This window comes from Capra hircus (genome assembly GCF_001704415.2).
Source record: "Capra hircus breed San Clemente chromosome X unlocalized genomic scaffold, ASM170441v1, whole genome shotgun sequence".
Taxonomy (NCBI): domain Eukaryota; kingdom Metazoa; phylum Chordata; class Mammalia; order Artiodactyla; family Bovidae; genus Capra; species Capra hircus.
The window spans coordinates 431,488-575,666 of NW_017189516.1; the positions used below are offsets into that span (position 1 = coordinate 431,488).

At 37.2% G+C, this 144,179-nt stretch overlaps 1 protein-coding gene across 2 annotated transcripts; it reads left to right on the top strand.

The window, feature by feature from the left end:
• The first annotated feature begins 31,534 nt into the window (after positions 1-31,534).
• Positions 31,535-103,374, top strand: SH3BGRL (SH3 domain binding glutamate rich protein like). 2 transcript variants are annotated; one of them, XM_018043954.1, is made up of 5 exons: positions 31,535-31,826; positions 91,761-91,946; positions 95,019-95,099; positions 97,759-97,799; positions 102,046-102,156. In XM_018043954.1, the coding sequence occupies exons 1-4, from the start codon at positions 31,782-31,784 to the stop codon at positions 97,783-97,785; spliced, it is 339 nt and encodes a 112-aa protein (XP_017899443.1). In that variant the 5' UTR covers positions 31,535-31,781; the 3' UTR covers positions 97,786-97,799; positions 102,046-102,156. The 2 variants fall into 2 exon arrangements, with proteins under 2 accessions (XP_017899443.1, XP_005700643.1); XM_005700586.3 differs by lacking the exon at positions 97,759-97,799 and having other exon boundaries at positions 102,046-103,374.
• Positions 103,375-144,179: the final 40,805 nt, after the last annotated feature.

Genomic DNA, 144,179 nt, shown 5'->3' on the forward strand with positions numbered 1-144,179 from the left:
TGTTTCTCCATCTATTTGTGTAATTTTTGATTTCTTTCATCAGTGTTTTGTCGTTTTCTATATATAGGTCTTTTGTTTCTTTAGGTAGATTTATTCCTAAGTATTTTATTCTTTTCATTGCAATGGTGAATCGACTTTTCCCCTTAATTTCTCTTTCTGTTTTCACATTGTTAGTGCATAGGAATGTAAGGGATTACTGTGTGTTAATTTTATATCCTGCAACTCTATTCATTGCTTAGCTATAGTTATTTTCTGGTGGAGTCTTTAGGGTTTTCTATGTAGAGGATCATGTCATCTGCAAACAGTGAGAGTTTTACTTCTTCTTTTCCAATCTGGATTCTATTATTCCTTTTTCTTCCCTGATTGCTGTGGCTAAACCTTCCAAAAGAATGTTGAATAGTAGTGGTGAGAGTGGACACCCTTTGTCTTATTCCTGACTTTAGGGGAAATGCTTTCAATTTTTCACCATTGAGGATAATGTTTGCTGTGGGTTTATCACATATGGCTTTTATTATGTTGAGGTATGTTCCTTCTATGCCTGCTTTCTGGAGGGTTTTTTATCATAGACGAATGTTGAATTTTGTCAAAGGATTTCTCAGCATCTATTGAAATAATCATATTTTTTAAATGTTTCAATTTGTTAATGTGGTGTATCACATTGATTGATTTACTAATACTGAAGAATCCATGCATCCTTGGGATAAACTCTGCTTGGTCATGGTGTATGATCATTTTAATATGTTAAGTTTATACCTAAAGCAACTAGAAAAAGAAGAAATGAAGAATCCCAGGGTTAGTAGAAGGAAAGAAATCATAAAAATTAGGGCAGAAAAAAATGAAAAAAAGCAGTGGAGACTATAGCAAAAATCAACAAAACTAAAAGCTGGTTCTTTGGGAAGATAATCAAAATAGACAAACCATTATCCAGACTCATCAAGAAAAAAAAAAAAAAACAGAAGAATCAAATCAACAGAATTAGAAATGAAATTGGAGAAATTCCAACAGACAACACAAATGCATAGGATCATGAGAGACTACTATCAGCAACTATATGACAATAAAATGGACAACTTGGAATAAATTATGAATTCTTAGAAAAGTATAATCTTCCAAAACTCAACCAGGAAGAAATAGAAAATATTAAATGTGAATGTGGTGTATCACATTGATTGTGTATTGATGGTGTATCACAAACCCATTACAAGCACAGAAATTGAAACTTTAATTTAAAATCTTCCAACAAACAAAAGCCCATGACCAGATGGCTTCACAGGTGAATTCTAAAAAAAATTTAGAGAAGAGCTAACACCTATCCTCAAACTCTTCCAAAAAATTGCAGAGGAAGCTAAACTATCAAACCCATTCTATGAGGCTACTTTTCACCCTAATACCAAAACCAGACAAAGGTGCCACAAAAAAAGAAAATTGCAGGCCAATATCGCTGATGAACTTAGATGCAAAAATCCTCAACAAAATTCTAGCAAACAGAACCCACAGTATTTATATGTATTTTTTATAACACTTCACAGTACCATAATTTTTGTTTCTTTTTAGTTAATCCTACAAAAGTATGAACTTAAGTGTAGAAATCTTTTATTAATGCATCTCTATCTCTTTCATGATGTTCACTGTGCCTGGCTAGTGATAGCTGCCCAATAAATTATCTTTTGGATGAATATAACCTTTTCAACTACATCTGTCTTAATGATTTTTTTTATATAGCATCTTGCTTTTGATTTTTACTGTATTTGCCACTATCTTGTAGTAGAATTATTAATTTAGATGTGTTTGTCTTTATGAGATTGTGAATCCCTGGAGTTATAGTAGATTTTCAATTGGAGTGATGAACTGAGAGACTTTGAAAAATTAGATTTTTTTTCTCATTTGACTAGTTTTCTTTTTTTTTTAATTTTTATTTTTACTTTATTTTACTTTACAATACTGTATTGGTTTTGCCATACATTGACATGAATCCACCACGGGTGTACCTGCGTTCCCAAACATGAACCCCCCCCTCCCACCTCCCTCCCCATAACATCTCTCTGGGTCATCACCGTGCACCAGCCCCAAGCATGCTGTATCTTGCGTCGGACATAGACTGGCGATTCAATTCTTACATGATAGTATACATGTTACAATGCCATTCTCCCAAATCATCCCACCCTCTCCCTCTCCCTCTGAGTCCAAAAGTTCGTTATACACATCTGTGTCTTTTTTGCTCTCTTGCATACAGGGTTATCATTGCCATCTTTCTAAATTCCATATATATGTGTTAGTATACTGTATTGGTGTTTTTCTTTCTGGCTTACTTCACTCCGTATAATTGGCTTCAGTTTCATCCATCTCATCAGAACTGATTCAAATGTATTTTTTAATGGCTGAGTAATACTCCATTGTGTATATGGATGGCTAACAAACACATGAAAAGATGCTCAACATCACTCATTATTAGAGAAATGCAAATCAAAACCACAATGAGGTACCACTTCACACCAGTCAGAATGTCTGTGATCCAAAAATCTGCAAGCAATAAATGCTGGAGAGGGTGTGGAGAAAAGGGAACCCTCCTACACTGTTGGTGGGAATGCAAACTAGTACAGGCACTTTGGAGAACAGTGTGGAGATTCCTTAAAATTTTGCAAATAGAACTGCCTTATGACCCAGCAATACTGCTGGGCATACACACCGAGGAAACCAGACTTGAAAGAGACACATGTACCCCAATGTTCATCGCAGCACTATTTATAATAGCCAGGACATGGAAACAACCTAGATGTCCATCAGCAGATGAACGGATAAGAAAGCTGTGGTACATATACACAATAGATTTTTTAAAAAAATTCTTAGGTTAACAAATGATAGCAATAGTGTCATAATACTTAGTGATATCTAAGATGACCATTCTCCAATAATAGAGTCCTGGTAGTGAAAATAAAAATCTAAACTTCAAAAAATCTTTGTTCATGGAAGAGAAAAAAGAGAGAGGAGGAGGATAGTCCAATAAAAATTACTTAAAAAATATTTGTTCATTACACTGATGTCTTTATCCCTGGAGACCTCAGACGTCCTAAAGTCCTTTATTCAAGGGTATGTAAAAATCTTTTAAGCTGTTTTTAGAATCTCCTTTTGGTTTGCTTCCCAGAATTTCAATGATTAATTTTAAAATTCATTCATGGTATTTATTCATTCAGACTTTAAGGAAGAATAACACTATGTAGAACAACACTAATAAAATTGGGATAGAAATTCCAAGAATGACAGAGATTTTACCCTAGAGCACATAAATTACTTGAATGCATGAAAATCCCTTGGCCTAGCTGAAATGTACTTATTTAAAAATGCATTCATTCAGCAAATTTTCTTTAAATATCTATTATGCTAGACACTATGAAGTATTACAATAGAGATAAAATATGAAAAAAATAAAAAAAAATAAAATATAATATTTGTCCTCAGGGAGGCAGTATGGCAAAGCGGTTAAAAACACTTTAGTGTTAAACACATAGTGGTTAAACCTATAATTTTCATAATAATTGAAGTATTGCTTCTCTCTTTCCTAGTTACATGGCCTTGAGCAAGTTACTTAAACACTATGCAAAGTTTCCTGTAAAATAGGGACAATAGTAGCTATTTCACAGGATTTTTATAAAGGTTTAAGTGAAATAATGGACATAATGGCATATAGTGCTTTACACAGAAGTTAGCATATAATAACAACTCCAAAAGTGTTTTTCAGTCTTATCACCTAAAAATAGAAGCATTCTTTTTTGTAGTCAACTTTTTCATAATAGGCTGTGCGGGCACAGGAGGGCCTAGAGGAGCCATCCCAAGTTGAAGATCAGGAGAGGCAGTGGTGAGGATATCCCTCATCCAAGGTAAGGAGCAGCGGTTGCGCTTTGCTGGAACAGCCATGAAAAGATACCCCACGCCCAAGGTAAAGGAAACCCAAGTAAGATGGTAGGTGTTGCAAGAGGACATCAAAGGGCAGACACACTGAAACCATACTCACAGAAAACTAGTCAATCTAATCACACTAGGACCACAGCCTTGTCTAACTCAATGAAACTAAGCCATGCCCCCGGGGCAACCCAAGACGGGCAGGTCATGGTGGAGAGGTCTGACAGAATGTGGTCCACTGGGGAAGGGAATGGCAAACCACTTCAGGACTCTTGCCTTGAGAACCCCAAGAACAGTATGAAAATGCAAAATGATAGGATACTGAAAGAGGAACTCTCCAGGTCAGTAGGTGCCCAAAATATTACTGGAGATCAGTGGAGAAATAACTCTAGAAAGAAGGAAGGGATGGAGCCAAAGCAAAAACAATACCCAGCTGTGGATGTGACTGGTGATAGAAGCAAGGTCCGATGCAGTAAAGAGCAATATTGCATAGAAACCTAAAATGTCAGGTCCATGAATCAAGGCAAAATGGAAGAGGTCAAACGAGAGATGGCAAGAGTGAACATCGACATTCTAGGAATCAGTGAACTAAAATGGACTGGAATGGGTGAATTTAACTCAGATGACCATTATATCTATTACTGCAGGCAGGAATCCCTCAGAAATGGAGTAGCCATCATGGTCAACAAAAGAGTCTGAAATGCAGTACTTGGATGCAATCTCAAAAACGACAGAATGATCTCTGTTCATTTCCAATGCAAACCATTCAATATCACAGTAATCGAAGTCTATGCCCCAACCAATAATGCTGAAGAAGCTGAAGTTGAAAGGTTCTATGAAGACCTACAAGACCTTTTAGAACTAACACCTAAAAAAGATGTCCTTTTCATTATACAGGACTGGAATGCAAAAGTAAGAGGTCAAGAAACACCTGCAGTAACAGGCAAATTTGGCCTCAGAATATGGAATGAAGCAGGGCAAAGACTAATAGAGTTTTGCCAAGAAAATGCACTGGTCATAGCAAACACCCTCTTCCAACAACACAAGAGAAGACTCTACACATGGACATCACCAGATGGTCAACACTGAAATTAGATAGATTATATTATTTGCAGCCTAAGATGGAGAAGCTCTATACAGTCAACAAGCACAAGACCAGGAGCTGACTGTGGCTCAGATCATGAACTCCTTATTACCAAAATCAGACTAAAACTGAAGAAAGTAGGAAAAACCGCTAGACCATTCAGATATGACATAAATCAAATTCCTTATGATTACACAGTGGAAGTGAGAAATAGATTTAAGGGCCTAGATCTGATAGATAGAGTGCCTGATGAACTATGGAATGAGGTTCATGACATTGTACAGGAGACAGGGATCAAGACCATTCCAATGAAAAAGAAATGCAAAAAAGCAAAATGGCTCTCTGGGGAGGCCTTACAAATAGCTGTGAAAAGAAGAGAAGTGAAAAGCAAAGGAGAAAAGGAAAGATATAAGCATCTGAATGCAGAACTCCAAAAAATAGCAAGAAGAGATAAAAAAGCCTTCTTCAGTGATCAATGCAAAGAAATAGAGGAAAAGAACAGAATGGGAAAGACTAGAGATCTCTTCAAGAAAATTAGAGATACCAAGGGAACATTTCATGCAAAGATGGGCTCAATAAAGGACAGAAATGGTATGGACCTAACAGAAGCAGAGATATTAAGAAGAGGTAGCAAGAATACACAGAAGAACTGTGCAAAAAAGATCTTCACGACCCGGATAATCATGACGGTGTGATCACTCATCTAGAGCCAGACATCCTGGAATGTGAAGTCAAGTGGGGCTTAGAAAGCATCACTAGGAACAAAGCTAGTGGAGGTGATGGAATTCCAGTTGAGCTGTTTCAAATCCTGAAAGATGATGCTGTGAAAGTGCTGCACTCAATATGCCAGCAAATTTGGAAAACGCAGCAGTGGCCACAGAACTGAAAAAGGTCCGTTTTCGTTCCAATCCCAAAGAAAGGCAATGCCAAAGAATGTTCAAACTACTGCACGATTGCATCCATCTCACATGGTCATAGTAATGCTCAAAATTCTCCAAGCCAGGCTTCAGCAATACGTGAACCGTGAACTTTCTGAAGTTCAAGCTGGTTTTAGAAAAGGCAAAGGAACCAGAGATCAAATTGCCAACATCCCCTGGATCATGGAAAAAGCAAGAGAGTTCCAGAAAAACATATATTTCTGCTTTATTGAGTATGCCAAAGCCTTTGACTGTGTGGAACACAATAAACTCTGGAAGATTCTGAGAGAGATGGGAATACCAGACCACCTGACCTGCCTCTTGAGAAATCTGTATGCAGGTCAGGAAGCAACAGTTAGAACTGGACATGGAACAACAGACTGGTTCCAAATAGGAAAAGGAGTACGTCAAGGCTGTATATTGTCATTCTGTTTATTTAACTTCTATGCAGAGTACATCATGAGAAATGCTGGCCTGGAAGAAACACAAGCTGGAATGAAGATTGCCAGGAGAAATATCAATAACCTCAGATATACAGATTACACCACCCTTATGGCAGAAAGTGAAGAGGAACTAAAAAGCCTCTTGATAAATGTGAAAGAGGAGAGTGAAGAAGTTGGTTTAAAGCTCAACATTCAGAAAACGAACATCATGGCATCTTGTTCCATCACTTCATGGGAAATAGATGAGGAAATAGTGGAAACAGTGTCAGACTTTATTTTGGGGGGCTCCAAAATCACTGCAGATGGTGATTGCAGCCATGAAATTAAAAGACACTTACTCCTTGGAAGAAAAGTTATGACCAACCTAGATAGCATATTCAAAAGCAGAGACATTACTTTGCCGACTAAGGTCTGTCTAGTCAAGGCCATGGTTTTTCCTGTGGTCATGTATGGATGTGAGAGTTGGACTGCGAAGAACGCTGAGCGCCAAAGAATTGATGCTTTTGAACTGTAATGTTGGAGAAGACTCTTGAGAGTCCCTTGGACTGCAAGGAGATCCAACCATTCCATTCTGAAGGAGATCAGCCCTTGGATTTCTTTGGAAGGAATGATGCTAAAGCTGAAGCTCCAGTACTTTGGCCACCTCATGCGAAAAGTTGACTCATTTTAAAAGACTTTGATCCTGGGAGGGATTGGAGCAGGAGGAGAAGCGGACGACTGAGGATGAGATGGCTGGATGGCATCAGTGACTCAATGGATGTGAATCTGAGTGAACTTCCGGAGTTAGTGATGGCGAGGGAGGCCTGGCGTGCTGCGATTCATGGAGTCGCAAAGAGTCGGACATGACTGAGCGACTGAACTGAACTGAACTGAACTGATGAATCCATTCCAAATACAGATAGACTTGATATCCATACATGGTACTCTTATCCTAATTCTTGCATTCTAAGAGGCATGAGGGAACAATTTCTTAGAATAGCGACAACAAGGGCTTGGCTTTGTACTTTTTATTTTTTAAGCAATTTTGCTCCTATTTTTCAACAGTGAGATTGGCATGTGATTTTTTTTGTAATGTACTGATTAAATTTGGAATGAAAAAATTGCCTTGAAGTGATTGGAAAGTATCCTCTCTCCTGTCATCTGGAGAAATATTAATAAAATTGGTATTTGAAAAATTCCTTCAGGTAGTGTGGAATTTGCCAATGAAATCATTTGGGCCTGAATTTTACTTTGTGGGAAGTTTGTAATTGCATATGTTATTTTCTTAATTGTTTTTAGTCCATTCTGTGTACATATAGTAAGTGGTGTTTTCCTCAGAATTTGACCATCTCATGTCATTTACTGACATTGAATTATTCATAATGTTCTCAAAATTTATTGTATATGTTGTGATGTCTTTTTTTTTTTTCATTTCTGAGATAGGGATGACATTGCGGGTTATCTCATTCATTCTCTTTCTCTCTCTTTCTTATTTCAATCTAACAGTTTAAGAAATGTTTAGCTTTTATGAAAGAACCAACTTTTGGCCTTGCTGACACTTGTCTGTTTTATGTTTCAGCAGTTTCTGCTCTTACCTTTATTATATCCTTCCTTTTTCTTCTCCTTTTTTCTGGGTTTAATTTCATATGCTTTCTTGAGATGGGTGCTTAAATCACAGACATTCAACTTCCTTCTTCTTAGCTATACATTCCCTTCTAAACATGGCTTTAGCTGCACATTGTAAATTTTAATATGTTGTATTTTCATTATCACACAGTTCAAAATTTTCTAATTTCAATGGTGGATTTTGTTCAGAAGCATATTGCTTAGTTTCTTCAAATATATGAGGATTAGTTTATGTTTCTTTTTGTTATTGATTTCTAGTTTAACATATTCTGTATAACTTGAATCCTTGGAAATTGATTGAGACTTAGTTCAGTTCAGTTCAGTTCAGTTCATTCACTCAGTCGTGTCTGACTCTTTGCTACCCCATGAATTACAGCATGTCAGGCCTCCCTGTTCATCACCAACTCCTGGAGTTCACCCAAACTCATGTACATTGAGTCAGTGATGCCATCCAGCCATCTCATCCTCTGTTGTCTCCTTCTCCTCCTGCCCCCAATCCCTCCCAGCATCAGGGTCTTTTCCAATGAGTCAACTCTTCACATGAGGTGGCCAAAGTATTGGAGTTTCAGCCTCAGCATCAGTCCTTCCAATGGACACCCAGAACTGGTCTCCTTGAAGTCCTGGATCTCCTTGCAGTCCAAGGGACTTGCAAGAGTCTTCTCCAACATCACAGTACAAAAGCATCAATTCTTCGGCACTCAGCTTTCTTCACAGTCCAACTCTCACATCCATATATGACCACTGGAAAAACCCTAGCCTTCACTAGACAGACATTTGTTGGCAAAGTAGTATCTCTACTTTTTAATGTGCTATCTGCATTGGTCATAACTTTCCTTCCAAGGAGTAAGCATCTTTTAATTTCATGGCTTCAATCACCATCTTCAGTGATTTTAGAGCCCCTCAAATAGTCTGACACTGTTTATACTGTTTTCTCGTCTATTTCCCATGAAGTGATGGGACCAAGTGCCATGATCTTAGTTTTCTGAATATTGAGCTTTAAGCCAACTTGTTCACTCTCCTCTTTCACTTTCATCATGAAGCTTTTTAGTTCCTCTTCACTTTCTGCCATAAGGGTGGTGTCATCTGCATATCTGAGGTTATTGATGGTACAATATATATAAATTTTTGTAACACCACATGTGCATTTGAAAAGAACATATATTTTGCAGCAGTTGGGTACAATGTCTTATTTATGGCTATTAGGTCAAGTTTCTAGATTATATTTTTCAAATCATTTATATCTTTATACTGATTTGTTCTACTTTATCAGTTATCACAATGTCTATGAAAATATTTCACTATGATTGAGGATTTGTCAATTTCTTCTTTTTTTATAGTTTTTTTATTTTTAAAATTTTAAAATCTTTAATTCTTACATGTGTTCCCAAACATGAACCCCCCTCCCACCTCCCTCCCCATAACATCTCTCTGGGTCATCCCCATGCACCAGCCCCAAGCATGCTGTATCCTGCGTCAGACATAGACTGGCGATTCAATTCTTACATGATAGTATACATGTTAGAATGCCATTCTCCCAAATCATCCCACCCTCTCCCTCTCCCTCTGAGTCCAAAAGTCCGTTATACACAGCTGTGTCTTTTTTCCTGTCTTGCATACAGGGTCGTCATTGCCATCTTCCTAAATTCCATATATATGTGTTAGTATACTGTATATAATTTTTGCTTTGCATATTTTTAGTGCTATGTGACTAGGTACATACAAATTTAGAATAGTTTTATCTTCATTGGTGAATTAAGGCTTATCATGAAATATTGTTTTAACTCTAGCAAATTTTTCCTTAAATCCTACTTTGCCTGATGTTAATATAGCTATGCCAACTTTCTTGTGGCAGCTTTTGCATCGTTTATTTTTCCATCTTTATTTTCAATCTTCCAGTATTTTTTGACTTAATTTCTGTATCTTTTAACTTTATTCCTATAGGAAGAATACAGTTGAGTTTTATGCTTATCTAGTCAGATAGTTTTTATCATTTAATAAGATCAGTTACTCTACCTGTAATGTATTTAATATTTGTTATATATATATATGTGTGTGTGTGTGTGTGTGTGTTTGCGTGTGTGTGTGTGTTTGCGTGCGCGTGCATGCTTAATCGTTCAGTCATGTCCAATGCTTTTCAACTCCATGGACTATAGCCCTCCAGTTTTCTCTGTCCATGGGGATTCTCCAGGCAAGAATACTGAAATGGGTTGCCATGCCCTCCTCCAGGGGATCTTCCTAACTCAGGGATCAAACCCAGATCTCCCACATTTCAGACATATTCTTTACCATTGGAGCCACCAGGGAAGCCCATGAATACTGGAGTGAATAGCCTATCTCTTCTCCGGGGGATCTTCCTGACCCAGGAATTGAACCAGAGTGTCCTGCATTGCAGGCAGATTCTTTATCAGCTGAGTTACCAGGGAAGCCCACATATGTATGTGTATATACACATAATTTTTACATACAGAGCTTAAATCGCTGCTAGCTGTGCCACCTGTTTTTGCTGTTTTTCTCTCCAGTCTTTCCTACTTTTAAATTGATTTTAGTTATTCTATTTTAATCCTCTATTAGCTTGTTAAGCTTGTGTGCTGTGCTAATTTGCTTCATGTGTGTCCAACTCTGAAGGTCAGATGTGTGACCTTATGGACTGTAGACTGTCAGGATCCTCTGACCATGGGATTCTCCAGGCAAGAATACTGGAGGGGGTTGCCATGTCCTTCTCCAGGGGATCTTTATGACCCAGGGATAGAACCCACATCTCTTATGTTTCTTGAAGTGGAAGGCAAGTTCTTTACCACTAGTGCCACCGATGAAGCCCTTGTTAAACTTATTATAATGTATTCTGTTACTTTTATTGCCTACCCTAGAGATTACTACAGTGTCCTTGGCTTATCTATGTGTGTATATATCTATATAAAACACATTTCTGGATAATATAACTACCTTTGAATCTTTGAACTACATTTATCCAGTTTATATTCAAATTTTCTCACATTTTTAAGTTCTTCAATTATTTTAAACTCTACAATTATTTTAAACTCCATAGTCATTATTCATTTCAGACCTACTCAGATATTTACCAGTCTCCATAGCTAGTCATTCCATGCTGCATCTCTCAGCTTCCAAGCACAATGTTTTTATTTTTCCTGAAATACATCCATTAGTATTTCATTTAGTATGGGACTCTTGGTGAAAAATTCTGTTTTGTTTATCTGAATATATATTTCAAAATATTTATGTTGACTGTGGCTTCTATGTTTATAGTGCATTCTTTCAGCACATTGGAGATATATTTCCACTGCCTTTGGTCTCTCTCCTCCCCCCCCCCACCCCCACGATGAGCAGTTAGCAATAGATACTATAGTGTTTCTTCAATGATAATATGTCTCTTTATTCTTTGGTTACTTTAATGATTTTCTCTTTGTCTTTGGTTTTCAGTTGAATCTTTTCCCTTTTAAACAGGATTGTTTTTGAATGCTAGACATTATAGATGAAAAAAGTGTAGTAATAATGAGGCTCTCAATGATATTGTCTTATCCCAAAGAGGAGTTACTTCTGCTTTTGGAGAAATTTTAGATTACCGTAACATAATAGAGGGCCCTTTAGGGTCCAGTCAAGCTTTGTTTCCCCTATTTCTATTGTATAACTCTTTGAAGAAGTAATAACTTCTGAATTAAGGTCATGAAAGGTAGTATAGATTCTGCCTTATTTTCTGGAGCTCTGAGTTGCACTGTAAGAAGATTCACTACCTGAAGCTGTCATGTCATGAAGAAACATTATCAAATGTTGAAACCATATGGAAATACTGTAGTAAACATTTGCAGCTGAGCTTAAGGTTTGAATCATCTCAACATAGGAAGTGGATACATTAATAGAGAAATCTCTAGATGATTTCAGCCTCCAACCAATAAATGACTCTCACCCTTCAAGATTTCCCAACTGAGGCCTAAGGTACAGTAGAAAAGAGGCAAATAGTAATTTTTATGCCTTGGCTGAATTCCTGAGCCGTGGAAACTTTGAGCATAATAAAACTGTTGTTTCATATTTTGGAGTTGTTTATTACACAACAATAGTAAAAGAATGAGTGTTTTGCAGGTTTCAGTGCAATGAGAAAATGAAAATAAGTTTTTTAAAGTAGAAGATTGGAATCTTTAATCCAGTTTTCTGCTGATGAAGGACTGATGCTGAATCTGATGCTCCAATACTTTGGCCACTGATGCAAAGAGCCAGCTCATTGGAAAAGACCCTGATGCTGGAAAAGATTGAAGGCAGGAGGAGAAGGGGATAACAGAAGATGAGATGGACATGAGTTTGAGCAAGCTCTGGGAGATGATGAAAGATAGGGAAGCCTGGTGTGCTGCAGTCTATGGCGTTACTGAGTCGGACATGACTGAGTGACTAAGTAACAACAACATATAAGATTGGAAAGAAAAAAGAGATGTCATTTTTCCTGGGTGATATAACTGTGTATATAGAAAATACAGATAATTATTAATGTTAACATTTGAGTTTAACAAAGTTTCTATATACAAAGCCAGTATACAAAAATGTGTTGTGTTTTTATATTGAAGTTACAAGCATTCTAACTTTTTAAAAGGAAATAGAAAGGACCACAAATAGGACACAATGAAGAAGAACAAAGTAGCAGAACTTGCAGTACAAGTTTTTAAGATATTAAAATTGATAGTAATTTAGATGGTGTGGTATTGGCACAAGACAGACAAATAGGAAAGTGGAACAGAGTAGAGATACCAGAAAGAGACCCATGCGTGTAGGATCACTTCATCTTTGACAAAAGTGGCATTGCGAAGCAGTGGAAAAAATGTTTTTCTTAATTTCTAGTGCCAGAATAATTTGATATCTATTTGGAAAAAAATTAAATTAGATCTATATCTCAAACCTTACCTGCAAATTAATTCCAGGTGTATTGTAGATCTAAAAGTAAAAAAAAAAAAAAAAAAGCCCAATAAAGCCTTTACAAAGAGAACATCTTCATGCCCTCAGGGTTTGGAAAGACTTAAAATTAATGGCATAAAGCCAGCTAACTAGAAAGGAAAATATTAATATATTTAAATAACTCAAATTTAAGAGACATTGTAAAATGACACTGTTAAATCAGGCTGGAAGATATTATTCCTAACATAGATAAGGGACACAAGGCTGTTTGTTGGGATAGAGACAAAGGAAACACAAATTTTAAAAAAAGGGCAAAAGTTTTGAACAGATACTACACAAAATGAAGCATCACAATGGTGCCAAATATATGAAAAGGGATGTAACTTCTTAGTAATTAGGAAAATGCACAATTAAATAAACATTCCCCACTAATAGTACTAAAAGAGAAATAGAACGTTCAGAATGAGAACCCCATACTACTCTACATGATGCTAGTTAATTCATACTTGGAGCATGCTATTCAATTCTGGGGACCATGCTATGCAGAAAAAAGTTGACAAACCAAAGCATATTTAGAGGAGAGACCTGTAGAAATCTATCACAGCATATGAAGAATGGTTAGAAAAAGTGGAAATATTAACTCGGAGGGGAGAAGTCCTCCTGTTACAAAGGAGTTCACAAGAATATAGATGTTTATAACTGGAAGTTATTTGTATCAAAGAGACATAAAAGGAAACGATTCTCATCTCAACCTCATAATTTTTTTTCTAGCGTTTGAGCTGACCCAAAAATGTAACCTGGAATGCCTCAGGAATTGCGAGTTCACTACAACAAGAGGTATTCACAAGCAATGCCTGGGCAACCATTTGATGGGGTTATTAATATTAGGGTGTGGAGGGAGCTAGGGGTTAAGACTGAATTTGGAGGACCTTTTCAGATTTATAATTCCAAAACTCTTGGTTTGTTTGTGTGTGTGCGAGAGAGAGAGAGAGAAAGAGAGAGAGAGGGAGAGAGACAGAGAATAGGGCCTAATCGCAGATCTCGCTTTGGAAGAAATAATATCTGGGAAATCACCTTGCACCATAACCTCATTCTTGTTCTTTGATCAGTTGTGTCTAACTCTTTGTGACCCCATGGAATGCAGCAAGCCAGGCTTCCCTGTCCTTTACAATGTCCTGGAGTTTGCTCAAACTCATGTCCATTGAGTCAATGATGCCATCCAACCATCTCATCCTCTGTCATCCCCTTTTCCTTCCGCCCTCAATCTTTCCCAACATCACGGTCTTTTCCAATCTTCTAATGATAAATGAGTTATCTTCAAGGTTGACTCACTACTCTTCTGGAATCAGAGATAATAGTGAAGAATAAGGGGCCAGTGGCACTTACTGCAGGTATCAAAAAATTTTTAGAAAGTTCTTTTTCATGAAGTCCCATTGCAACCTGAGACATTTTCTTGTAAATGCTCAGGGACAATTATTCTAGCCGTCTGCTGGAATTCTGTACAGTGCTGATAAAATTTTGTTTTGCTTTTCCAAGCACAGAACATTTTTTTTTTCCCATGGATATGTGGCACCCTCTAGAGGCTACAATAGACATAATGTCTGGTGAAATAAGAACTCTAGACCCAACCAAGACAACTTCTGGCTCCAATTCTAAAGCTGTGTCCTCTAGTTTCATTCTTTTACAAGTGGTTGATCAGTTTTCCTGTTTTTTTTTTTTTTTCTCCATTGTATATTCTTGCCTCTTTTGTCAAAGATATGGTGTCCATAGGTGCACGGATTTATCTCCGGGCTTTCTATTTTGTTCCATTGATCTATATTTCTGTCTTTGTGCCAGTACCATACTGTCTTGATGACTGTGGCTTTGTAGTAGAGCCCAAAGTCAGGCAGGTTGATTCCTCCAGTTCCATTCTTCTTTCTCAAGATTGCTTTGGCTATTAGAGGTTTTTTGTATTTCCATACAAATTGTGAAATTATTTCTTCTAGCTCTGTGAAAAATACTGTTGGTAGCTTGATAAGGATTGTATTGAATCTATAGATTGCTTTGGGTAGTATACCCATTTCTACTCTATTGATTCTTCTGATTCATGAACATGGTATATTTAGCCATCTATTAGTGTCCTCTTTGATTTATTTCACCAGTGTTTTACAATTTTCTATATATAGGTCTTATGATTCTTTAGGTAGATATATTCCTAAGTATTTTATTCTTTTTGTTGCAATGGTGAATGGAATTGTTTCCTCAATTTCTTTTTCTATTTTCTCATTATTACTGTATAGGAATGCAAGGGATTTCTGTGTGTTGATTTTATATCCTACAACTTTACTATATTCATTGATTACCTCTAGTAATTTTCTGGTGGAGTCTTTAGGGCTTACTATGTAGAGGATCATGTCATCTGCAAACAATGAGAGTTTTACTTCCTGTTTTAGAATTTGGATTCTTTTATTTCTTTTTCTGCTCTGGTTGCTGTGGCCAAAACTTCCAAAACTATGTTGAATAGTAGTGGTGAAAGTGGGCACCCTCGTCTTGTTCCTGATGTTAGGAGAAATGCTTTCAATTTTTCACCATTGATGATAATGTTTGCTGTGGGATTGTCATATATAGCTTTTATTATGTTGAGGTACGTTCCTTTTATGGCTGCTTTCTGGAGGATTTATCATAAATGGATTTTGTCAAAGGCTTTCTCTGCACCTATTGAGATAATCATATGGCTTTTATTTTTCAATTTGTTAATGTGCTGTATTATATTGATTGATTTGCAGATATTGAAGAATCCTTACATCCCTGGAACACTTTCTAACACCATACACAAAAATAAACTCAAAATGGATTAAAGATCTAAATGTAAGAGCAGAAAATATAAAACTCCTAGAGGAGAACATAGACAAAATACTATCCGACATAAATCACAGCAGGATCCTCTATGAGCCACCTCACAGAATATTGGAAATAAAAGCAAAAATAAACAAATGGGACCTAAAAATTAAAATCTTCTACACAACAAAAGAAACTATAAGCAAGGTGAAAAGACAGCCTTCAGAATGGGAGAAAATAATAGCAAGTGAAGCAACTGACAAAGAATTAATCTCAAAAATATATAAGCTACTCCTGCAACTCAATTCCAGAAAAATAAACAACACAATCAAAAAACGAGCCAAAGACCTAAACAGACATTTCTCCAAAGAAGACATACAGATGGCTAACAAACACATGAAAAGATGCTCAACATCACTCATTATCAGAGAAATGCAAATCAAAACCACAATGAGGTACTGTTTCATGCCAGCCAGAATGGCTGCTATCCAAAAGTCTACAAGCAATAAATGCTAGAGAAGATGTGGAGAAAAGGGAACCCTCTTACACTGTTTGTGGGAATGAAAACTAGTATAGCCACTATGGAGAACAGTGTGGCTGCTGCTAAGTCACTTCAGTCGTGTCTGACTCTGTGCAACCCCATAGACGGCAGCCCACCAGGCTCCTCCATCCCTGGGATTCTCCAGGCAAGAACACTGGAGTGGGTTGCCATTTCCTTCTCCAATGCATGAAAGTGAAAAGCGAAAGTGAAGTCGCTCAGTCTTGTTCGACTCTGAGTGGCCCCATGGACTGCAGCCTACCAGGCTCTTCCATCCACAGGATTTTCCAGGCAAGAGTACTGGAGTGGGGTGCCATTGCCTTCTCCAAGAACAGTGTGGAGTTTCCTTAAAAGGCTGGAAATAGAATTACCATACGACTCAGCAATCCCACTGCTGGGCATACACACGGAGGAAACAAGAATTGAAAGAGACACGTGTACCCCAATGTTCATCGCAGCACTGTTTATAATATCCAGGACATGGAAGCAACCTACATGTCCATCAGCAGACAAATGGATAAGAAAGCTGTGGTACATATATTACTCAGCCATTAAAAAAAATACATTTGAATCTGTTCTAATGAGGTGGATGAAACTGGAGCCTATTATACAAAGTGAAGTAAGCCAGAAAGAAAAACAGCAATACAGTATACTAACGCATATATATGGATTTAGAAAGATGGTACCAATAGCCCTGTATTCGAGGCAGCAAAAGAGACACAGATGTATAGAATAGTCTTTTGGACTCTGTGGGAGAGGGCGAGGGTGGGATGATTTGGGAGAATGGCATTGAAACAAGTATAATATCATATGTGAAATGAATTGCCCGTCCAGGTTCAATGCATGATACTGGATGCTCGGGGCTGGTGTACTGGGATGATGCAGCAGGATGGTGTGGGGAGGGAGGTGGGATGGGGTTCAGGATGGAGAACACGTGTACACCCATGGCAGATTCATGTTGATGTGTGGCAAAACCAATACAATACTGTAAAGTAATTAGCTTCCAATAAATTTATATTAAAAAAAATGTCTCCTCATGTAACCCAGTATTCATTGCAGCACTATTTACAACAGCTAGAATATGGAAGCAACCTAAACATCCATCAGCAAATGAATGGACAAGGAAGCTGTGGTACATATACACAATGGACCATTACTTAGCTATAAAAAGGAATGTATTTGAGTCAGTTCTAATGAGGTACATGAAACTGGAGCCCATTATACAGAGTGAAGTAAGTCAGAAAGAGAAAGAGAACTACTATACATTCAGTTCAGTTCAGTCGCTCAGTTGTGTCCTTCTCTTTGTGACCCCATGAATCACAGCACGCCAGGCCTCCCTGTCCATCACCGACTCCCCGAGTTTACTCAGACTCACATCCATCAGGTCGGTGATACCATTCAGCCATCTCATCCTCTGTCTTCCCTTTCACCTCCTGCCCCCAATCCCTCCCAGCATCAGAGTCTTTTCCAATGAGTCAACTCTTCGCATCAGGTGGCCAAAGTACTGGAGTTTCAGCTTCAGCATCATTCCTTCCAAGGAAATCCCAGGGCTGATATCCTTTAGAATGGACTGGTTGGACCTTCTTGCAGTCCAAGGGACTCCCAAGAGTCTTCTCCAACACCACACTTCAAAAGCATCAATTCTTTGGTGCTCAGCTTTCTTCACAGTCCAACTCTCACATCCAAACATGACCACAGGAAAAACCATAGCCTTGACTAGACAGACCTTTGTTGGCAAAATAATGTCTCTGCCTTTCAATATGCTATCTAGGTTGGTCATAACTCTTCTTCCAAGGAGTAAGCGTCTTTTAATTTCATGGCTGCAGTCACCATCTGCAGTGATTTTTGGAGCCCCCCAAAATAAAGTTTGACACTGTTTCCACTGTTTTCTCATCTATTTCCCATGAAGTGATGGGACCAGATGCCATGATCTTGGTTTTCTGAATGTTGAACTTTAAGCCAACTTTTTCACTCTCCTCTTTCACTTTCATCAAGAGGCTCTTTAGATCCTCTTCAATTTCTGCCATAATGGTGGTGTCATCTGCATATCTGAGGTTATTGATATTTCTCCCGGCAATCTTGATTCCAGCTTATGCTTCTTCCATCTCAGTGTTTCTCATGATGTACTCTGCATATAAGTTAAATAAGCAGGTTGACAATATACAGCCTTGACGTACTCCTTTTCCTATTTGGAACCAGAGTGTTGTTCCATGTCTAGTTCTAACTGTTTTTTCCTGACCTGGAAACCAGATTTCTCAGGAGGCAGGTCAGGTGGTCTGGTATTCCCATCTCTTTCAGAATTTTCCACAGTTTATTATGATCCACACAGTCAAAGGCTTTGGCATAGTCAATAAAGCAGAAATAGATGTTTTTCTGGAAATCTCTGGCTTTTTCGATGATCTTGCGGATGTTGTCAACTTGATCTCTGGGTCCTCTGCCTTTTCTAAAACCAGATTGAACATCTGGAAGTTCACGGTTCATGTACTGCTGAAGCCTGGGTTGGAGAATTTTGAGCATTACTTTGCTAGCATGTGAGATGAGTGCAACTGTGCAGTAGTTTGAGCATTCTTTGACATTGCCTTTCTTTGGGATTGGAATGAAAACGGACCTTTTCCAGTCCTGTGGCCACTGCTGAGGTTTCCAAATTTGCTGGCATATTGAGTGCAACACTTTCACAGAATCATCTTTCAGGATTTGAAATAGCTCAACTGAATTCCATTACCTCCACTAGTTTTGTTCGTAGTGATGCTTTCTAAGGCCCACTTCACATTCCAGGCTGTCTGGCTCTAGGTGAGTGATCATACCATCATGATTATCTGGGTCGTGAAGGTCTTTTTTTGTACAGTTCTTCTGTGTTTTCTTGCCACCCCTTCTTAATATTTTCTGATTCTGTTAGGTCCATACCATCTTTGTCCTTTATCGAACCCATCTTTCCATGAAATGTTCCCATGGTATCTCTAATTTTCTTGAGGAGATCTCTAGTCTTTCCCATTATGTTGTTTTCCTCTATTTCTTTGCATTGATCGGTGAAGAAGGCTTTTTTATCTCTTCTTGCTATTCTTTGGAACTTGCATTCAGATGCTTATATCTTTCCTTTAGTCCTTTGCTTTTCACTTTTCTTCTTTTCACAGCTATTTGTAAGGCCTCCCCAGACAGCCATACTCTATATTAACGCATATAATATAGTGCAGGGTATTCTCTAGTTGCAATGATCAAGGGCTACTCTCCAGTTGTGGTGTGCAGGCTTCTTATCATGGTGACTTCTCTTGTTGAGGAGCATGGTCTCTAGAGCACAGATTCAGTAGTTGTGGTGCACAGACTTAGTTGCCCCGTAGAATGTGAGATCTTCCTAGATCAGCATCAAACCTGTGTCTCCTGCACTGGCAGGAGGTTTCCTTACCACTGAGCCACCAAGGAAACCCCCAGAGAGGCCCTTTTTCTGCCAAACTCTGCCAAAATTGCAAAATACACATCATCATTTTTTTGAGCACTACCTCTTACGGCCATTTGTTGAGCAGTAAAAGGTAACTGCAATACAAATCAATGTTGTGTTTCTGAAATCTGCATGGGGTGGCAAAAAGAGGAAATCTGTCAGGTCAGTACTTTGAAACTGGAAGATTGTTTTGTCATTGAAGCAGACTTCATCCCAAATTGTTCTTGATCCATGGGAAAAGAAGGAATTTTACTCAGATACTCTCATCTGGGAAGATTTTCTACTTGAGTGCATTCTGTTACCTAGTCTCTCCTCTCAGCATTCCATCCTACAAGTGACCCTGTTTCCTTTACCTTAGGGATTAAAAAAACATGGTACTGATAATCTTACATGCGGGGCAGCAAAGGAGGAACAGATATAAAGAACAGAATTTTGGACTCAGTGGGAAAGGCGAGGATAGGATGATTTGAGGGAATAGCATTGAAACATGTACGTTACCATACATAAAATAGATGACCAGGGAAAGTTAAATACACGAAGCAGGGTACCCATAGCCAGTGCTCTTAGACAGCCCAGAGGGATAGGGTGGGGAGGGAGGTGAGGGGGGGTTTCAGGATGGGGAGACACATGTATACCTGTGGCTGATTCATGTCAATTTATGGCAGAAAACTATCACAATACTGTAAAGTAATTATCCTCCAATTTAAATAAATAAATTAAAAAAAAAGCAAAGTTGTGTCCTGCTGATGCACATCACCATGTAGTGACTGAGACAGACTTAGAAATCCTAAACACAACAATTTGCTATTAACTTATCTTATTTCCACTGAAGATATTGCCCTTGCTGCTAACACTTGGAAAGAACAACAGTCCTTCAAAGTGCAGGTGTTTTTTTTTTTTCTTTTGTTTGCTTGTTTGTTTTTGGATTTAGATATTTTTGTATTAATGTGTTGTCTCTTAATAGAAGAAAATGTTATAGTCCTAGTATCTCATCTGCCAGAGCAGGAAGAAAGATGGTGACCAGGGCATCACTAAATAACATTGTTGGTGAGTCTACCTAACAATCAGTGCTCTTTGAATACCATCAAGAGCCCAGGCACTCTTATTTTGGAAACGTTGCTCCACAGTGTATCAAGTTATAAAAGTTCATATGTATGTACCTCCTACCTAAATATAAATACTAAGCAAATAAGATTTTTGACTTTGTTTTAAATTTAAAATTATTCACACCAAGCAATTGGTTAAATTACATTCAAAAGTTATTTCTCTGAAACCATTATACATACTTGGGAATTCTGCTGATGTAAGAACAAAATCTAAACTCCAAATTACTTTCAAATGAAATGAAATTTTTATGAATACTAAATTTAATATTTAAATAAGTCAACATGGTAATATTTTGCAGCTATTTCATGAAACATTTCCTAACTCTGATTTTCTAGTCTTCTTTCTGTGTTATAGGTTAAATAATAATTTTACCTCCTCAAATGTTTAAAAATAGGGAAAATTTCTGCTCTGGCAGTGGTGAAATGGGTGATCTGAACAACTATTACTGAAGGCAATTTAAAATGTTATAAGATACTTCAGTGAACTATTACTCAGACATAAAAAAGAACATAGTGCCATTTGCAGCAACATGGATGAACCTATAGATTGTCACATTGAGTGAAATCATATATTTGTCTACAGAAAGACAAATATATGATGTCACTCATATGTGGACTCTAAAAAAAGCGGGTACAAATGAACTTTTTACAAAACAGAAGTAGAGTCACAAATGTAGAAACAAAAATATTACCAGGGGATAAGGTGGGGGAGGAATAAATTGGGAGATTGGGACTGACATATACACTCTACTAAATATATAAAATAGATAACTAAGTAGAACCTGCCATATAGCACAGGGAACTCTACCCAATACTCTGTAACAGCCTATATAGGAAAAGAATATGATAAAAAGTGGATATATGTATATGTATAACCAATTCGCTTTGCTGTAAACTTAAAACTAAGATAATATTGTAAACAAATAAATGAATAAATAAAGCACAACATAACATTGTAAATCAACTATACCCCAAAACAAGTTTGTTAAAAATAAATTAATGAAATTAAATGTTAGAAGACACAACAAAAACTTAAAATCATCAAAGACCTAGACAAGAAAATGATGAACTATCAGAGTAAGAAAAGGGGAGAATTAAATTCAAAGAGCTCAGTAATGCATTAGCACTGCTTTTGCCCAGGGAGGCCATTTCCTGAATAAGATAATGAAACTTCGAGATAGATAGACTTTCTCATTTGGCATGGGGAATGAAGGTAAGTCATCTGGAGACTCCTGACCCTGAGTAGGGTGTGAGAGCATAAGTAGTCTCCACTTGAGAAAAGGAAAAGAAAGCTGTCCTGAAGAAGTAAGTGTCAGTTAAAGCATAGAAGAGGGCGACAGAGGATAAAATGGTTGGACAGCACCACTGGCTCAATGGATATGAGTCTGAGCAAACTTGGGGAGATAGTGAAAGACAAGGAAGTCTGGTGTGCTGCAGTCCATGGGTCGCAAAGTGTCAGAAACAACTTAGTGACTGAACAACAAAAAGCAAAGAAAGAACATTCAGAGAAAAGGTTGAAGATGTGGGAGTTTTCTCATCATAAAGCAGAACCTCCAGTGAATACACCAGAAAGGTTTGGGAAGAGGAAAGCATGGGGACTGAAACCTGAAGTAGAATTTCCGAATGAGAGACATATTTTAGTTCTTATCCTACGTCATATGCATGACCCATATCTACCAGAATTTATTCAATCCCTGTTTGGAACCCTTGCGTGTGACAGATATCCTTAATTCCATAGCTTTCATATTCTGTCTGTTCACAAATGCCCATGTCATACACCCAATTCTACCACTCACTATGTACACTATGTACAGCTCACTGAAACTGCCCTATGCCCTCTAACTCAGCAGTTGGCCCAAAAATTCAGGACAGGGAATTAAAATGTTTATTTTTGAGTAGTGTTACACTCATTCTGATGCCACTACCAGTGTATCAAAGGAGCTATGGGACAGGGAAGTATTTATAGGAATTTACCTGCCCTCTCCAGGGCTTCCCTTGTGGCTAAGCTGGTAAAGAATCCGCCTGCAATACGGAGACCTGGGTTCGATCCCTGGGTTGGGAAGATCCTCTGGAGAAGGGAAAAGGCTACCTACTCCAGTATTCTGGCCTGGATAATTCTATGGACTATATGGGGTTGCAAAGAGTTAGATACAACTGAGCAACTTTCACTTTCACCTGCCCCCTCAGAAAATTTCCAAACATTAAGGACTTACATCAAGAAAATCAGAGAGAAAAGAAGAAAGCAAAACCTGCTAAGAACTGTTCTTAGACTTCATTCTTTACAATGATGGTATAAGGCCTCTGCTTACAACCTCTTCCAAATTCTTGTGATTAGGAAAATATAAGCTTGTTCTTCAATAAAATCAATATTCTGTACCACTTTAGATCAGAGCAACATTGAGCCCAAATTATAACAATAGACTGGAGTAACTATTCAGTTTGCCAGCAATTCCATCTCTAGGAACTCATTTGAAAAAGGAGTACTAGAGATGTGGTGACAGATCTGTTGATAAATGTATACTGCAGCCTTAATTACTTAGAATAATTGAAAACAAGCAATATGTTCAGTAACACAAAAATGTTTAAAGATATTTTGCTATATCTATTAAATGGAATCATGTAAACCATTAAAAATCATGTAGAATAATATTTTCTAACATGTGCTAAGTTTAAAATATATGTTCTCAGTGATATAAAGCTATTTATGAAATAGCATGTATCTTGTAATAAATTTGAAAAATATATTCTCTCTATCTTCCTCCTCACCATTTTCCTCAACCCCTTACACCCACCCTCATCTGTCTATCTCTGACTAGGTCTAGAAGGGCTTACACCACCATTTTGAAGATAGTTATCTCCAGAAACTGGGGTTGTGGGTCTTTTTTTTTTTTTCAAAATTTGTTAAATTTTCTGCACATAGCGTACATTCATTTTATAACTTTTAAAATTATTATTTCATTAAAACTTTCCTATGGTAATTGATCACAAACACTGTGTGAAAGCTCGAGTTCATTATTGCTTTAATCAGATCTTAAGTTTTCCAGTTCAAGCTACTGCACAATTGCACTCATTTCACATGCTAGCAAGGTAATGCTCAAAATCCTTCAAGCTACATTTCAACAGTATGTGAACTGAGAACTTCCAGATGTACAAGCTGGATTTAGAAGGCCGAGGAATTCTTAAAGAGATGGGAATACCAGACCACCTTTCCTGCCTCCTTCAAAGCCTGCATGCAGGTCAAGAAGTAACAGTGAGAACCGAACATTTAAAGTCAAACTCGTTCCAAGTTGGTAAAGACTACATCAAGGCTGTATATAATCACTTTGCTTATTTAACTTATATGCAGAGTACATCATGTGAAATGCCAGACTGGAAAAACACAAGCTAGAATCAAGATTGCCGGGAGAAATATCAATAACCTCAGATATGCAGATGAAATCACCCTTATGGCAGAAAGGGTAGAGGAATTAAAAAGCCTCATGATTAAGGTGAAAGAGAAGAGTGAAAAAGCTGGCTTAAAACTCAACATTCAAAAATAGAAGATCATGGCATCTGGTCCCATCACTTCATAGCAATGGAGAAACAATGAAAACAGTGACAGACTTTATTTTCTTATTTTATTTTCTTGAGCTCCAAAATCACTGTGAATGGTGACTGCAGCCATGAAATTAAAAGATGTTTAGTCCTTGGAAGAAAAACCTGGACAGCATATTAAAAAGCAGAGACATTAGTTTGACGGCAAAGGTCTGTATAGTCAAAGCTGTGGTTTTCCCAGTAGTCATGTATGGATGTGAGTGTTGAACCATAAAGAAAGCTGAAAACCAAAGAACTGATGCTTTTGAATTGTGTTGTTGGAAAAGACTCTTTGGTGTCCCTTGGACTGCAAGGAGATCAAACTAGTCAATCCTAAAGAAAATTTGAATATTTATTGAAAAAATTGCTGAAGTTGAAGCTCCAATACTTTGACCACCTGATGTGAAGAGCTGACTCATTAGAAAGACCCTCATGCTGGGAAAGATTGTAGGCAGGAGGAGAAGGAGATAACAGAGGGTGAGATGGTTGCATGGCATCAATGGGCATGAGTTTGAGCAAACTTTGGGAGATGGTGAATGACAGGGAGGCCTGATGTGATGCAGTACATGGGATCACAGGGGTCAGAAAGGACTGAGTGACTGAACAGACAAATGAACCTTTCCAGTCAAATTACACGAACAGATGGTTTGGGACTGCTCTATGAAGGATTTAAGAAATTTGTGTGCAGGTCATGAAGCAACAGTTAGAACTGGACATGGAACAACAGACTGGTTCCAAATCAGGAAAAGAATACATCAAGGCTGTATATTGTCACCCTGCTTATTTAAATTATTTGCAGAGTACATCATGAGAAACGTTGGGCTGGATGAAGCACAAGGCAGAATCAGGATTGCTGGGGGAAGTATCAATAACCTCAGATATGTAGATGACATCACCCTTATTGCAGAAAGCAAAGAAGAGATAAAGAGCCTCTTGATGAAAGTGAAAGAGGAGAGTGAAAAAGCTGGCTTAAAACACAGCAGTCAGGAAACTAAGATCATGGTCTCTGGTCCCATCACTACATGGCAAATAGATGGGGAAACACTGGAAACAGTGACACACTTTATTATTTTTTTTGGTGGGGAGGGTGCTCCAAAATCACTGCAGATGGTGACTGCAGCCATGAAATTAAAAGACACTTGCTCCTTGGAAGAAAAGTTGTGATCAGCCTAGACAGTTTATTAAAAAACAGAGACATTGCTTTGCCAACAAAGGTCTGTCTAGTCAAAGCTATGGTTTTTCCAGTAGTCATGTATGGATGGGAGAGTTGGACTATAGAAAGCTGAGTGCCGAAGAATTCATGTTTTTGAACTGTGGTGTTGGAGAAGACTCTTGAGAGTCCCTCAGACAGCAGGAAGATCCAACCAGTCAATCTTAAAGGAAATCAGTCCTGAATATTCATTGGATGGGCTGATGCTGAAGCTGAAACTCCAATACTTTGGCCACCTGATGCGAAGAATTGGCTCATTTGAAAAGAACCTGATGCTGGGAAAGATTGAAGGAGGGAGGAGAAAGGGAGATAGATGATGAGATTGTTGTATGGCATCACCAACTCAAAGGACATGAGTTTGAGTAAACTCTGGGAGTTGGTGATGGACAGGGAGTCCTTGTATGCTGCAGTCTATGGGGATGCAAAGAGTGAGACATGACTGAGTGACTGAACTGACTGACCTGAAAATGAAGCAAAAATGATCATTCTAGAATATGCAGTCAAGATAGGAATGATCACTTCAGTTTAGTCACTCAGTCTTGTCTGACACTTTGTAACCCCATGAACCACAGCATGCCAGGCCTCCCTGCCCATCACCGACTCCTAGAGTTTACGAAACTCATGTCCATTGAGTTGGTGATGCCATCAGACCATCTCATCCTTTGTCGTCCCTTTCTCCTCCGGCCCTCAATCTTTCCAAGCATCAGGGTCTTTTCAAATGAGTAGGCCCTTTGCATCAGGTGGCCAAAGTATTGGTGTTTCAGCTTCAACATCAGTCTTTAGGATGGACTGGTTGGATCTCCTTGTAGTCCAACAGACTCTCAAGAGTCTTCTCCAACACCACAGTTCAAAAGCATCAATTCTTCAGTGCTCAGCATTCTTTATAGTCCAACTCTCACATCCATACATGACTACTGGAAAAATCATAGCCTTGATTAGATGGACCTTTATTAGCAAAGTAATGTCTATGATTTTTAATATGCTATCTAGGTTGGTCATATCTTTCCTTCCCAGGAGTAAGCGTCTTTTAATATCATAGCTGCAGTCACCATCTGCAGTGATTTTGGAGCCCCAAAAAACAAACTTAGCCACTGTTTCCACTGTTTCCCCATCTATTTCCCATGAAGTGACGGGACGGGTTGCCATGATCTTCGTTTTCTGAATGTTGAGCTTTAAGCCAGCTTTTTCACTCTCCTCTTTCACTTTCATCAAGAGGCTCTTTAGTTCTTCTTCACTTTCTGCCGTAAGGGTGGTGTCATCTGCATATTTAAGGTTATTGATATTTCACCCAGCAATCTTGATTCCAGCTTATGCTTCTTCCATCTCAGTGTTTCTCATGATGTACTCTGCATATAAGTTAAATAAGCAGGTTGACAATATACAGCCTTGACGTACTCCTTTTCCTATTTGGAACCAGAGTGTTGTTCCATGTCTAGTTCTAACTGTTTTTTCCTGACCTGGAAACCAGATTTCTCAGCAGGCAGGTCAGGTGGTCTGGTATTCCCATCTCTTTCAGAATTTTCCACAGTTTATTATGATCCACACAGTCAAAGGCTTTGGCATAGTCAATAAAGCAGAAATAGATGTTTTTCTGGAACTCTCTTGCTTTTTTGATGATCCAGCAGATGTTGGCAATTTGATCTCTGGGTCCTCTGCCTTTTCTAAAACCAGCTTGAACGTTTGGAAGTTCACAGCTCACATATTGCTGAAGCCTGGCTTGGAGAATTTTGAGCATTCCTTTACTAGGATGTGAGATGAGTGCAATTGTGCGGTAGTTTGAGCATTCTTTGGCATTGCCTTTCTTTGGGATTGCAATGAAAACTGACCTTTTCCAGTTCTGTGGCCACAGCTGAGTTTTCCAAATTTGCTTGCATACTGAGTGCAGTACTTTCACAGCATCATCTTTTAGATTTGAAATAGCTCAACTGGAATTCCATGACCACCTCAAGCTTTGTTCATAATGATGGTTCTTAAGGCCCACTTGACTTCACATTCCAGGATGTCTTGCTCTAGGTGAGTGATCACACCGTCGTGATTATCTGGGTCATGAAGATCTTTTTTGTACAGTTCTTCTTTGTATTCTTGCCACCTCTTCTTAATATCTTCTGTTAGATCCATAACACTTCTGTTCTTTATTGAGCCCATCTTTGCATGAAATGTTCCCTTGGTATCTCTAATTTTCTTGAAGAGATCTCTAGTCTTTCCCATTCTATTGTTTTCCTCTATTTCTTTGCATTGATTGCTGTGACAAGCTTTCTTATCTCTCCTTGGTATTCTTGGAACTCTGCATTAAAACGGGTATATCTTTCCTTTTCTCCTTTGCTTCTTGCTTCTCTTCTTGTCACCGCTATTTGTAAGGCCTCCTCAGACAGCCATTTTTCTTTGCTGCATTCCTTTTTCTTGGAGATGGTCTTGATCCCTGTCTCCTGTACAATATCATGAACCTACATCCCTAGTTCTTCAGGCACTGTCTATCAGATCTAGTCCCTTAAACCTATTTCTCACTTCCACTATATAATCATAAGGCATTTGATTTAGGTCATACCTGAATTGTCTTGTGGTTTTCCCCACTTTCTTCAGTTTAAGTCTCAATTTGACAATACAGAGTTCATCATCTGAGCCACAGTTCGCTCCCTTGTTTTTACTGACTGCATAGAGCTTCTCCATCTTTTGCTGCAAAGAATATACTCAATCTAATTTCGGTGTTGACCATCTGGTTAGGTCCATGTATAGAGTCTTCTCTTATGTTGCTGGAAGAGGGTGTTTGCTATGACCAGTGCATTCTCTTTTCAAAATTCTATTAGCTTTTGCCCTGCTTCAGTCTGTACTCCAAGGCCAAATTTGCCTGTTACTGCAGGTGTTTCTTGACCTCCTAGTTTTGCTTTCCAGTCCCCTATACTGAAAAGGACATCTCTTTTGAGTGTTAGTTATTAAAAGGTCTTGTGGGTATTCATAGAACTGTTCAACTTCAGCTTCTTCAGCATTACTGTTTGGGGCATAGACTTGGATTACCGTGATATTGAATGGTTTGCCTTGGAAATGAACAAAGATCATCATTCTGTCATTTTTGAGATTGCATCCAAGTACTGCATTTTGGACTGTTTTGTTGACTATGATGGCTATTCCATTTCTTCTAAGGGATTCCTGCCTGCAGTAGTAGATATAATGGTCATCTGAGTTAAATTCACCCATTCCAGTCCATTTTAGTTCACTGATTCCTAGATTGTTGACGTTCACTCTTGCCATCTCCTGTTTGACCACTTCCAATTTGCCTTGATTCATGGACCTAAAGTTCCAGGTTCTTATGCAGTATTGCTCTTTACTGGTGATACTGCTTCTATCACCAGTCCCATCCACAACTGGGTGTTGCTTTTGCTTTGGCTCCAACCCTTCATTCTTTCTGGAGTTATTTCTCCACTGATCTCCAGTAGCATATTGGGCACCTACCGACCTGTGGAGTTCCCCTTTGTTGTCCTATCTTTTTGCCTTTTCATACTGTTCATGGCGTTCTCAAGGCAAGAATAGTGAAATGGTTTGCCATTCCCTTCTCAAGTGGACCACATTCTATAAGACCTCTCCACCATAACCTGTACATCTTGGGTGGCCCCACATGGCATGGCTTAGTTTCATTGTATCTTAGTAAGGATCAAGTATAATATAATCTATAATATTATTCTAGGATAAAATCACTGGTTACCTGGCTCCCCCACATATCCCAAGTATTGTTCACAATACCTGCAGATTTTGTTTATATACCAATTTATTTGGAAAGTTTTCACTTAGGTTAGTATATCTGTATTTAAAAGAAATTAAATACTAGCAATTGTCTTCCCATTTCTCAAAGTTCCTGATAAGACTAACTGGTCTTTGCTAATACTGTCTACCATTCAGTTCTCTGGAGTTACCAATTTTGTTATATGGGTATGTAGAATCATTAGAAGAGTTTTTTTTTTTTTCTTTCTACTTTTTCATCGGTTCAAAATAGATTATAGGTTCAAATAGAGTATATGTTGACCACTAAGAGTTGAGGGGTTGATTATGTTATTATATTGCAAATTATGTCCATCATGCCGAATCAAAACTTGAAGGAAGATGTTCCTGTCCTGTGGATGGGAAGCATAGTCACAGTCACCCTGATGTTAACCATGATGAGGGTGGCTAGGTCACCATTACTTACTTCAGCCTGTTCATGTGTATAGAGATTTTTATTTGTATTTATTAAAGATCAGAGTGGGCCAGATGGAGAGCACAGAAAAGACAGACTATGTGGGGGAAAGGTGAAGAAAGGGACAAGAGCAAAGGCACGGAAATAGGAATATTGCTATTGCTACTGCTAAGTCACTTCAGTTGTGTCTGACTCTGTATGACCCCATAGACGGCAGCCCACCAGGCTTCCCCATCCCCTGGGATTCTCCAAGCAAGAACACTGGAGTGGGTTGCCATTTCCTTCTTCAATGCATGAAAGTGAAAAGTGAAAGTGAAGTCGCTCAGTCATGTCCGACTCTTAGCGACCCCATGGATTGCAGCCTACCAGATTCCTCCATCCATGGGATTTTCCAGGCAAGAGTACTGGAGTGGGGTGCCATTGCCTTCTCCAGGAAATAGGAATAAGTATGTTTCTTGTAGTGGGGATTAAATAATGCTTATTCAAGGAAGTTAGTTTGGGGAGCAATGGATAAGACTATGGATTTTGTAGGGCCAGATAATGGTGGGAGCTCCTTAGAAACAAACACACTTCATGTTTGTTTTCATAGTCAGTGAAAACCTGTCTTAAGTATTTCAGGCCACACTGTTCTTAGTGACACATGAAAATTATGTTTTAGGAAGAAAAATAGCTAACAGTTATTGATTACTTTCCCTGTTCCACACAATGTATTAAAAATGATATTTAAGAAGGTAAGCATTGGAGTTGGTTGAACTTGAAGTCTGATCTTAACTCTGGAATTTATTAAGTAAATGACTTTAGGAAAATTACTCATTTTCTTGATTTTCCTTGAGTCTTTATCTGAAAAACTGACGTGATTATATCTACCTCTCAAGGTTGTTGTACGGATCACATAGATTAGAGAAGGGAGACTATTAGGATGCTATTACAGTTATTCAACCTAGGCAAATATGATAAAGCATTAGAATGGACAGGGAGGACAAAGTAAAAGTAAAGAAGTAGGACAGGTGACTGACTCTCTCCACTCTCATTCATGTTGCAAGTTCCTTATTTCTGTTCATTTGACATAGTTTGGGAAGTATAATTATTGTGGTGGGAGATCCTTAAAAACACACTTTACGTTTGTTTTGATAGTCAATGGAAACCACTCTGGGCATTATCAATTGTTTGCTCATTTCCCTAGAGTGACAAATAACCGTTTGCTCTCTCTGGTCACCATTTCCACATCTTCTGAAAGGTATGATCCAAATTCCCTTTCCATAACCAGTTACAAAGCAAACAAAACAAAAATCATTCACTTTCTTACACTGCATTTTCAATTTTTTATTTGCAATTTCTTCCTCCATTCTTGAGTTTGCCAGTCAATCAGGCTTCCTGAGAATTCTCACGGAAGCAGGATTCCCTAATTTAACAAAAAGCAAAACTCAAAAAGAAAACCAATTCTGCTGTTTCTGAACTTGTGGAAACCTGATACTTTTCCTAAGCCACAGCACTCAGTCCTTCAGGGTCCAATTCCTGCCGTCAGCTAACACCAAAACACTACAAAATAGCAGTCTTAAACTGCACAAGGCTTTGAGAACTTGGGCTTTCTTACTAATGTCTGGTTTCAACGTAGAACTTCCTCTTCCAAAGGAGAACTTCCTCTTTCAAAGAAAATATCTTATTTGTATACATTTCTGAGCCGGAAGGCGCAGAACTTTGACTCTCCGTGAGGAAAGGTCCTTCACTGCAATCAAATTTAACTCAACGTTCCTTTCTTTTTCTTTCTCCTTTCCTGATTTTCCGGGAGTGAACAGTCAAAAATAAATGTTTCAACAGATCTCGCGGTGCTATTCGAGATTCCACCCCCCCCCCCAAAAAAAAAAAAGAAAAGAAATGATGCAAACGAGCCTGTGCCTTCTGGACTTTGGGGCTGGGATTGCAGCGGTCGGAGCACAGTGAAAGCAGCCAAGGGCGGGGCTCTGGCAAGTTCCCCTTCCACCTTCCCCCACCATTCTTTTCCAACCTCTGTACGGCTCTTAGCTTGATTCCAGCCTTTGCTGCAGCTGCTCTCCAGCCGTTTGCAGGGTTCAAAGAACTACAGAAGCTGTTCCCAAGATGGTGATCCGTGTGTATATTGCATCTTCCTCTGGCTCCATGGCGGTAAGGAAGGTGGGAAGCCCACCTTTGTTATTTTTCTACACACCAGTCTCCTGAGGCCCCAGAACACTTGAATTGCATAAGTTAGTCTGGCAGCTTCTCCTTCGGTAGACACAGGCACTTCCACCCAATCCCCCCGCCGGCCCGCCTCCCCACCCCGCCCCACTCCCCGTCTTCCCCTTTCTTCTCTTTGTTGCATCGATTTCATTTTTCCATGGAGTTTAGCTTTCTTTGCCTTACGATGTTAGGGACACATTTCTTCTTTGAAGGAAAAAGAAAGCTTCAGAGTTTTGAGAGATGGTGGTATAGGGTTTTTAGGGTTAGGTGAAGAAAGTAAGTCACACACTGGTAAGAATGGAACATTTCACATATGTGTTCTAAGTATGGAGGCAAGGGAGAGGGGTGCACATCTGTAAGGGATGTAAAACATGGTCTTACTGATGATGATGGAGTGGAGGCCTACTAAGGCACTGTGATTATATTTCACAGAGACCCCTATAATCAAAGAGTTATATTTTGCCAATGTGTAAAAGAGAGTTATTTAACTTTGGCCTAAAGAGTCTGATAGAACTAGGAAGAATGGGAGACATCAGGAACAATGATAAATATTTTTTTAAAAAAACAATGTGATAAGGGATCTGTTTTTTTTTTTTCTTCCATATCTTACCTTATTTTGACTTTTTCTTTTCTTTAAAAAAATATTACTTCAAGCAGTTTCTAACTGCTTCAAATATATTGAGAACTGGAAAGGGAACTAAAAAGTGGCTTCTTGTGTAGTTGCAGACCCCAGTGACTGCTTCTTCAATTGATAGGACATCCCCCTCTCATTCATGTGCTCTTAATTTAGAATAACAATTTTCAAAAGTTGTGGGGAGCAATAGGCTAAACTAGGGGAAAGCTGAGTGTATATGCATGGTAAGTAAAAGTATCTCTTTCACAATTCGCAAAAAGCAGATTTTATTTTTTTTTGCTTTTTGGGCTCAGGACGTGGGTTCGGGATGTAGAATGTATGAACCCCCTCTCTCTTCTGAGCTTTAGAGCAGCAGCAACAACAACAAAAAAAATCCATGTTTTTTGTTGTTATGTATTTTTGTTTTGTTTACCCCCAAGAGGATTTGGAATAGCACTGAAAGTTGTGCAAAATCACAAGAACTTTGAACCTTCAACTTGTCTGGCAATTATATGTGGCTGTATTTAGACAGTTTTGAAATAGAATACTTAAGCTTATATTTTGGAGTAAGTTTAGGTTGAAAACAGAAAACTTCTTATATTGTCTTTGAACTTATTTTATGAGCTTCTTGCCTTATTATTTTCCATATATATTAATTATGATATTTGAAATAATGTTTGAGCTGCTCAGAGTCTCAAGTCCAATACCATAATTGCAAAATTTAGAAGATCAGCTTAATACCTTTTGTTAAATCCCAAATTAGGTTGAGCAGATCAGGAAGTTAGTTTTGATGATTTCACTGGATAACATGCAGTTTCAATACTGCTTATTTATTCTTTGCTTTCTTGCCCTTCTACCCCTTCTTAAAAAGCAGATTCAACAAGAAACTCTTTTCAGAATTTCTGTTCAAGCAGAAACAACTATACCTCTTTCTTTGTTAAGACTTTAGTTTCTTAGGGCCTTAAAAATTACTACTATCTCCTACTATGTCCTTTACCAGATTCCATTGTTGAAGACTATACAAATAAGAAATATTTATGCTTTGTGTGTTTTGTTTCAGTTATTTTTCTTATAGGTGATTATAGATTTGTCTGTTGTTGCAGTAATTATAGTTCTTGTAAACCTGTTATCAAAATTCTACTGCATATTGCCAAAACAAATTTTTGTTCTTTTATAATCTTACAGTACTTTTAAATAATATTAAAACAGTGTAAAATTAGTAAGCTTGGGGACTCTTCAGTTTGCAATACTAAGGTCTTTCCTTAAAAAAAAAAAAAAGAATGCTGTCATGTTTTATTTTAACATATGATTTAGAAATTTTGAGGCAAACATGCTAACAGGAACACAGCAATAATTGCACAAAGTGAGATGCTCCTGTAAGTGACTAAGTATAGTTCTCTGAAGAGCGATTAAAGGAAAGCTTTTGGTTTTGGATTGTGAAATCTTTGTTTTCTTACTCCTGTTAGTGATTTCAATAAAATTACCAACACTAGATGTTTTATCAGGCAAGGGAGGATCTATGATAATTACAACTTAGTATGACCTTAACTCAAGAGTACCTATCCTTCACAGTACAATTAAAAAAAGTTTTCAAACTTGTATTCAACTCTGCCCCAATTACAAAGGTGTAGCACTTGCTTCTCTAAAGTTTAGAAATGAAAGTGAGTATGTTGGTTTTTATACCATTATAAAATGGTATAAAATTTCTTGATAATAGCCATAATAGTGATAGTAAGTATGAACACTTAAGTGTGCCAGATACTATCTCATTTTTTCTTTGCAATTTCTAGTCTTATTACATCCTATGATTTTCTCTATTTTTTAGGGTAAGGAAATATAGGTTCAGAGAGGTTAAATAACTTTCTCAAGGTCATAGAATTAGTAAGCCACAGAGCTTGAATCCAGTACAAGCTGTTTGAATCCAAATGATATATGTTTAAAGAAATACATCCTCCCAGTGATGCATGACAGCTAGGAGACATGCAGATATAAATGTGAACAGAAGGGAGTAAGTCCTGTAAGTGAAATTGCTTGGGCATATGCAATCAGGGAGATAGAAAAATGAGGATCTAGTATAAAGGAGGGATAGTATGTCTAAAGGTGAATGTCAATAAGTGTGCTAAATTCACTTAAGGCCAGGGACATAGAGAAGATGCACATTTGGAATTGGTTTCATATAGGAAAAGGATGAAATTCAAGTCTTAATACTGTTTTTTTATTTTTTTTAGGTAAAAATAATTTAGTAAGAATGCAGCTCCCAAGTTGCCTGTCTATAGGAAATGATTTCTGCTTGTTCAGAACTGCTCATGCATGTTTTGACTTACTGTAACACAATAGTATATGCCATGCCATTTTTTTCCTTGAAATTGTAATGTCCTATAAATTTGCATTTAATGGAAGAGGAATAGTAAGCATAGAGCCTGTAATAAACTTAATGAATTTCAATGACAACAAAAATCAACCTTGGCCTTTGATCAGGATCTCTAGAGTGATAATAGCATGGAGAATTATAACTGACTTAGAGTTTTCTTCCCATACTTTTCCTCAAGTCCATAATTATCTCCATTTCAGGGTCTCTATGCATTTTAGATGTACTTAGTATAGAAATTTTAAGATTGAGTAGATAGATTGTGATAAATTTCTGAGGGTATTGTTTATGGACTAACTTCTGTAAAATGATCTCTTTTGTTTTACTGTTAAAACAAACTAGTTGTAGCTTAGGTTGTCCATATAGTAAATGAAATCTACATAATTTTCCTCTGTGGCATTATTCTGTGTATGAGTTATAAAAGCTAGTGATTGCCAAAGCATTAGTCACTAGTCACTATTTTCTTCATTTGGATAATATGGACATAAAACAACAAGCCACAGTTCTTCATCTGTATGATTCTCAAGTATTCTCAATAATAATCACATTATGTGAAAGAGTATCTGCTGCTCTTTTTTTTCATGGAAAGGCATTTTAAATATAGCACAATGTGTATTTCAATCCTAAACTTCCAGTTTACCCCCCACCACACAAACTTCCTCACTGTAACCATAAGTTCATTCTCTAAGTCTGTTTCTGTTTTGTGAATAAGTTCATTTGTATCAATTGTTTTAAGATTCCATGTATAAGTGATGATATCTATCTTTCTCTGTCTGACTTACTTCACTTAGTATAATCTCCAAGTCCATCCATATTGCTGCAAATGGCATTATTTCATTCTTTTTAATGGCTGAGTGATATTTAATCATATATATGTACCACATCTTCTTTATCCATTCATCTTTTGATGAATATTTAGGTTGCCTCCATTTCTTGGCTATTGTAAACAGTGTTGCAAAGAACACTGGGGTGCATGTTTCCTTTTGAGCTATGGTTTTCTCTGGATATATGCCCAAGAGTAGGATTGCTGTATCGTATAGTAGGTCTATTTTTAGTTTTTTAAGGAACTGCTGTGCTGTTCTCCATACTGACTGTATCAATTTACATTCCCACCACCAGTGTAGGAGGGTTCCCTTCTCTCCACAGCCTCTCCAGCATTTATTATTTGTAGACTTTTAAATGATGGCCATTCTGATGGGTGTGAGGTGATACCTCATTGTAGTTTTGATTTGCATTTCACTGCAGATGGTGATTGCAGCCATGAAATTCCTTGGAAGGAAAGTTATGACCAACCTAGATAGCATATTCAAAAGCAGAGCCATTACTTTGCCAACAAAGGTCCATCTAGTCAAGGCTATGGTTTTTCCAGTAGTCATGTATGGATGTGAGAGTTGTACTGTGAAGAAACCTGAGTGCTGAAGAATTGATGCTTTTGAACTGTGGTATTGGAGAAGACTCTTGCAAGTCCCTTGGACTGAAAGGAGATCCAACCAGTCCATCCTAAAGGAGACCAGTCATGGATGTTCATTGGAAGGACTGATGCTAAGGCTGGAACTCCAATACTTTGGCCAGCTCATGCAAAGAGTTGACTCATTGGAAAAGACCCTGATGCTGGGAGGGATTGGGGGCAGGAGGAGAAGGGGATAACAGAGGATGAGATGGCTGGATGGCATCACTGACTCGATGGACTTGAGTTTGAGTGAACTCCGGGAGATGGTGATGGACAGGGAGGCCTGGTGTGCTGCAGTTCGTGGGGTCGCAAAGAGTCAGACACGACTGAGTGACTGAACTAAACTGAATAGTTAGTGATGTTGAGTATCTTTTCATGTGACTCTTGGCCATCTGTATGTCTTCTTTGGAGAAATGTCTCTTTAGGTCTTCTGCCCATTTTTGATTGTTTTTTTTTTTTTTTTTTTTGATACTGAGAGCTGCATGAACTGTTTGTAAATTTTGGAGACTAATCCCTTGTCAGTTGCATTGTTTGCAGATATTTTCTACCATTCTGAAGGTTGTCTTTTCATTTTGTTTATGGTTTACTTTGCTGTGAAAATCTTAATTAGATTAAGATTTTTAATCTTAATCTGTTTATTTTTGTTTTTATTTCCATTACTCTGGAAGATAGATCAAAAAATGATCTTGCTGTGATTTGTCAAAGAGTGTTCTGCCTATGTTTTCCTCTAAGAATTTTATAGTATCTGGTCTTATATTCGGGTCTTTAATTCATTTTGAGTTTATTTTTGTTTACGGTATTAAAGAATGTTCTAATTTCATTTTTTGTCATGTAGCTTTCAGTTTTCATAGCACTATTTATTGAAGAAACCATCTTCTCTCCATTTTATAGTCTTGTCTTCTTTGTCATAGAAACATTGGGCATAGGTTCATGAGTTTATTTCTGGGCTTTCTGTTTTGTTCCATTGATGTACATTTCTGTTTTATGCCAGTACCATAATGTTCTGATGACTGTAGCTTTCTAGTATATCCTAAAGTTAGGAAACCTGATTCTCCAGCTCTGTTGTCTTTTTCAAGATTTTTTTTTTTTTTTGGATCTTCTGTCTCTTCATACAAGTTTTAAGATTTTCTTTTCTAGTTCTGTGAAAGATGTCATTCATATTTTGATAGGGATTGCGTTGAATCTGTAGATCACCTTGGGTAGTATAGTCATTTTGAAAATATGATCCTTCCAGTAAAAAACATGATATATCTTTCCATCTTTCTGTATTGTCTTTAATTTCTTTCATCTTACAGTTTTCAGTGAACAGGTCTTTCATCTCCTTAGGTAGGTATCAATTCAGTTCAGTCACTCTGTTGTATTAGTATATTCCTGGTATATTATTCTTTTGATGCAATGTTAAATAGGATTGTTTGTTTAATTTCTCTTTCTGATCTTTCGTTGTTAGTGTGTAGAAATGCAACAGATTTCTGTGTATTAATTTTGTATCCTGCAACTTTACTGAACTCATTTATGAGCTCTAGTAGTTTTCTGGTAGCATCTTTAGAATTTTCTACATATAGTATCATGTCATATTCAAGCAGTGACAGCTTTATTTATGCTTTTCCAATTTGGATTACCTTTATTTCTTTTTCTCCTCTGATAACCATGGGTGGGACTTCCAAAACTCTGTTGAATAAAAATGACAAGAGTGGGCATCCTTGTCTTGTTTTTGATCTTAGAGGAAATGCTTTCAGCTTTTCACTATTGAGTTTTATGGTAGTTGTGGATTTGTCATTTATTGCCACTGCTCTTTGTATTTATAAATAGAACATTAATTTGAAATATGCTGTGGTCTTTGTCATAGCTGCCAAAGTTTGTTTGAATGCTGTGTAAAGATATTCATAAGCTATTTAGAAGAGCAAATTAGAAATTTCATGAGATGGCCATTTGGACATGCTTTTTGGATGCCCTGAACCATGGGAAATGGCAGCTCTCATGAAACAAATGCAGGAACAATCTAAAGACCGGTGCCTTTAGATTGATGTCCTGTATTTAGTGGCTGCTTTCCTTAATGTCACAGCAGCAATGGCAAAACTTTTGGAATAATTTTGCCCAATTTAAAGAGGCTCAGGAGACACACTTAACCAATGATCATGACTCTTGGGTTCCTGAAATTTGAATGGTTGTAGGAAAGAATGCATTGCAGAAGTTTAGTAAAAGTTTCATAATATGGTAGGAGAAAAGCATAAAATAAATTTATTTTTAGCTCAAAGACCATTCTGTCAGGGAAAGGGCTTTGATAAGGTCAACCCTCCCCCCAGTGGCTCAGTGGTAAAGAATCCACCTGCAATGCAAGAGATGCAGGAGACATGGGTTTGATTGCTGAGTCAAGAGAGATCCCCTGGAGGAGGGCATAGTAGCCCACTCCATTATTCTTGCCTGAAAAATTCCATGGACAGAGGAGCTTGGCAGGCTACAGTCCATGAGGTCTTTAAGAGTCAGACAGGACCAAAGTGAACACAGCATGGCACCCCCTGGGTTGTGCTGGAAGAGAAAAATAAATTGAAGCCCTAGACATAGTCAAGTCAAATGTTCTAATTTTCTGTAGTTAATCTTTAAATTATTTCCCAAAATATATATTGTGCTGTGAAGCATATATTTTACAGGAATATTTTCTACTTTAGGTGAATTATCAAGGGTAAATGTGTTTCATTTCCTACTGATAAAATTAAACAGATTGGGAATCTGTTGATGGCTATATGACCATTTGTTTGTTTTCAATTCTATTGTACTTTGCAGCCTACCAGGAAGCCTTCTAAACCCAGCATTTAATTACTTCCTCCAATGCAGACCAAGATTAAACAAACATACATTTAGAAAGAAGACGCAGCTAATTTATGATGACTATTTTTATTAATATGAGAGCAAAGCTGACTTTTCACACTTGGCCAATAGAGAACAATTCTAAGCAAAGGGATTGTTTTCTGGCTCAGTCCCTCACATTTTAGCTTTATTGGTTTGTTGGAAGTGTTTCCGATTGCCAGAACATCAGGCAAAAGTTAAATATAAATTTAAAAATATCACCACAAATTTATAAACTGTATGTTTAAAAGTATTCAGTAGTGCTGCTAGATTTTTGTTTCATTACTTTTCATTAACCTGGCTAATCAGGATTTGACTCTAGTAATGGTAAAGCCTAACATTTATTTATGCATTGTGTATATCAAGCACAGTGCCCAGTGTTTCACATAGTTCATTTCAAATAAGTTTAATCCTTGTGATAACTTTGTGAGGTAAGTACTAGTATTAGATTTATTTCATATGACTGAAGGGGATATTGCTAAGACCCAGAAACTAGGTACATTGCTCAAAATCAAAGAGTTACAAATGGTAGAACTAGGATTAGAACTCAGGTTGTTCTGACTAAACACTTCTAAGCATTGTGTTATTTGTACTCTGTCTTACTGGGTAGATACTGAACAGAAATTATGTCAATAGTACATTAAAATCTTGTCATGTGATTGGGAACATATAACTGCCATTTAATAAATATAAAATGCCTGAAAAGAAGGAAAAAGACTGGATGATGTCTAACTAGGCAAATATATCATCTATAATCTGCATGTGAGAGTTAGGTGCGAGTGGGAAAGATACGTTAGTAGCAACATTTTCATATATAATTTAGTTTTTTTTTTTCTTGAATAAAATTGCTTAACCAAGGACATATTTTTTAAATAGCATTTGTGACATCTATTGAATTTTTATGACTTTGATTCTTTTTAACATAATTATAATGTGGCCTGTAATGATTCTATAAATGTAAATTAAGAAAGCAGTACTTCTGTGATTTGTAAACTCTGGTTCTGAACTCTAGTCTTTGAGTTCTGTCCCTTTGGCTTAGTCCTTTCTGGAAATGAGACCCTGCCACAGAGTTGGAGTACAGCGAAACATTTTTGCTGAGGGGATTTCCAGCAGTGACTCAAGACAAAAAGAACTTCACCTTTTTAAAACTGGAGAATAGTCTTCTTAGTTGAGCTACAACATGAGAAAATTTTGTTTGTTTTACTAGCATTCAGCCAATTGTTTCACCATAAGTGCAGCATATTTCTCAACACTGAAATTATAACAGTATATATATATATATATTGAATAGTGACTTTATTATTTAAGAAATCATTCTATCCAGTGTGATTTAGAAGGAAAATGAGCATAGACAAGTACTGAATATGTTACAAATATGATAAAGCATCTCATTTTTAATTTTATCATGTAAATAATTTATCAGCTTTAGTTGATAATAGTAAGAACTATCACTCATTGGACACTTAAAATATGCCAGGCATAGTGGCAAGAACTTTCGATGCATTGTGTCATTTAATTCTTATGGCAATTCAGTGGAGTCAGTACTCCCATTGTGCTCATTTTTTTTTTCTTCCCTTTTCCCCTTTTTTAATTGAGATATAGTAGATTTTCAATATTAAATATATATATATCAGATATACAACTAGTGATTCACATTTTTTAAAGGTTGTGCTCCATTTATATTTAATGCAAAATATGGTATATATTCCTTGTGCTGTACAATGTATACTTGTAGCTTATATATTTTATATGTAGTAGTAGTTGGTACCTGTTATTCCTCTATTATTATGACTCTTTTAAGAAGAGGAAACAGACTGAGAGAGCTAGCAATGTTAAGGAGCTAACAAACACCCTTCAGATCTGTCTGATTCCAGAGCTCATAATCTTAATGCTTATGTTATTCTGCCTAATGATTGTTATTTATTAATTATCCAGTATGAATGTAGCTCTGAAATTAGTTTAAAAGTCATTGTAAAATTGCTTTTCTTCTGAACTTGGAAAATCAAGAAAAGTACTTCTTAATTAATTGGTCTATAGCAGTACCAAGAATAATTCTAGCTGCCTGTTCATGTAAACATCTTAAAATTCTTTAGAGTAGAAATTTAAAGTCATAAAAGCTTATGTGTGTATGATTAGTTAGAATGCAGAACAAACTTGGAAAATCACAAAAAGTACTTCTTAATTAATTGGTCTATAACAGTACCAAGAATAATTCAGTTTCCTGTTCATGTAAAGAACTTAGAATTCTTTAAAGTAGAAATTTAAAGTCACAAAAGCTTATGTGTGTATGATTAGTTAGAATGAAGAACATGTGCTTTTATCCCAATATAGGAAAATTACCTTGTGTAAGACAGTTTAACTAAAAGTAGATTAAAACATGTTGGTTTTGGGAAAGAATTTTAAGCTTTTAGCTAGGAAATGTAGTTTTAGGGTGAAGTATGCCTGATGCCTGGGTAATCTGATTAGGTCACTAAACCTTCCTTTGCTTCTCATCACCCTCACAAGTGGAATATAAATAACATAAAATTATTAGTATTATGGAAGAAAACTTCTGCAAGTAATTGTCATCGGAAATCTGTTACTAAATAATGTGTAATCTGATCTCACACTTTCAGAATCTTAAGCATAATTGGTCTTGCTCATCAACTAAATATTTTGAACTCGAAAAGCTGTGGTTGTGGTGAAACTTTTTCAATGAGTTTCTACTTAAAACTTTTAGAAATAAAGGTCTTGAATTTAAATATTCTGAGCAATATTGAGAGGACACTCAAGTTGGTGGTGGTGATATAGCAAATTGGCAACGAGACAAATATCTGGTGAGTTTTAAAGGGAATATGTAGAAAGTGTGGCAAGATCCATAATAAGGCTGATTCTGTACCAGATCCTGGAATTTGTGTGCTTTAAAAAAAAAAAAAAAGTTGTTGAAAGGAAAATCTAAAAATATTATAGGAAAATGTGACTAAACATTTTTTGTCCAGTTGCATTAAGACTTATTATTATATTCTAAAGTTGAAATTGAAGAATAATTTTTGTTTGGTATATGTTTGTATCCCTTTTATTTTATTATTATGATCAGTCTCTGTGTGGAGTCTTAAGAGAGGAGTATGTATATATCTCCCTTGATATTTAGCCTGACTCTACCAAAAAGATGACCTTAGAACTAAAGCTATACATTCCAGAGAATCCTTACACTATCAAAATATCAGGGTCTGTATAGCGGAAGTCCCATCAGTCACATAGCACGTATATACTTTTAAAATTCAGTGACTCTAAATTTCATGAAAGGGTGATGCTTTGAAATACAAAACATCTAGCACAGTATTATTTAAATCATTTATGTCTGAAGACCTAAGTAGATTAACTATAAATCAATATATAATTACTTTTTGAAAATCATTTGCTACAGAGATATATTTTATTTTTTCACTGTATAATGTAGTGGGATAGAGGAATATTGGAGTTGTCCTTTCAGTTGTACTTCAATATATAAGTCTAGGCATACAGTGCATAAACATCTCATTTCTTGGAATATATAGAGAACATCTAAAATGGGCTACTGCTACAACGATTAGATACCACATTGTGCAACAGCTCATGTTAAGAGATTCTGGGGGAAGAAAAGTGGAAAACCTAAACTTTTGGGTTGTCCACATATTTTTCCAATAAAGTTATAAGGAAAAGTACACAATCTCATAATGAGTGAGATAGTGTGTTAGTCGCCAACTCATTTCTGACTTTTTGTGACCCCATGGACTGTAGCCCAACAGGCTCCTCTGTCCATGGAATTCTGCAGGTAAGAATAATGGAGTGGGTAGACATTCCATTTTCCAGGAGATCTTCCCAATCCAGGGATTGAATCCGGGTTTCCTGCATTGCAGGTAGATTCTTTACTGTCTGTGACACCAGGAAAGCCCAATGAGTGAGATAATTATGATGTAATTCCATACCCACATTTGCAAAAAGGACCACCTTTTAATGTCCTTATAAGACTTCATGAAAATATTTTAAGTTGGAATGGTAGACATTAATTTATATGTCTGTTTTGTTTTTAATAAAAATATATAGCAAGGAGAAGGCAATGGCACCACACTCCAGTACTCTTGCCTGGAAAATCCATGGATGGAGGAGCCTGGTAGGCTACAGTCCATGGGGTCACTAAGAGTCGGACACGACTGAGCGACTTCACTTTCACTTTTTACTTTCATGCATTGGAGAAGGAAATGGCAGCCCACTCCAGTGTTCTTGCCTGGAGAATCCCCGGGAAAGGGAAACATGGTGGGCTGCTGTCTATGTGGTCGTACAGAGTTGGATACGACTGAAGTGACTTAGCAGCAGCAGTATAGCAATTTTCATTTCATATGATTAGCCATGAGCTCTTATTATATGTAAAAGCATATAATAAAAAAGACAAATGCTTGTTGTTGTATATAACATCATTAAACTTTTTAAAAACATCTCAAAATACATAGAGATTGTATCTACCATAGTAATTGTTTTAAAGTCACATGAACCAAAAAAAGTGAGGCAGTCTGGAGATGTGAGTTTTTGAGACTATGAATTATGGTGGCTACACGGGTGCAGGAGGGTTGGGAGGAGCCATCCCACATTGGTCAGGAAGGGTGGCGGTGAGGAGATACCCTTCATCCAAGGTAAAGAGCAGCAGCTGCGCCTTGCTGGAACAGCCGTGAAGAGATACACCACGCCCAAGGTAAGAGAAACCCAAGTAAGATGGTAGGTGTTGAAGAGGGCATCAGAAGGCAGACACACTGAAACCATACTCACAGAAAACGAGTTAATCTAATCACACTAGGACCACAGCCTTGGCTAACTCAATGAAACTAAGCCATGCCCGTGGGGCAATCCAAGACAGGCGGGTCATGGTGGAGAGGTCTGACAGAATGTGGTCCACTGGGGAAGGGAATGGCAAACCACTTCAGTATTCTTGCCTTGGGAACCTCATGAACAGTATGAAAAGGCAAAATGATAGGATACTGAAAGAGGAACTCCCCAGGTCAGTAGGTGCCAAACATGCTACTGGAGATCAGTGGAGAAATAACTTCACAAAGAAGGAAGGGATGGAGCCAAAGCAAAAACAATACCCAGCTGTGGATGTGACTGGTGATAGAAGGAAGGTCCGATGCAGTAAAGAGCAATATTGCATAGGAACCTGGAATGTCAGGTTCATGAATCAAGGCAAATTGGAAGTGGTCAAACGAGATGGCAAGAGTGAACGTTGACATTCTAGGAGTCAGTGAACTAAAATGGACTGGAATGGGTGAATTTAACTCACATGACCATTATATCTACTACTGTGGGCAGGGATCCCTCAGAAGAAATGGAGTAGCCATAATGGTCAAAAAAAGAGTCCAAAATGCAGTACTTGGGTGCAATCTCAAAAATGACAGAATGATCTCTTTTCGTCTCCAAGGCAAACCATTCAATATCACGGTAATCCAAGTCTATGCCCTAACCAGTAATGCTGAAGAAGCTGAAGTTGAACGGTTCTATGAAGAACTACAAGATCTTTTAGAATTAACACCGAAAAAAGATGTCCTTTTCATTATAGGGGCCTGGAATGTAAAAGTAGGAAGTCAAGAAACACCGGGAGTAACAGGCAAATTTGGCCTTGGAATGTGGAGTGAAGCAGGGCAAAGGCTACTAGAGTTTTGCCAAAAGAATGCACTTGTCATAGCAAACACCCTCTTCCAACAACACAAGATAAGGCTCTACACATGGCCATCACCAGATGATCAACACTGAAATCAGATTGACTATATTCTTTGCAGCCAAAGATGGAGAAGCTCTATACAGTCAACAAAAACAAAACCGGGAGCTGACTGTGGTTCAGATCATGAACTCCTTATAACCAAATTCAGGTTCAAATTGAAGAAAGTAGGGAAAACTGCTAGACCATTCAGGGATGACCTAAATCAAATCCCTTATGATTATACAGTGGAAGTGAGAAATAGATTTAAGGGCCTAGATCTGATAGATAGAGTGCCTGATGAACTATGGAATGAAGTTCATGACATTGTACAGGAGACAGGAATCAAGACCATCCCCATGGAAAAGAAATGCAAAAGAGCAAAATGGCTGTCTGTGGAGGCCTTACAAATAGCTGTGAAAAGAAGAGAAGCAAAAAGCAAAGGAGAAAAGGAAAGATATAAGCATCTGAATGCAGCGTTCCAAAGAATAGCAAGAAGAGATAAAGAAAGCCTTCTTCAGCGATCAGTGCAAAGAAATAGAGGAAAAGAACAGAATGGGAAAGACTAGAGATCTCTTGAGAAAATTTGAGATACCAATGGAGTATTTCATGCAAAGATGGGCTCGATGAAAGACAGAAATTGTATGGACCTAATAGAGGCAGAAGATATTAAGAAAAGGTGGCAAGAATACACAGAAGTGTACAAAAAGATCTTCATGACCCGGATAATCACGATCGTGTGATCACTCATCTAGAGCCAGACAGCCTGGAATGTGAAGTCAAGTGAGCCTTAGAACGCATCACTATGAACAAAGCTAGTGGAGGTGGTGGAATTCCAGTTGAGCTATTTCAAATCCTGAAATATGATGCTGTGAAAGTGCTGCACTCAATATGCCAGCAAATTGGAAATCTCAGCAGTGGCCACAGGACTGGAAAAGGTCAATTTTCATTCCAATCCCAAAGAAAGGCAATGCCAATGAATGCTCAAACTACGGCACCATTGCACTCATCTCACATGCTAGTAAAGTAATGCTCAAAATTCTCCAAGCCAGGGTTCAGCAATACGTGAACTGTGAACTTCTAGATGCTCAAGCTGGTTTTAGAAAAGGCAGAGGAACCAGAGATCAAATTGCCAACATTGCCAGAGAGTTCCAGAAAAACATCTATTTCTGCTTTATAGACTATGCCAAAGCCTTTGACTGTGTGGATCACAATATACTGTGGAAAATTCTGAAAGAGATGGAAATACCAGACCACCTGACCTGCCTCTTGAGAAATCTGTATGCAGGTCAGGAAGCAACAGTTAGAACTGGACATGGAACAACAGACTGGTTCCAAATAGGAAAAGGAGTACGTCAAGGCTGTATATTGTCACCCTGCTTATTTAACTTATATGCAGAGTACATCATGAAAAATGCTGGACTGGAAGAAACACAAGCTGGAATCAAGATTGCTGGGAGAAATATCAATAACCTCAGATATGCAGATGACACCACCCTTATGGCAGAAAGTGAAGAGGAACTAAAAAGCCTCTTGATGAAAGTGAAAGAGGAGAGTGAAAAAGTTGGCTTAAAGCTCAACATTCAGAAAACGAAGATCATGGCATCTGGTCGCATCACTTCATGGGAAATAGATGGGGAAACAGTGGAAACAGTGTCAGACTTTATTTTTTTAGGCTCCAAAATCACTGCAGATGGTGACTGCAGCCATGAAATTAAAGGACGCTTACTCCTTGGAAGAAAAGCTGTGACCAACCTAGATAGCATATTGAAAAGCAGAGACATTACTTTGGCAACTAAGGTCCATCTAGTCAAGGCTATGGTTTTTCCATTAGTCATGTATGGATGTGAGAGTTGGACTGTGAAGAAGGCTGAGTGCCGAAGAATTGATGCTTTTGAAGTGTAGTGTTGGAGAAGATTCTTGAGAGTCCCTTGGACTGCAAGGAGATCCAACTAGTCCATTCTGAAGGAGATCAGCCCTGGGATTTCATTGGAAGGAATGATGCTAAAGCTGAAGCTTCAGTACTTTGGCCACCTCATGCGAAGAGTTGGCTCACTGGAAAAGACTCTGATGCTGGGAGGGATTGGGGGCAGGAGGAGAAGGGGACGACAGAGGATGAGATGGCTGGATGGCATCACTGACTCGATGGACATGAATTTTAGTGAACTCCGGGAGTTGGTGATAGACATGGAGGCCTGGTGTGCTGCAATTCATGGGGTCGCAAAGAGTCGGACACGAGTGAGCGACTGAACTGAACTGAACTGAATATAGTTTGCAAATAAGGAGTTGTATGTGATGTGAGGGCTCAAAGGCAGAAGTCCGTGCCTGAAAGTTGGCATGCTATCTCACAGGAATCAACATTCTACTTCCCAATGAATGTACCAAAGTACTGTCTACCCTTTTTAGTCACCCTGTCAATGATCTCCTTGAATAACTATTCTGAAAACAACAATAGTTTATTAGTTCAGTTCAAGCTTTACTCAGTTTTCCTGTCATCACATTAGAGAAGGGTGTGAAGTAGATCTTAGGTATAGTTTGCACTTTCCTCTGATATTTGAACATTTTTCCACAGGCATGGTTTTCATGATTATTATACAGTTCTGTTTAAAGCCAGATGTAGCAGTGTTGAAAAATTAAAGATTTGTGGTAGAACTGCTTATCTGTTACCTTGGAATACTGGAACAAATCATGCTAAGCCTTTTCACTATCTGAAAAATACCTTTTAGTCTTCTTAATAATCCCTTCACTTTGGGATCCTGGCCTTGATCTTTTGTGTAAACAATTACTTCTTACAAAAATCTGTGGTGTATTTATATTTATTTATAAATCCCCAATCATCTTATATTTATTTGCTCTCCCTTCCTGTTCCCTATTGTATATTATTGCCTCTTTTGTCATATAGGTGCCCATAGGTGTGTGGATAGAAATCTCTGGGCTTTCTATCTTGTTCCGTTGGTCTATATTTCTGTTTTTGTCCCAGTATCATACTGTCTTGATAATTGTAGCTTTGTAGTATAGTCTGAAATCAGGAAGGTGGATTCTTCTAGCTCCATTTTTCCTTCTCAAGATTGTTTGGGTATTTGGGGTCTTTTGTGTTTACATTCGAATTGATAAATTTTTTGTTCTAGTTCTGTGAAAAATGCCATTGGTTATTTGAAAGACATTGCCTTGAATCTGTAGTTTGTATTTGGTAGTAGTCATTTTCACAATATTAATTCTTCCAACCCAGAAACATGGATTATCTCTCCATCTGTTTATGTTGTCTTTGACTGCTTTCATGAGTGTCTTATAGTTTTCTGTATACAACTCTTTTGTCTCCTTAGGTAGGTTTATTCCTAGGTATTTTATTCTTTTTGTTGCAATAGTATTGATTCCTTAATTTCTCTTTATGATTTCTTTTGTTAGTATGTAAGAATGGAAGTGATTTCTGTGTATTTATTTTGTGTCCTGTGACTTTACTAAATTCACTGATTAGCTCTAAATTCTCTGATAGTATCATTAATGTTTTTTATGTATTGTTTCATGTCATCTGCAAACAACTGAGAGTTTTATTTCTTCTTTTCCAATCTAAAATCCTTTCATTACTTTTTCTTCTCTGATTGCCATAGCTAGCCCCTCCAAAACTATGGTGAATAATAGTAGGAAGAGTAGGTGCCTTTATCTTCTTCCTGGTTTTAGAGGGAATGCTTTCACTTTTTCACCATTGGGAAAAATGTTTGCTCTGGGTTTGTTATATAGGGCCTTTATTATGTTGAGGTAGGTTCTTTCTGTGGCAATTTTTTGAGGAGTTTTCATCACAAATGAGTGCTTAATTTTGTCAAAAGCTTTTTCTGCATCTGTTGAGATGATCACATGGTTTTTATCTTTTAATTTGTTAATATGGTGTATCACATTGATTCAGTTTAGTCACTCAGTCATGTCCGACTCTTTGAGTCTCCATGGACTGCAGCACACCAGGCTTCCCTGTCCATTACCAACTCACGGAGTCTACTCAAACGTGAGTAGACTGTCACATCGGTAATGCCATCTAACCATCACATCCTCTGTCATACCCTTCTCCTTTTGCCTTCAATCTTTCCCAGTATCAGGTCTTTTCCAATGAGTCGGTTCTTCACACCAGGTGGCCAAAGTGTTGGAGTTTCAGCTTCACCATCAGTCCTTCCAATGAATGTTCAGGACTGATGTCCTTTAGGATTGACTGGTTGAATTTTCTTGCAGTCCAAGGGACTCTGAAGAGTCTCCTCCAACACCACAGTTCAAAAGCATCAATTCTTTGGCACTCAGCTTTCTTTATAGTCCAACTCTCACATCCATATATGACTACTGGAAAAACCATAGCTTTGACTAGATGGACCTTTGTTGGTAAAGTAATGTCTGCTTTTAAATATGCTGTCTAGGTTGGTCATAGCTCTTCTTCCAAGGAAACATTGATTGATTTGTGTATATTGCAGAGTCCTTTTATCCCAGGGATAAACTTGACTTGATCATGATATGTGGTCTTTTTAATGTGCTGTTGGATTTTGTTGACTAGAATTTTGTTGAGGATTATTGTATATGTGTTCATCAGAGATATTGGCTTGTAATTTTCCTTTTTGTGTGATGTCTTTGGTTTTGGTATCAGGGTGACAGCGGCCTTGTAGAATGAGTTGGAAAATATTTCTTCATCTGCAATTTTTTGAAAGAGTTTCAGAAGAATAGGCTTTAGCTCTTCTATAAAATTCAGCTGTGAAGCCATCTGGCCATGGGCTTTTGTATTTTGGGAGATTTTTTATCACAATTTTTATTCCATTGCTTATATTTGGCTTGTTCACAATTTCTATTTCTTCCTGGTTCAGTCATGGAAGGTTGAATTTTTCTAGGAATCTGTCCATTTTTTCCAGGTTGTCTATTTTGCATTTAGTTGCTCATGATAGTCTTTTATGATTCTTTGTATTTCTGCATTGTCTGTTGTACCTCTCAATTTTCATTTCTTTTTTAAATTTATTTTTGTTCATTTGATTCTTCTCCCATTTTTTCTTGATGAATCTGGCTAATGGTTTGTCAATTTTATATTCTCAAAGAATCAGCTTTTAGTTTTATTAATCTTTACTATTGTTTCCTTCATTTCTTTTTCATTTATTACTGATCTGATCTTCATAATTTCTTTCTTCCTACAAACTTTGGATTTTTTTGTTTTTGTTTTTGTTTTTTCTAGTTGTTTTAAATGTAAAGGTAGGTTGTCTATTCGATGTTATTCTTGTTTCTTGAGGTAGGATTGTCTTGCTATAAATGTCTGTCTTAGAACTGCTTTTGTTGCATCCTAAAGGTTTTGGGTCATCATGTTTTTGTCGTCATTTGTTTCTAGGAATGTTTTCCAATTCCTTTTTTATTTCTTCAGTGTCCTGTTTATTATTTAGAAACGTATTGTTTAATCTCCATGTGACTGTTTTTAAGAGTTTTTTTTTTTTTTTTTTCCTGTAATTGATACCTAGTCTCAGCATCATGGTCAGAAAAGATGCTTGATACAATTTCAATTTTCTTAAATTTACTGAGGCTTAATTTGTGGCCCCAAATGTGGTCTGTCTTGGAGAATGTTCTATGTACACTTGTAAAGAACCATATTCATCTGCATTTGGATGGAATGTCATGAAGATATCAATTAGATCCATCTGCTCTAATGTGTCATTTAAGGCTTATGCTTCCTTATTAATTTAGTTTTCATGATCTGTCCATTGGTGTAAGTGAGGTGTTAAAATCCCCTAATATTATTGTGTTGCTCTCAATTTTCCCTTTTATGTCTGTTAATTTTTGCTTTATGTATTGAGGTGCTTGTATGTAGGATACATAAATAATTAAATAAAAAATAAACAATTGTTATGTCTTCTTCTTGGATCTCTTGATCATTGTGTACCATCTGTCTTTGTTTCTTTCAATATTCTTTATTTTAAGATCTACTTTATCTGATATGAGAATTTTCACTCTGGCTTCTTTTTGATTTCCATTTGGATGGAATTTATTTTTTCATCCTTTTACTTTCACATATGTGTCTCTAGGTCTGAAGTGGGTTTCTTGTAGACAGCATATATATGAGTCTTGTTTTTGTTTCCATTCAACCAGTCTGTGTTTTTTGGTAAGACTGTTTAATCCATTTACATTTAAAGTAGTCATATATATATATATATATATATATTCATATTGGCATCTTCTTAATTATTTTGTTTTTGTAGGTCCTTTCCTTCTCTTGTCCCTTTCACATTTGTTGCAAAGCTCATTTGTTGTTGCTAAATACTCTTAATTTTTCTTGTCTATAAGCTTTTGATTTCTCCATCGATTTTGAATAAGATCCCTGGAGAGTAACCTTGGTTGTAGATTTTCCCCTTTCAGTACATTAAATATATCCTGCTATTCCCTACTGGCCTGCAGAGTTTCTGCTGAAAGATCAGCTGTTAAGCATATGGGGTTTCCCTTGTATGTTATTTGTTGCTTTTCCCTTGCTGCATTTGATATTCTCACTTTGTATTTAATTTTTTTTTAGTTTTATTAGCGTGTGTCTCTGCATGTTTCTCTTTAGGTTTATCCTGTATGGGATGCTCTGTGCTTCTTGGACTTGATTGACTCTTTCCTTTCCCATGTTGGGGAAATTTTCAAAGATAATCTCTTCAAAAATTTTCTCAGACCCTTTCTTTTTCTCTTCTTCTTCTGGGATCTCTATATTTCAAATATTGGTGTGTTTAGTATTGTTCCATAGATCTCTGAGACTATCTTTAAGTCTTTTCATTCGTTTTCCTTTATTTGCTCTTCAGTAATTATTTCCACCATTCTATCTTCCAGTTCACTTATCTGTTCTTTTGCATCAGTTATTCTGCTGTTGATTCCTTCTAGAGTATTTTTAATTTTTAGTAATGATGTTGTTTGTCTCTATTCTTTCTTTTTTTTCTAGATTCTTGTTAAACATCTTAATTGATTCTTATATTTCCTCCATTCTATTTTCAAAGTTTTGGATCATTTTTTACTATCATTATTCTGAATTATTTTTCACATGGTTTGCCTATTTCCTCTTCTTCATAAGATCTTGTGAATTTCTACCTTGTTTAATTTTTCTTTAGTGTAATATTTGTTTAATATTTCTCTGTCACTTTTTTCCAACTAACTGTGTTTGAAGGCTTCTTTTTCTAGGCTTTATGGTCATATGACTTCATCTTTTCAGTTTCTGCTTTCAGTGGGTAAAGTTGGTCCAGTGGTTTGTGTACGCTTCTTGTTGGGAGTGATTTGTGCCTGCATTCTGGTGGGAGGAGGTTTTTTTTTTTTTTTTTTTTCCTCTCTGTTGGGCAGGGTTCTATCAGGTGGTTGATTTTGGGGTGTTTGTTAGTATACTGTCTGCTGATGATTATGTTTATGTTTTTGTTTTGCTTGTTGTTTGGGTGAGGTGTCCTGCACTGGATGCTGCTGGAAGTTGGTGATGCCAGGTCTTGTATATAGGTGAAGACCTTTGTGGGAGTACTCACTAATTAATACTCCCTGGGGTTAGAAGTTCTCTGGCAGTCTAGGGCCCTGAACTCAATGCTCCCACTTACTTCAAAGGCTCAGGTCATATCTCTTTTAGGGGACTGAGATTCCACAAATTGTTATAGAATTAAAGTGGATTAAACAGACACACAACACACATAAACAAAATGAGAAGAAGCAAAAGATGAACTGAAGCAAATGGTAAATTTAAAATTAAATACTAACAAAAACAGTGGAATACACTAGTACACATGTTGTGTTTCACTTAGTTTCTCAGTTGTGTCTGATGCTTTGTGACCCCCATGGCGTGTAGCTTGACAGGCTCCTTTGTCCATGGGGATTCTTCAGGCCAGAATACTGGCATGGGTAGCCTTTCTCTTCTCTAGGGGATCTTCCTAAACCAGGGGGCAAACTGAGGTCTCCCACATTGTAGGTGGATTCTTTACCTTTTGAGCCACCAAGGAAGCCAAAGAATACAGGAGTGGGTAGCCTATCCCTTCTCCAGGGATCTTTCCTGACCCTGGAATTGAACCGGGGTCTCATGCATTGCAGGCAGATTGTGTGCCAGCTGACACACACATACACACACACAAACAAAACCACAGCATTCCAAAGAAAAGAAAGTACAAGAATGTGACTTGAGAAGCAAAGGAAACCAAAAGTTATATCAACCAATTAAAAACAGAACTAACTAAAATGCAAACCAGGAAACAAAAATGGAGTGCCAACTGGGGAATTAAGCAAACAAAACAAACTAACATGTTGAAAAAGAGAAATAGAAGAAAAGAAAAGTAAAATAATCTAGAAAAACAAAGTTAAATAGAAGTGTATAAAAAAGATTTATATATATTAAACAATAACTATAGCAAGAAAAGAATAACAAGAAAAACAATAAAAAAAACAAAACAAAGGAAAAACCCCACAGAACTGCAAAAGGCCAACATAGAGGCAGCAGTATATAAAGGAAGTAAAAAGATTGGTTAAAAAAATAAAATTCCAAAAGATTAAATAGTTAATAGTAATAATGAAATTAACAACCTCAACAGAGGAAAAAATAATAATAACACAGAGCCAACTACAGAACAAATCAAAAAATAATGATAATATATGTTTTTCTCAGATTTCAGCTGTCAACATCGTTTCCCTCATTGTGAGTCACAGTCCATCTTTGCCTCCTTAGGATGCCCTCCAATACTGGGCTGGTCTCCTTAGCTGCTATGCGGATAGCTCAGACTCTAATCTGGCCCTTCTCCTGCATATTGTTGCCTCCAATGTCCACAGCTGCCAGAGCTAGTGTGTTTTCTTTTGTGGGAGCTCTCATTGTCCTTTTATATATTCCATAGACACAGAGTCTGCCTAGTTTCTCATGTGGATTTAACCTGTAGCTGGTACAACTTGTGGGAAGGTTTTCGATCCTCTTCCTCAGCTACACTGCCCCTGGGGTTCAAATGTGGTTTTATTTCCACCTCTCCATGTGGATCGTCCACAGGAGTTTGCTCTTGAGGCTGCCCTGGAGGACTTGGTCTGCCCTGATGAGGACCGCATGTGGAGATGGTGCAGCTGCTTAGATCACAGGGACCCTGGTAATACCAGATATACAGGAGATATGGTGCTCTTAGAGTTTTTTCCCTAGCCTCTGGCAAGTCTCACCCAGTGAAGATTGAGCATGGAAGTGGTGTATTTGCTTCTATTGCAGGGACCCTGGGTGGCACCAAGTGTGTAGGGATGCTGGCCGTCTCAGCCACAAAAGCTATGGTGCTATTACAGTCTTTTTCTAGCCTCTGGCAGTTGGTATTCAAAACGCCTTTGTTGCTGGTCCTTTTCTGTTACCTGGTATGTCAGGCACTTAAAGGGCCCACCTGGCTCAGGTCCTTTTCTGTTCCTTGGAGCATCAGGCAATTAATGCCCCCCTTCCCTGGCTTGGGAACTTCTCTATTGCTTGGCATGTTAGACACTTGAAGGGCCATCCTCTCTGGGGTCTTTCTCTATTGGTCAGTGCTGGCATGTGGGGTGATAGAGGTTACAGTGATGGCTCCATCCCCTGTGCATGATTCAGCATTATTGCCTTATGTCTATGGCTGCTCTGATTTCTTCCAACTCATTCCCCACCATGATCTCCTCCCTCACGTCCCCTAGGGCCTTCTTCCCAAAGTCAACAGCAGACCTCACCCTAGGATTGCTCTCCAATTCCTATGCCCAAGCTCCCAGCCTCCACACATTCCAGGGTATTTACATCCCTGTCCAGGGTTCATAGAACTGTGGCAAGGGTTGTCTGTGTGGTTCTCATTCCATTCAGACTGTCACAGATCAGCTGATGCACTCTTCAGCAGCTTCAAATGCTTCTCCAGGTTCCCAGACAATTGCCCCAATGTAGGGATCTGACCCCTGATTCAATTTCCCCACCCCCTGGGTGCAGGTTTAGTTCTGATTAGCTCACTCTCCTCTTTTTCATCTGCTTCCTTTGTCCTACTGAATTTTTCGTGGATCTATATACTCCTTTCAAGTGGTCAGGGACTGCTGCCCACTCGCAGCTGGTATTCTATGAGATCTTCTGTGTCTGAAGATGTATTCCTAATGCATATGTGAAGAGAGATCCACTTGCACCTACTCTTCCACCATCTTGTCCTCTCTCCTTTTCTTGTTTTATGAGGTAAGATTGTAGTGTTACAAACTTCCCTCTTAGAAGTGCTTTTTGTAGATTACCATGTCCATGGATTGGAAGAACCAATATAGTCAAAATGACTATACTACCCAAGGCAACCTACAGAGACAATGAAATCCATATCAAATTACCAATGGCATTTTTCATAGAGCTAGAACAAAACACCTAAAAATTTGTATGGAGACACAAATGACCTGGTATAGCCAAAGCAATCTTGAGAAAGAAAATAGTGCTGGAGGAATCAGGTCCCTGACTTCACACTGTACTACAGATCTACAGTCATCAAAACAATGTAGTACTGGAAAAAAATAGAAATATAGATCAATGGAACAAGAAAGAAAACTCAGAAATAAGCCCATGTACCTATGATCAAATCATTTATGACAAAGAAGGTATGACTATACAATGTTGGAAAGATTGTTTTAACACATGGTGCTTGGAAAACTGGACAACTACCTGTAAAAAAAATTAGATTATTGTTTAATTCCATACACACAAAAAAGCTTGAAATAGATTAAAGACCTCAATATGAGCCCAGACACTGTAAAACTCCTAGAGGAAAACAAGCAGAACACTCTGTGACATGAACCACAGCAATATATTTTTCAATCCATTTCGCAGAAAATGGGAATAAAAACCAAACAAATGGGACCTACTTAATCTCAAAAGCTTTTGCACAGCAAAAGAAACAATAAACAAAACAAAAAGGCAACCCACAGATTGGGAGAGAATATTTGCAAGTGATGTAAGTGACCAATAAAGGATTGGTCTCCAAAATTTACAGACATTTTATGATGCTTAACAGCATCAAAACAAACAACCCACTTAAAAAACGAGCAGAAGACCTAAATAGACATTTCTCTAAAGAAGACCTCCAGATGGCCAGTAGGCACATGAAAAGATGTTCAACATTGCTAATCATTAGAAAAATGCAAATCAAAACTACAATGGACTATCACTTCACAGCAGGCAGAATGGCTATCATCAGAAAATCTACAATAAATGCTGGAAAGAATGTGGAGAGAAGGCGACCCTTTTATTTGTTGGTGGGAATGTAAATTGGTATAGCCACTCCAAAGAACACATTGGAAATTCCGTAAAAACCTAAAAATAGAGCTACCATATGACCCTGAAACCCCACTCCTGAGTATATATCTGGAAAATAACATGATACTAACAGATAAATGCAACCCCAGTGTTCATTGCAACACTGTTTACAGTCACCATGACATGGTAGCAACCTAAATGTCCATTGACAGAGGAATGGATAAAGAAAATGTGGTGCATCCAGTTCAGTTCAGTCACTCAGTCGTGTCCGACACTCTGCGACCCCATGAATCACAGCATGCCAGGCCTCCCTGTCCATTACCAACTCCCAGAGTTCACTCAAACTCATGTCCATCGAGTCAGTGATGTCATCCAGAAATTTCATCCTCTGTTGTCCCCTTCTCCTCCTGCCCCCAATCCCTCCCAGCATCAGAGTGTTTTCTAATGAGTCAACTCTTCACATGACGTGTCCTTTGTTGTGCAGAAGCTCTTAATTAGCCTACATGCAGAGTACATCACATGAAATGCCAGCCTGGATGAAGCCCAAGTTGGAATCAAGATTGCTGGGAGAAATATCAATAACTTCAGATATGCAGATGACAACACACCTATGGCAGAAAGTGAAGAACTAAAGAGCTTCTTGATGAAAGTGAAAGAGGAGAGTGAAAAAGTTGGCTTAAAACTTAACATTCAGAAAACTAAGATCATGGCAACTGATCCCATCACTTCATGGCAAATAGATGGGGAAACAATGGAAACAGTGACAGATTTTTTTTTTTTGGGGGGGGGGGGTTGGGGCTCCAAAATTACTGAAAATGGTGACTGCAGCCATGAAATTAGAGGACGCTTGCTCATTGGAAGAAAAGCTAAGACAAACCTAGACAGCATATTAAAAAACAGAGACATTACTTTGCCAAAAATGTCCATTTAGTCAAATCTGTAGTTTTTCCAGTAGTCATGTATGGATGTGAGAGTTAAACTGTAAAGAAAGCTGAGCACTGAAGAACTGTTGCCTTTGAACTGTGGTGTTGGAGAAGACTCTTGAGAGTCCCTTGGACAGCAAGGAGATCCAACCAGTTCATACTAAAGGAAATCAGTCCTGAATATTTATTGGAAGGACTGATGCTGAAGCTGAAACTCCAATATTTTGTCCACCTGATGCAAAGAACTGACTCGTTAGAAAAGACCCTGATGTTGTGAAAGATTGAATTTAGGAGGAGAAGGGGGCCACAGAGGATGAAATAGTGGATCATTGACTCAATGGACAGGAATTTGAGCAAGCCCCAGGAGTTGGTGAGGGTCAGGGAAGCCTGGCATGCTGAAGTCCATGGGGTCTCAAAGAGTCAGACAAGATTGAGCGACTTAATTGAACTGATTACAACAATAAGTTTAGTGAATATCCATAATCTCATATGGAATCAAAATTAATGAAATAGAAAAAAAAATGATTTCTCTGAGAAGAGAACTCTTAGCGTTTAATGTCTTAACAACTTTCATATATAATATATAGCTGTGTTATTCATACTTTTAGTTGTATTACATTATGTTCCTAGTACTCATTTATCTTACAACTGAAAGTTTCTACTTTTTGACTGCTGCTGCTGCTAAGTCACTTCAGTCGTGTCTGATTCTGTGCCACCCCATAGACGGCAGCCCACCAGGCTCCCCCGTCCCTGGGATTCTCAAGGCAAGAACACTGGAGTGGGTTGCCATTTCCTTCTCCAATGCATGAAAGTGAAAAGTTAAAGTCGCTCAGTTGTGTCCGACCCTCAGCGACCCCATGGACTGCAGCCTTTTGGCTCCTCCATCCATGGGATATTTCCAGGCAAGAGTACTGGAGGGGGGTGCCATTGCCTTCTCCGACTTTTTGACTACCTTTATCCATTTCTTCCTCCTTCCAACCTCTGCCTCTGGTAAACACAGATCTGATCTCATTTTCAGTGTTAGTTTGTTTAGTTTTGAAGTATAATTGACCTATGACACTATGCTAGTTCCTGGTATGCAGCACAGTAATTCAGTATTTCTGTATGTTTCAAAATGATCACCATGATGATGTCTAGATACCCTCTATCACCATACAAAGATATTACATAGTCGTGTCTGATTTTTTTGCAACCCCATGGACTGTAGCCTACCAGACTCCTCCGTCCATGGGATTCTCCAGGCAAGAGTACTGGAGTGGGTTGCCACTTCCTTCTCCAGGGAATCTTCCCAACCCAGGGATCGAAACAGGGTCTCCTGCATTCCACGCAGACGCTTTAACCTCTGAGCCACCAGGGAAGCCCAGATATTAATTACATAATAATTGACTATATTCCTCACACTGTACTTTTCATACCCTTAATTCATTTATTTTGTAACTGAATTTTCCTACCTCTTAATCTCCCACACCTATTTCTCTCCTCCCCAGCTTTCCCTCCTCTCTGCCTCTTTGTTTTCTTTATCTGTGACTTTATTTCTCTTTCATTATGTTTGTTCATTTGCTTTTTAGATTGATATTTAGATGAAATCGTATATTATTTGAGTTTTTCTGTCTGACATTTCATTTAGCACAATACCTTCTAGGTTCATTCATGTTGTTACATATGGCAAGATTGCATTTTTTCTTATGGCTGAGTACTATTCCAGTGTGTATATATGTCACATCATTTTTATCCATTCATCTATTGATGGACACTTAGGTTGTTTCCATCTCCTGACAATTATAAATAATGCTTCAGTGAGTATGGGGGGTGTATATCTTTTCAAATTAGTGTCTTCATTTTCTTTGGCTAAGTATCCAAGAATGCAATTGCTGGATTATATGTGTTGTGCTGTGCTGTGCTTAGTCTCTTAGTTGTGTCCAACTCTTTGTGCTTCCATGGAGTCATGCCAGGCTCCTCTGTCCATGTAATTCTCCAGGCAAGAATACCAGAGTGGATTGCCATGCCTTCCTCCAGAGGATCTTCCCGACTCAGGGATCAAACCCAGGTCTCTTGCATTGCAGGTGAATTCTTTACTGTCTGAGTTACCAGGGAAGTCATGGTAGTTCTATTTTTAATATTTTAAGAAAACTCCAATTATTTTGAGTAGTGACAGCACCAATTTATATTCCCAAAGTTATTTGCATGAAATTTTCCTTTCTGCACATCCTTGCCAATACTTGTTATTTGTGGTCTTTTGGATAATAACCATTCTAACAGGTGTGAGGTGATATTGGTTTTGATTTCCCTGATGGTTAGTGATGTTGAGCATCTTTTCATGTGCCTGTCTATGTGTATGTTTCTTCTTGGGAAAAATTGTCTACTCTGGTCATCTGCTGATTTGTAATCAGCTTTTCTTTTTTTGATGTTGAGGAGTTTCAGTTTATTGTGCATTTTATATATTAACACTTTACTGGCTATACTGTTTATAATATCCCATTAAGTAGGCAGATTTTCATTTTGTTTAGTTTCCTTCACTGTGCAAGAAGCTTTTTAGTTTAACTTAGTCCCATTTGTTTATTTTTGCTTTTCTTTCCCTTGCCTGAAGAGACATATCTAAAAAATTCTGCTAAGACTGATGTCAAAGAGCATATTGCCTATACTTTTCTCATAAAAGTTTTATGGTTTCAAGTCTTAAATTTAAGCCTTTAATCCATTTTGAGTTTATTTTTATATATGATGTGAGAAAATAGTTTGGTTTCCTTCTTTTGCATGTAGCTGTACAGTTTTACCAGCACCATTTATTGAAGAGGCTTTCTTTTCCCCCATTGTATATTATTGCCTTTTTATCATAGGTTAATAGACCATTTAATGTGCTCCTTTCTGGTCTCTCAGTTTGGTTCCAAAAATCAATTTGTCTGCTTTTGTACTGGTACCATACTGTTTTGAATACTGTAGCTTTATAGTGTAGTTTGAAATCAGAGGTTTTGGTACCTCCAGCTTTGTTTTTCTTTCTCAATATTGTTTTGGCTATTTGGGTTCTTTTGTTTCCATAGAAATTATAGAATTATTTGTTTTAGTTCTGTGAAAAATAACATTAGTATTTCGGTAGGGACTGTACTGAGTATGTAGATCACCTTAGATAGTATCTTCATTTTAACAGTACTAATTCTTCCAATTTGTGGACACAGTGTATCTTTCCATCTGTTTTGTCAGCTTCAATTTCTTTTATCAGTGTCATAGTTTTCTGAGCACAGGTCTTTTATCTTACTTAGGTTCATTAGATATTTTATTTTATTTTTTGATGTGATGGTAAATGGGATTGCTTTCTTAATTTTTCAGATATTTTGTTTTTAATGTATAAAAATATAATAGATTTCTATATATTAATTTTGTGTCCTGCAACTTTAACATCTTCATTGATGAGTTGTAGTAGTTTTATGGTGACATCTGTAGAATTTTCTATATGTAGTATCATGCCATCTGTAAACAGTGACAATTTTGCTACTTTCTTACCAATGTGGATTCTCATTTCTTTTAATTAATTCACTTTAATTAAAGGATACTTATTTTACAATATTGTGGTGGTTTCTGCCATACATTGAAATGAATCAGCCGTGGATGCATATGTGTCCCCCTATCCTGAAACCCCTCCCACCTCCCTCCTTATCCCATCACTCAGGGTTGTCTCAGAGCAGGGCTTTGAGTGCCCTGCTTCATGGATTGAACTTCCACTGGTCATCTATTTTACATATGATAATATACATGATTCAGTGCTATCCTCTCAAATCATCCCACCCTCGTCTTCTCCCACATAGTCCAAAAGTCTGGTTCTTTTCATCTGTATCTCTTTTGCTGCCTTTCATATAGGATCATCATAACTGTCTTTCTAAATTCCATATATGTGTTAATATTCTGTATTGGTGTTTCTCTTTCTGACTTACTTCACTCTGTATAATAGGCTCCAATTTGATACACCTCATCAGAACTGACTCAAATGCATTCTTTTTTTATAGCTGAGTAATACTACATTGTGTGCATGTACCATACTTCCTTATCCATTTGTCTGTCGATGGACATCTAGGTTGCTTCCATGTCTTGGCTATTGTAAACAGTGCTGCAATGAACCTTGGGGTACATGTGTCTCTTTCAGTTCTGCTTTCCTTGGTCTGTATGTCCAGCAGTGGGATTGCTAGGTTGTATAGCAGTTCTGTTTCCAGTTTTTTAAGGAATGTTTTCCATAGATGCTGTACAAGTTTGCATTCCCACTAACAGTGTAAGAGGGTGCCCTTTTCTCTACACCGTCTCCAGCATTTATTGTATGTTGACTTTTTGATGGCGGCCATTCTGACCGGTGTGAGATGATATTCCATTGCGGTTTTGATTTGCATTTCTCTAATAATGAGTGATGATGAGCATCTTTTCATGTGTTTGCTAGCCATCTGTATGTCTTCTTTGGAGAAATGTCTGTTTAGTTCTTTGGCCCATTTTTGATTGGGTTGTTTGTTTTTCTGGTATTGAGCCGCATGAGCTTCTTGTATATATTGGAGATTCTTTCTTGTTTCATTTGCTATTATTTCTCCCATTTCTCCCGTTTCTGCTATTATTTTCACCTTGCTTATAGTTTCCTTCATTGTGCAAAAGCTTTTAAGTTTAATTAAGTCCCATTTGTTTATCTTTATTTCCATTGCTCTGAAAGGTGGGTATTAGAGGATCTTGCTGTGACTTATGTCAGAGAGTGTTCTGCCTATGTTTCCCTCTAACAGGTTAATAGTTTCTGGTTTTACATTTAAATCTTCAATCCATTTGAATTCTTTTTTGTGTATGGTGTTAGAAAGTGCTCCAGTTTCATTCTTCTACAGATGGTTGACCCGTTTTCCCAGCACCAGTTGTTAAGGAGATTGTCTTTTCTCCATTATATATTTTTGCCTTCTTTGTCAAAAATAAGGTATTCATAGGTGTCTGGGTTTATCTCTGGGCTTTCCATTTTGCTTCATTGATGTATAATTCTGTCTTTCTTCCAGTACCAACTGTCTTGATGACTGTAGACTTGTCATATAGTCTGAAGTCAGGCAGGTGGATTCCTCCAGTTCCATTATTTTTTCTCAAGACTGATTTGGCTATTTGAGTTTTTTTTTTGTTTGTTTGTTTTTGTTTTTCCAAACAAATTGTGAAATTTGTTGTTTTAGTTCTCTGGAAAATTGTTAGCTTGATAGGAATTTCATTGAATCTATCGATTGCTTTGGGTAGTATACTCATTTTCACTGTATTGATTCTTCCAGTCCATGAACATGATGTATTTTTCTCCATCTATTTGGGTCATCTTTGATTCTTTCATCAGTGTTGTATAGTTTTCTATATATCAGTCTTTTTTTTTTTTTTTTCTTTAGGTAAATTTGTTCCTAAATATTTTATTATTTTTTTTTTTGGCAATGGAGAATAACATTGTTTGCTTTATTTCTCTTTCTGGTTTTATTATTATTATTATTAGTGTATAGGAAAATTGAAAGTGGTCAAAAAAGAGATGGCAAGGGTGAACATTGACATTCTAGGAATCAGCAAACTACAATGGACTGGAATGGGTGAATTTAACTCAGATAACCATTATATCTACTACCGTGAGCAGGAATCCCTCAGAAGAAATGGAGTAGCCATCATGGTCAACAAAAGAGTCTGAAATGTAGTACTTGGATGCAATCTCAAAAACGACAGAATTATCTCTGTTCATCTCCAAGGCAAACCATTCAATATCACAGTTATCCACATCTATGCCCCAACCAGTAACACTGAAGAAACTGAAGTTGAACGGTTTTATGAAGACGTACAAGACCTTTTAGAACTAACACCTAAAAAAGATGTCCTTTTCATGATAGGGACCTGGAATGCAAAAGTAGGAAGTCAAGAAACACCTGGAGTAACAGGCAAATTTCACCTTGGAATGCGGAATGAAGCAGGGCAAAGACTAATAGAGTTTTGCCAAGAAAATGCACTGGTCATAGCAAACACCTTCTTCCAACAACACAAGAGAAGACTCTACACATGCACATCACCATATGGTCAACACCGAAATCAGATTGATTATATTCTTTGCAGCCTAAGATGGAGAAGCTTTATACAGTCAACAAAAACAAAACCAGGAGCTGACTGTGGCTCAGATCATGAACTCCTTATTACCAAATTCAGACTGAAATTGAAGAAAGTAGGGGAAACCGCTAGACCATTCAGGGATGACCTAAAACAAATCCCTTATGATTATACAGTGGAAGTGAGAAATAGATTTAAGGGCCTTGATCTGATAGATAGAGTGCCTGATGAACTATGGAATGAGGTTTGTGACATTGTACAGGAGACAGGGATCAAGACCATCCCCATGGAAAAGAAATGCAAAAAAAGCAAAATGGCTGTCTGGGGAGGCCTTACAAATGGCTGTGAAAAGAAGAGAGGCAAAAAGCAAAGGAGAAAAGGAAGGATATAAGCATCTGAATGCAGAACTCCAAAAAATAGCAAGAAGAGATAAAAAAAAAAGCCTTCTTCAGCGATCAATGCAAAGAAATAGAGTAAAACAACTGAATGGGAAAGACTAGAGATCTCTTCAAGAAAATTAGAGATACCAAGGGAACATTCCATGCAAAGATGGGCTCAATAAAGGATAGAAATGGTATGGACCTAACAGAAGCAGAAGATATTAAGAAGAGGTGGCAAGAATACACGGAAGAACTGTACAAAAGAGATCTTCACGACCCAGATAATCATGATGAGGTAATCACTAATCTAGAGCCAGATATCTTGGAATGTGAAGTCAAGTGGGCCTTAGAAAGCATCACTACGAACAACGCTAGTGGAGGTGATGGAATTCCAGTTGAACTCTTTCAAATCCTGAAAGATGATGCTGTGAAAGTGCTGCACTCAATATGCCAGCAAATTTGGAAATCTCAGCAGTGGCCACAGGACTGGAAAAGGTCAGTATTCATTCCAATCCCAAAGAAAGGCAATGCCAAAGGATGCTCAAAGTACCGCACAATTGCACTCATCTCACATGCTAGTAAAGGAATGCTCAAAATTCTCGAGGCCAGGCTTCAGCAATACATGAACCATGAACTCCCTGATGTTCAAGCTGGTTTTAGAAAAGGCAGAGGAACCAGAGATCAAAGTGCCAACATCCACTGGATCATGGAAAAAGCCAGAGAGTTCCAGAAAAACATCTATTTCTGCTTTATTGACTATGTCAAAGCCTTTGACTGTGTGGATCACAATAAACTGTGGAAAATTCTGAAAGAGATGGGAATACCAGACCACTTAACCTGCCTCTTGAGAAATCTGTATGCAGGTCAGGAAGCAACAGTTAGAACTGGACGTGGAACAACAGACTGGTTCCAAATAGGAAAAGTAGTACATCAAGGCTGTATATTGTCACCCTGCTTATTTAACTTATATGCAGAGTACATCATGAAAAATGCTGGACTGGAAAAACACAAGCTGGAATCAAGATTTCTGGGAGAAATACCAATAACCTCAGATATGCAGATGACATCACCCTTATGGCAGAAAGTGAAGAGGAGCTAAAAAGCCTCTTGATGAAAGTGAAAGAGGAGAGTGAAAAAGTTGGCTTAAAGCTCAACATTCAGAAAACGAAGATCGTGGCATCCGGTCCCATCACTTCATGGGAAATAGATGGGGAAACAGTGGAAATAGTGTCAGACTTTATTTTTTTGGGCTCCAAAATCAATGCAGATGGTGATTGCAGCCCTGAAATTAAAAGACACTCCTTGGAAGAAAAGTTATGACCAACCTAGATAGTATATTCAAAAGCAGAGACATTACTTTGCTGACTAAGGTCCGTCTAGTCAAGGCTATGGTTTTTCCTGTGGTCATGTATGGATTTGCGAGTTGGACTGTGAAGAAGGCTGAGCACCAAAGAATTGATACTTTTGAACTGTGGTGTTGGAGAAGACTCTTGAGGGTTCCTTGGACTGCAAGGAGATCCAGCCAGTCCATTCTGAAGGAGATCAGCCCTAGGATTTCTTTGGAAGGAATGATGCTAAAGCTGAAGCTTCAGTACTTTGGCCACCTCATGCAAAGGGTTGACTCATTTTAAAGGACTCTGATGCTGGGAGGGATTGGAGGCAGGAGTAGAAGGGGATGACCGAGGATGAGATTGCTGGATGGCATCATGGACTTGATGGACATGAGTCTGATTGAACTCCAGGAGATGGTGATGGACAGGGAGGCCTGGCGTGCTGCAATTCATGGGGTCGCAAAGAGTCAGACACGGCTGAGCGACTGAACTGAACTGAACTGGTAGAAATGTGAGGGATTTCTGTGTATTAATTTTATATCCTGCAAATTTACTATTTTCTTTGATTACCTCTCATAATTTTCTGGTGGTTTCTTTAGGGTATTTTATGTAGAGGATCATGTCATCTGCAAAGAGTGAGTTTTTCTTTTCCACTCTGGATTCTTTTATTTCTTTTTCTTTCGTGATTGTTGTGACTAGGACTTCCAATACTATGTTGATTAGCAGTGCTCAGAGTGTGCACCGTTGTCTTCTTCCTGATTTTATAGGACATGCTTTCAATTTTTTTACCATTCAGGATAATGTTGGCTGTTTCGTTTGTTGTATATAGCTTTTATTACATTGAGGTTGTTCCTTCTATGCCTGCTTTCTGGAGAGTTTTTATCATAAATGGATGTTGAACTTTGTCAAGAGTTTTTCTCTCCCTCTAGTGTGATAATCATATGGTTTTTATCTTTCAATTTGTTAATATGATGTATCACATTGATTGGTTTGTGAATATTGGAAAATATTTGCGTCCCTGGGATAAAGTCCAGCTGGTCATGATGTATGATCTTTTTAATATGTTGTTGGATTCTGTTTGCTAGAATTTTGTTGAGAATTTTTGCATCTGTGTTCATAATTGCTATTGGCCTGTAGTTTTGCTTTTTGTGGCATCTTTGTCTTGTTTGGTTTCCAGGGTGATGGTGGCCTCAAAGAGTGAGTTTGGGAGTTTACCTTCCTCTGCAATTTACTGGAAGAGTTTGAGTAGGATAGGTGTTAGATCTTCTCTAAAGTTTTTGGTAGAATTCACCTGTGAAGCCATGTGGTCCTGTTTTTTTGTTTTTGTTTTTGTTTTTTCTTGGAAGGTTTTTGAGTGCAGTTTGGATTTCCATGATTGTGACTTGTCCGTTTGGAATTTCTATTTCTTCTTGGTTCAGATTTGGAGGTTTATGCTTTTCTAAGAATTTGTCTATTTCTTCCAAGTTGTCCTTTTTTTTTTTTTTTTTGCTACATAGTTGCTGATAGTAGTCTCTTATGATCCTTTATATTTCTGTGTTGTTTCTTGTAATTTCTCCATTTTCATTTCTAATTTTAATGATTCAATTTTTCTCTTTTTTTTTCTTGATGAATCTTGATAATGGTTTCTCTCTTTTATTTATCTTCTCAAAGAATCAGCTCTTAGTTTTGTTGATCTTTGTTGTAGTGTCCTTCATTTTTCATTTATTTCGGCTCTGATTTTTATGACTTCTTTCCTTCTACTAATTTCGGGATTCTTTATTTTTCTCTTTTTCTAGCTACTTTAAGTGTCAAGTTAGGTTGTTTATTTGATGTTTCTCTTGTATTATACAAGATTTGTATTATGTTGAACCTCCCTCTTAGCACTGCTTTAACTGAGTCCCATAGGTTTTGGGTTCTCATGTTTTCATTTTCATTTGTTTCTATGCATATTTTCATTTCCTTTTTGATTTCTTCTCTGATCTATTGGTTATTCAGAAGCGTTTTGTTTAGCCTCCATACATTGATAGGTTACTTCCTGTAGTTAACATCTAGTCTTACCACTTTGTGATAAAAAGTAATTGCTTGCAATTACTAAAGTAATTACTAAAGTTTTTTAGATTTACCAAGGCTAGGTTTATGGCTCAAGATGTAATCTGTCGTAGAGAATGCTCCATGTGCACTTGAGAAAAAGATCAAATTCATTGTTTTGGCGTGATGTGTCCTGAAGATATCATTTTGGTCTACCTGGTCCATTGTATCACTTAAAGCTTGTGTTTCCTTGCTAATTTTCTGCTTGGTTGATGGATCCATAGGTGTGAGTGGTCTATTAAAATCCCCAACTACTGTGTTACTGTTGATTTCCTCTTTCATACTTCTTAGCATTTGCCTTACATTTTGAGGTGCTTCTATATTGGGTCCATATATTTTTATAATTGTTATACCTTCTTGGATTGATTATTTATTAAGTACTGTCCTTTGTCTCTTATCATGGTCTTTATTTCAAGGTTTATTTTATCAGATATGATTATTGCTACTCCTGCTTTCTTTTGGTCTCCATTTCCATGAAATATATTTATACATCCCTCGCTCTCAGTCTCTATGTGGCCCTAGGTTTGAGGTGAGACTCTTGTAGACAGCATATATAGGGGTCGTGTTTTTATATCCATTTGGCCAGTTTTGTCTTTGGTTGGGATATTTAACCCATTTGCATTTAAGGTAATTATTGATAAATATGATCCCACTACCATTTACTTTGTTGTTTTGTGTTTGTTTTTGTAAACCTTTTCTGTTTTTCCTGTCTAGTGAAGATCCTTTAGCAGTTGTTGAACAGCTGGTATGGTGATGCTGTATTCTCTCAGATTTTGTTGTCTGTGAAGTTTTTGATTTCTCCTTCATATCCAAATGGGATCCTTGCTGGGTAAAATAGTCATTGTTTTAAGTTTTTCTCATTCATTACTTTAAGTATGTCCTGACATTCCCTTCTGGCCTGAAGGGTTTTTATTGTAAGATCAACTGGTTTCCTTATGGGGATCCCCTTATTGGCTGCTTTCCCTTGCTGCTTTTAATATTTGCTTATTGTGTTTAATTTTCATTAGTTTGATTAATATGTGTCTTGGGGTGTTTTGCCTTAGGTTTATCCTGTTTGGGACTCTCTGTGTTTCTTAGACTTGGGTGTCTATTTCTTTCTCCAGTTTAGGGAATTTTCAGCTATTATCTCCTCAAGAGTTTTCTCATGCCCTTTCTTTTTGTGTTCTACTTCTGGGACACCTATGATTTGAACTGGGCTTCCCTCATAGCTCCAATCGGTAAAGATTCTGCCTGCAATGTGGGTGACCTGAGTTTGTTTCCTGTGTTGGGAAGATCCCCTGGAGAAGGAAATGGCCACTCACTCCAGTATTCTTGCCTGGAAAATCCCATGGACAGAGGAGCCTGGCGGACTACAGTTCATTTGGTCACAAGAGTTGGACATGACTTAGTAACTAAACCACCACCACCATGATTTGAATATTGGGGCACTTAACATTGTCCTACAGGTCTCTGAGGTTGTCCTCACTTCTTTTAATTCTTTTTTATTTTTATCCTCTGTGCTTCATTTATTTCCACCATTCTATCTTCCACCTCACTTATCCTCTCTTCTGCCTCAGTTATTCTGCAGTTGTTTCCCTACAGAGTGCTTTTAATCTCAGTTATTGCATTGTTCATTATTGATTGACTCTTCTTTATTTCTTCTAAATCTTTTTTAAACATTTTTTGTATCTTCTCAATCCTTATCTCTAGTCTATTTATCTGTAACTCCATTTTGTTTTCAAGATTTTGGATCTCATGGAACAACAGACTGGTTCCAAATAGGAAAAGGAGTACATCAAGGCTGTATATTGTCACCCTGCTTATTTAACTTATATGCAGAGTACATCATGAGAAACGCTGGACTGGAAGAAGCACAAGCTGGAATCAAGATTGCCGGGAGAAATATCAATAACTTCAGATATGCAGATGACACCACCCTTATGGCAGAAAGTGAAGAGGAGCTAAAAAGCCTCTTGATGAAAGTGAAAGAGGAGAGTGAAACTGTTGGCTTAAAGCTCAACATTCAGAAAACTAAGATCATGGCATCAGGTCCCATCACTTCATGGGAAATAGATGGGGAAACAGTGGAAACAGTGTCAGACTTTATTTTTTTGGGGGCTCTAAGATCACTGCAGATGGTGACTGCAGCCATGAAATTAAAAGACACTTACTCCTTGGAAGAAAAGTTATGACCAACCTAGATAGTATATTCAAAAGCAGAGACATTACTTTGCCGACTAAGGTCCATCTAGTCAAGGCTATGGTTTTTCCTGTGGTCATGTATGGATGTGAGAGTTGGACTGTGAAGAAGGCTGAGGGCCAAAGAATTGATGCTTTTGAACTGTGGTGTTGGAGAAGACTCTTGAGAGTCCCTTGGACTGCAAGGAGATCCAACCAGTCCATTCTAAAGGAGATCAGTCCTGGGATTTCTTTGGAAGGAATGATGCTAAAGATGAAGCTCCAGTACTTTGGCCACCTCATGCGAAGAGTTGACTCAGTGGAAAAGACTCATGCTGGGAGGGATTGGGGGCAGGAGGAGAAGGGGACGACTGAGGATGAGATGGCTGGATGGCATCACGGACTCGATGAACGTGAGTCTGAGTGAACTCCGGGAGATGGTGATGGACAGGGAGGCCTGGTGTGCTGCGATTGGGGTCGCAAAGAGTCGGACACGACTGAACGACTGAACTGAACTGAACTGAACTGAACTTACTATCATTATTCTGAATTCTTTCTCAGGTAGACTTCTTTTCTCCTGCTCTTTTGTTTGGTTTTGTGGGATTTTATCATGTTTGTTCATTTACTGAATATCTCTCTGCCTTTTCATCTTGTATTACTGCATTCGGGGTGCCCTTTCTGCAGGCTCTAAGGTCTTGATTCCTCTGAATTGTGGAGTCTACTTCCTGTGGGTCGAGTTGGACCAGTGATTTGTAAAGGTTTCCTCATTGGGAGATCTTGTGTCTATATTCTGGTGGGGCGGAGTGGATCTCTTCTTTCTGGAGTGCAATGAAATGTTCAGTAGTGAGCATGGTGTGTCTGTGTGTTTGGTATGGCTTTGGGCAGCCTCTCTTTTATTGTTCAGGGTTGTGTTCCTGTTTTGCTAGAGAATTACCATGCCATGTCTTGACTAGGACTTGTTGGCTCATGCTTGGAGCTTGGTTTCAGTGTTGTAAAGATTTTTGGGTAAGCTCTTATCTGTTTGTGTTCCCTGGCATCAGAAGTTCTCCAAAATTTTTAAGTTCTGAAGTTGAATCTCATGCCTCTGGGTTTTGGTCCTCCTCTTACAGTAACCTCAAGACTTCTTCATCCATAAGGCACAGAAGATAAACCCCCTAAGTCAATGGTGAACCAACTCTCCACTGCCAGGAACACCCAGAGAGATTTACAGTTATATAGAAGAGAGGAGGATGGAGGGAGATAGAGATGACCAGGAGGAGAAAATAGAGATTAAAAAGGGGAGAGAGCAATGAACCCAGTAATCAAATCACTAGGTGAAAATGGATATTGAAGATTAGATTATTAAAGGTACAAAATTGATAACAAATATCAAAATTAAAGAGTTAAAACCTAGAATAGATGTTAGACTCTCAAAAATATAATATAAAAAATTCAAAAGAAAATCGATCATTAATATTAAAAAAATATACATATTGAATTTGTCTAGAAAATAGGACTTTTTTTTAGAAAGGTAATTGTAGGCTATAAGAATGAAAGTTAAAGGAGTAATAAAGAACTAAAATTTTTAAGAACTTAAAAAGTGATAATAGTCCAAATATACCTAGGAATTTCTCTAGAGCAGTTGTGGGCAGTTTGGTGTCAATTCAGTTTCAGGTATTCCCTTCTTCCTGCTTGTACTTGTTCTCAAGGTCTTGAATTACCCCCTTAAATGCAGTCTCAGTATTAACTGTACGGTTTTAATATGTTGCACTTGTCACCTCCAGTGTGGTGTACTCTTCTTTGTTTATTTTGGTTTCCTCTCTTTGTAAGTCTCTTCCGTGTTCCTCCCCCCCACCCCGACCATGGAGCAATGGGGCCACCGTGGCCACTTACTTAGGCTCAGTTGTTCAGTTGTGCTGTGGAGAGGGAGGGACGCTGCAAACAAATGCCGCTGGCATGTGTGGGGAGTGCTTGCAGTGGTGGACTACACTTGGTTTGCCATAGCCCAAGGCAGCGTGTATTTCCTGGGTCCACACTGCTCAGGCTCCAGGGTGCTCTGCAAGGGCACTGTCCCAAATGGGCCCTGTGTTTTGTGCACTTCCCAGGTCCAAGCCACTCAGGCGACCGGGTGCTTGGTGAGCTCACTGTCCCAGGTGGACCATGCATCTTACCCACCTCCCTGATCTCAGCAGCTCAGTTTCCTGGGTACACCAGGAGCACACAGTCCCTCATGTGCTGTGTATCTCCTCTGGGGAGCTGATCTCAGGTCGTGACACTCCTTCTGGATGTGAACAGTCTTGGATTGCAGGAAGACATGGTTAGCAACTGGCAGCTTGCTCACAGTTTGGTGGGAGATTCAGTCTCTGGGGCTGAGATTGCAGCAGCCCCTTGCCTTTCATCTCTGGTTGTGGCACACCTGCCTCTCTGCCTCCAGGGAAGGAGGGCCCTAAATGGCAGCCAGATTGCTCTCCTTTGGAATTCACTAAGGCACAATCCTTTGTTCTCTGAGTGTGCTGAGGTCATCATGCAGCTTTGGAAACTTTCCCGGGAAAGGTCCTTTCTTTTTTTGGACTCTCTGTCGATCTCACAGTTTGGGTTGCTATGTCACATTAGGTCCTTCAGATTGTCCTCAGAGCATTCAAACCCAGTCCTTCCCCTAAGGACTGATGATGCAACCCATGCCTCCCTGCCAAGCCCCCACTTGCTGGTGGTGGATGTGAGCCTCTGGGCCGCTTCTCTGCTGGCATTCTGTCCCTCCCTCCAGTCATGTTGCCTTCTGAGATTCCAAAACTTCCCACAGACAAACGTGGAGAGTTTCCTACTGTGTGGAAACTTCTCCTTCATGACCCCCTCCACAGGATGGGTCTCTTGTCCCTAAATCTTTTGTCTCTCTTTTCATATTTTGTATTTTGCCATACCTCCCTTTCAAAGAGATTGGGCTGCCTTTCTGGGTGCCTGGTGTCCTTCTCCAGCATTCAGAAGTTGTTTTGTGGAAGTTGCTCAGCATTCAAATGATCTTTTGATGAATTTTTTGGGAAAAAGCGGTCTTCCTGTCCTGTTGTGCCACCATCTTGGGACCCCACCCCTCCCACCTCCAGTGTGGATTCTTTTTATTTCTTCTTCTTTCTTTTCTTCTTACTGTTGTCACTAGGATTGCTAATAGTACGTTGAATAATAGTGTTGAGAATGGACATGTCTGTCTTGTTCCTGATCTAGGAGGAAGTGCTTTCAACTTTTCTCCATTGAATATAATGTTATATGTAGGCATGTTATATATGGCCTTTATTATATTGAAGTAGGTTCCCTCTGGGGTCTTCACAGGTGGCACAGTGGTAAAGAATCCACCTCTCATTGCAGGAAATATAACAGATGTGTGTTCAATCCCTGGGTCGAGAAGATCCCTTGAAGTAGGAAATTATCTTGATGAAACCCACTCAAGTATTCTTGCCTGGAAGATTCCATGGTCAAAGGAGCCTGGCAGGCTATAGTCCATGGGGGCACAAAGGGTTTGACATGATTGAGCACACAGGCCATGCCAAGTTCCCTCAAAGCTAACTTGCTGGAGAGTTTTTATTATAAATGGATGTTGAATTTTATCAAAAGGTTTTTTGTATCTATTGAGATGATCATATTGGTTTTATTCTTCAATTTGTTAACATGGTGTATCACATTAATTGATTTCATTTGTTGAAGAATACTTGCATCACTGGGATAAATCCTACTTGATCATGGTATAGGATCCTTTTAATGTGTTGTTGGGTTCTGTTTACTAATATGATGAGGATTTCTGTGTCTATGTTCACCAGTGATTTGGGCCTATATATATATATATATATATATATTTTTTTTTTTTTTCTGTGTGATACATTTGTTTGGTTTTGGTAACCATGTGAGACTGGTCTCATAGAATGAGTTTGGAAGTTCCTCCCTATGTAGGTTTTTGTAACAATTTTAAAAGGACAGGTTTTAGCTCTTGTACATAGGTTTGGTAGAATTCACATATAAAGTCATCTAGTCCTGGATTTTTTATTGTTGTTGTTGATAGTATTTTAAATTATTTATTAAATTTCAGTACTGTTTTTCTCTGTGTTCATACTTCCTGATCCAGTCTTGGGAGAATCTACATTTTTAGAACATGTTCCTTTATTCTAAGCCGTCCATTTTGTTAGCTTATAATTGTTCATAGGAATCTCTTATGATCCTTACATTTCTGTGCTATTGTTTGTAATTTTTCCTCAGTTATTTCTGACTTTGATTTGGGCCTTCTCCTTTTTTTTTTTTTTTGATTTCTTGTTTTTTAGTTGCTCAGCCATGTCCCACTATTTTGCAACCCTATGGACTTCAGTATGCCAGGTTTCTCTGTCCTTTACCATTTCTAAGAGCTTGCTCAAACTCCTGTCCATTGAGTCGGGGATGCCATCCAACCATCCTGTCCTCTATCATCCCTTTCCCCTCCTACTCTCAATCTTTCCCAGCATCAGGGTCCTTTCCAAAGATTTGGCTCTTCACATCAGGTGGCCAAAGTATTGGAGCTTCGGTTTCAGCATCAGTCCCTCCAATGAATATTCATGATTGATTTCCTTTAAGATTGGCTAGTTTGATACCCTTTCTGTTCAAGGGTCTCTCAAGAGTCTTCTCCAACACCACAGTTCAAAAGGATCAGTTCTTCCGTGCTCAGCCTTTATAGTCCAAATCTCACATCCATACATAACTACTGGAAAAACGATACCTCTGACAATATTGACCTTTGTCAACAAAGTAATGTCTTTGCTTTTTAATGCGCAGTCTAGGTTAGTCATAGCTTTTCTTCCAAGGAGCAAGCGTCTTTTAATTTCATGGCTACACTCATCATCTGCAGTGATTTTGATGCCCAAACAAATAAAGTATGTCACTGTCCATTGTTTCCTCATGTATTTGCCATGAAATGATAGAAACTAGATGCCATTTTTCTTAGTTTTTTGAATATTGAGGTTTTTTTTTAATTTACTTTTTTACTGAAGGAGAGTTGCTTTACAAAATTTTGTTGTTTTCTGTCAAACCTCAACATGAATCAGCCATAGGTGTACATATGCTGCTGCTGCTGCTGCTAAGTCACTTCCATCGTGTCTGACTCTGTGCGACCCCATAGATGGCAGCCCACCAGGCTCCCCTGTCTCTGGGATTCTCCAGGTAAGAATACTGGAGTGGGTTGCCATTTCCTTCTCCAATGCATGAAAGTGAAAAGTGAAAGTGAAGTCGCTCAGTTGTGTCCGACTCCTAGCGACCCCATGGACTGCAGCGTACCAGGCTCCTCCAACCATGGGATTTTCCAGGCAAGAGTACTGGAGTGGGGTGCCATTGCCTTCTCTGATAGGTGTACATATATCCCCTCCCTTTTGAACCTCCCCCTATTTCCCTCCCTATCCCATCCCTCTAGATTGATACAGAGCTACTGTTTGAGTTTTCTGAGCCATACAGCAAATTCCTGTTGGCTATCTATTTTAATATGGTAATGTAAGTTTCTGGGTTACTTTCCATACATCGCAACCTCTCTTCCCCTCTCCCCATGTACATAAGTCTATTCTCTATAACTGTTTCTCCATTGCTGTTCTGTAAGTAAATTCTTCAGAACCATTTTTCTAGTTTCTGTATATATGTATTAAAATACAGTATTTCTTTTTCTGACTTACTTCACTCTGTATAATAGGTTCTCACTTCATCCACCTTATTAGAACTGACTCAAATATGTCCCTTTTATGGCTGAGTAATATTCCATTATGTATATGTACCACAACTTCTTTATCCGTTCATCTGTCAATGGACATCTAGGTTGCTTCCATGTTCTAGCTATTGTAAATAGTACCACAATGAACAATAGGGTATACGTGTGTTTCAATTTTGGTTTCTTCAGAGTATATGCCTAGGGGTGGGATTGCTGGTTTTATTTATTTATGGTGGTTTTATTCCTAGTTTTTAAGGAATCTCCATACTGTCTTCCATAGTGGTTGTATCAATTTACATCCCACCAACAGTGCAAGAACGTTCCCTTTTCTCCACACCCTCTGTAGCATTTCTTGTTTGTAGACATTTTGATCATGGCCATTCATACCAGACTGAGGTGATATTTATAGTTTGATTTACATTTCTCTAATAATGAGCAATATTGACCATCTTTTCATGTGTTTGTTAGCCATCTGTATGTCTTCTTTGGAGAAATGTCTGTTTAGGTCTTTTCCCCACTTTTTGATTAGCTTGTTTGTTTTTCTGACATATAGTTGTATGAGCTGCTTGTATATTTTGGAAATTAATCTTTTGTCAGTTGTTTCATTTGTGATTACTTTCTCCCATTCTGAGAGTTGTCTTTTCACCTTGCTTATTATAGTTTCTTTTGCTGTGCAAAAGCTTTTAAGTTTCATCAAGTTTCACTTGTTTACTTTTGTTTTTGTTTCCATTACTCTAGGAGGTGTGTCATAGAGGCTCTTGCTTTGATTTATATCATTAAGTGTTCTGCCTATATTTTCCTCTAAGAGTTCTATAGTTTCTGGTCTTACATTTGGATTTTTAATCCATTTTGAGTTTATGCTTTTGTATGTTGTTAGGAAGTGTTCTAATTTTATTCCTTTACATGTAGCTGTCCAGTTTTCTCAGCACCATTTATTATACAGGCCGTCTTTGCCCCATTGTATTTTCTTGCCTTCTCTGTCAAAAATAAGGTACCCATAGGTGCATGGATTTATTTCTGGGCTTTCTATCTTGTTCCATTGGTCTATATTTATGTTTTTGTGCCAGTACCATACTGTCTTGATGACTGTAGCTTTGTAGTATAATCTGAAGTCAAGAAGGTTGATTCCTCCAGCTCCATTCTTCTTTCTCAAGACTGCTTTGGCTATTCAGGGTCCTTTGTGTTTCCATATGAATTTTGAATTTTTTTTTTGCCCTAGTTCTGTGAAAAATGTCTTTGGTAATTTTATAGGGATCACATTGAATGTGTAGATTACATTTGGTAGTATAGTCATTTTGACAATATTGATTCTTCCTACCAAGGAACATGGAATATATCTCCATCTGTTTATGTCATCTTTGATTTTTTTCATTAGTGTCTTATAATTTTTCTGTGTACAATTATTTTGTCTCCTTAGGTAAGTTTATTCCTAGATATTTAATTATTTTTATAATGATGAATGGGATTGATTCTTTAATTTCTCTTTCTGATTTTTCATTGTTAATATATAGAAATGCAAGTGACTTCTGTGTATTGGTTTTGTATCCTGCAACTTTGCTAAATTCACTGATTAGCCCTAGTAATTTTCTGATACTATCTTTAGGGTTTTCTATGTACAGTATCATGTCATCTGCAAACAGTGAGAGCTTTACTTCTTTTCCATTTTGGATTCTTATTTCTTTTTCTTCTCCAATTGCTATAGCTAGGATTTCTAGAACTATGTTGAATAATAGTGGTGAAAGTGGGAGCCTTTTACTTTTTCCTCTTCTTAGGGGGAATGCTTTCAGTTTTTCAATGTTGAGAATAATGTTTTCTGTAAGCTTATCATACATGGCCATTAATATGTTGACACAGGTTCCTTCTATGCCCATTTTTACGAGAATTTTAATCATAAATGGGTGCTCAATTTTGTCAAAGCCGTTTTCTGCATCTATTGAGATTATCGTATGATTTTTATCTTTCAGTTTGTTTAAATGGTGTATCACATTGATTGATTTGTGTATATTGAATCCTTGCATCCCTGGAATAAACCCAATTTGATCATGGTGTATCAGCTTTATGATGTGTTGCTGAATTATGTTTGCTAAAGTTTTGTTGAGGATTTTGGCAGCTATGTTCATCAGTGAAATTGGCCTGTAGTTTTCTTTTTTTGTGTGTTGTCTTTGTCTGGTTTTGTTATCAGGGTGATGGTGGCCTCATAGAATTAGTTTGGAAGTGTTCCTTCCTCTGCAATTTTCTGAAAGAGTTTTAGAAGGATAGGCATTAGCTCTTCTCTAAATGTTTGATAGAATTCTCCTGTGAAGCCATCTGGTCCTGGACTTCTTTTGTGTGTGAAAAAGTTTTGATCACAGTTTGAATTTCCGTGCTTGTAATTTGATTTACATAATTTCCGTTTCTTCCTTGTTCAGTGATGTAAAGTTGAGCTTTTCTTAAGAATTTGTCCATTTCTCCCAGGTTATCCATTTTATTGCCATATAGTGGTTCATAATAGTCTCACAATCTTTTGTATTTCTGCATTATCTGTTGTAACCTCTCCTTTTTCATTTCTAATTTTGTTGATTTGATCCTTCTCTTTTTCTTGATGAGTCTGGCTAAAGGTTTGTTAATTTTCTGTTCTCAAAGATCCAGCTTTTAGTTTTATTATTCTTTACTATTGTTTCTTTCATTGCTTTTTCACTTATTTCTGCTTGGATCTTTATGATTTCCTTCCTTCTACTAATTCTGGGGGTTTTTGGTTCTTCTTTTTCCAGTTAGGTGTAAAGATAGGTTATCTATTCGATGTTTTTCTTGTTTCTTGAGGTAGGAATGTATTGCTATAAACTTTCCTCTTAGAACTGCTTTTGCAGCATCCCATAGATTTTGAGCTGTCATGTTTTCATTGTCATTTGTTCCTGGAAATTTTTTAATTTCCCTTTTGATTTCTTCACTAACCTGTTGGTTATTTAGAAATGTGTTGTTTAACCTCCATATGTCTGAGTTACTTTGTTTTTTTTTCTTGTAATTGATATCTAGTCTCATAGCATTGTGGTTAGAGAAGATGCTTGATTCGATTTCAACTTTCTGAAATTTACTGAGCTTTGATTTGTTACCCACGATGTGGTCTATCCTGGGGAATGTTTCATATGCATTTGAGAAGAAGTTGTATTTTGCATTTGTATGGAATGTCCTGAAGACATCAATGAGATCTATCTCAGCTTATGCATCATTTAAGACTTGTGGTTCCTTATTAATTTTCTGTTTTGATGATCTGTCCATTGGTATGAATGCAGTTTTAAAGTCTCCTACTATTATTGTGTTACTGTTAATTTCTCCTTTCATATCTGTTAGTGATTGTCTTATGTATTGATGTGCTCCTGTGTTTAATGCATAGATATTTACAATTACTATGTCTTCCTCTTGGATCAATCCTTTGATCATTATGTAGTATCCTTCCTTATCTTTTGTAAACTTCTTTATTTTAAGGTCTCTTCTGTCTGATATGAGGATTGCTACTCCAGCTTTCTTTTGCTTCCCATTGGCATGGAATGTATTTTTCCATCCTCTCACTTTCCGTCTATATTTGTCTTTAGGTCTGAAGTGGGTTTCTTGTAGGCAGCAAATACATGGGTCTTGCTTTTGTATCCATTCAGTCAGTCTGGGTCTTTTGATTGGAGCATATAATTCATTTACATTTAAAGTAATTATTGATATATGTGTTCCTATTGCCACTTTCTTAATTGTTTGGGATTGATTTTTTTCTTCTCTTGTGTTTCTTGACTATATAATCCCTTCAACATTTCTTTTAAAATGTTTGTTGTAATCCCATTTGTTGGTCATCTTGAATTCACTTAACTTTTGCTTGTCTGAAAAGCTTTTTATTTCTCCATCAATTTTGAATGAGATTAAAGGGGCATCCTGGGTGCAGTCCTACTCTGTAGTTCAGTGCCTCAGGCATTTGATGGGCCAGCCTCTCCATTGTTCAGCTGTCAGTGCTGGAGTGTGGGGAGAGAGAGGCTATGGTGATGGCTCCACCCCCCCCAAGTGACTCAGCAGTATCGCCTTGCATCCATGGCTGCCTGGCTCTCCTCCACAGGCATTTTCCACCACAGTCCCCTCGATCTGTCTCTGCACAGTCAACAGCAACCCTCACCCTGGGATTGCTCCACAATCCCTAACTTCCAGCTCCTAGTTGCTGCGCCTTCCAGAGGACTCGTGTCCCTGTATATGGTATGTATGGCTGCGGCAAGGAGTGTCTGATTTTCATTCCATTTAGGCTGCCGCAGATCAGCTGTTTCACTCTCAGCCTTAAATATTTCTCTTCTGACATAGACAATTGCCCCGATGTGGGGATTGGATCCCTGCTTCAGTTCCCCCACCTGCTGAGGGTATGTCCAGTCCTACTAACACTCTTGCTTTCCCTCCTAGTTCCTTCATTTTACCCAGTTTTGCGTAGCTGTATAGATTATTTTCTGCTTCTCAGGTACTCCTTTCCATTCTCAGCTGGTGTTCTGCATGCACTTCTATGTCTGAAGGTGTATTTCTGATGTATCCGTGGAGAGATACATCCACATCTACCTACTCCTCCACCATCTTGTTCTCTGAATATTGAGTTTTAAAGTTGCTCAGTCATGTCCGACTCTGTGACCCCATGGACTGTAGCCTACCAGTCTCCTCCCTCCATGGGATTCTCCAGGCAAGAGTACTAGAGTGGGTTGCCATTTCCTTCTCCAGGGGATCTTCCTGACCCAGGGATCAAATCCAGGTCTCACACATTCCAGGCAGATGCTTTAACCTCTGAGCCACCAGGGAAGCCCATAGATTATTTTCTGCTTCTCAGGTACTCCTGTCCTTTCTCAGCTGGTGTTTTGCATGCACTTCTATGTCTGAAGGTGTATTCCTGATGTATCCATGGAGAGATACATCCACGTCCACCTACTCCTCCACCTCTTGTTCTCTGAATATTGAGTTTTAAACTAGCTTTTCCACTCTTTTCTTTCACCTTCATCAATATTTAGTTCCTCTTCACTTTCTGCCATAAAGGAGATGTCATCTGCATATCTGGGGTTACTGATATTTTCCCCAGCTATCTTGATTCATGTTTGAGCTTCACATGATGGACTCTGAGTATAAGTTAAATAAGCAGTGTGACAGTTTACAGCCTTGACGTACTCCATTCCCAATTTTGAATCAGTTCACTTTTCCATGTCTGGTTCCAGCTGTTGCTTCTTGACCTGCATACAAGTTTCTAGGAGGCAGGAAAGGTGGTCTTCCCTTTCTTTTGGTGGGTTTCCCTTTCTGTTATGCCCATCTTTTGAAGAATTTCCCACCATTTGTTTTGATCCACACAGCACATGGCTTTAGCTTAATAAATGTAGAAGAAATGGATGTTTTTATGGAATTCTCTTGGTTTTCCTCTGATCTAATGGATGTTGGCAATTTGATCTCTGCTTCCTCTGCCTTTTCTAAATTAAGCCTGAACATCTGGAACCAACATCTTGGTTCACCTACTATTGAAGCCTAGCTTGGGGAATTTTGAGCATTACTTTGCTAGCATGTGAAATGAGTGCAATTGTGTGGTAGTTTGAACATTTTTTGGCATTGCATTCCTTTGGGAATGGAATGAAATCTGACCTTTTTCAGTCTTGTGACCACTGCTGAGTTTCCCGAATTTGCTGGCATATTGAGTGCAACACTTTAATAGTATCATCTTTCAGGATTTGAAATAGCTCAGCTGGAATTCCATCCTCTCCAGTAGCTTTGTTCGTAGTAATTCTTCCTAAGGCTCCCTTGACTTAGCACTGAAAAATGTCTGGCTCTAGGTGAGTGATTACTGCATCGCGGTCATCTGGGTCATTAAAATCTTCTTTGTGTAGTTCTTCTGTGTATTCTTGCCACTTCTTAATAACTTCTGCTTCTGTTATGTCCATGCTGTTTCTGTTCTCTATTGTGCCCATTGTTGCATGAAATATTTCCTTGGTATCTCTAATTTTCTTGATGTGATCTCTAGTCTTTCCCGTTGTGTTGTTTTCCTCTATTTCTTTGCACTGATCACTGAAGAAGGCTTTTTTTAAATCTCTCCTTGCTATTCTTTGGAACTCTGCAGTTAGATGGGTATATCTTTCGTTTTCTCCTTTGCTTCTCTTTTCTCAGCTATTTGTAAGGCCTACTCATATGACTGTTTTACTTTCTTGCATTTCTTTTTCTTGGGGATAGTTTTGATCTCACCTTCTGTACAATGTTACAAACATCCTTCTGTAGTTGTCCAGGCACTCTGTCTATCAGATGTAATCCCTTGAATCTATTTTTCACTTCCACTGTATAATCCTAAGGGGTTTGTTTTAGTTGGTAACTCAATGGCCTAGTGGTTCTGAATTTTGCAATAAGGATTTCATTATGTGAGTCACAGTCAGCTCCCGGTCTTGTTTTTGCTGATTGTACAGGACTGCTCCAGCTGCAAATAATATAATCAATCTGATTTCTGTATTGACCATCTGTTGATGTCCATGTGTAGAGTTGTCTCTTGTGCTGTTGTAAGAGGGTGTTTGCTATGACCAGTGCATTCTTTTGGCAAAACTCTGTTAGCTTTTGCCCTACTTCCTTTTGTACTTCAAGGGAAAACTTGCCTGAGTCTGGCTTAAAATTTGTTATTTTGTTTGTTTTCAGAGAATCAGCTGTTAGTTTCTTTGTTGCTTTTTCTCCCCCATGCCACTCCCAGCATTTGATTGATTCTGCTCTGCTGTTCATTATTTCTCTTTTTATACTATCTTTTGCCTTTGTTCTTTTTCTAGTTCCTTTAGGTGTAGGTTTAGACTGTTATCTGAGTTTTTTCTTTTTCTAGATTGCTGTAGACGTCTCTTTGAACCATTTTCACCACATCCCATAGGTTTAAGACCATTGTGGTTTCGTTTTCATTTGTCTCTAGATATTTTTTCACTGTCATTTTGATTTATTCTGTGACCCATTGTTTAGTAGCCTCCATGTGTTTGTCTTTTTTTTTGCATATTTTTCCCTTAATTTTTGTTTCTTATCACATAGTACTGTGATTAGAAAAAATGATCGGTATGATTTCAGTCTTCTTAAATTTACCAAGCGTTTCTGTGGCCTTGCATGTGATCTATCCTGGAGACTGTTATATGTTCACTTTAAAAGAATGTGTTTTCTGTTGGTTTTGGATGGACTGTTTTTTATATGTCTATTAAACCCATCTACTCTATTGTGTCCATTAAGGCCAGTGTTTTCTTACTGATTTTCAGTCTGGATTATCTGTTAACTGATATAAATGAGGTGTTAAAGTCTCATACTATTATTGTGTTACTGTCAATTTCTCCCTTTATTTGCTGTTAATATTTGCCTTAGACATTGAGGTGCTCCTTTGTTGTGTGCATATGTATTTACAATCATTGTATCTTCTTCTTCTATTAATCCATTTATGATTATGCAGTGTTTTTCATTCTCTCTTACAATCTGTGCTTTAAAGTCTGTTTTTTTTTCCTCTGTAAAAGGGAACCCATGTACACTGTTGGTGAAAATGTAAGTTGGTAAAGTCACTATGGAAAACAGTATGGAGGTTTCTTTAAAAACTAAAAATAAAACTACAACATGACTCAGCAATTTCAGTCCTGGGTGTATATTCAAAACAGTCAAAACACTAATTCAAAAAATACCACACCCCAATGTTCATAGCAGCAGTATTTACATGATACGGAAGCAATCTCAGTGTTCATCAACAGATTAATGGATAAAGAATATGTGTTATATATGTACACTAGAATCCTATTCAAGCATAAAAAAAGAATGACATTTTATCATTTTCAGCAACATGAATGGACTTGACTGGCTTGATCCTGCTGTCCAAGTCACTCTCAAAAGTCTTCTCTAGCACCTCAGTTTGAAAGCATCAGTTCTTTGGTGCTTAGCCTTCCATTATGGTCCAACTCTCACATTCATACATGACTACTGGAAAAAAAAAAAAAAAACATATCTTTGACTAGACAGACCTTTGTTGGCAAAATAATGTCTCCGCTTTTTAATAAACTGTCTAGGTTTGTCATAGCTTTCCTTCCTAGGAAGAAGTATCTTTTAATTTCATGACGGCAGTCACTGTCTACAATGATTTTGGAGCCAAAGGAAATAAAACCTGTCACTGTTTTCACTTTTTTGCCATCTATTTGCAATGAAGTGATTGGACTGGATGCCATGATCTTAGTTTTTTGAATGTTGGGTTTTAAGTCAGCTTTTTCACTCTCGTCTTTCACCCTCATCAGGAGGCTCTTTAGTTGCTCTTCGTTTTCTGCCATTAATGTGGTATCCTCTGCATATCTGAGGTCGATATTTCTCCCATCAGTCTTGATTCCAACTTGTGATTCATCCAGCCCAGCATTTCGCATGATGTACTCTGTGTATAAGTTATATAAGCAGAGTGACAATATACAGCCTTGACATATTCCTTTTCTAATTTTGAACTAATATGCTGTTCCATGTCTGTTTCTAACTGTTGCTTCTTGAACTACATACAGGATCTCAGGAAACAGGTAATGTGGTCTGATATCTCTTTAAGAATTTTCCACAGCTTGTTGTGATTCACACAATCAAGGGTTTAAGTGTAGTCACTGAAGCAGAGATAGATTTTTTTTTTTTTCCTGAAATTCCGTTGCCTTCTCCATGATCCAACAAATGTTGACAATTTGATCTCTGGTTCCTCCGCCTTTTCTAAATCCAACTTATACGTCTGGAAGTTCTCGGTTCATGCACTTCTGAAGCTTAGCTAGAAGGATTTTGAGCATTACCTTGCTAGCATGCTTAATGAACACAGCTGAAGTATAGTTTATACGTTCTTTGGCATGGCTTTTCTTTGGGATTGGAATGAAAACTGACCTTTTCCAGGTCTTTGGCACAATAAACTCAGGCAAGAATAAAGGCAGCTTAATCTGCTATAGGGTGGCTGAGTAATGCATATTTTTATAGTGGTAGATAAAACATTATGCAGAAACTTTAAGGTTAAGCAGTAGGGGGTAAGGTTGAAGTTGGCCACAGGGAACCAGTGTAGCAGCAATAGGATTACAGTATATATTTTGATTCTGTGGCTTTCAGCCTTTGGTCAAATTAGTCTATTATTTATTAACCTGCTAATAATTCTCTAGACAGAGGAGCCCAGTGAGTTGTATGTAGTCCATGGGTTCACAAAGAATTGAACATGACTTACCAACCAAACAACAACAGACATTTCTCTTGGCATGTACATTTGATAAGACTATGTGGGTTTGAAGTTCACCTGCAAGAGGTGAAAGTATAGTCACCTGCATTTTCTCAATTAAAAGAGGTTTTCCTGACTAAATTAAGTTTCAGTTCTGAATAATCTCATCTTTATAAGCCCTCTCTTATCTGGAACTTTCCTCTGTAGATACTCTTTTCTTTAGTCCCCCTGTCTCTTACTGACTCAGTTAAAGCTTTTTTTTTTTTTTTTTTTTACTTTCAAGTGAGTAGTTTATTGTATTCTGCTCATTTTACTGTGTGAAATGATTGTTGGACTTTTTTAAAGTGATGGGTACATTGCTTATTTAAAAAATAATAAAGAATGGGAACCATCTGATGCCCGTGCACTTTCTTATCTATTTCTTTGTAAATTTTATGTACAGAAATATGCCCCACATAACAACTTTGCCCACTCAGAACTATTATGTGATAAAATGCTTGGCAAAGGGGAGACATGGGCTACATTGTTCTCAGTGCAGTTCAGTTCAGTCTCTCAGTCGTCTCCGACTCTTTGCGACCCCATGAATAGCAGCACGCCAGGCCTCCCTGTCCATCACCATCTTCTGGAGTTCACTCAGACTCACGTCCATCAAGTCCGTGATGCCATCCAGCCATCTCACCCTGGGTCGTCCCCTTGTCCTCCTGCCCCCAATCTCTCCCAGCATCAGAGTCTTTTCCAATGAGTCAACTCTTCGCACGAGGTGGCCAAAGTACTGGAGCTTCAGCTTTAGCATCGTTCCTTCCAATGAAATCCACAGGTTGATCTCGTTCAGAATGGACTGATTGGATCTCCTTGCAGTCCAAGGGACCCTCAAGATTCTTCTCCAACACCACAGTTCAAAATCATCAATTCTTTGGCGCTCAGCTTTCTTCACAGTCCAGCTCTCACATCCATACATGACCACAGGAAAAACCATAGCCTTGACTAGCCGGGCCTTAGTTGGCAAAGTAATATCTGTGCTTTTGAATATACTATCTAGGTTGGTCATAACTTTTCTTCCAAGGAGTAAGCGTCTTTTAATTTCATGGCTGCAATCACCATCTGCAGTGATTTTGGAGCCCCCCAAAATAAAGTCTGACACTGTTTCCACTGTTTCCCCATCTATTTCCCATGAAGTGATGGGACCAGATGCCGTGATCTTCGTTTTCTGAATGTTGAGCTTTAAGCCAATTTTTTCGCTCTCCTCTTTCACTTTCATCAAGAGGCTTTTTAGCTCCTCTTCACTTTCTGCCATAAGGATGGTGTCATCTACATATCTGAGGTTGTTGATATTTCTCCCAGCAATCTTGATTCCAGTTTGTGTTTCTTCCAGTCCAGCATTTCTCATGATGTACTCTGCATATAAGTTAAATAAGCAGGTTGACAATATACAGCCTTGACGTACTCCTTTTCCTATTTGGAACCAGTCTGTTGTTCCATGTCCAGTTCTAACTGTTGCTTCCTAACCTGCATACAGATTTCTCAAGAGGCAGGTTAGGTGGTCTGGTATTCCCATCTCTTGAAGAATTTTCCACAGTTTATTGTGATCCACACAGTCAATAGATGTTTTTCTGGAACTGTCTTGTTTTTTCCATGATCCAGCGTATGTTGGCAATTTGATCTCTGGTTCCTGTGCCTTTTCTGAAACCAGCTTGAACATCAGGTAGTTCACGGTTCACATATTGCTGAAGCCTGGCTTCGAGAATTTTGAGCATTCCTTTACTAGCACGTGAGATGAGTGCAATTGTGGTAATTTGAGCATTCTTTGGCATTGCCTTTCTTTGGGATTGGAATGAAAATGGACCTTTTCCAGTCCTGTGGCCACTGCTGAGTTTTCCAAACTTGCTGGCATATTGAGTGCAGTCAACAAGAAATCAGAGGCCTCATTACATTCCATTCAGTTCTCCTCTGTGCATGCTGCCTATGTACAAGCAAGTCAGCCCACAAGTTGGTGGACTTGGGAATTCAGTGGGGTCAATTTAGACTGGTCAAGGGAAAAGAGACCATAATACCTGGAAAATCAAATGCACTAAATGAGCCTATTTGGAAGATAACATACCTCAGGTTTGTTGTCTTTCTATTCTGTATCACATAGCTTAGAAGGAACTCTCATATATGTCAGTCTTATTTCTCCAGCAAGACTGTGAATTCTAATATGTACTGCATGTAGTGAAAAAGAACAGGGCTTTGCAACCAGATAGCTTTAGATTTGTAATTCGGTGCATGCAATTAATAGATCATTCTTCTCAGGCACGTCTGTTAACCTTTCTAAATTTCAGTTTCCATTGTTGTAAAATGAAGATAATCATACTAACCTTTCAGAATTGTGAGGATTTCAAGAGCTATGTATACAAAGACTAACAAAGAATTTGATACTCAGGAAACACTCAACAGGCCTTAGTCTTCCTTTCTCCTTAGAGGTCTTTATCTGGTACAAAGCTTAGCTCAATAATAACATACAGTAAGGCTTGGAAATATTGTTTTCAGATTATCTTGGGAGGGCATTCCCGATGCATTTTTGTGTAACCTTCTGTTAGAATTTAAGTAGGGACGACTCTGGGCAAAATTCTAAGGCACACAAAGAAACTTCATTGTTTCCTTACCTACTTCTCTCCAGGCAGTCCATCCTTCCACTCCAAACATGCACACTTCCTGCCCATTCTAAATCAGTAATTATAATGTTTCAGGCATCAGAAGATTGAATTCAGTTGAATCAAACTGAATTAAATTGGTGCTCCTTATTTTACAACTTCCTGGATCTACGCATGAAGCAGTGTCTGAAGGAACTGGAGAGACACCACAGTTCCTTCTGACTCTGGGAAAACAAGCAAACAAACAAACAAAACAAAACTTCAGATAAGAAAGAGCTGGATAGATAAGATTTTTCAGAACTGATCAAGAAAAGTCTTCTTAACCCAGAAAATTAGGCGTGACTGTACTGTCTTTACTGTGACTACCTTAAGACATAGTAATAGCTATTTTTGAGAAAGTACCTTTAAACATCTACCTTTTCCTCTTTTCACACAAGGCTCCAATTCTTAAGTTACTTGGGCCGTAACATCTTTTTAGACATAGTGTGGTAGAAGTGCAACTAAAAGAGAAAATAGTTACAGCATTTTGGGATGGCAAGCAGCAGTAAAATAGCAAACCTAGCATTGTGCTCTTATGCTGCCACATCGTGGAATATCTGTCAGGAGAACTCCAGAGAGCTAGGGGTAGAGGTGGGAGATCAACAAGAAAATTCTTAATAGTCTTAACCTAGATTTTTTGCAGACTTGTTGGTAAAGAGATATGAATTACAAGTTTTTCATGGCTGATTGTGACCGAAGCATTTTTTAAAATATTGCAAAACAGGGAAGCTGAAAGCAAATGTCTCTTGCTGTGGTTGTACCATTATATTAAGCAGTAAGAAGCCAGTGCCTTAAGGACTTATTATAGTATTCTCTTAAAAATGCATGCAGATCTCTTTGGTTACCAAATGACTACCCAGTGGCCATGCTGCTGTGTGTGGTCTATAGCCAAACAGACTGGGGATTCAGATTTGATTTTCCTTTTGGGTATATTTGGTAAGTAGATTAGTAAAAGACCTAAAAAAAACCAGCTTTAAATTCTATTTGTTCATGCTTCCTTCACCGCACTCTTAAATGCTTATTAGGCACTGGCTAATCGAAGATAAGCTTATTATTTCTCTACAAATTAGAGCAGCTTCTCTTATAGCAGATTCAAAACAAATAGAGCCAATTGGAGGGAGTCTGTATATCTGAATTTATTTTTGCATAAGTTGACTGGGTCACAAAATGTAACTTGTATAAAAAGACAAAATGCATACCTACATAGGTATTTATTCATTAAGAATTTAATCATAGAAATTGTGAGCATACATTTAGAAAGTGTACAGGTTTATTTTATAATACTATGCCTTCATTGTTCTAGTGCAATATGCCACAATAGTTGTGAACTCATTTTTCATAGCTAGTTGTTTATATTAAGCTTTACTAAACACATCATGCTTTCAGTAAGCATGAGACTGAATTCAGTATAGATGGATATGTATGTAGTACTTGTAAAGTCATTATTAAGCTTAGTCTAAGTGGCATCACTCATAGCAATAAACATTTGCTTTCTCTTCTTCCACTCATTTGCTTTGTCATTCACTTGACTCCTCTCAGCCTTGTATGGTTGTTTTAGTTTCATATTTAAATAACATTGTTGTAATTAAAATTTTTAATATATTTATGTCTAATCCTTCCCACTAGATTATAATTTTAGGAGGGAATCTGCTGTTTTTTTTTTAGACATTTGAGAGAGCCTCGTAAAATTCTTGCACACTTAAAAGGCACCCAAGAAATATTGTTGAATAGCTGTGAAATAGTGTCAGACAATCATTTTAAATTTTAGTGAATCACGGTTGGAACCTCTGTCCATCTTCACTGTAAAGTGTCAGCTGAGAAAATATGTCAGGTTATTTATAAAACAAGACAAAACCTCATCTTGATTAAATGTTTTATTGTAGGTCAGCACTGTCATGAAAAAGACTCTTGTTTTCCCATTAGAAGCATGATTATTGAAGCTTTGTTCTTCCTTTGGAATTTGAACATTCACTCTGGCACCTTCTAAAGCAGAAACCTTATCAGTTTCCCTCTTAAAAAAAAAAAAAAAAAAAAAAAAAAAAAAAAAAAAACCTTGACCTTTGGCTGACAGACAGGAAACTTACTGAGGCTAGCTGGAGACACATTTGTTCGTGTAGACAGCAGTTTTTCAGCAGCCCTGCTCTGTGTCTTTGGTGGGATGGATACCCTGAATCTCAAACCCTGACAGGTAGGCATTCTTTGGATGAAAGTGGGGAGTGTGGTTTGCTCTTTGAAAAAAATTGATCTAAATTCCTGAACAGTGCCACTGTCTACTTGCAAATACTTTTTTGTGTTGAAAAGGATATCAGTAACCTTTTAACTCCAAAGTATTTTTTCCTGTAGGAAATTTAAATTGTATTCCTTAGGGAAACTTTGTGATATGCATTCCTAATTGTTCTGAACAATTGTTCCTAATTGTTTTAGCAATGTATGGTTTTCAGTCACATCTATCCAAAACCACTTTGTAGGGATATATTTTAGTGAGCATGTACCTATAGGCACTAACTCTTTAGATATAAGTCATCCCTTGTAGGAAGTAAAATTGATATTTGAAAATGAACTTACAGATATATCAAGTTAAGAAACAACTTTTTACATTTCCTGAAGATTCAAACCTGGATAAATGTTCATATTGCTAGGGCAGAATCTACTTTAAAAAGTATTATAGCCCATTCTGTTCAGCCCTTTGAAGATGTAGAATACTCTAAGAGGCATGTGTACTTACTTGTCAGGCAGTTCCAGAAGATGGAAGAAATACTTGTGATCCAGAGCTAATGGTTAGAGGGTAAAGACATAACTGAAGCTATACTAGAATGACCACTGATACCAGGCCTGGCTACCACCTTAACTCATAGAGAGTTAAGAGAGAGACATAGAGAACAGTGTTCCCAACATATTAAACATTCAATAATGTGAGAAAGGCCTGAAAGAGTCATTTATCTTAAGGGTTCTCTGCTTTCTATCTCCCATAAGCATGACAGGTGACAGTCATTGAGGGCCATGTATAATTCTTAGCATGTTAGATATAACAGTAACTCTCAATTCCCTAAAAATATCTGTTGGAATGGCAAATGCCTCAAACTACCATATTTATGGGATATCTGTATATCTACTTAAATTTGTAAATATGCAAATCATGAACAAATTACTTGACACACTCCATGCAAACTGAACACCCCCTTTAGCATCATGGAGATAAAAACCCATTAATTCAATTGAGCCTTCTATCACTCTTGTTACTGACTTTTACATGGATTATCCTCAAAATTCAATGAAAACAGTGACAGACTTTATTTTCTTGGGCTCCAAAATCACTGCAGACAGTGACTACAGCCATGAAATTAAAATATGTTTGCTCCTTGAAAGAAAAGCTATGACAAACCTAGACAGTGTATTAAAAAGCAGACATCACTTTGCCAACAAAGGTCCATCTAGTCAAAGTTATGGTTTTCCCATTAGTTATGTATGGATGTGAGAAATGGACCATAAATAAGGCTGAGCGCAGAAGAATTGATGCTTTTGAACTGTGGTGTTGGAGAAGACTCTTGAGATTACTTTGGACTGCAAGGAAATCAAACCAGTTGATCCTAAAGGAAATCAGTTCTGAATATTCATTGGAAGGACTGATGCTGAAGCTGTAGCTCCAATACTTTGGCCACCTGTTGTGAAGAGCTGACTAATTTGAAAAGACCTTGACGCTGGGAAAGATTGAAGGCAGGAGGAGAAGGGGACAACAGAGAACAAGATGATTGGATGGTATAACCGACTCTATGGACATGAGTTTGAGCAGGCTTCGGGAGATGGTGAGGGATGGGGAAGCCTGGTGTGCTGAAGTCCATGGGGTCGCAAAGAGTCAGAGTCAAACACGACTGAGTGACTGAACAAGAACAATCTTCAAAATTCAAAAGGTGGTATGCTTAGTTGCTCAGTCATGTCTGACTCTTTTCAATCCCATAGATTGTAGCCCACCAGGCTCCTCTGTCCATGAAATTCTCCAGGCAAGATTACTGGAGTGGATAGCCATTCCCCTCTCCAGGGTATCTTCCTGACCCAGGGTTTAGTATTGTTACATTTATAAATGAAAGTTTGATTTTATAAGTTAACAAGGAAATATGAATCTTATTAGAAAAATTGGCTACAAATTTTGCTGGATTGTAAGTGATCTTTAAAGGAGGACATTCTGTGCTCTGATCTAAATATCTTGTAGAGATTTCAGTTCCTATTGGGAGAAGTTGAGAATTTTTTTTCCTGGAGTTGTGTGATGAGAGATAAAATTACCTGTAGTCACAAACAAGTTAGAAGAACAGAAATATGACCTCAGTTTACACATGTATGTATGTGTGTGGGGGATATAAATCTAAAGAAGATTTGACTATATGAAAGTTTCTTTTTATTTTGCATTTTGATTTCCATTAAAAAGACTTTTTCTTTTGATTTTGTATTTTTGATGCTTCTGCTCTGTGAGTCTTTTTAGTGTAGTTCCATGAAGAAATATTGATTGATTGTGCTCTGCAGCTCAGAAATGTTTACTAAGTTTTAAATTTGGAAAATTACTATAGATGTATGTTCTAGGTTCTAAAAGAAAAGCATATCAGGGAAGAAACCTAAAAATATTAATTTTATTATTCTAAAGCCTTCTAGGAATAATTAGGAAACATAATAAGTGTATGATCTCTAAGATTCCTTAGTATTACATGTTAAGGGCTAATGAATGGTACAGGTATATTTCAAACTTATTAAAAAAGCAGGCTTAGATCTTCTTACATCTTCTTCAATTTCTATTCTAATTGATGAAAATTGAGGCATAGAGGCTTGAAACAGTCTCAAGGTAAGATTCATTTCTGTTAGCTATGTGATGCTTATTAAGACAGGAATTAGACTCTCAGGTCATTTGGGATGACTTTCAACAAGGGATAAAATTAAGAGAGGTTTGTAGATACTTTTTAGTTAATTTCCCTTTATATTATTGATATGCATCAGCTAGCTTTAATTCTACATGATTAAATATGGTAATTTCAGAGGAAAAGGAAAAATCAGGTTGATAAAAGGATCTGTGAATTGAAAGCTCTCAATCCTCTTATGAGACATCATTGAGAACACATTAATAAAGAGGGAAAACCACATATGTTCTGGAAAGCCACAAATCTTAATCCATGTATGAATTCATTTCTACTAGTTCATTAACACACTTTTATTGAATTTGAAAAATAAAAACAATAAAAGCTGTTTGTTCAACAATATAATTTCTTGTCCTTTGGGTCTTAGATTAAGAAAAAACAGCAAGATGTGCTTGGTTTCTTAGAAGCTAACAAAATAGGATTTGAAGAAAAAGATATTGCAGCCAATGAAGAAAATCGGAAGTGGATGAGAGAAAATGTACCGGAAAACAATCGACCAGCCACGGGATACCCCCTGCCACCTCAGATTTTCAATGAAAGCCAGTACCGTGGGGTAAGGAACCAATTAAAATATGCATGTAAGAATTAAAGATTTTAAAATTAAAAAAAAAAAAATTCTGTTTTTTTTTTTTTTTTTTTCCAAATGGATTGCCTCAAACCCATTCTCTTTCTTTTACTCCCGCTCCAAATCTCAATACAGTCATTTCTCCTGCTTATCCTTTGCATCCATCCTAGACATCTGGGGTGTTTTGCCTTCTCAGTTCAGTTCAGTTCAGTTCAGTCACTCAGTCATGTCCGACTCTTTACAAACCCAAGAACTGCAGCATACCAGGCCTCCCTGTCCATCGCCAACTCCCGGAGTTTACTCAAACTCATGTCCCTTGAGTTGCTAATGCCATGTCATCCTCTGTGAGCCCCCTCTCTTCCTGCCTTCAATCTTTCCCAACATCAGGTCTTTTCAAATGAGTCAGCTCTTCACATCAGGTGGCCAAAGTATTGGAGTGTCAGCTTCAGCATCCATTGTTCCAATGAATATTCAGGACTGATTTCCTTTAGGATGGACTGGTTGGATCTCCTTGCTATCCAAGGGACTCTCAAGAGTCTTCTCCAGTACCACAGTTCAAAAGCATCAATTCTTCGGTGCTCATCTTTCATTATAGTACACCTTTCACATCCATACATGACTACTGGAAAAACTATAGCTTTGACTAGATGGACCTTTGTTGGCAAAGTAATGTCTCTGCTTTTTAATATTCTGTCTAGGTTGGTTGTAACTTTTCTTCCAAGGAGCAAGTGTCTTTTAATTTCATGGCTGCAGTCACCATCTTCAGTGATTTTTGGAGCCAACCCCCCCCCCCCAAATAAAGTCTGTCACTGTTTCCACTTTTTCCCCATTTATTTGCTGTGAAGTGATGGGACTGGATTCCATGATCTTAGTTTTGTGCATTTTGAGTTTTAAGCCAACTTTTTCACTCTCCTCTTTCACTTTCATCAAGAGGCTTTTTAGTTCTTCTTCACTTTCTGAAGGGTAGTGTCATCTGCATATCGGAGGTTATTGATATTTCTCCCAGCAGTCTTGATTCCAGCTTGTGCTTCACCCAGCCTAGCGTTTCTTATGATGTACTCTGCATATAAGTTAAATAAGCAGGGTGACAATATACAGCCTTGATGTACTCCTTCCCCTATTTTGCCTTCTGCTGCTGCTTCTGCTAAGTTGCTTCAGTCATGTCTGACTCTGTGCAACTCTATAGATGGCAGCCCACCAGGCTCCCCTGTCCCTGGGATTCTCCAGACTAGAACACTGGAGTGGGTTTCCATTTCCTTCTCCAATGCATGAAAGTGAAAAGTGAAAGTGAAGTCGCTCAGTCATATCTGACTCTTTGCAACCCCATGCACTGCAGCCCACCAGGCTCTTCCATCCATGAGATTTTCCAGGTAAGAGTACTGGAGTAGGGTACCATTTGCCTTCTACTTGGAGATAAATAGATGAGTCGTTCACCAAAAAGTTATCAGTGAATATGTAAGTACAGACCAGAGCATGTTATTGTTTTAGTATGTTCATGAAGAAGATGCTGTAAAGAGGTGAGCTGTTTGACTTATTTAGTTTGAAATTACTTTAAAAAGAGGAATCTTATTTTTTTAATATAAATTTATTTAAAGTTATTTAATTGGAGGTTAATTACTTTACAATATTGTATCAGTTTTGCCATACATCAACATGGATCCGTCCTCATCCTGGACCCCCCTCCTTCCTCCCTCCCCATACCATCCCTCTGGGTCGTCTCAGTGCACCAGCCCCAAGCATCCAGTATCATGCATCGAACCTGGACTGGTGGTTTGTTTCATATATGATATTATACATGTTTCTATGCCATTTAGTAAAGCTTTTATTTTGGTATCATTAATGAATTTTCTTTAAATTTTTAACTTATATATGGACTAGGGAAAGAAAAGTAATTTTTACTTTGTGATTGATGTTTTCAAGTATGCCATTTTGGTTGTTGCTGGCAAGTCAACAAGGAAAGTTATGACCAACCGAGATAGCATATTAGAAGGCAGAGACATTACTTTGCCAACAAAGGTCCATCTAGTCAAGGCTATAGTTTTTCCACTAGTCATGTATGGATGTGAGAGTTGGACTATAAAGAAAGCTGAGCACTGAAGAATTGATGCTTTTGAACTGTGGTGTTGGAGAAGCCTCTTGAGAGTCCCTTGGACTGCAAGGACATGCAACCAGTCCATCCTAAAGGAAATCAGTCCTGGGTGTTCATTGGTAGGACTGATATTGAAGCTGAAACTCAGTACTTTGGCCACCTGATGTGAGGAGCTGACTCATTTGAAAAGACCCTGATGCTGGGAAAGATTGAGGGCAGGAGAAGAAGGGGATGACAGAGGATGAGTGAGTTTGGTGTCATCAGCAACTCAATTGACATGGGTTTGGGTGGACTCCAGGAGTTGATGATGGACAGGGAGGCCTGACATGCTACAGTTCATGGGGTCACAAAGAGTTGGATACGACTGAGTGACTGAACTGAACTGAGCTGCCCTTTCAGTCCTATTTCATGAAAATCTCATACCCTTCCCCCAAACACAACACAGATTTATTATTCTTATGGCCATGGGCATGGCTAGCTAATGTCTGGTCTTTCATTGGTTCTGAAGACATCTCTACCTTTTAAAATTATTTTTATTTTTTATTATTTTATTTATTTTATAATTATTTATTTTTATTTTTATCTGCATAAATAATGCAGGAGAAATAGTGGTGAACTGGAGCAACAATTTCCTACCAAAAATAAGCAACCTCTTATTGGTATATAGTTGGCTATTTTGGGCTGTGAAGAAAGCTACTTCCTCTGAGGCAGATTTAAGTTCTATGCAGTATGAAGGAAAAGACCAATTTCTTGTGTCACAGAACAGCGTATCTTTTAACGCACATTAACTGGGGTCCGATAAGCCTTGCCTCTTTACTGCTCTTTACAGAATTCTAGCATTATGGAAGTTAACTAACCTGTCTGCCCCCAAAGATGTTATGCAGTCAGATCATTTTGAATTAATTTCCCCTTTTCCTTCCAACCAACAAAGGTTTCATATTGCTAATTCTTTGTGCCTTCTTTTTATCAAGGATTATGATGCCTTCTTTGAAGCCAGAGAAAATAATGCAGTGTATGCCTTTTTAGGTTTGACAGCCCCACCTGGTTCAAAGGTATGATTCAGTTTTCCTTTTCTTTGTAGGCCACTTTATTGCTGTTTTTTTTTTTTAATCAGTAAAATTTCCTTTATTAAGTACTCAGATTAAGCCAGAAGCAGTACAGCATAGCTGAAAGGAAATGCCCTTTCTGTATGCACTTAATCCCTAGTATGGTAAACAGATGTGCATAATCAAATACATTATGCATGTGGATAAGAGGTAGGCAGAGTGACTTCCCTGTCAAACTGACCAAGACAGCAAATTTCTCACTGACCCATTCACAAATAAGTGGTTGGCAATTTTAAAGACTCCATTATTCCAGTTGTCATGTATGGGTCTACACAGACAGAAATCATCTTAGTTCATAGTAATCTTCTTGGCAGTATCTATTGTTTTTGTGTGAAAGCAAATGCTGTAGTCCCCTATTCAAATTTTAACTAAGAGCATCTGAGTCTCAAAACTGGTCACTAAATTGCTGGCTGAATTTGGAAATTTCCCCCTGCCAATGACAAAATTTTGTGAGTGGCAGAGTTCCCAGGGGAGACCATATAAAGAAAAAAGTGGTTAATTAAATTGCCAATTTGAAGAAAAGTCTCAAAGCATTGGACTTTAAATATGCCTTTGCCATTTACCATATTTTTTCTCCACAAAGGCTAGTTTAATAAAAATGTGTGTCCCCTGCTGGCCTTTTACATTTTACTCTTAGAAGTTAATTTTATGTTAAACAAATTATTCAAACTCCAGCTCCTTCTCCAATTTTGAGTCTGTATTATTGTCTATGTTTTCACTAGAGACCATTTACAGGCATTTTTGAGTTACTATGAAATTCTGTTTCCTTGCCAAACTTTGTTTTACCATGGATAAAATGCATTATTTTAGGCTTTATATAATTCAAATTGTAGGAAGTCTTAGGTAAGGCATTTTTATTTAAACAAGTTAAGCAAGCTTAGTCTTTCTTTAAGCAAACTAAGCCACTTCAGTCATGTCCAACTCTTTTGTGACCCTATGGACTGTAGATTGCATGTAGAAATATCAATAACCTCAGATATGAAAATGACACAACCCATATGGCAGAAAGTGAAGAGGAACTAAAAAGCCTCTTGATGAAAGTGAAAGTGGAGAGTGAAAAAGTTGGCTTAAAGCTCAACATTCAGAAAACGAAGATCATGGCATCTGGTCCCATCAGTTCATGGGAAATAGATGGGGAAACAGGGGAAACAGTGGAAACAGTGACAGACTTTATTTTTGGGGGCTTCAAAATCACTGCAGATGGTGACTGCAGCCATGAAATTAAAAGACGCTTACTCCTTGGAAGAAAAGTTATGACCAACCTAGATAGCATATTGAAAAGCAGAGACATTACTTTGCCAACAAAGATCTGTCTAGTCAAGGCTATGGTTTTTCCAGTAGTCATGTATGGATGTGAGAGTTGGACTGTGAAGAAGGCTGAGCACCGAAGAATTGATGCTTTTGAACTGTGGTGTTGGAGAAGACTCTTGAGAGTCCCTTGGACTGCAAGGAGATCCAACCAGTCCATTCTGAAGGAGATCAGCCCTGGGATTTCTTTGGAGGATATGATGCTGAAGCTGAAACTCCAGTACTTTGGCCATCTCATGCAAAGAGTTGACTCATTGGAAAAGACTCTGATGCTGGGAGGTATTGGGGGCAGGAGGAGAAGGGGACAACAGAGGATGAGATGGCTGGATGTATCACAGACTCGATGGATGTGAGTGTGAGTGAACTCTGGGAGTTGGTGATGGACAGGGAGGCCTGATGTGCTGTGATTCATGGGGTCTCAAAGAGTCGGACATGACTGAGCAACTGAACTGAACTGAACTGATGGACTGTAGCCTGCCAGACTCCTCTGTTCATGAGATTCTCCAGGCAAGAATACTGGAGTAGGTTGCCATGCTGTCCTCCAAGTGATCTTCCCAACCCAGGGATTGAACCTGCATCTCTTACATCTCTTGCCTTGGCAGGAGTGTTCTTTACCACTAACACCACCTTGGGAAACCCTTAAACAAGTTAGGAAAACACAAATTGTCACTGATTTCAGTGCATATATTAGAGAAAGTATGAAAGGAAGGATAGTCTATTTTCTATGACTGATGACTTTCAGTGAAAATTGGAAGTCATTCATTCATTTATTCATTCAGTAAATATTTACTGAGTGTCAAGTATTCACTTGATATTGATGGTAGGGCAAATACAGAGAATACGGCATAATCTCTGTCTTCAAAGTGTTTATAACCTAGAGAGAGACATGTATGCAGATAATTATACAATGAATATGTCTACAAATAATTATGATATACCTTGGTAAATTCTATATGTTTGGTATGAATAAAGTTTAGTAGGCATCCAGAAGAAGTAATCATAAATTACTATTAAGGAGTTTGGGGAAAGATTCACAGAGGAATTGACATTTGAGCTATTAAGGATTCCAAAATACTGAAGTAACACTAAGCGTCTTCCACAGAGGTTGCAGCAGGAACCATTGCATTTGGATATAGCTGCACCTGATGGTATATTTGGGGAGCAGCAGTGCAGTGTAGCATGAACCTAGTATAGGACATATTAAATAAAAGAAGATGCATTAAGAGATGAGATTGGCTAGGAAGGTTGGGACCAGATTATGAATGCTGTGCTAAATACTTTCAACTTCATCTTCTAGGCACGTAAAAGCCATGGTGTGGAATGAGGGAAGGCAATGAGGTGATTATATCTGCATTTTAAGATATGATTTGATCTTTGTGTTAAGAAAATAAATTTGGCAGCTCTGTGGATTGTGAAACATTGAATAAATGAGATACTAGAGTTGGGCTGACCCATTAGAGGGTATGTTAAGAGTCCAGAAGAGAAGACCTAAAGTGGGACAGCAGCTATAGAAAAGAAAAGATGGATTTAAGAGACACAGAAAAATCACTTGTGATAGAATTTGGCAGTTTACTAGAGTCTTGTGTATGAAAAGAATTGGGAAGGATTGAAGCAATCTCTAAGGCTTCTAACCTGGGTGATTGGGAAATAAAGCAAAAGTCATGGGGGAAACAGAAAAGTGAGTGATCCAAGGGAGGGGCTAGTCTTGGAAAGGAGAGGGTATGCAGTTTTCTTCTGAGACTGGAAAGAATGAAGAGAGAAAGATGAAAATAGAAGTTTTAATGTGCACGGGAGTTTAGGGAAGTTCATATTTGAAAATGTTTTATCTTTAGTATGAAGTAGGAAGAAAAATCATCTGCTAGGAGGGATGGGAAATTCAATGAGAATTGGAAGTATTCACTTGCTGAAAATAATAATAATAAAAAGCTAAAGAATAGGCTAAAACCATGGATGGAATGATGGCTTAGCAAGATGAAAGACCCAGATGAAGTTAGAGTTGATGAGCCCATTATGAAGCCATTCAACTTATTTATAGTGTTTTTTTCATCCTTGTTTAACCCTATAAGTAGGAATAGAGTAAATGAACAGTGGATATTATCAAGGATTAAACTAGAGGGAGCTGATAGATTGGGATAACAAAAAGCTGTCCAGAATTGACAGTGGAGTTGAGGGTAGATTGGTAATAGGGAGATTTTGAATGTTAGTATTTAATAAGTTTTTCTCAAGATTAAAAGTGATAAATTTTATATCAGAAGAGTTTTCCGCTTTAATTTAACAAGACAATAATTCTTCCAGAAAGAACTGGCTGAAAAGAAAGTATACAAAATAAGAGATACAGCTAAGTAACCCGCATTGGAAAAGTGCAGTCATAATAAAATTAATGTGATAAAAGTAGATGCAGTACTCATCTGTGAAGTTAACAAATATTAAACAGTGACAATGCTCAATGCAGAGAAGGGTCCATTGAAACATATTCTCTCATATATTACTGATGATGGTATAAATTGGTACTACTGTTTGAAAACTAAAATGGCAAATATATATTAGGGACCTAAAAAATGTTTACAATTCTTCATCCAGTAATTTTACTAAAGTAATTTTATTAAAGCCTATTGAAATAATTTTATACATGGAAAAGGCTTTATAAATAACAAAATAAAAATGTTATTTATACCTTAAGAAATTTGTAAACAAGTTAAATGTCTAAAAACAGGATCAACAAAAATGGCTTATCCACTTAATGAACTCATGTTCTCATTAAAAAATGATAGTTTGTGAAAAGATACATTATAATGAGCTACAGAATTGCTTTTATTGTGTAATTAACATTCTGATTACATTTAAATATATTTATAGGGCAAAAGAGACTAGAATCATAACTAATAATATGCCTATTTGTCCCTTTCTTTTCCAAATAATTAAAATATATTCTCTTTATACTTAAAAATTATTGAAAGCCAGTGCACTGGAAAACTTGTTATTTAAAAGTACCCAATAGCAAATAGTTCCATAAAGCAAGGAATCCTATTTAAGAAAATAATTTTTTTATTCTTTTGAATATTGGATGCATTTAAACATAGTATATAAATATATTTGCTATTTACTTTTTTTGCTATTTACTATTTTATTAATACAAAAGCTAATTTCTTAGCACTTAGCATTTCTTACATTTCAGTAGAGTTGATAGTTTTAACATGGAATAAAATAACTGGTATATTTTTACTAAAATATAAAAATCCAGTGATGTGGGAAAGCCATGTTCACTAACATGTTGAAGGACCAAAACATGCTGGTTAAAGAAGTATTCTCATTGACTTTGAACCGCCTGGGTCTAGGGAGAGGCCATGAAAATCTGCCTCTACTGTGAGATTTAAAACATTCCCATTTCTACTAAATCCATTCCATTTTACTACATCTCCAAGGGAAACTGTATGTTAATAACATTTAGCTGTGGTGTTGGTCTTAGTTACTTTCCACTTAATCCAGAAAGTGGAAAGAAGAAAGGTAGGAAAAAAAATACGGATACCTGCAATGAACCAAGCACTGAGCTACACAGTTCACATTCATCTCATTTTATCTTTATTCCACCCTTAAAAGCTAGGTATCCTCAATGCCATTTTACAGAGGAGGAAACTAATACTCAGATAATTTAAGTAATTTGACCAAGACTACATAATAATTGAGTAGCAGATATGGAATTTGAACCCAGGATTATATGATTCAAAACCAATGCATTTATAGAATGATGTTTATGGTGGGAGTAGAGGTAAAGAACACATCATATTCCTATTTCTAAAGCTCTCTGGTTGATTAAGCAACTCATGATTCTATAAATACTAGCCACTTACTTTTACATAATAACAAAGCTTTTAGCACAATTTACATATTTTATGAATAAACTATATTTTAAAAAGTAAATAGTTTAAATATATAGTATATTTTATATTTAAATATAAGTGTAGTGTATTTAACATACTATACTTATAGGTATATATTTAAGTATATATAATATAGTATGTATATTTAAGTATATATAATATACTTATGAGCAAATATAAGTATAGTATATTTAAATATAGTATATTAAATAGTATATATTCTTAAAGACAAATTACAAAGAATATTTAATTGCCTTTTGTCTTGGATTTTTGTTCTAGTAATTTATTCTATTATAAAGGATAACTGAAAGCTACACAGTTTGTGACAGATTACAGTAAAGATTGATAAGTGGGACTTTAGGGAACTAGGCTGTCTCCAAAATACTAGTCACTCAGGTATTAAGTGATCATAAGAAGAAGGACATTACATTAGCCACATATTCATATTTTTATACCACCTCTTCCCCACCTATATATGCTAGGGCATTGAAGGGTTTTGGTATAAAATTCATTGTGCTGTGTGAGGAAATATTTAGAAGCTTGTTAAATAAAATGAAATAAAATACATAATGTGGGTCTATGACATACTCATTTTGACAGCGAAACACTACCTTAGAAATTTCAAAAGAGCTTAGGGGCTATATATATATATGTATATATATATATATTTACTATGTATATATTTACTATGTATATATTTACTAAGGGTTTTGGAAGGTGAGTCAATAGTGTATTACATCTGTTTTGTTAAGGATATATTAAGAATATATATATATATATATTTACTATGTATATATTTACTATGTATATATTTACTATGTATATATTTACTATATATATATTTACTAAGGGTTTTAGAAGGTGAGTCAATAGTGTATTACATCTGTTTTGTTAAGGATATATTAAGAATGAATTACACTGTCTTCTGGTTTCCTTCTATCATTTTTACTTCTTTTTTTTTGGGGGGTGGGTAAAAATGTAGCACCTTCTATTTTCCCTTTCTTCTGGTGTTAGCATCAGAGGCTTATTTTGGAATATTCAGTTGCTTTCACTCCTCTTGATATTCTATTAGATACAGGTGTTTAGGTGCTGATTTTCTAGTATATATGATTTCTACAACTCAAATCTGAGGTTTCTTTCACCAAATTCACTCATGCCACCCATCTTTATTTCCATATATTTTTCCTTGAATTGTATTTTGTGTCGAGTACTATCTTAAGTGCCAGAGCACACCTATAGGTCAGAGTTCCTATGGTAGAAGTACTCACTGTCCACAGGAACGGCTATGAAATTTAAAAACAGCATTTTGGCAAATAACACATTTTCTAATTAACTTAAGCTTTAATTAAACAAAATTCAGCAGACTGGAAACTGTAGATGACAATGTCTTTGAACACTCAATTTTTGTGAAAAATCACTCAAAAAGGAAATTAGTTACTTTTAAATAAAATGGTAACTATAATTGACACAAGTGTAAATCACCCGCTTTTATGGAATTGTAGACAGTTCTCTGTTACATCTGTTTTTAGGCGGAAGTTTCTATATTATAGTTTTTCTATTAAGAATTTTTAAGCTGTCTTTTTCTGGGGGCTATTTTTCTTATTTTGAATATTCTTACTAATTTGAGATAATATAGTTTACTCAAAATACACATGGGTATCTGTTTTATGATATTTAAATCTGTTTTTTTTTTTCTTCCATTTCAGGAAGCAGAAGCTCAGGCAAAGCAGCAAGCATGAATCTTAAATATTCTGCCTTAAGCATCCTAAAAAAGGAGTCTCCATTGCTTTTTATAAAATATCAAAATTATCATGGCTTCAAAAGAAGTAGGCTTAATGTTGAAATAATTGATTAGTTGGTACTTTCACATGCAAACAATTAAAATGAATACATAATTAAAATGTTAACATTGTGATGAGGAAAATAGGAAATGAACATGAAATTTTAAGTAGGTGTCATGGAATATTATTGTTGTCTGCTAAGGCATTTTATGTACTTCAGTGATTTTGAAAAGCAAGCACCTGTTCCCTTTTTTGGTATTATTATTGCAGTTTAATTATATCTGTATCTCTACATTGAATAATTTTAAAAGGCAAGTGAGAATTTGTCTCTTGTTCCCAAATTGCCTCATTAATTTTAGTGAACAAAAGTCTGTACCTTTTTAATGTGAAATTATTGTGACTAAAAAGTAGTTGCAGATAATGTTTATGATATGTCATACATTGTAATTTCCTGTGGCATTTATAACATTCCCATTCCTTTGTAGTTGAAAGTTTAAAAGAGTTCTATGTTCTGAATCACAGGTTTTCTAGGCTTCTAAATGTAGCCTTTCGTTGCATATTGCAGTGACCAGAACAGATGATCTCCCACAAAAAAAAAAAAAAAAATGTATTCAGTTGAAAAGTTTCTTGCTTAACCACAAAGTTTCTTGCTTTACTTTCATGCAATCATGTTGCTAAGCTGCTTGCCCTGAAGAAATATGCATATGTATGTTATGTAAGTGGGATGGCAAATAAGTTTAAAATGACATCCTTTTGCAAAGAACTCAGACTTTTAATTAACTTTTAAAATAGATTGGAACTAAGTTTCCCCTTTTAAAACAACTTATGATCATGAATGCCACTATCTCTGACATATTTGACATTTTTGTTTCAGCTTACTGTATGAGTGCATTAATCTAAGGAGAGAGAATCTTTTCTATGCCTCTATTCCAGTGAGTACCATAAGTATCAGACAAAAGGATCAATTTTTTAAATATTAATTTTGAAAACTTCTTAGAAGACAAGAAACATTATGGCCTACATCAGCCAGAAGACGTGTATATTGTACTTTAGTTCCACACTACTATTGTAATTTGGTTCCACATTACTGAAAGCAAACACAGTTTACTTTAAATTACTTTATCATATCATTTTATGTATGCAAGTCTGTGCTCTTTGCCAAAATCAGCATATAATGAAGACATGGCTTTGTTTGCTGAAATTCAACCTTGATGCAATGTTTTAAAATAAACTCAGTACTTTCAAAAACATAAATTTTTGTGTTTATAGAGTTTCTAAATAGTGTAATAATAATTTTAGATGGGTAATACACTTTTTAGATAGTGGGAAAGGAGAAAAGAGAAAATAACAGAAAGAAAACACTTTGAATACACTTTGTAAATTTCTTTAGGGCTCTGAATTTTGCAGTATACACTGGAGTCAAACAAAGAATTATTTTGTGTACAAAAATATGCTGTGGAGAGCTCTAGAGTAAACAGGGTATTTTGTAATAAATTCTGGAAAATGCTAAAACATGTTTTTATCAATATATTCTCCTGAGCTTTATTAAATACAGATGATGATACTTGCAGTATTTTATGTGGGCATTCTTGCTTTTCTTTTAGTTTCAAATAATCAACAATGTCAAAAATAGACATTCTTTAAAAATAGATTACATTTTTGAGATGTTTATATCTACTAGACTATACCTTAAAATTAACATATATATTTATGTAAAGTAAAATGCTGAATTGAGTCTTTGCAAATTGAAATCTTTCTTTTTGTCAGCTGAGTACTATATGTCCTATAGGTCCTATAGATATAAAAAAACCAAGTGAAATTCTGAATATTAGGAAGTGCCTTCAAGGCCATGCTGATTTTGGTCACTGCCCCCTGTACAATGTTATGAACCTTCGTCCATAGTTCCTTAGACACTCTGCCTACCAGATCTAATCCCTTGAATCTATTTGTCACCTCCACTGTATAATCATAAGGGATTTGATTTGGGACATACCTGAATGGCCTAGTGTTTTTTTCTTACTTTGTTCAATTTAAGTTAGAATTTTAAAATAAGGAGCTCATAATCTGAACCATAGTCAGCTCCAGGTCTTGTTTCTGACAACTGTATAGAGCTTCTCCATCTTTGGCTGCAAAGAATATAATCAATCTGATTTCAGTATTCACCATCTGGTGATGTCCATGTGTAGAGCCATATCTTGTGTTGTTGGGAGAGGGTGTTTCCCATACCCAATGTGTTCTCTTGGCAAAGCTCTGTTAGCCTTTGTCTTGCCTCATTTTGTACTCCAAGGCTAAACTTGCTTTTTTCTCCAGGTATCTCTTGACTTCCTACTTTTGCATTCCAATCCCCTATGATGAAAAGGACATCATTGTGTGTGTGTGTGTGTGTGTGTGTGTGTGTGTGTGTGTGTGTGTGTGTGTGTTAATTCTAGGAGATCTTGTAGATCTTCAGAGAACCAATCAACTTCACCTTTTTTAGCATTAGCAGTTGGGGCATAGTCTTGGATTATTGTCATGTTGAATGGTTTGCTTCAAAATGAACTGAGATTATTTTGTTTTTGAGATTGCACTCAAATACTGCATTTCAGACTGTTTTATTGACTATGAGGGCTATTCCATTTCTTCTAAGGTATTCTCACCCACAGTAGTAAATATAGTCATCTGAATTAAGAATAGCAAGGAAAGATAAGAAAGCCTTTCTCAGCCATCAATGCAAAGAAATAGAGGAAAACAACAGAATGGGAAAGATTAAGATCACTTCAAGAAAACTGGAGATCCCAAGGGAACATTTCATGCAAAGATGGGCTCAATAAAGGACAGAAATGGTATGGACCTGACAGAAGCAAAAGATATTAAGAAGAGGTGGCAAGAATACACAGAAGAACTATACAAAAAAGATCTTCACAACCCAGTTAATTACAATGCTGTGATCACTCATCTAGAGCCAGACATCCTGGAATGTGAAGTCAAGTGGGCCTTAGGAAGCATCACTACAAACAAAGCTAGTGAAGGTGATGGAATTCCAGTTGAGCTATTTCAAATCCTAAAAGATGATGCTGTAAAAATGCTGCACTCAATATGTCAGCAAATTTGGAAAACTCAGCAGTGGCCACAGGAATGGAAAAGGTCAATTTTCATTCCATTCCCAAAGAAAGGAACTGCCAAAGAATGTTCAGACTACTGCACAATTGTACTTATCTCACGTGCTAGTAAAGTGATGCTCACAATTCTCCAAGCCAGGCTTCAGCAATACATGAACCATGAACTTCCAGATGTTCAAGCTGGTTTTGGAAAAGCCAGAGGAACCAGAGATCAAATTGCCAACATCCCCTGGATCATGGAAAAAGCAAGAGAGTTTCAGAAAATCATCTACTTCTGCTTTATTGACTATGCCAAAGCCTCTGACTGTGTGTACCACAATAAATGTGGAAAATTCTGAAAGAGATGGGAATACCAGACCACCCGATCTACCTCTTGACAAAACTGTATGCAGATCAGGAAACAACAGTTAGAACTGGACATAGAACAACAGACTTGGTTCCAAATAGGAAAAGGCTATATATTGTCACCCTGCTTATTTAACTTATATGCAGAGTACATTATGAGAAACGCTGGGCTGGAGGAAGCACAAGCTGGAATCAAGATTGCCAGGAGAAATATTAATAACCTCAGGTATGCAGATGACAGCACCCTTATGGCAGAAAGTGAAGAGGAAATAAAGAGCCTCTTGATAAAGTGAAAGAGGAGAGTGGAAAAGTTGGTTTAAAGCTAAACATTCAGAAAACGAAGATCATGGCATCTGGTCCCATCACTTCATGACAAATAGATGGGGAAAAAATGGAAGCAGTAGCTTAATTTGTGTTTTGGGGCTCCAAAGTCACTGCAAATCTTGACTGCAGCCATGAAACTAAAAGACGCTTACTCCTTGGAAGGAAAGTTATGACTAACCACGACAGCATATTAAAAAGCAGAGACATTACTTTGCCAACAAAGGTCCGTCTAGTCAAGGCTATGGTTTTTCCAGTAGTCATGTATTGATGTGAGAATTGGACTGTGAAGAAAGCTGAGCGCCAAAGAATTAATGCTTTTGAACTGTGGTGTTGGAGAAGACTCTTGAGAGTCCCTTGGACTGCAAGAAGGTCCAACCAGTCCATCCTAAAGGAGTCAGTCCTGGGTGTTCATTGGTAGGACTGATGTTGAAGCTGAAACTCCAATACTTTTACCACCTGATGTGAAGAGTTGACTCGTTGGAAAAGACCTTGATGCTATGAAAAGTTGAGGGCAGGAGGAGAAGAGGACAACAGAGGATGAGATGTTTGGATGGCATCACCGACTCAATGGACATGAGTTTGGTTAGGCTCCGGGAGTTGGTGTTGGACAAGGAGGCCTGATGTGCTGCGGTTCATGGGGGTCACAAAGAGTCAGACACAACTGAGTGACTAAGCTGAACTGAACTGAATTAAATTTGCTCATTCCCATCTATTTTATTTCTCTGATTCCTAAGATGTTGATGTCACTCTAGCCATCTCCTGCTTGACCATGTCCAATTTACTTGATTCATGGACCTAACATCTCAGTTTCCTATGCAATAGGAAAAGCCATCAGACTTTTTTCCACCACCAGACATATCCTCAACTGAGCATTGTTTCCCCCTTTGCCTGGCTTCTTCATTCTTTCTCGAGCTCTTAGTAATTGCCCTCTGCTCTTCTCCAGTAGCATATTGGACACCTCCCAATCTGGTGGGTTCATCTGGAGTCATGTCTTTTTGCCTTTTCATACTGTTCATGGGGTTCTCAGGTCAAGAATATTGGAGGAGTTTGCCCTTTCCTCCTCCAGTGGACCACTTTTTGTCTGAACTCTTCAGTATGATCCATACGTCTTTGGATGGCCCTGCATGCTTGGCTCATAGCTTCACTGAGTTATGAAATGATTAAGTCAGTCAAAACAAACAGGTTTGTTCATATAGATGGAGCTTGGAAGAAAATATGAATAATTCCATTTCTTTTCACTTTCTCTCATAATAGAGGAAATATATGCAAACCACATATGGTTTTAACTATTTCTAAGCATTAGTAAAATATTAAATGAAGGCATTGGAGAAGACTGTATATTAAATTTATAATAACTAGCTTGAAGTAAAGGTGGGGAAAAACAACAAATTAAGTATCTGTTACAGTGACTGACCTTTCAGCAAGTGGTACATAGCCTTTCCAACTCCATTCTACATTTTTTTGTTTCCTACAATGGATTTGATATGCTCTGAGAAAATGAAAAAAGGAAAAAAAAACATTTAAAAAAAAACTTTAAAAATCTTACTTTCTATATTTTACAATATCTAGGTTTTAAAATGCTGCTATGAGTGATAGTTAAAATAAATCATTCAACCCATATTTTTAATCACAAAATATATTTTGTTGTTTAGTCGCTAAGTTGTGTTCAACTCTTGCAGTTAATATACAGTAGGCACTTTTGTTTGTTTGTTTGTTTTGGGAGGGAGCCTTCCCTGATAGTTCAGTTGGTAAAGAATCCACCTACGATGCAGGAGACATTTTATTCCTGGGTCAGAAAAATCTGCTGGAGAAGGGGTAGGCTACCCACTCCAGTATTCTGGCCTGGAGAATTCCATGGACTGTAATAGTCCATGGGGTTACAAAGAGTCTTTCATTATCAGGCACTTTTTTAGGGGTAAAAATATTAACATGGATATGGCATTATCTCTACTTTTAAGAAACTATTTACTGTGCAATGATGTACAAATTACTAGGGATTTCTTTTTTTCCTAGTCATTTCTAAAGATGGAAAGATAAAGAAGATATAGAAAGATAAGGAAGTGGTGCTGAGAGAATTTAGGAGAGATATCTTATTATGTGTTGATGAATATAAGAGGTGATCAGGCATACTTTCCTATTTGTTGTTTAGTCACTAAGTCATGTCCAACTCTTTTGTGACCCCCTGGACTATAGTCTGCCAGATTCCTCTGTCCATGGGATTTCCCAGACAAGAATACTAGAATGGGTTACCCTTTCCTTCTCGAAGGAATCTTCCCAACCCAGGGATCAGACCCATGCTTCCTGCATTGCCAGACGGATTCTCTGTCACTGAGCCACCAGAGAAGCCCATACTTTCCGATAAGAAGTGATATATAAACTATGACTTAAAGGCTAAGAAGGAGTTAGCCAGGTGAAGAAGCAAGGGGAGTGCAGCAGCATGTTCTCTGGCTTAGAGACTCTTGCCATCATGGAACATTAAAGAAACTGCAAATACTTCAGCATGCCTAGAGTAGAGATTGTGGTCAGCACACATTTTACTTACGTCAGAGTTCTTGTGATCAGATAAGAAGCTAGTTCAGTTCAGTCACTCAGTCATGTCCAACTGTTTGTGACCCTATGGACTGCAGAACACCAGGCTTCCTTGTCCATCACCAACTCCTGGAGCTTACTCAAACTCATGTCCATCGAGTAGGTGATGCCATCCAGCCATCTCATCCTCTGTCGTCCCCTTCTCCTCCTGCCTTCAATCTTTCCCAGCTTCAGAGTCTTTGCCAATGAGTCAGTTCTTCACATCAGATGGCCAAAGTATTGGTTTCAAACTTCAGCACCAGTCCTTCCAATGAACATTCAGGACTGATTTCCTTTAGGAGGGACTGGCTGGATCTCTTTACAGTCCAAGGGACTCTCAAGAGTCTTCTCCAGTACCACAGTTTAAAAGCATCAATTCTTCAGTGCTCAGCTTTCTTTATGGTCCAACTTTCACATCCATACATGACTACTGGAAAAAACATATCTTTGACTAGATGGACCTTTGTTGGCAAAGTAATATCTCTGCTTTTTAATATGCTGTGAAGGTTGACCATAGCTTTTCTTCCAAGGAGCAAGTGTCTTTTAATATCACAGCTGCAATCACCATCTGCAGTGATTTTGAGGCCCCCCAAAATAGTCTGTCACTGTTTCCATTGTTTCCCCATCTATTTGCCATGATGTGATGGGATTGGATGCCATGATCTTAGTTTTGTGACTGTTGAGTTTTAAGTCAACTTTTCCACTCTCCTCTTTCACTTTCATCAAGAGACTCTTTAGTTCTTTGCTTTGTGCCATAAGGATGGTATCATCTGTGTATCTGAGGTTATTGATATTTCTCCCAGTAATCTTGATTCCAGCTTGTGATTCATCCAGCCCAGCATCCATCTAGTCAAGGCTATTGTTTTTCTAGTAGTCATGTATGGATGTGAGAGTTGGACTGTGAAGAAGGCTGAGTGCTGAAGAATTGATGCTTTTAAACTGTGGTGTTGGAGAAGACTCTTGAGAGTCCCTTGGACTGCAAGGAAATCCAACCAGTCCATTCTGAAGCAGATGAACTCTAGGGTTTCTTTGGAAGGAATGATGCTAAAGCTGAAACTCCAGTACTTTGGCCACCTCATGCGAAGAGTTGACTCATTGGAAAAGACTCTGATGCTGGGAGGGATTGGGGGCAGAAGAAGAAGGGGACGACCGAGCATGAGATGGCTGGATGGCATCACTGACTCGATGGACGTGAGTCTGAGTGAACTCCGGGAGTTGGTGATGGACAGGGAGGCCTGGCGTGCTGCGATTTTTGGGATCGCAAAGAGTCGGACACGACTGAGCGACTCAACTGAACTGAACTCTGCATATAAGCTAAATAAGTAGGGTGACAATATACAGTCTTGACATACTCCTTTCCTGATCTGGACCCAGTTTCTTGTTCCATGTCCAGTTCTAACTATTGCTTCTTGTCCTGCAAACAGATTTCTAATGAGGCAGATAAGGTGGTCTGGCATTCCCGTCTCTTTAAGAATTTTCACAGTCTATTGTGATCCACACAGTCAAAGGCATTGGCATAGTCAATAAAGCAAAGGTAGATTTTTTTTTTTTTTTCTGGAACTCTCTTGCTTTTTTGATGATTCAACGGATGTTGGCAATTTGATCTCTAGTTCCTCCATCTTTTCTAAATCCAGCTAGGATTTAGAAAGAAGCTAGGGAAGAAGCAGCTGGGGAAGTAGGCAAGTCTTTAGTTTTATTTTTCTTTGAAACTTCCCCTATTGTCATTATTTGGCAGTCTGCTTTTGTAATAAGTGGTCAATGTAGCCTTTCTCACTTTAAAAATTAACAAATTAGTTTACTTTTTAAAATATAAATTTATTTATTTTAATTGGAGGCTAATTAGTTTACAATATTGTTTTGGTTTACTTTTTAGAGCAGTTTTATTTAGGAAGTTTCAAGAAAAACTGAACAAAAGGCACAGAGAGTTCTCATATACTTTTCCTCATCCCCCAATTTCCAGTATTATTAACATCATGCATTAATGGAATATATTTTGTTATAATTGATGAAACAATATAGATAAATTATTATTTACTAAAGTTCATAGTTTACATTAGGCTTCATTCTTTGTGTTTTACAATTCTATGGATTTTGACAAATTCATAATGTATCCATTATAGCATTATAATGTTATAATAACACATTCTAAACACATTACTTTATAACATTGCATTATAGTAACATGATAGTTTCACTGCCTTAAAAGTCCTGTGTTCCACGTATTCATCCCTCCTTCTTTGTCTCATTCATGTCATTTGATTGTCAATCTGCTCAGAAATTTATTCCATTTTAAATTTATTTTTTAAAAATTATTGGACTATAATTGATTTACAATGTCACATTAGTCTTATGTGTACAGCAGTTATATATATAGAAAATTTTTTTGCATTTTGCAATTTATTCATGTGCTTTGCATTTTACTTGATGTGCTACTTACTTGTTTGTTTTTTTTTTAGATGTTATACTCCTTAAGATTAGAAAAGATTTTAAGAGATCACCTAGCCCAGGTATGTTCAATTGCCCAAAAGTTTTCCTGATCCATTTGCTTGTCCATGGAAGATACTGTTAAAGGATTACAGAGATCTTTCTTATTGAGCCTCAGAATTCTTCTAAACACATTACTTTAGAAAGGCAACAACAGTCACCAGATTTTGCACAAGATTTAACACCTGTTTGATACTTTAATCTAAGTCAACCTCATTTTACCAAAAAGGAAACTGAAATCCAGAAAAATCTGTTGATTTACCCTAGGATGCAAAGCTGGTAACTTGCAAATCACAAATAAGTTGAGTCTGGGACTTCTTACTCAACCCAGTGATGTTTCTACTATGCATTTCTTAGAGTCATCTTAAAAAAAAATGTGACATGACAAAAAATATCATTATAATGTGCATACCTCAAGATTTTTTCAAAAACATGTATTTCAGTTTCCAGTGCTGATCAGTTCTGCTGGTTACAAAGCAATCACTACTTAAAGCTTTTTAAAACTGATCTGTACATCTTTTTCTTCAAGGAAAACATGATGTAGATAACCCATATGGAAGACATGTAAATGGAGTTTTTCTGATTAAAATAAGTGTGTGTTTTTATTATGTGTATTTGGGTGAACACGAGTCTGGCTGGCTCTGTTTTCCACCCCTGCACTCTGCCAAACATCAGATAATTCTCAGGAATCCTTCAGTCTCTACCAAGAATAGTTTGAAAGCCATTGCACTAGAGGAACTAGTATTTCTGCCTAAGGAATTATTAATTTTATGTATTCATATTTCCACATCACAGATATCATATATCTTTTCTTAACACAAAGCCTCATAGACTGATACATCAAATATCTCCCAAATTATGCACATGAACTAAATGTATAGAACAGGTTATTAATGACCAACCTTTATAATGTACTTGAATTAATAAATAGACTTCATATTAGATGATTAAATCAGATCAGTGCTTCTATAGAAGACTATCTCTATATAAGTAAGGTAAAATTATTGAAATATATCTTGGTTACGTATACTACGTTGCACACAGTACTTCAATTTTTTAAAAACTAACTTGAAATACATTCTAATCTCGGTATTACAAGTCTGTCATAGAAGGAAGAGACCCAGAACAATTCAGTCTCTCACACATGGAGCCTGGACAAATGTATTTTTTAAAAAAAAGAATATAAAAAAGCCCTAATTTAGGTTTGAGTCATCTATTTCAATCCATTATAATAATGTCTTTCCAGTTTTATTGGTTATGATCTCCAGTGACAGATGCATCATTAATTATGATAGTAAATAGATGAATATAATCTGTATGTGTATGCATCTGTCTACACCTATTTGTCTATATATACATTTATATACATATAATCAATTTTTCCATAAATGTTTATAACTGGAAGATAAATTTTACAAATTCCTATGTATGTATAGGAAATATTTTATACATGAATTATAAATGTACACAAATTATTATAGAGTTGATCCACACAATAATGATGACTGGAAAGTCTGGAATTTATAGAGCAGATTGGTATCTAGAAACTCAGACAGGAGTTAACACTGCAGTTTTTTGTTTGTTTGTTTGACCGAATGAAATCCCTTTGTCCATTAGGCAATTTCTCCTCGTTCCCACTCCCTCAAGCACTAGGCAACCAACGATCTGCATTTTGTCTTTATGGATTTATCTATTCTTGATATTTCACATAAATGGAATCATCCTATTCATGACCTTTTGTGTCTGGCTTTTTTCACTTAGCATAATGTTTTGGAGATTTATTCATTATGTAGCAGATATCAGTACTTTAATCATTTATGCTGAATATGATTATGTATTATATACCAATTCAACTACTCATCTGTTAATGGACATTTGAGCTGTGGTCATTTTAAGCTATTATGATTAGTGCTGCAGTGAACACGTGCTTACATGTATATATATCTAGGAGTATATGTGTGGGGTCATATGGTAATTTTGTGTTTAACTTTTTGTGAAACTATTCAACTGTTTTCCAACATGGCTACACAGTTTTGCATTTCTACCAGTGTGGCACCTGGTTCCAATTTTTCTACATCCTCTTCAACACTTGTTAATATCTGTTTGACTTTTTGTTTGTTTGTTTGTTTGTTTTGAAAATAGCCATCCTAAGAGGTGTGGGATGGTATCTCATTATGGTTTTGATTTCCATTTCCTAAATGACTAATGATATTGAACATCTTTGTGTGTGTGTTGGCCATTTGTATGTTTTCTTTGGCTAAATGTCTAGTCAAGTCTTTGTCCATTTTAAATGGATTGTTTGCCTCTTTGTTTTTTTGTTTGTTTGTTTTTCATTTTAAAATAAATTCATTTTAATTGGAGGTTAATTACTTTACAATATTGTATTGGTTTAGCCATACATCAACATGAATCCACTACAGGTATACACGTGTTCCCCATCCTGAACTCTCCTCCCTCCTCCCTCCCCATATCATTCCTCTGGGTCTTCTCAGTGCACCAGCCCCAAGCATCCAGTATCATGCATCGAACCTGGACTGGCGATTCATTTCATATATGATATTATACATGTTTCAATGCCATTCTCCCAAATCATCCCACCCTCACTTTCTCCCACAGAGTCCAAAAGACTGTTCTATACATCTGTGTCTCTTTTGCTGTCTCACATACAGGGTTATCATTACCATCTTTCTAAATTCCACACATATGTGTTAGTATACTGTATTGGTGTTTTTCTTTCTGGCTTACTTCACTCTGTATAATCGGCTCCAGTTTCATCCGCCTCATTAGAACTGATTCAAATGTATTCTTTTTAATGGCTGAGTAATACTCCATTGTGTATATGTACCACAGCTTTCTTATCATTCATCTGCTGATGGACATCTAGGTTGCTTCCATGCCCTGGCTATTATAAACAGTGCTGTGATGAACATTGGGGTACACGTGTCTCTTTCAATTCTGGTTTCCTCAGTGTGTATGCCCAGCAGTGGTATTGCTGGGTCATAAGGCAGTTCTATTTCGTCCTTTAAGGAGTCTCCAGACTGTTCTACATAATGGCTGTATTAGTTTGCATTCCTACCAACAGTGTAAGAAGGTTCCCTTTTCTCCACACCCTCTCCAGCATTTATTGCTTGTAGACTTTTGGATCGCAGCCATTCTGACTGGCATGAAATGGTACCTCATTGTGGTTTTGATTTGCATTTCTCTGATAATGAGTGCTGTTGAGCATCTTTTCATGTGTTTGTTAGCCATCTGTATGTCTTCTTTGGAGAAATGTCTATTTAGTTCTTTGGCCTGTTTTTTGATTGGGTCGTTTATTTTTCTGGACTTGAGCTGCAGGAGTTGCTTGTATATTTTTGAGATTAGTTGTTTGTCAGTTGCTTCATTTGCTATTATTTTCTATCATTCTGAAGGTTGTCTTTTCACCTTGCTTATAGTTTCCTTTGTTGTGCAGAAGATTTTAAGTTTAATTAGGTCCCATTTGTTTATTTTTGCTTTTATTTCCAATATTCTGGGAAGTGGGTCATAGAGGATCCTGCTGTGATGTATATCAGAGAGTGTTTTGCCTGTGTTCTCCTTTAGGAGTTTTATTGTTTCTGGTCTTACGTTTAGATCTTTAATCCATTTTATGTTTATTTTTGTGTATGCTGTTAGAAAGTGTTTTAGTTTCATTCTTTTACAAATTGTTGCCCAGTTTTCCCAGCACCACTTGTTAAAGAGATTGTCTTTTCTCCATTGTATATTCTTGCCTACTTTGTTGAAGATAAGGTGTCCATAGTTGCGTGGATTTATCTCTGGGCTTTCCATTTTGTTCCATTGATCTATACTTATGTCTTTGTGCCAGTACCATGCTGTCTTGATGATTGTGGCTTTGTAGTAGAGCCTGAAGTCAAGTAGGTCGTTTCCTCCAGTTCCATTCTTCTTTCTCCAGATTGCTTTGGCTATTGGAGGTTTTTTGTATTTCCATACAAATTGTGAAATTATTTGTTCTAGCTCTGTGAAAAATACCGTTGGTAGCTTGATAGGGATTGCATTGAATCTGTAGATTGCTTTGGGTAGTATACTCATTTTCACTATATTGATTCTTCCGATCCATGAACATGGTATATTTCTCCATCTATTAGTGTCCTCTTTGATTTCTTTCATCAGTGTTTTGTGGTTTTCTATATATAGGTCTTTAGTTTCTTTAGGTAGACATATTCCTAAGTGTTTTATTCTTTTCGTTGTAATGGTGAATGGAATTGTTTCCTTAATTTCTTTTTCTACTTTCTCATTGTTAATGTATAGGAATGCAAGGGATTTCTGTGTGTTGATTTTATATCCTGCAACTTTACTATATTCATTGATTAGCTCTAGTCATTTTCTGGTGGAGTCTTTAGGGTTTTCTATGTAGAGGATCATGTCATCTGCAAACAGTGAGAGTTTTGCTTCTTCTTTTCCAATTTGGATTCCTTTTATTTCTTTTTCTGCTCTGATTGCTGTGGCCAAAACTTCCAAAACTATGTTGAATAGCAATGGTGAAAGTGGGCACACTTGTCTTGTTCCTGTCTTTAGAGGAAATGCTTTCAGGTTTTCACCATTGAGGATAATGTTTGCTGTGGGTTTGTCATATATAGCTTTTATTATGTTGAGGTATGTTCCTTCTATTTCTGCTTTCTGGAGAGTTTTTATGATAAATGGATGTTTAATTCTGTCCAGGCTTTCTCCGAATCTATTGAGATAATCATACGGCTTTTATTTTTTAATTTGTTAATGTGGTGTATTACATTGATTGATTTGAGGATATTGAAGAATCCTTGCATCACTGGGATGAAGCCCACTTGGTCATGGTGTACGATCTTTTTAATGTGTTGTTGGATTCTGATTGCTAGAATTTTGTTAAGGATTTTTGCATCTGTGTTGCTCAGTGATATTGTCCTGTAGTTTTCTTTTTTTGTGGTACTTTTGTCAGGTTTGGGTATTAGGGTGATGGCAGCCTCATAGAATGAGTTTGGAAGTTGACCTTCCTCTGCAATTTTCTGGAAGAGTTTGAGTAGGATAGGTTTTAGCTCTTCTCTAAATTTTTGGTAGAATTCAACTGTGAAGCCGTCTGGACCTGCACTTTTGTTTGCTGGAAGATTTCTGATTACAGTTTCAATTTCCATGCTTGTGATGGGTGTGTTCAGATTTTGTATTTCTTCTTGGTTCAGTTTTGGAAAGTTGTACTTTTCTAAGAATTTGTCCATTTCTTCCACGTTGTCCATTTTATTGGCATACAACTGCTGATAGTAGTCTCTTATGATCCTTTGTATTTCTGTGTTGTCTGTTGTGATCTCTCCATTTTCATTTCTAATTTTATTGATTTGATTTTTCTTCCTTTGTTTCTTGATGAGTCTGGCTGATGGTTTGTCAATTTTATTTATCCTTTCAAAGAACCAGCTTTTCGCTTTGTTGATTTTTGCTATGGTCTCTTTTATTTCTTTTGCATTTATTTCTGCCCTAATTTTTAAGATTTCTTTCCTTCTACTAACTCTAGGGTTCTTCATTTCTTCCTTTTCTAATTGCTTTAGGTGCAGAGTTAGGTTATTTATTTGACTTTTTTCTTGTTTCTTGAGGTGTGCCTGTATTGCTATGAACTTTCCCCTTAGCACTGCTTTTACAGTATGCCACAGGTTTTGGGTTGTTGTGTTTTCACTTTCATTCGTTTCTATGCATATTTTGATTTCTTTTTTGATTGCTTCTTTGATTTTTCGGTTATTCAGAAGCGTGTTTTTCAGCATCCATATGTTGGAATTTTCAATAGTTTTTCTCCTGTAATTGAGATCTAATCTTACTTCATTGTGGTCAGAAAAGATGCTTGGAATGATTTCAATTTTTTTGAATTTACCAAGGCTATATTTATTGCCCAGGATGTGATCTATCCTGGAAAAGGTTCCGTGTGCACTTGAGAAAAAGGTGAAATTCATTGTTTTGGGGTGACATGTCCTATAGATATCAATTAGGTCTAACTGGTCTTGTATCATTTAAAGTTTGTGTTTCCTTGTTAATTTTTGTTTAGTTGATCCGTCCATAGGTGTGAGTGGGGTATTAAAGTCTCCCACTCTTATTGTGTTATTGTTAATTTCCCTTTTCATACTTCTTAACATTTGTTTTACATATTGTGGTGCTCCTATATTGGGTACATATATATTTATAATTGTTATATCTTCTTGGATTGATCTTTTGATCATTATGTAGTGTCCTTCTTTGTCTCTTTTCACAGTCTTTGTTTTAAAGTCTGTTTTATCTGAGTATTGCTACTCCTGCTTGCCTCTTTCTTTTTGAATTGTGAGTTGTTTATATATTCTGGATACTCCACCCTTGTCAGATACATGATTTACAGGTATTTTCTCCCATTCTGTATGCTGTTTATTCACTTTCTTTCTAGTTGCCTTTGAGGCACAATATTTTCAATTTTGATGAAATCCAGTTATCTCTTTTTAGCTTTGGTTGCTTGTGCTTTTAGTGCAAGAAACCACTACCTAATCCAAAAGATACAAAAATTTATCTCTATGCTTATTTCTGAGAGGTTCATAGTGTCTACTCTTACATTTATGTATTTAATTCATTTTCAGGTAATTTCTGTATACGGTTTTAAGTAGGGGTCCATATTAACCATTTTTCATGTAGACAGCCAGGTGTATCTTCACAGTTTCTTGGAGAGACTATTATTTCCCCATTGAATAGTTATGGTACCATCATCAAAAATTAATTGATCATATATATATATATATGTTTATTTCTGGGCGTTCAACTTAATTACATTGGTCTATATGTCTACGCTTCGGCTAGTATCACACTGTTTTGATTAATGTATCTTTGTAGTAAGTTTTGAAATTCAGAGCCTTGAGTTTCCAGTATTGTTCTTTTTCAAGATTGTTTTGCCTATTTGGGACTCCTTGTGGTTCCATATGAATTTGAGGATCGATTTGCCCATTTCTCCAAGAAAAGGCTGTTGGAATAGTGATACAGATTACTTTGTATCTGTAGATTTATCTGAGTATAGTATTGTCCTTTTAACATTATCAAGTCTTCCATCACAGAATGTCTTTCCATTTATTTAGATCTTTAACTTCCTTCATGAATAATTGGCAGTTTTCAGTGTGTAAGTATTTCACCTCCTTGGTAACATTTATGCTTAGTTATTTATTCTTTTGGATGCTAGGTAAAGAATCCACCTGCAATGTACGAGACCCTTGTTCAATTCTAGGGTCAGGATTCTTGGGTCAGGAAGATCCCTTCGTGAAGGGATAGGCTACCCACTCCAGTATTCTTGGGCCTCCTTGATGGTTCAGCTGGTAAAGAATCCTCCTCCAATGTGGAAACATGGGTTTGATCCCTGGGTTGTCTTTCCTGGTAGCTCAGCTGGTAATGAATCTGCCTGCAATGCAGGAGACCCTGGTTCAATTAGAATGGAATTGTTTTCTTGATTTTTATTTTCATATTTTTCATCACTCTTGTACAGAGACAAACCACTTTTTTGTGTTAATCTTTTACCCTGAAACTTTGCTGAATTGATTTAAGCTCTAGTTGCTTCTTTGTGGATTCTGTGAAATTTTCTATATATGAAATCACATTTTCTGTGAATAGTGATATCTTAGCTTTATCCTTCCACACTGGATACCTTTTATTTCTTTAGCTTATCTAATTTTTATGCCTGGAACTTCCAGTAAGAGTGTTGAATAGCAGTGGAGAAAGCAGCCATCTTTGTCTTGTTGCTGATCTTAGGGGAAAGGTTTCAGTCCTCTACCAGTTTATACTGATGCTAGCTGTGTTGTTGTTTATGTAAATTCCCTTTATCATGTTGGATAAGTTTCCTTCTAATCCTAGTTTTCTGAATATTTTTAAATTGTGAAATGGTATTTGATTTTGTCACATGCTTTTTTTAAAAAAAATTCAGTTGAGATGATTATGTGTTTTCACTTTTGTTAATGTAGTATATTGAAATGCTTGATTTTCTTATGTTGAATTATTCATATTTGTAGGATAAGTCTTGCTAGTTTGTGGTATATAATCATTTTAATATGCTGTTGCATTCAGTTGACAAGTAATTTGGTGAATATTTTTGCATGGATATTAAAAAAGATATTAATCAGTAATTGTCCTTTCTTGCAATATCATAATCTGGCTTTGGTATGAGGGTATGCTGGCTTCATAGAATGAGTTAGAAAACATTTCATCATTCTTTGTTTTTCAGAGGAGTTTGAGAAAGATTGGTGTTAACTTTTTTTTTTCAAACGTTTGTCAAGATTTACTATTAAAATTGTCTGGTCTTGGACTTTTCTTTGTTTGGAGGATTTTGATGACAGATTTAATCTTTTAGTGCTTTCCAGATTTTCAATTTTTTCTTGAGTCAGTTTTAGTTGTTTGTATGTTTCTCAGATTTTTTTTTTGTTTTCATTTCATTTAGATTAACTAATTTGTTGGTCTAAAATCATTGATAGTATTCTCATTTTCTCTACTTCTCGGAGATTAACAGTAATGTCTGCAATCCTTATTTTAATATTATGAGCCTTCTCCTTTTTTTTCTTTTTTTGTCAGCATAGCTACAGTTTTATAAATGTTGTTGTTTTTTTCAGAGAACCAAACTTTGCTTCCATTGGTGCCCTCTATTGCTTTTACATTTTTCCTATCTGGTCTGATGAAGAGAATAGTCCATGCACTCTCAAGAAGAAGGTGTATTCTACTGCTGTTGGGTGGAGTCCTATATGTTTAGGTTATATTGTTTTTCAAATTCCCTATTTTGTTATTGATTTTCTGAATACAAGTTATATCTGTTTTGAAAGTAGAGCATTGATATCTCCAGCTTTTATCATAAAACTATCTCCCTACAGTGTCAACACTTGTTTTATATATTTTAAGGCTCCATTGTTTCTTGTGTATGTATATGGTAAAACCTTTTTGATACATTCACCCTTTTGCCTGTGTTTAATGTCTTTCTTTGCTTATTACAATAATATTTGACTTAAAATTTATTTTATTTGATGTTATTATAGATAGTCCTTTACTTGATGTTGTTATAGATAATATTTGCATGGGATTCTCTTTACAATGTTTGTTTGTTTATTTGTTTGTTTGTTTGTTGCAGCATGTGTCAGAACCTCATTCCTTCCTCTTTAAGGCTGAATAATATTCCATTGTATACATTCACAGTTTTTAATTTCTTTTAATATAAATGTATTTATTTTAATTGGAGGCTAATTACTTTACAATATTGAAGTGGTTTTGCAATACATTGACATGAATCAGCCATGGGTGTACATGTGTTCCCCATCCGGAAACCCCTCCCACCTCCCTCCCCATCCCATCATGCTGGGTCATCCCAGTGCACCAACCCTGAACACCCTGTCTCATGCATTGAACCTGGGGTGGCGATCTGTTTCACATACAATAATATACATGTTTCAATGACATTCTCCCAAACGATCCCACCCTCGTCCTCTCCCACAGAATCCAAAAGGCTGTTCTATACATCTATGTCTCTTTTGCTGTCTCACATACAGGGTTATCATTACCATATTTCTTAATTCCATGTATATGCATTAGTATACTGTATTGATGTTTTTCTTTCTGACTTACTTTACTCTGGATAATAGGCTCCAGTTTCATCCACCTCATTAGAACTGATTAAAATGTATTCTTTTTAATGGCTGAGTAATACTCCATTGTGTATTTGTACCACAGCTTTCTTATGCATTCATCCATTGATGGACATCTAGGTTGCTTCCATATCCTGGCTATTATAAACAGTGCTGCCATAAACATTGGGGTACACGTGTCTCTTTCATTTCTGATTTCCTCGGGTTTTATTCCCAGTAGGGGATTGCTGGGTCATATGGCAGTTCTATTTCCAGTTTTTTTAAGGAATCTCTACACTGTTCTCCATAGTGGCTGTACTAGTTTGCATTCCTACCAACAGTGTGAGAGGGTTCCCTTTTCTCCACACCCTCTCCAGTATTTATTTATTTTTTAATATAAATTTATTTATTTTCATTGAAGGTTAATTACTTTACAATATTGTATAGGTTTTGTCATACATCAAGATGAATCCACCAGACTTTTGGATAGCAACCATTCTGACTGGCATGAAATGGTACCCCATTGTGGTATTGATTTCCATTTCTCTGATAATGAATATGTTGAGCATCTTTTCATGTGTTTCTTAGCCATCTATATGTCTTCTTTGGAGAAATGTTTTCTTTGCCCATTTTTTGGTTGGGTCATTTATTTTTCTGAAATTGAGTTGCAGGAGTTGCTTGTATTTTTGAAATTAATTCTTTGTCAGTTGCTTGGTTTACTATTATTTTCTCCCATTATGAAGGCTGTCTTTTCACCTTGCTTATAGTTTCCTTTGTTGTTCAAAGGCTTTTAAAATTAATTAGGTCCCATTTGTTTATTTTTGCTTTTATTTCCAATATTCTGGGAGCTGGGTCATAGAGGATCCTGCTGTGGTTTATGTTGGAGAGTGTTTTGTCTATGTTTTCCTCTAGGAGTTTTATAGTTTCTGGTCTTATGTTTAGATCTTTAATCCATTTTGATTTATTTGTGTGTGTATGTGTATGGTGTTAGAAAGTGTTTTAGTTTCATTCTTTTACAAATTGTTGACCAGTTTTCCCAGCACCACTTGTTAAAGGTATTGTCTTTTCTCCATTGTATATTCTTGCCTCCTTTGTCAAAAATAAAGTGTCCATAGGTGTGTGGATTTATCACTGGGCTTTCTATATTGTTCCATTTATCTATATTTCTGTCTTTGTGCCAGTACCATGCTGTCTTGATGATTGTGGCTTTGTAGTAGAGCCTGAATTCAGGCAGGTTGATTCCTCTGGGGCCATTCTTCTTTCTCAAGATTGCTTTGGCTATTCGAGGCTTTTTTTTTTTTTTTTTTTTTTTTTTGTATTTCCATAGAAACTGTGAAATTATTTGTCCTAGTTCTGTGAAAAATTCCGTTGGTAGCTTGATAGGGATTGCACTGAATCTATAGGTAGTATATTCATTTTCACTATATTGATTCTTCCAATCCATGAACATGGTATATTTCTCCATCTATATGTGCCCTCTTTGATTTCTTTCACGAGTGTTTCATAGTTTTCTATATATAGGTCTTTTGTTTCTTTAGGTAGATATATTCCTAAGTATTTTAATTATTTTATTCTTTTATTTGCAATGGTGAATGGAATTGTTTCCTTAATTTCTCTTTCTGTTTTCTCATTTTTAGTGTATAGGAATGCAAGGAATTTCTCTGTGCTAATTTTATATCCTGAAATTTTACTATATTCATTGATTAGCTCTAGTAATTTTCTGGTGGAATCTTTAGGGTTTCCTGTGTAGAGGATCACATAATCTGCAACAGTGAGAGTTTTGCTTCTTCTTTTCCAATTTGGATTCCTTTTATTTCTTTTTTTGCTCCGATTGCTGTGGCCAAAACTTCCAAAACTTTGTTGAATAATATTGTTGAGAGTGGGCACCCTTGTCTTGTTCCTAACTTTAGGAGAAATGCTTTCAGGTTTTCACCATCAAGGATAATATTTGCTTTGGGTTTGTCATCTATAACTTTTATTGTGTTGAGTTATGTTTCTTCTATGGCTGCTTTCTGGAGGTTTTTTTTTTTTTTGTCATAAATGGATGTTGTATTTTGTCAAAGTCTTTCTCAGCATCTATTGAGATAATCATATGGTTTTTATCTTTTAATTTGTTAATGTGGTGTATTATGTTGATTGATTTGCAGATATTAAAGAATCCTTGCATCCCTGGGATAAAGCCCACTTGATCATGATGTATGATCTTTTTAATATGTTGTTGGATTTTGCTTGCTAGAGTTTTGTTAATGATAATTGCATCTATGTTCATCAGTGATATTGGCCTTTAGTTGTCCTTTTTTTGTGTCATCTTTGTCTGGTTTTGGGTGATGGTGGCCTCATAGAACGAGTTTGGAAGTTTACCTTCCTCTGCCATTTTCTGGAAAAGTTTGAGTAGGATAGGTGTTAGCTTTTCTCTAAATTTTTGGCAGAGTTCAGCTGTGAAGCCACCTGGTCCTGGGTTTTTGTTTGCTGGAAGATTTCTCATCAAAAGCATGTAAATTGAAACTGTAATCAGAAATATTCCAGTAAACATAAGTTGGAATTTTTAATAGTTTTTTCCTGTAATTGACAGCTAATCTTACTGCCTTGTGGTCAGAAAAGATGTTTGGCATGATTTCAACTTTTTTGAGTTTACCAAGTCTAGATTTATGGCCCAGGATGTGATCTATCCTGGAGAAGGCTCCGTGTGCACTTGAGAGAAAATGAAATTCACTGTTTGGGGGTGAAATGTCCTATAGATATCAATTAGGTCTAACTGGTCCATTGTATCAATTAAAGTTTGTGTTTCCTTGTTAATTTCCTGTTTCATTGATCTATCCATAGCTGTGAGTGGGGTATTTAATCTCCCACTATTATTATGTTACTGTTAATGTCCCCTTTCATACTTGTCAGTATTTACCTTACATATTGTGGTGCTGCTATGATGAGTGCATATATATTTATAGTTGTTATATCTTCTTGTTGGAGTGATCCTTTGATCATTATGTAGTGTCGTGTCTCTTTTCACAGCCTTTATTTTAAAGTCTATTTTACCTGATTTGAATATTGTTACTCCTGCTTTCTTTTGGTCTCCATTTGCTTGAAATATCTTTTTTTTCAGCCCTTCACTTTCAGTCTGTATGTGTCCCTTGTTTTGAGGTGAGTCTTTTGTAGAGAGCATATATAGGGGTCTTGTTTTTGTATCCATTCAGCCAGTCTTTGTCTTTTGGTTCGGGCATTCAACCCATTTACATTTAAAGTAATTATTGATAAGTATGACCCTGTTGCCATTTACTTTGTTAATTTGGTTTTGAGTTTATACACCCTTTCATATTTCCTGTCTAGAGAAGATCCTTTCAGTTCAGTTCAGTTCAGTTCCGTCGCTCAGTCATGTCCGAATCTTTGCAACCCCATGAATCACATCACGCCAGGCCTCCCTGTCCATCACCATCTCCTGGAGTTCACTCAGACTCACGTCCATTGAGTCTGTGATGCCATCCAGCTATCTCATCCTGGGTCGTCCCCATATCCTCCTGCCCCCAATCTCTCCCAGCATTAGAGTCTTTTCCAATGAGTCAACTCTTCACATGAGGTGGCCAAAGTACTGGAGTTTCAGCTTTAGCATCATTCCTTCCAATGAAATCCCAGGGTTGATCTCCTTCAGAATGGACTGATTGGATCTCCTTGCAGTCTAAGGGACTCTCAAGAGTCTTCTCCAACACCACAGTTCAAACACATCAATTCTTCGGCACTCAGCCTTCTTCACAGTCCAACTCTCACATCCATACATGACCACAGGAAAAACCATAGCCTTGACTAGACGGACCTTAGTCGGCAAAGTAATGTCTCTGCTTTTGAATATAATATCTAGGTTAGTTATAACTTTTCTTCCAAGGAGTAAGCGTCTTTTAATTTCATGGCTGCAGTCACCATCTGCAGTGATTTTGGAGCCCCCCAAAATAGTCTGACACTGTCTCTACTTTTTCCCCATCTATTTCCCATGAAGTGATGGGACCAGATGCCATGATCTTCATTTTCTAAATGTTGAGCTTTAAGCCAATTTTTTCACTCTCCTCTTTTACTTTCATCAAGAGGCTTTTTAGTTCCTCTTCACTTTCTGCCATAAGGGTGGTGTTATCTGCATATCTGAGGTGATTGATATTTTTCCCGGCAATCTTGATTCCAGCTTGTGTTTCTTCCAGTCCAGCGTTTCTCATGATGTACTCTGCATATAAGTTAAATAAACAGGGTGACAATATACAGCCTTGATGTACTCCTTTTCCTATTTGGAACCAGTCTGTTGTTCCATGTCCAGTTCTAACTGTTGCTTCCTAACCTGCATACAGATTTCTCAAGAGGCAGGTTAGGTGGTCTGGTGTTCCCATCTCTTTCAGAATTTTCCACAGTTTATGGTGATCAACACACACAAAGGCTTTGGCATAGTCAATAAAGCAGAAATAGAGTTTTTCTGGAACTCTCTTCCTTTTTCCATCATCCAGTGGATGTTGACAATTTGATCTCTGGTTCCTCTGCCTTTTCTAAAACCAGCTTGAACATCAGGGAGTTCACGGTTCACGTATTGCTGAAGCCTGGCTTGGAGAATTTTAAGCCTGACTTTACTAGCATGTGAGATGAGTGCAATTGTGCGGTAGTTTGAGCATTCTTTTGCATTGCCTTTCTTTGATATTGTAATGAAAAATGACCTTTTCCAGTCCTGTGGCCACTGCTGAGTTTCTCAAACTTGCTGGCATATTGAGTGCAGCACTTTCAGAGGAGCTACCCTGCGTCCAAGGTCAGTGATGGCTGGGAGGAGACACCCCACGTCCGAGGCCAGTTGCGGCCAGGAGAAGCCACCCCTCACCCGAGACCAGGGGCGGTGACTTTGAGGAGCCACCCTGAGCCCAAGGCCAGGGGCGGCAGCTGGGAGGAACCACCCATGCCCAAGGCCAGGGCCGGGCAGCCAGGAGGAACAACCCGAGGAGTGGTGGCTGCACAGGAGGGCCTAGAGGAGCTATCCCACGTTGAAGATCCTTTAGGATTTGTTAAAGAGCTGGTTTGGTGGTGCAGAATTGTCTCAGCTTTTGCTTGTCTGTAAAGCTTTGATTTCTCCTTCATATTTGAATGACATCCTTGCTGGGTACAGTAATCTTGGTTGTAGGTTTTTCTCTTTCATCATGTTAAGTATGTCCTGCCAGTCCCTTCTGGCCTGAAGAGTTTTATTGAAAGATCAGCTGTTATCCTTATGGTAATTCCCTTGTGTGTTATTTGTTGTTTTTCCCTTGCTGCTTTTAATATTTGTTCTTTGTGTTTGATCTTTGTTAATTTCATTAATATGTGTCTTGGGCTGTTTTGCCTTAGGTTTATCCTGTTTGGGACTCTGGGTTTCTTGGACTTGGGTGACCATTTCCTTCCCCATTTTAGGGAAATTTTCAATTATTATCTCTTCAAGTATTTCCTCATGGCCTTTCTTTTTGTCTTCCTCTTCTGGGACTCCTATGATTTGAATGTTGGGGTGTTTAACATTGTCCCAGAGGTCTCTGAGGTTGTCCTTATTTTTTTGTAATTATTTTTTTCTCTCTTCTTCACTTATTTCTATCATTCTGTCTTCTACCTCACTTATCCTATCTTCTGCCTCCATTATTCTACTGTTGGTTCCCTCCAGGGTGTTTTTGATCTCATTTATTGCATTATTCATTATTGATTGAGTCTTTTTATTTCTTCTAGGTCCTTGTTAAACTTTTCTTGCATCTTCTCAATCCTTGTCTCTGGGATATTTATCTGTAACTCCATTTTGTTTTCAAAATTTTGGATCACTTTTACCATCATTATTCTGAATTTGTTTTCAGGTAGACTCCCTATCTCCTCCTCTTTTGTTTGATTTGCTGGGCATTTATCCTTTACCTGCTGAATATTCTCTTCCTTTTCATCTTGTTGAGATTGCTGTGTTTGGGTTGGCCTTTCTGTATTCTGGCAGTTTGTGATTCCTCTTTATTGTAGAGGTTCCTCACTGTGGGTAGGGTTGGATGGATGGCTTGTTGGGTTTCCTGGTTAGGGAAGCTTGCTGCGGCATTCTGGTGGATGTAGCTGGATTTCTTCTCTCTGGAGTCCAGTAGTGAGTTTTGAGATGTCTATGGGATTGGTGGGACTTTGGGCAGCCTGTATATTGAAGTTCCTGTGTTGCTGGGGAATTTGCATGGTATGTGTTGTTCTGGAACTTGTTGGCACTTGGGTGGAGCTTGGTTTCAGTGTATGTATGGAGGCTTTTTGATGAGCTCTAATCGATTAATGTTCCCTGGAGAGAGGAGTTGTCTGCAGCTCTCAGGTTTTGGACTTAAAATTCCTGCCTCTGGTGTTCAGTCTTATTCTTACAGTAGCCTCAAGACTTCTCCATCTATACAGCACCAGTGATAAAACATCTAGGTTAATGATGAAAAGATTCTCCACACTGAGGGACACCCGGAGAGGTTCACAGAGTTACATGGTAAAGAGAAGAGGGAGGAGGGAGATAGAGGTGACCAGGAGGAGAAGAGGTGGAATAAAAAGGGGGAGAGAACAAGCTAGCCAGTAATCAATTCCCTGTGTGCTCTCCACAGTCTGAAACCCTCAGAGAGGTTCACACAATTACACTGAGAAAAGAAGAGGGAGGAAGGAGACAGAAGTGACCAGGAGGAGAAAAGGGGGAATCAAAAGGAAAGAGACAGATCCAGCCAGGAATCAGTTCGCTAAGTGTTCTCCATAGCCCAGAACACACAAAGAGATTCACAGAGTTGGGTAGAGAAGAGAAGGGGAAGTTGGAGTTAGAAGTGACCTTGTGGAGAGAAAGGAGAGTCAAAAGGGGTAGAGAGCAATCAAGTCAGTAATCACACTCCCAAATAAAAATGAGTACTGAAGATTTTGTTCTTAAATGTACAAAACTGATCACAAATACCAAAAAGCAAAGATTAAAAATCTAGAGCATAGTTTAGGTTCTCAAAAATACAATATTTAAAAAAAAAACAAAGTCACAAAAATTATAAAATACATATATGAAGTTTGCTTTAAAAAGTTTCTTTTTTTGCAAGGTTATAGTCGGTTATAAAAAAGAAAATTAAAAGAATAATAGAGGACTAAAAATAAAAAAAAATTAAAACATTTTAAAATTGATGATATTAAATATATATCTATTAATTTCTCTGGAACTGTTGTGGGCTGTGTGGGGTCAGTTCAGTTTCAGATAGTTTCTTGATCTGGCTTATAATTCTCAAGATCTATAGGCCCCTTCCAATGTAGTCGGTGCTGACTACAGGGTTTTAGTCTGTTGCACCTGTCACTTCTAAAGAGGTTCCCTATGTTTATTTTAGCTTCTTCTCTTTGCTGGTCTTTTCAGTGTCTAATTTCCCCCCGACTCAAAGGGGTGTGTGTGGTCACTTATTTACACTCACTTGTTCAGTCGTGCTGTGGGGAGGGAAGAACACTGCAAGCATATATCACTGGCATGTGTGGGGAGTGCTCACAGTGTCTTGGCCACACTGTGTTTGCCCCTGCTCATGTCATGTGTGCTTTCCCAGTCTACACTTCTCAGACTCTAGGTTGCTCTGATGGGGAACTGTCTGAGGTGGGCCATGGGTTGTGTGCACTTCCTGTTATGCCCAGTGTCCGAGTCCCCAAAACTGAGAGAATAAGACATCCACAGCAATGCAAAAGCATAAAAGGGTTTATTGCTAGCTCAAGCTAGGGCTCCTGTCTCATCCAGCACAGTGGAGTCTTGACTCTGAGCTCTGACTCACAGCTGCTTTTATACAGGCGGTTCTTAGTACAGCTGGCAGGTAATGATTGGCTGAGCGCGATTTCCAAATCCTGCATCCCTATCCGGATTGGCTCAGGTTTGGTGCCATTGGGGACTTTCCCAGGGTGTGGTTCCCCAGAATCATGACTCAGGTTTTAATCCAGTTTGGCGCCAGCAGGAACTCTCCTAGGGTGGGGCTTCCTAGAATTATGACTCATGCTTACAAGAACCTGAGGCTTAGGCCTAGTGTGGCCTGTTGAGCCTGTCATGGCTCAGGTTAGGTCCCAACACTTCCCAGGTTTAAACTGCTCAGTTTCAAGTTCTTGGGTACTCCACTAAGGCACAGACTTGGTTGGGCATGCGTTTTGTGCCCTTTCCAGGTCTGAGCATCTCAGGCAACCAGTTGTTTGGCGAGTGCAGTCTCCCCAGGTGCATCTTCTCACTTCCCCGGTCCCAGCTGCTCAGTTTCCTGGGTGGCAGCAGGCGCGCCTGTCTCAAGTGTGCCATGTGTCTCTTCTGGAGAGCTGATCTCTGTCTGTGATCCTCCCGGTGAATGTCAACCATCAAGAATCCCAAGAAGTCTTGGTTAGCGACTGGAAGCCTGCTTACAGTTTGGTAGAAGATTCTCTCTGGGACCAAGATTGTCCCTTTCCAGCTCTGGTTGTCCCCCGCCTGCCTTCCTGTCTCTGGCGGGGCATGGGCTGATCCACAGTTGGTAAGCTCTCTTCTGGTATTCGCTCAGTCCTTTGTTCTGTGAGCAGGCCTGGCAATGCCTTAGGTTACGGCTTTTTGCGGGATAGTTCTCTCTCTCTCTCTCTCTCTCTCTCTCTCTCTCTCTCTCTCTCTCTCTCTCTCTCTTTTCTCTCTCTCTCTCTCTTTCTCTGTCTATCCCACAGTTTGGGTTACTATCTCACATTAGTTCTCTCTGATTGCCCTCAGAGCATTCAGGCCCAGTCCTTACCCTAAGCAATGCAGCCTGTGCCTCCCTGTTCAGCCCCTGCTTACTGGTGGTGGATGTGAGAGCTAGGAGTTGCTGTTAGGCACATAATCTGCAGGTTTTATTTATTTATTTATAATTCCTCCCCATTATGTTGTCCTCTGAGATTCCAAAACTCCCCACAGACCGACTGGTGAGAGTGTTTCCTGGTGTTTGGAAACTTCTCCTCTTTTAAGACTCCCTTCCCAGGCTAGATCTCCATCCCTATCTCTTTTGTCTTTCCTTTATCTTTTATATTTTGTCCTACCTCCTTTTGAAGACAATGGGTTGCCTTTCTGGGTGCCTGATGTCCTCTGCCAGCATTCAGAAGTTGTTTTGTGGAATTTGCTCAGCGTTCAAATATTCTTTCAATGAATTTGTAGGGGACAAAGTGGTCTCCCTCTCCTATTCCTCCACCATCTTAGGACCTCCCCCCTCCCACCCCCATCATTTCAGCTTTAACCTGTTTGTGTTTTGGGATCTAAAGAGAGTTTCTTGTAGACAGCATATAGTTAGACCATGTCATTAAATCCATCTTTCAATATATGCCTTTTAGTTGAAGTTACATTTGAAGCAATTACTAATAAGTAGGGGTGCCTGTTATTTGGTATTTGTTTTGATACGACACCATTTCTGTCCTTCATCTCTCCCATTACTGCCTTCATTAGTTTTTAGTTTTTTTTTTCTGTAGCTTATTTCTGTAGGGAGTTTTGACTCCCTTCTTATTTCTCTTTGTGTATATTTTAAATATGTTTTCTTTGTGGTTATCACAGAAATTGCAATTAATATTTTAAATTTATAATGTTGTATTTCTAATTGATGCAACCTTGTCTAAAACAATGTATAAAAATTTTATTCATGCATATTTTTCCAAAAACTTTTGTTTTTATCACAAATCCATCTTTATACATTATGTAGCCAATAATGCAGGTTTATTATTTTTATGCATTATCTTTTATTCATATAGAAAGTAAAAAATGGGTTACAAACAAAAATAAAATAAAACTGGCATTTATATTTATTTGTGTGGTTACCAATGCTGTGATTCTATACATGTTTTTATGTCTTTGAATTATTGTTTAGTGTCCTTTCATTTTGTCCTAAATGAACCTTTTCAACATTTCCTGTGTGGTAGCTCTACTGAGTCTACTGGTAACAAATGCCCTCAGCATTTGCTTATCTGGCAAAGTGTTTATATTTTTACAATTTTCTCATTTCTTTTAATTTCTTTTTTAATTGAGATATAGTCAACTAACAAAAACTATGTAAGCTACAGGTGTAGAATATAGTAATTCACAATTTTAAAGGTTATACTGCATTTATAGGTGTTATGAAATATTGGTTATATGTCTTGTTATACAATTTATCCTTGTACTTTACTTATTTTATACATTACAGTATGTACCTTTTAATCCCAAACTCCAAAATTTCCCCTCATTTCCCCTCTCCCAACTGGTAACCACTAATTTGTTCTTTATCCATAAATCTGTTTCTGTTTTGTTATATTCATTGGTTTGTTTCATTTTTTTAAAATACTCCATATATAAGTGATGTCATAGAGTATCTGTCTGTCTTTGTCTGACATTTCATTTAGCATAATGTGCTCTAAATCCACCCATGGTGTTTGTTGCAAATGGAAAAATTTCATTCTTTTTATGGCTGAGTAATAAAAAGTGAAAATGAAAGTTGCTCAGCCGTGTCCAACTCTTTGCCACCCCATGGACTATACAGTCCATGGAATTCTCCAGGCCAGAATACTTGAGTGGGTAGCCTTTCCCTTCTCCAGGGGATATTCCCAACACAGGGATCGAACCCAGGTTTCCCACATTGCATGAGGATTCTTTATCATCTGAGCCCCCAGGGAAGCCCAAGAATACTGGAATGGGTAGCCTATCCTTTCTCCAGTGGACCTTCCTGACCCAGAAATCTTGACCCTAGAATCGAACTGGGGTCTCCTGCATTCCTGCATTGCAGGTGGATCCTTAACCAGCTGAGCTACTGAGAAAGTCCATGGCTGAGTTATAGTTAATATATATATTGATGGACACAACTTGCTTCCCTATCTCAGCAATCATAAATAATGCTTTTATGAACATTGGAGTGCATGTATCTTTTCGAATGGGTGAGGTTTTTTTTTTTTTTTTCCTTGTCTTTTGGATGTATACTCAGAAGTGATATTCCTGTGTCATGTGTTCAGTCACTAAGTCATGTTTGACTCTTCACAATCCCATGGACTGTAACACACCAGGCTCCTATATCCTCCACTATCTCCTGAAGTTTCCCAGAATTCATGTCCATTGTGTCCATGATGCTATCTAACCATCTCACCCTCTGCCACCCCCTTCTCCTTTTGCCTTCAATCTTTTCCAGCATCAGGGTCGTTTCCAGTGAGTTGGCTCTTTACATCAGGTAGCCAATATATTGAGGCTTCAACTTCAGCAAATAGTCCTTCCAATGAATATTCAGGACTGATTTGCTTTAGGATTGACTGGTTTGATCTCATTGCAGCCCAAGGGACTCTCAAGAGTCTTCTCTGGTTCCGTGATTTAAAAGTGTCAGTTCTCCAGCACTCAGACTTCTTTGTGGTTCAGCTCTCACATCCATACATGAATACTGGAAAAACCATAGCTTTGACTACATGGACGTTTGTTGGCAAAGTGATGTCTCTACTTTTTAATATACTGTCTAGGTTTGTAATAGCTTTCCTTTCAAAGAGCAAGTGCCTTTTAATTGCATGGCTGGAGTCACCATTCACAGTGATTTTGGAGCCCAAGAAAATAAAATCTGTCCCTGTTTCCACTTTTTCCTCTTCTGTTTGCCATGAAGTGATGGGACCAGATGCCATAATCTTAATTTTTAATGTGGAGTTTCAAGCCAATTTTTTCAATCTCCACTTTCACCCTCATCAAGAGGCTCTTTAGTTCCTCTTCACTTTCTGCCATTAGAGTGGTATCATCTGTATATCTAAGGTTGTTGGTATTTCTTCCAGCAATTTTGATTCCAGCTTGTGATTCATCCAGCCCAGCATTTTGCATGACATATTTTGCATATAGGGCTTCCTAGTTGGCACATTGGTAAAGAGTCCACCTGCCAAAGCAGGAGATGCAAGAGACATGGATACAATCCCTGGGTTGGAAACATTCCTTGGAGTAGACAATGGCAGCCCACTCTAGTATTCTTACCTGGGAAATCCCATGGAGAGAGGAACCTGGTGGGCTACAGTCCAGGGAGTCACAACAAGTAAGACATGACTGAGCAACCGAGCACACACACACACACACACACTCTGCTTATAGGCAGGGTCACAGTATACAGCCTTGTACTTTTTCCCAGTTTTGAACCACTCAGTTTTTCCATGTCCAATTCTAACTGTTGTTTCTTGACCCTTATATAGGTTTCTCAGGAGATAGGTAAGGTGTAGTTCATTGTGATCTACACAAAGGGTCATATGTTAGTTCTCTTTTTAGTTTCTGTAGGAATCTCCATGCTATTTTCCATAGCTGCAGCAGCAGTTAACAATTAACAGTGTACGAGAGTTCCCTGTCCCCACATCCTCGCCAAAAATTTTGTGGTCTTTTCGATAACAGCCAGTCTGACAGTGTGAGGTAGTATCTCATTTTGTTTGGTTTTATTTCCATTTATCTTACAATTCACGATGTTGAGCCTCTTTTCATGTGCTGTTGTCCATCTGTATGGCATCTTTGGAAAATGTCTATTTAGATCTTCTGCCCAGTTTTTGATTGGGTTGTTTGTTAATTATTTTTTTGAAGTTGACTTGTATGAACTGTTTATATATTTTGGACATTAAACCGTTATTGGTCATATCATTAATAAATATTCTCTCCTATTCAGTAAATTTTCTTTTCATTTTATCAATGGCTTCCTTTGCTGGGCAAAAGATTTTAAGTTTAATTAAGACCCCTTTGTTTATTTCTGGTTTCATTTCCTTAGCTTTAGATAGATAGATCCAAAAAAAATTACTATGTTTTATGTCAAAGAGTGTTCTGTATATGTTTGCTTCTAGGAGTTTTATGGTTTCTGATATAATGTTTATGTCGTTAATGCATTTGAGTTTATTTTTGTATATAGTGTGAGAAATGTTCTAATTTCATTCTTTTACATGTAGCTGCCCAGTTTTCACAATACCACTTGTTGAAGAGTCTGTCTTTTCTTCATTGTATAATCTGCTTCCTTTGTTTTAGATCAATTAACTATAAGTGTATGGGTTTATTTTGGGCTGTCTGTTCTGTTCTGTTGATTCATGTGTCTGTTTTTGTGCCAGTACCACAATTTTTTGATTACTAAAGCTTTGTATTTTTGGTCTGAAGTCAGAGAGTATGATTCCTCCAGCTCTGTTTCTCTTTCTCAAAATTGTTTCAGCTATTTGGGCCTTTTCATTTCCATAGATATTTTAGTATTTTTTGTTCTAGTTCTGTGAAAATTGCCTGTCATGTTTTGATAGGGATTGCATTGAACCTGTAGATTGCCTTTAGTAGTATGATCATTTTAACAATATTAATTCTTCCAATCAATGAACAGTATAATTTTTCATGTTTGTCCTTGACATTGTTTGAATTTCTAAATACACAAGTATACATGGGTACATTTGAATGCCCTAATTCTCCAAAGAAACTCATTCTTTAGGTATTCCTCTCAAGCTTTAGGCAATGTATTCTATGTATTATTTATAATTTTTGCCCTAGGTGACTGTGGGTTAATTCACCTTGAAAAGTTTTGAAGCAGTGCTCACTGCTTTTCTATCCTGAGTGAGTTCTGAGTTTAAAACTATTAAACAATATATACCATATACTGTAGTATTTTCTTGTGTTTTATTTCACTGTTCAGAAATGCTGGTATCATACAACTATGTTAATTTCATTGTGTAGCCACTTGCCTTTTCAAATTATCTGCATTGCAGAATTTATAAAAGTCCCTGTATGCGAGACAGCAAAAGAAACACAGATGTATACAACAGTCTTTTGGACTCTGTGGGAGAGGGAGATGGTGGGATGATTTGGGAGAATGGCATTGACACATGTATAATATCATATATGAAACGAATTGTCAGTCCAGGTTTGATGCATGATACTGGATGCTTAGGGCTGGTGCACTAGGACGACCCAGAGGGATGGTATGGGGAGGGAGGAGGGAGGGCGGTTCAGGATAGGGAACACGTGTATACCTGTGGCAGATTCATGTTGACGTATGGCAAAACCAATACAATATTGTAAAGTAACTTCCAATTAAAATAAATAAATTTATATAAAAAATAAAAAAATTAAAATAAATAACATTTTAAAAAGTTACTTGGGACTTGGGAGTGACTCTTGCTTTATTCTACTAGCTTTCTCATTTATACTGTGAATTTAGGGGCATCCCTGTGTTCATCCTCTAATGGTATAGTGGGAAACCTTTTCCTCTTTTGAATTTACTCACGTCCCTAGAAATTTTTATTCTCTTTTGTCTTAATTTTGGGAAATTGCACATGGGGCATAATATGAGTTTCCTTTGACTTCCATAACAAATTACCACAAAATGAGTGGCTTAAAATAATAGATATTTAATTTCTCACAACCCTGAGGTCAGAAGTTTGAAATAAACATGTTAGTAGGTTTGCATTCCCTCTGGAGTCTCTTGGGGAGAAACTATTCTTTGTCTCTTTCAGCTTCAATTGTTTCCAGACATTCTTTGGCAAGAGGTCATATAACTCCAATCTCTATCTCAGAGGTCATGGTGCCTTCTCTTCTTTCTATAATATCACTCTAATAAGGATTATTTTCATTACATTTAGGACCCACATGGATAATTCAGAGTGATTTCCTCATCTTAAGATTCCGACATTTGCAAAAACTCCTTTTCCAAATAAGCTAGTATTAATAAATTCTAAGAATTAGGATGTGAACATATCTTTTCAGAGGCTACGATTCAATCCATTACAGGGAATTTTGAAGGGGAGATGAGAAAAATGCCTTCTCAGTGGATGACTGTCAGGGTGTTGTATCTGCAAAGTCAGTAAACTTTTTATACTCCCCAGATTAATAGTCCTTTGGGCAGCTCAAGTTAATGTTATGCTGGATGTCAATCTTCCTGAGTTTTCTTATTTTCTGGGGAATAAGGGGTTAAAAGGGGCAAACATATTTGCATATGATAGGGATTTTCTCTATTTTAAAGGAAAAGCTGATTTTAAATTGTTGATATATCTGTCTATCTCCCTTTATTATCTGATCGCCAGGTTCATAAACATCTCCCATCATCCATTTCGTGAACTTGAAGGTTTCTATATCTGCTGGCTCACCCTTAACCACCTTTGATCTTATAGTGGAATGTGACAGATAGACAAAGGCCAGTTCTTATATAAAAACAGAACTCAAACCCCTAATGTGCAACAGCTAACTCAGGAAGCCAAATCACAACCTTTGCAGTAAACTGAGCAGGAAGTCAAACAACCTCCTGTAGCAATAAGTTCAAAACAGCCAGAACATGAACAATAACTGCCAGCTTCTCTAAATTTTGGTTCTGCTTACAAATTAGGACTAAATGACAGAAACAAAATATGCTTCCCTAACAGATTAAACCTAATATGCCCTGCTTCTAGTTAGTTTGCTTTCAGCTTCTCCTTGCCAACAGTTTCCATTCAGAGCATATCTGAAGCCTTCGTTTTTTCCATTATAAAGATTTTCTACTCCTTTGCTTGCCTTTGAGCTTTTGAAAAATGTAAGTGATGATGACTACTTATTATAGCAATATCTGATTAAATAAGCTTTAATTGTTTTCACTTGGTTGGTCTTTGTTTATTCCCATAAGAGGCATGGGAAAGTTTGGGATGTTCTTTCATTCACTGCAATGCAGGAGTAAGGCTTTACCGGGCTGCCCTCAGCCCCATTATCCTAGACCCTTGCTTAAGAATTTGAACTTCTCAGTTGTGATGCAATGAGAGGCTCTGGCTTGACTTTAGAAACAAGAGGTACCACTCTTTTCTGTTTTCTGGTTCCCCTAAACCTAGGTGGGATTTTTAAGGACTCTTTCCCACCTCTCTGGGCATTTTGACCATAAGGAGGGCCAATATGTGAGACTTCTTTTATAGGGACACACACCACAGACTCACTGTTTGCTGCTTTCTCTCCTTTTATCCTCTTCCATTAAAATAGGGCCGTTTACCTCACCTTGTAATGGGTCAAAAATCTAGATTTATCACTTATTAACTCTGTAGCTTTTTGAAAGTTTCTACTTGGCAATTCATTTTCCTCATTCATAAAATAGGTATGATTATAGCACCTATCTCACAGGGTTGTAAACGCTCTATGTAGGTAAACTCATATACAGCACTGTAGAACAGTGTCTGGAACATAGTGAACACTGAAGAAGTACTTACAATTATGACTTTCAAAGAAGACAATAGTTCTAAACTGTTACTAGTGCTGCGATAAAAATAGGTATTAGGTATCATCTAGGTTTAAGGAAAAATGGTGTTTCATTCTGTTATGATGAAAGAGGTCACAAAAGGCATTTTAGAGGAATTTTCCTTAAAATTTCAGTAATTACTTGTCAAGCAGATGGTGAGACAATATGGGCTTGCAAGTGTGTAAAAAAAAAGGCAAGATAATGTAAAATTGGTACATCTAAGAAACTACAAATAAGTAAGGAGGGTTAATGGGGAAGATAGTTGGATGTAACTAAAAAATGTGAAAAGAATGATCTACAGAAGTTTGTTTCACAGAATGAATACGGAGTTTAGATTTTAACCTATAGATAAACACTTCTCAAAAATTAGTACATAATCTGAAGCTGCTCATGTAAAATTCAAGTATCTTTGCTCAGTTTTAGAGGTCTGGGTAAAGGTCCAAGAATCCACATGTTTATTAAGTTACGCAGATGATTCTGAGGACCGTGGTTTTCTTATACCATGCTGTGAGAAACTTTTTGCTGCAGCTACATATACTTGATTAAACTTATGTTTTGAAAGATTTAATTCTATTGTTCCCAACTTGAAGTGCACATTAAAATCATTAAAAATGGGATCCAGATAGTTTTTAAAATTCCTCAGGTGAGTCCAAGGTTCAGTCAAGGTTGAAAAGTCTTGACTTAGCAGCAATGCAAAGGGCAGATATTAGAATAGTAAAACTGGAAGCAAGCAGTTAAAATATTTGCAAGAATGATGAGAACAGGAACAGGGCAATAGCTGGAGAGCTGGAGGAGTAGCTGAGATATTAAGACTAGCACATCTAGAGTTGGTAATTTATTGCAGACAGAAGTGAGGGATTGGGCAATATTAACGGTGACTCTCAGGATTTAGAGTTAGGGTTTGAGTGAAGGGAGGTGCCATTCAACAACATAGAAACCACAGGAGGAGAAACAGATTTGGAAGAAGACTACCATTTTATAGCAGAGGTGGATGGATGACCTAACATATTTGTTATTCTTTGGTATTGGTTCCCAGATTTTAGTATACAAAAAAAAAAAAAAAAAAAAAAAAGGTCACCTGGGGGTTTGTTAACAATACAAATTCTTATTTCCTCCCTATTTCCATCTGGGAGGATTTGGAATGGAGCCCAGTGATTTTTTTAATTTTTTACTTTTATTCTTTTGAACAGCCCCAGTACAGTATGTAGGCCTTTGTTAAATGTATTGAGAAATGCTTACTAAAAGTAAATTAAAAAATACACTAAAAGTCTATTTCATGACTATGAATTGACAGCTACTAATGATTTAAAGAAGAGTCTGGTGTTAATATTAAATAATATTCTTCTTTTTATACAGTTCTGCATTAATAAAATGTTTACAATATAATAGAGAAATTTTAATGCATAGTGGAAATAGAAAGTCTCATATGTTAGTGATTACAACTTAGTCTAGGTAGCGATTAACTTTAATGAAAGTTTAACTCTATTATAAATAAAAGCAACTGATGTATATGGGAGTATATGTAGGTTCACCTTGCTAAATATATTTTGTGTTATTGCTGACCATTAATTCTATCTTCAGAAACTTCAGAATCTCTTTGCTCTCCTTTGCCTTGTGAAGCATTTCAAAATCCTAAAATAAATAAATAAAATTAACTTATAATATCAATTCTGATAATTTTCATTATGAAGTTGTTAAACTCAAGTATCTAGGTAAGTTTGCTAATTATCTTACCTGGGCCTCTACAAACTGCTGCCAGTTAAGTTAGAGAAAAAAATTTCCTCAGAGGATCAGTCAGTTTATACTGTAATGCATGATGAAAAATACCAGATAAGTATCCCAAGACATGCTTCATGACAAAATTTCCTTTTATGATGTTTCATAATAAAATACAGATTTCCTTATCTTCAGGGACATAATTAAATCACTCCAAAAATGGATATACCTGCACTTCTTATCCCATGAATATTTTATTTCTTCATATAAATGACCTTAAAATATGAAGTCAAAATAAAACAAACATGGGCATTTATTCTTGCTCCACAATATTCTCGGGCATTGAATATCTGAGGTGGTAGAGCCTTAAGGGTGGAAATCTTCATCCTCATTTCTTGAAGTACTTTCAAACTGACAGAAATGTTATTAATACATATTTTATTTTGTAAGTATCTAAAATTTTGGTCACTTCTTCCTGTCTCTGCTTCACATAGATTGACAAAGATATAGAAAGAGAGATCAACTGATCTCAATGTTTTATGTTTTATTTTCCCTGTCCATTATGCTATAGAAGAGGAACAGCTTTTAATGGTATAATATTTTTGAGGCACTCCAACATAAAAACAGACATAAAGAATACAATATGTAACCATTTAGCCTAAATTCACAGAGAAAGAGAAGTTAAACAAAGTGAAAAGTCAGAGAACTACTCTCAAGTGAAAGCAAGATAAAACACTGAAAAAATAAATAATGAAACAAAAATAAAGAACTTACCAGATAGAACATTCAAAATATTGATAATAAAAGTGTTAAATCAATTATGAAAAAGAATTGATCCAAACACTGAATATTTAAACAAGGAACTAAAAACTAAAAAATACCCAATCAAAAATAAATAATTTAATACCTGATATAAAAATTACCCTAGAATGAATGAATACTAGATAAAGAGATACAGAAAAATGAAAAATTAATCTGGAAGATGGAATAATGGAAATCACACACTCAGAGCAGCAGAAAGAAAAAACTATTTTTTTTAAATGAAAGCAATCAAAAAGACTTTTGATATAACATTAAGCACTTTAATATTCACAATATAGGGGTACCAGAAGTAGAAGAGAGAGAGAGGGGTATCAAATACTTATTTGGAGTAATATGGATGAAAACTTCCCAAATCTGAAGAAAGGAACAGATATTCAGGTACAGGAAACACAAAAGTTCCCAAATAAGATAAAGCCAAATAATCCCATACCAAGATATGTCACAGTTAAAATGACAAAGATTAAAAAAAAAGATAATTCTAAAAGAAGCAAGAGAAAAACAATCAGTTACAAGGGAATCCCATAGCTATCAGCTAATTAATTTTACAGCATAAACTTTGCAAACCAGAGGGAGTGGCATGATATTCAATATATTCAAAGTGTTGGAAGGGAAAAACCTGAAACCTAGGATGTTCTACCCAGAAAGATTATCATTTAGAATAGAAAAAGAGGGTTTCCCTGGTGGCTCAGTGGTAAAGAATCTGCCTGCAAATGCAGGAGACACAGGTTCAATCTCTGATCGGGGAAGATCCCATATGCCTCGGAGCAACTAAGCCCATGTGTCACAACTATTGGGCCTGTGCTCTGGAGCCTGGTAGTCACAACTACTGAAGTCTTCACACCCTGGAGCCCATGTTCCACAACAGGAGAAGCCACTCCAATGAGAAACCGGAGCACTGCAACTGGAGAATAGGCCCTGCTCTCTGCAACTAGAGAAAACCAGAACAGCAATAAAGACCTAGCATAGCCAAAAATAGATAAATAAATAAAATTCTAAAAAGAAAAATACAAAAAGAGATAAATAACTTCCCAGACAATCAAAGACTAAAATAATTAATCAATACTAAACCTATCCTTAAAGAAATGTTAAAGGGTCTCTCTAAATGAAAAGAATTAATAATTCATAGGAAAGAGAAAAATCCCACTAGGAAAGAAAAATACAGTAAAAAATGAAAAGCACCTAAACTAGCCAATATATAGATTAAAATACAAAGAAATTATAAAAGCAACTACAACTACAATGAACTATTAAGGGATAAAAATGATGATGTAAAATAAGACATCAAAAAGAAAAAAAATATGAAGGGAGTAAACAATATTGATCCTTCAGAATGCATTTGTCATGAGAGGCTACTGTTAGAAACTATATGTCAATTAAATGGACAGTCTGGAAGAAATGAACAAATTCTTAGAAAGGTACAAACCTCCAAGATTCAACCAGGAAGAAATAGAAAATATGAACAGAGTAATCACAAGTACTGAAATCAAAACTTTGATAAAAAGTCTTCCAACAGATGGCTTCACAGGCAAATTTTACCAAACGTTTAGAGAAGAGCTTACACCTATCCTGTTTCACCCTGATACCAAAACCAGACAAAGATATCACAAAAAAAGAAAATTACAAGCAAATATCACTGGTGAACATAGATGTAAAAATTCTCAACAAAATCTAGCAAACAGAATCAACAAGACATTACAAGGATCAAACACCATGATCAAGTGGGGTTTATTCCAGGGATGTAAGGATTCTTTCATATATGCAAATAAATCAATGTGATACATTATATTAACTAATTTTTCAACATCATTCAACACCCATGTGCAATAAAAACTCTCAGAAAATCAGCTAGAAGGAGTCTACTTTCTATAGTAAAGGTACATAATAAAGGTACAACAAACTCACAGCAAACATTACTGTCAATGGTGAAAAATTGAAACCATTTCCTCTAAGATGAGGGAAAAGACTAAGGTGTCCACTGTCACCACTATTATTCAATATAGTTTTGGAAGCCCTAGCCACAGCAGTCAGAGAGGAAAAAGAAATAAAAATAATCCATATTGTAAAAGAAGAAGTAAAACTCTCACTGTTTGTGGATGACATGATAATATACATAGAAAACCCTAAAGATAATATCAGAAAATTACTAGAGCTAATCAGTGAATTTAGTAAAATCACAAATACAAAATTAATACACAGAAATCCCTTGCATTCCTATACATTAACAACAAAAGTCAGAAAAAGAAATTAAGGCAATAATCCCATTTATTATGACAACAAAAAGTATGATGCCTAGGAATAAACCTACCCAAAGAGACAAAAAACTTGTATGCAGAAAACTAAAAGACACTGATAAAAGAAATCAAAGATGACACAAACAGATGGAGCTATACACCATGTTTTTGGATGGAAGAATCAATATTGTGAAAATGACTGTAGTATCCAAAGCAATCTACAGACCCAATGTAATCCCTATCAAATAACCAAGGGTATTTTCCAAAGAACTAGAAGAAAAAAAAAATTGAAATTTGTATGGAGACACAAAGCCCTGAATAGCAATCTTGAGAAAGAAGAATGGAGTTGGAAAAATCAACCTTCCTGACTTAAGACTATACTATAAAGCTGCAATCATCAAGACAGTATGGTAATGGCAGCACAATAATAGAAATACAGACCAATTGAACAAGATAGAAACCCCAGAAATAAACCCACACACCTATTGACAAAGGAGTCATGAATATACAATGGAGAAAAGACAGTCTCTTCAATAAGTTATGCTGGGAAAACAGGACAGCTCTGTGTAAAAGAATGAAATTAGAATACTCCCTAACAACATAAACAAAGATAAACTCAAAATGAATTAAAGACTTAAATGTAAGGCCAGAAGTTATAAAGCTCTTAGGAGAAACATAGGCCGTAGACTCTTTGATATAAATCATAGCAAGATCTTCTTTAACCTACCTCCTAAAGTAATGGAAATAATAGCAAAAATAAAAAAAAAATGGGACCTAATTAAACTCAAAAACTTTGGCACAGCAAAGGAAATCATAAACAAGATGAAAAGATAACCCTCAGAATGGGAGAAAATATTTGCAAATCAACTGACAAAGGCTTAATCTCCAAAATATATGAGCAACACATACAGCTCAACATCAGAAATACAATCAGTCTAATTTGAAAAAAAAAAAAAAGGCAGAAGACCTAAATAGACATTTCTCTAAAGGCGTATAGATGGTCTATAAACACATGAAAAGATGCTCAACATTGCTTATTATTAAATAAATGCAAATCAAAAGTACAATGAGGTATTACCTCATACTAATCAGAAGGTCCATCATCAAAAAATCTACAAACAAGAAGTGCTAGAGAGGTTTTGGAGAAAAAGAGGGAATTTTCCTTCACTGTTGGTGGGAATGTAAACTGATACAGCCACTATGGAAAACAGTATGGAGATTCCTTTAAAAAACTATGAATAAAATTAACATATCACACAGCAATCCCACTACTGAACATATACCGTGATAAAGCCACAATTCAAAAAGACGCCCAATGTCCACTGCAGGACTATTTACAATAGCCAGAACATAGACACAAACTAGATGACCCTCAACAGATAAATGGATAAAGAAGATGTGTTACATACATAAATGGAATATTACTCAACCATAAAAAGAACAAATTTGAATCAGTTGTAGTGAGGTGGATGAACCTAGAGACTGTTGAACATAGTGAAGTCAGTTAGAAAGATAAAACAAATGTGTATTAACACACACACACACACACACACATAATCTAGAAAAGTGGTACTGATGCACTTATTTGTAAGGAAGGAATGGAGACACAGATATTGGAACAGACTTGTGGACACAGTGAAGAAAGGAGAGGGTAGGACGAATTGAGAAATAACATTGACGTATATATACTATCACGTGTAAAATAGGTAGCTAGTGGAAAGACGCTATATAACACAGGAAGCCAGCCTATTGCTGTGACGAGCTAGAGAGGTGGAATCAGAGGAGGGAAGGAGACTCAAGAGGGAGGGCATAGATAATTATGGCTGACTCACTTTCTTTTTTTACTGAATGTTCATATTTTTATTTTTTAAATTTAAATTTATTTATTTTATTTTTTATTTATTTTAATTGGAAGTTAATTACTTTACAATACTGTATTGAATTTAAATGTATTTATTTTAACTGGAGGCTAATTACTTTACAATATTGTATTGGTTCTGCCAAACATCAACATGAATCCGCCACGGGCATACACCTGTTCCCCATCCTAAACCCCCCTCCCACCTCTTTCCCCATACCATCCCACTGGGTCATCCCAGTGCACCAGCCCCAAGCATCCTGTATCAAACTTGGACTGGCGATTCGTTTCTTATATCATATTATACATGTTTCAATGTCATTCCCCCAAATCATCCCACCCTCTTCCTCTCCCACAGAGTCCAAAAGACTGTTCTATACAACTGTGTCTCTTTTGCTGTCTCATTTTCTTTTATAGCAGAAGCCAACATATTGTAAAGCAAGTATTCTCCAACGCTAAAACTTAATAAACCAAAAAAAAAATGTGTTTGAATTTGAATGACTACAAGTTTAAAACAAGTACATACAATTATGACTCAACATATTTCTACCTCATGGTAACGACTAATCAAAAACCTATGATAGATATACACCAGAAAAAAAAAAAAAGGCAAAACAAAAGGGACAATTATCAACAAAAGGATGATGGAACCCACTAAGAAAAGATGCCCTATACCAGATGACATAGAAGTAGCCACAATGAGATGGTAGTAGGGTCACAATTATGATAAAATGAAATCCCCCACACACACCTAGTGGGGAACCCACAAACTGGAGGACAATAATAATAAAGTTCTCCCACTGTTGCAAAGGTCCTGAGCCCTACATTCAGTTACCCAGCCTGGAGATCCTCAAAAGGACTAGGAATTCCAGGGAATCTGACTTTGAAGGCCAGCAAGA

Bases quoted from the DNA above. Each gene is read 5' to 3' on its own strand.
- SH3BGRL (XM_005700586.3), top strand. From the start codon at position 31,782: ATGGTGATCCGTGTGTATATTGCATCTTCCTCTGGCTCCATGGCG. The intron at 91,947-95,018 runs GTAAGGAACCAA...CTTTTTATCAAG, and splicing joins ATGAAAGCCAGTACCGTGGG to GATTATGATGCCTTCTTTGA. The intron at 95,100-102,045 runs GTATGATTCAGT...CTTCCATTTCAG, and splicing joins CAGCCCCACCTGGTTCAAAG to GAAGCAGAAGCTCAGGCAAA.